The sequence below is a fragment of the Pseudophryne corroboree genome, chromosome 8 (assembly GCF_028390025.1).
Source record: "Pseudophryne corroboree isolate aPseCor3 chromosome 8, aPseCor3.hap2, whole genome shotgun sequence".
NCBI classification, from domain to species: Eukaryota; Metazoa; Chordata; class Amphibia; order Anura; family Myobatrachidae; genus Pseudophryne; species Pseudophryne corroboree.
Window position 1 is genome coordinate 408,068,611 of NC_086451.1, and position 144,179 is coordinate 408,212,789.

The 144,179-nt window shown below is 48.9% G+C and overlaps 1 protein-coding gene across 2 annotated transcripts; it reads left to right on the forward strand.

Moving 5' to 3' along the window:
• The first annotated feature begins 13,147 nt into the window (after nt 1-13,147).
• Nucleotides 13,148-107,991, forward strand: HNRNPUL1 (heterogeneous nuclear ribonucleoprotein U like 1). 2 transcript variants are annotated; one of them, XM_063937831.1, is made up of 15 exons: nt 13,148-13,384; nt 14,536-14,682; nt 78,594-78,738; nt 80,987-81,060; nt 81,561-81,700; nt 81,827-81,926; nt 96,262-96,374; nt 96,732-96,998; nt 97,221-97,343; nt 97,434-97,562; nt 97,645-97,813; nt 105,248-105,547; nt 105,651-105,850; nt 105,943-106,437; nt 107,104-107,991. In XM_063937831.1, exons 1-15 carry the CDS (start codon nt 13,306-13,308, stop codon nt 107,272-107,274), a joined length of 2,652 nt encoding a protein of 883 aa, XP_063793901.1. In that variant the 5' UTR covers nt 13,148-13,305; the 3' UTR covers nt 107,275-107,991. The 2 variants fall into 2 exon arrangements, with proteins under 2 accessions (XP_063793901.1, XP_063793900.1); XM_063937830.1 differs by having other exon boundaries at nt 13,149-13,384; nt 105,940-106,437.
• The last annotated feature ends 36,188 nt before the right edge of the window (nt 107,992-144,179 follow it).

Consider the following 144,179-nt stretch of genomic DNA (forward strand, 5'->3'; position numbering starts at 1 on the left):
AAGGATTTTACACAGGTAGTGGCGAGATTCACACCAGCTCACATAAACAAGGCAAACCAAGCTAACAAGCTTGAAAACTCAGCAACAGCTGAATAACATAACTGAACAAAGAACGCAGTACTTAACTAAGAACCAAGCAGTACTGAACCAAGTAACCACTGCAGGATAACAAAGCGCTGGGCGGGCACCCAGCATCCTCTACGGACTACGAGAAAAGGATTTACCGGTAGGTAATTACAATCCTATTTTCTCTTGCGTCCTAGAGGATGCTGGTGTCCACATTAGTACCATGGGGATCTACCAAAGCTCCCAGAACAGGAGGGAGAACGCGGAGGCCCCGGCAGAACTGATTGACCAAACTTTAGGTCCTCAGAGGCCAAAGTATCGAACATGTAGAACTTAGCAAACGTGTACGACCCTAACCAAGTAGCCGCTCTGCAAAGTTGTAAAGCCGAGACCCCCGGGCAGCCGCCCAGGAAGAACCCACCTTATGAGTAGAGTGGGCCTTAACAGATTTTGGACACGGCAATCCTGCCATAGAATATGCATGCTGAATAGTGAACCTGATCCAGCGAGAAATCGTCTGCTTAGAAGCAGGACACCCAATTTTCTTGGGATCATAAAGGACAAACAGAGAGTCCGATTTCCTGTGATGACCAGTCCTCTTCACATAGATCTTCGAAGCCCTCGCAACATCCAAGGACTTTGACGGAACTGAGGACTCAGTAGCAACTGGCACCACAATAGGTTGGTTGATATGAAAAGCCGACACAACCTTTGGAAGGAACTGCTGACATGTCCGGAGCTCAGCTCTATCTTCGTGGAAGATCAAATAGGGGATTTTACAAGACAAAGCCCCCAACTCCGACACACGTTGAGCAGAAGCTAAGGCCAACAAAGTGACAGCCTTCCATGTGAGAAACTTGACTTCAGCCTCCTGTAGAGGCTTGAACCAATCCGATTGGAGGAACTGTAACACCACGTTAAGATCCCAGGGTGCCGTAGGTGGCACAAAGGGAGGCCGGATGTGCAGAACCCCTTTCTAAAAAGTCTGAACCCCAGGGAGGGAAGCCAGCTGTTTCTGGAAGAAAATGGATAAGGCAGAAATCTGGACCTTTACGGATCCCAACCTCAAGCCCATATCCACACCTGCTTGCAGGAAGAGGAGAAACCGTCCCAGTTGAAACTCCACCGTAGGAAACTTCTTGGATTCACACCAAGTTACATACTTTTTCCAAATGCGATGGTAATGTTTAGACGTTACTCCTTTCCTAGCCTGCATCAGGGTAGGAATAACCTTGTTCGGAATGCCTTTCCGAGCTAATATCTGCCATTCAACCTCCATGCCGTCAAACGTAGCCGCGGTAAGTCTTGATAAGCGAACGGCCCCTGTTGTAACAGGTCCTCCCGAAGAGGAAGAGGCCTCGGATCTCCCAGCAGTAGACCCAGAAGATCTGTGTACCAAGCCCTTCTTGGCCAGTCCGGAGCAATGAGGATTGCCTGAACTCTTGTTCTCCTTATGAGCTTTGGAATGAGTGAAAGTGGAGGAAACACGTACACCGACTGGAACTCCAACGGAGACACCAGAGCATCCACCGCCACTGCTTGCAGGTCTCTCGACCTGGAACAATACCTCTGAAGCTTCTGGTTGAGGCGGGAGGCCATCATGTCTATCTGAGGAACCACCCAAATATGTGTCACTTCCATGAACACCTCTGGATGGAGGCCCCACTCTCCTGGATGGAGATTGTGTCTGCTGAGGAAGTCCGCTTCCCAGTTGTCCACTCCCGGAATGAAAATTGCAAACGCGTGTTTCTCTGCCCAGAGGATGATTCTTGTTACCTATGACATTGCAGCCCTGCTCTTCATTCCGCCCTGTCGATTGATGTGAGCCACCGTTGTTACATTGTCCGACTGTACTTGAATGGCTCGATATCGCAGAAGATGTGCCGCTTGGAGAAGACTGTTGTACACGGCTCTTAGTTCCAGAATGTTTATTGGAAGACGGGATTCCAGACTTGACCACCTTCCTTGGAAGGTTTCCCCTTGGGTGACTGCGCCCCAACCCCTGAGACTTGCGTCTGTGGTTAGAAGGATCCAGTCCTGAATCCCGAGCCTGCGGCCCTCCAGAAGGTGAGGCCTTTGCAGCCACCAGAGGAGTGAAATCCTTGCTTTCTGCAACAGACGTATCCTCAGGTGCATATGTAGATGAGACCCCGACCACTTGTCTCCCGACCACTTGTCTAGGATTCCAGTTGGAAAGATCGAGCATGAAATCTTCCGTACTGTAGAGCCTCGTAGGAGGCCACCATCTTCCCCAGAAGGCGAATGCACTGATGAACCGATACCCGGGCTGGCTTCAGGACATCCCGGATCATTGTTTGAATCACCAACACTTTTTCCTCCTGTAGAAACACCCTCTGCACTTCCGCGTTGAGGATCATCCCCAGGAAAGACAATCTCCTTGTCGGCTCCAAATGTGACTTTGGAAGGTTCAGGATCCAACTATGTTCCCTGAGCAGTCAAGTACTGAGAGCAATGGACTGCAACAAGGTCTCCCTGGTCGATGCCTTTATCAGCAGATCATCCAGATATGGGATTATGTTCACTCCCTGTCTGCGGAGAAGAACCATCATCTCTGCCATCATCTTGGTGAACGTGGAGAGACCAAATTGCACTGCCTGGAACTGATAGTGACTGTCTAACAGTGCAAACCTGAGATAAGAATTGTGCGGCGGCCAAATCGAAATGTGGAGGTACGCATCCTTAATGTCCAGGGATACCATAAACTCCCCCTCCTCTAGACCTGAGATCACCGCTCTCAGAGACTCTAATTTGAACTTGAACTCCCTCAGATAAGGGTTTAATGATTTCAAGTTCAAAATCGGTCTGACCGAACCATCCGGTTTCGGTACCACGAAAAGGTTCTAATAGTAACCCTTGTTATGCTTAAGCGGTGGAACTGTAACGATGACCGCTGACCTTTCCAATTTTTGAATGGCTTCCTGTAGGACAGCCCTGTCTCTCAGTAACACTGGCAAGCCTGATTTGAAGAATTGGTGAGGCGGGAGTTCTTGAAACTCCAGTCTGTACCCCTGGGATACAATATCCTTCACCCAGGGGTCCAGGCCGGACGACAACCAGACGTGGCTGAAACGTCTGAGCCTCGCACACACCGGACCGTCCTCTAGGCAGTGCGGTCCACCGTCATGCTGAGAATTTTGAGGAACCAGAAGCAGGCTTCTTGTCCTGGGAGCCTGCAGGTGCAGGCTTTTGGGATTTTGCACGCCCACCTCGAAAGAAAGTGGTAGGGGCTTGGACTTTTTTGTCTTAGCGGTCCGAAAGGACTGCAATGCGGATGAAGAAAAGGGTTTCTTTGTTGAAGGCGTAGCTGAGGGAAGAAACGGGGACTTACCCGCGGTTGCCGTGGAAATCCACACATCCAACCCTTCCCCAAATAGAGCCTGACCTGTGTAGGGTAGGTTCTCCACACTTCTCATGGATTCCGCATCCGCCGACCATTGGCGTAGCCAGAGTCCCCTGCGAGCTGAGACATACATGGAAGATATCCGTGCATTCAGCGTACCCAGGTCCTTCATGGATTCCACCATGAACCCCACAGAATCCTGTATGTTACGTAAAAACAGTTCAATGTCACTTCTATCCATTGTATCTAAGTCTTCTAGTAATGTGCCTGACCACTTTACTATAGCTTTTGAGATCCATGCACAGGCAATAGTAGGCTTTAAAGCCACCCCTGAAGCAGTGTATATGGATTTGAGCGTAGTGTCAATCTTACGATCAGCCGGTTCTTTTAACGCGGTAGATCCAGGGATAGGTAAAACCACTTTTTTTGACAGTCTGGAGACAGAGGCGTCAACTATGGGTGGGTTTTCCCATCTTTTTCTATCCTCCTTGTAAGGAATCCGCAGTCTCCATTGCATCACTTCCAGTGAACAGGGGTCTCCTGGCTTCAGTCCTCTGTTTTCAGAGTATTCCCTGTGAATTGGACCTGTGAAACTACAGGTTCCAGCAATTCCAGCCTTCAGTCTCCTGCAGCCCACAGCTCTCTACCTAACCAGTTCTATCTTTTGGTAACCACTGGTTTCAGCCAGCAACCAGCAGTGCATGGCATTAACTGTCTACAGAGTTATTCTCCCGATTAATCACTAGCTCCAGTTAACTCACAGCTGATCTGAACACCCAATCCAGCAGGGTGTGTTCTCACAGAGATCATCCAATCATCACAGACCAAGGTGTTTAAACTCCAGTTCCCGGCTCAGTCTCATCGCCTTGGACAACACGTCACATTCTGTGAACAGGCGTCTCCTGTTTGCAGTCATCTGTCTGCAGAGATACCCCTGTGTATTGGACCTGTGGAACTACAGGTCCCAGCAGTTCCAGTTCCGTTCCAGGTTCCAGTCTTCAATCCTTTGTTCCTAGCAACCACTCCAGCTCTCCTGCGAGTCACATTCAGTGTGCAAGTTCCTGTGTTCCAGTCTCCAGTCTTCATTGTTCCTGTTTGCCTTCCAGCCTGGTCTGGATCCGCTCTCCAGTTCCCCTGTGTTCCTGTTTGCCTTCCAGCCTGGTCTGGATCCGCTCTCCAGTTCCCGTGTTCCTGTTTGCCTTCCAGCCTGTTCCGATACCACCGTGGAACCACAAGCACCAGCAATCCCTGCATCTGTTGTCAGGCTCCACACCTTTCATAGCTACAGTGTGCTCCAGCCCTCTGCAGTAGAGAATCTCTCTCCAGGTGCATCTCATCATCTCCACCTGTGCATCAGCTTGCAAGCTGCCAGTGTAATTTCCAACAGCACTGTGAACTTAACACCTGCCTCCTGCATTTGCTACCAGGCTTGCTACCATTGTTACCATCTCTGCTGGCTCCACGGCCTAACTACCTCTGGTTCCCATACCAGCATATCGATCCCTTGATCGATTATACAGCCATACCGTTATTGCCATAGACTCTCAGCTTCCACGCTGCACCATACCCATTGCATTTATTGTTTGTTATTGCAAGTATTCCTGCTGCCATATTGTTTCTCTTTTCACTTAATAAATAACATTGCGCACATGCGCAGGTATCCAATCCAGCCTCCTCACTTCTTCCATCCTACCTCCACTGACCCACTAGCGCCCCCTCCGGGGACACAAACCAAACCGAACCTGACACTCCTCAGGGAAGGGAAAAGCAAACCAGAACCCTCTTGGGGATCTGGAAGTTTTTCTCCGGGGTTTCCCAGGATTTTTCAAATAAAGCATTTAATTCTTTAGACGCAGGGAAGGTTAGCGAGGCTTTCTTATTGTCTGTGAAGTAAGCCTCCTCAACCTGCTCAGGTGGTGTGTCAGTAATGTTTAACACATCTCTAATGGCCTCAATCATGAGCTGCACCCCCTTAGCCAGGGATTCCGCCCCCCTCAGCACATCCCCATCACCGTCTGTGGTGTCAGAGTTGGTATCCGTGTCATCTTGCATAATCTGAGCAAGTGCACGTTTCTTTGGGAATATGCTAGGACAGTGGTTCTGAAACATTTTTGAATCATGGCACCCTAGAGTATCAGGGTTTTTTTCACGGCACCCATAGGCCAAATTTTCTGAGAAATTTAGAAAGAAATATTAAATGCAGTAAATTGTGTTTGTCATCCTTAGGGTCCGTTATGTGTAAGGGACAGGATATGCTTGTGTTTGTCCACATATTCTATGATTGACAGCCATCAGCACTGGTTTTGCCTATTACATTAATCATAAATAAGTTGAATTGGTCCTGGACCACCAATCCAAGGCACCCCTGCAAGTGTCCCGAGGCACCCCAGGGTGCCTAGGCACACAGTTTGGGAACCACTGTGCTAGGGGATTGAGAAGGAATAGGAACAGACCCTGACTAAACAGCTATAGAATTCTTTAAAACCTGAGTTTCCGTCTCTGTATGAGCTACCCTAGTAGAGATCTGAGAGATCATTCCCTTAATAGAAGTCAGCCATTCTGGCTCATTAATAGGAATCTGAGAAAATAAGATTTTACTCACCGGTAAATCTATTTCTCGTAGTCCGTAGTGGATGCTGGGAACTCCGTAAGGACCATGGGGAATAGACGGGCTCCGCAGGAGACTGGGCACTCTAAAAGAAAGATTAGGTACTATCTGGTGTGCACTGGCTCCTCCCTCTATGCCCCTCCTCCAGACCTCAGTTAGGATACTGTGCCCGGAAGAGCTGACACAATAAAGAAGGATTTTGAATCCCGGGTAAGACTCATACCAGCCACACCAATCACACCGTATAACTCGTGATACTATACCCAGTTAACAGTATGAAATATAACTGAGCCTCTCAACAGATGGCTCAACAATAACCCTTTAGTTAGGCAATAACTATATACAAGTATTGCAGACAATCCGCACTTGGGATGGGCGCCCAGCATCCACTACGGACTACGAGAAATAGATTTACCGGTGAGTAAAATCTTATTTTCTCTGACGTCCTAGTGGATGCTGGGAACTCCGTAAGGACCATGGGGATTATACCAAAGCTCCCAAACGGGCGGGAGAGTGCGGATGACTCTGCAGCACCGAATGAGAGAACTCAAGGTCCTCCTCAGCCAGGGTATCAAATTTGTAGAATTTAGCAAACGTGTTTGCCCCTGACCAAGTTGCAGCTCGGCAAAGTTGTAAAGCCGAGACCCCTCGGGCAGCCGCCCAAGATGAGCCCACTTTCCTTGTGGAATGGGCTTTTACTGATTTAGGATGCGGCAATCCAGCCGCAGAATGCGCCAGCTGAATTGTGCTACAAATCCAGCGAGCAATAGTCTGCTTAGAAGCAGGAGCACCTAGTTTATTGGGTGCATACAGGATAAAAAGCGAGTCAGTTTTCCTGACTCCAGCCATCCTGGAAACATAAATTTTCAAGACCCTGACTACGTCCAGTAACTTGGAATCTTCCAAGTCCCTAGTAGCCGCAGGCACTACAATAGGTTGGTTCAAGTGAAAAGCTGATACCACCTAAGGGAGAAACTGGGGACGAGTCCTCAATTCTGCCCTATCCATATGGAAAATCAGATAAGGGTTTTTACATGACAAAGCCGCCAATTCTGACACACGCCTGGCCGAAGCCAAGGCCAATAACATGACCACTTTCCACGTGAGATATTTCAGATCCACAGTTTTAAGTGGCTCAAACCAATGTGATCTCAGGAAACTCAACACCACGTTGAGATCCCAAGGTGCCACAGGAGGCACAAAAGGGGGCTGAACATGTAGCACTCCCTTTACAAATGTCTGAACTTCAGGCAGTGAAGCCAGTTCTTTCTGGAAGAAAATCGACAGAGCCGAAATCTGGACCTTAATGGAACCCAATTTTAGGCCCATAGTCACTCCCGACTGTAGGAAGTGCAGAAAACGACCCAGCTGAAATTCCTCAGTAGGGGCCTTCCTGGCCTCACACCACGCAACATATTTTCGCCAAATACGGTGATAATGGTTTGCGGTTACTTCTTTCCTGGCTTTTATCAGCGTAGGAATGACTTCCTCCGGAATGCCCTTTTCCTTTAGGATCCGGAATTCAACCGCCATGCCGTCAAATGCAGCCGCGGTAAGTCTTGGAACAGACAGGGTCCCTGCTGTAGCAGATCCTGTCTGAGCGGTAGAGGCCATGGGTCCTCTGATATCATTTCTTGAATTTCTGGGTACCAAGCTCTTCTTGGCCAATCCGGAACCACGAGTATCGTTCTTACTCCTCGCCTTCTTATTATTCTCAGTACCTTTGGTATGAGAGGCAGAGGAGGGAACACATAAACCGACTGGTACACCCACGGTGTCACTAGAGCGTCCACAGCTATCGCCTGAGGGTCCCTTGACCTGGCGCAATATCTCTTTAGCTTTTTGTTGAGGCGGGACGCCATCATGTCCACCTGTGGCCTTTCCCAACGGTTTACCAACAGTTGGAAGACTTCTGGATGAAGTCCACACTCTCCCGGGTGTAGGTCGTGTCTGCTGAGGAAGTCTGCTTCCCAGTTGTCCACTGCCGGAATGAACACTGCTGACAGTGCTAAGACGTGATTTTCCGCCCATCGGAGAATCCTTGTGGCTTCTGCCATCGCCATCCTGCTTCTTGTGCCGCCCTGTCGGTTTACATGGGCGACTGCCGTGATGTTGTCTGATTGGATCAGCACCGGCTGGTTTTGAAGCAGGGGCCTTGCCTGACTTAGGGCATTGTAAATGGCCCTCAGTTCCAGAATATTTATGTGTAGGGACGACTCCTGACTTGACCAAAGGTCTTGGAAATTTCTTCCCTGTGTGACTGCCCCCCAGCCTCGAAGGCTGGCATCCGTGGTCACCAGGACCCAGTCCTGTATGCCGAATCTGCGGCCCTCTAGAAGATGAGCACTCTGCAGCCACCACAGCAGAGACACCCTGGTCCTTGGAGACAGGGTTATCAGCCGATGCATCTGAAGATGCGATCCCGACCACTTGTCCAAGAGGTCCCACTGAAAGGTTCTTGCATGGAACCTGCCGAATGGAATTGCTTCGTATAAATCTACCATTTTTCCGAGGACTCGTGTGCAGTGATGCACCGATACCTGTTCTGGTTTCAGGAGGTCTCTGACTAGAGATGACTGCTCCTTGGCTTTCTCCTGCGGGAGAAACACTTTTTTCTGTTCTGTGTCCAGAACCATCCCCAGGAACAGTAGGCGTGTGGAAGGAACCAGCTGTAACTTTGGAATGTTTAGAATCCATCCGTGCTGTTGTAGCACCTCCCGAGATAGTGCTACTCCGACCAACAACTGCTCCTTGGACCTCGCCTTTATAAGGAGATCGTCCAAGTACGGGATAATTAAAACTCCCTTTTTTCGAAGGAGTATCATCATTTCTGCCATTACCTTGGTAAACACCCTCGGTGCCGTGGACAGTCCAAACGGCAGTGTCTGGAATTGGTAATGGCAATCCTGTACCACAAATCTGAGGTACTCTTGGTGAGGATGGTAAATGGGGACATGCAGGTAAGCATCCTTGATGTCCAGGGATACCATGTAATCCCCCTCGTCCAGGCTTGCAATAACCGCCCTGAGCGATTCCATCTTGAACTTGAATTTTTTTATGTATGTGTTCAAGGATTTCAAATTTAAAATGGGTCTCACCGAACCGTCCGGTTTCGGTTCCACAAACAGTGTGGAATAGTAACCCCTTGAAGTAGGGGCACCTTGACTATCACATGCTGGGAATACAGCTTGTGAATTGCCTCTAGCACAGCTTCCCTGCCCGAGGGAGTTGTCGGCAAGGCAGATTTGAGGAAACGGCGGGGGGGAGGCGCCTCGAATTCCAGCTTGTACCCCTGAGATACTACTGGAAGGATCCAGGGATCCACCTGTGAGCGAGCCCACTGATCGCTGAAATTTTTGAGGCGGCCCACCGTACCTGGCTCCGCCTGTGGAGCCCCACCGTCATGCGGCGGACTTGGAAGAAGCGGGGGAGGACTTTTGTTCCTGGGAACCTGCTGTTTGTTGCAGCTTTTTTCCCTTACCTCTGCCTCTGGACAGAAAGGACCCGCCTTTTCCCCGCCTGTTTTTCTGGGGTCGAAAGGAGTGTACCTGATAATACGGCGCTTTCTTAGGCTGTGAGGGGACATGGGGCAAAAATGCTGACTTCCCAGCTGTTGCTGTGGAAACTAGGTCTAAGAGACCATCCCCGAATAACTCCTCACCCTTATAAGGCAAAACTTCCATGTGCCTTTTCGAATCTGCATCCCCTGTCCACTGCCGAGTCCATAAGCCTCTCCTAGCAGAGATGGACAGAGCACTTATTTTAGATGCCAGTCGGCAGATCTCCCTCTGTGCATCTCTCATGTAGAAGACTAAGTCTTTTATATGCTCTACGGTTAGCAGAATAGTGTCCCTGTCTAGGGTGTCAATATTTTCCGACAGGGAATCTGACCACGCAGCTGCAGCACTGCACATCCATGCTGAAGCAATCGCTGGTCTCAGTATAATGCCTGAGTGTGTATATACAGACTTCAGGATCGCCTCCTGCTTTCTATCAGCAGGCTCCTTTAGGGCGGCCGTATCCGGAGACGGTAGTGCCACCTTTTTTGACAAGCGTGTGAGCGCTTTATCCACCCTAGGGGGTGTTTCCCAACGTGACCTATCCTCTGGCGAGAAAGGGAACGCCATTAGTAACTTTTTAGAAATTACCCATTTTTTATCGGGGGAAGCCCACGCTTCTTCACACACTTCATTTAATTCTTCAGATGGGGGAAAAACTATTGGTAGTTTTTTCTCCCCAAACATAATACCCTTTTTTGAGGTGCCTGGGTTTATATCAGAAATGTGTAATACCTCTTTCATTGCCTCAATCATGCAACGAATGGCCCTAGTGGACATTAAATTAGACTCTTCGTCGTCGACACTGGTATCAGTATCTGTGTCGACATCTGTGTCTGCCATCTGAGGTAGCGGGCGCTTTAGAGCCCCTGATGGCCTTTGAGTCGTCTGGGCAGGCACGAGGTGAGAAGCCGGCTGTCCCGCATTTGGCATGTCGTCAAATTTTTTATGTAAGGAGTCGACACTTGCACGTAATTCCTTCCATAAGTCCATCCACTCAGGTGTCTGCCCCGCAGGGGGTGACATCACATTTATAGGCATCTGCTCTGCCTCCACATAAGCCTCCTCATCAAACATGTCGACACAGCCGTACCGACACACCGCACACACACAGGGAATGCTCTGACAGAGGACAGGACCCCACAAAAAGCCCTTTGGGGAGACAGAGAGTATGCCAGCACACACCAGAGCGCTTTATAATACAGGGACTAACTGAATTATATCCCCTTATAGCTGCTATAAATTATATACTGAGCCTAAATTTAGTGCCCCCCCTCTCTTTTTTACCCTTCTGTAGTGCAGACTGCAGGGGAGAGCCAGGGAGCTTCCTTCCAGCGGAGCTGTGAGGGAGAAATGGCGCCAGTGTGCTGAGGGAGATAGCTCCGCCCCTTTTTCGGCGGACTTTTCTCCCGCTTTTTTATGGAATCTGGCAGGGGTATTTATCACATATATAGCCTCTGGGGCTATATATTGTGATTATTTTGCCAGCCAAGGTCTAATTATTGCTGCTCAGGGCGCCCCCCCCCAGCGCCCTGCACCCATCAGTGACCGGAGTGTGAGGTGTACAAGAGGAGCAATGGCGCACAGCTGCAGTGCTGTGCGCTACCTTGTTGAAGACTGAAGTCTTCTGCCGCCGATTTTTCCGGACCTCTTCTAGCTTCTGGCTCTGTAAGGGGGACGGCGGCGCGGCTCCGGGAACGAACATCAAGGACGGGTCCTGCGGTCGATCCCTCTGGAGCTAATGATGTCCAGTAGCCTAAGAAGCCCAAGCTAGCTGCAAGCAGGTAGGTTCGCTTCTTCTCCCCTAAGTCCCTCGTTGCAGTGAGCCTGTTGCCAGCAGGTCTCACTGTAAAATAAAAAACCTAAAATATACTTTCTTTCTAGGAGCTCAGGAGAGCCCCTAGTGTGCATCCAGCTCGGCCGGGCACAGAAATCTAACTGAGGTCTGGAGGAGGGGCATAGAGGGAGGAGCCAGTGCACACCAGATAGTACCTAATCTTTCTTTTAGAGTGCCCAGTCTCCTGCGGAGCCCGTCTATTCCCCATGGTCCTTACGGAGATCCCAGTATCCACTAGGACGTCAGAGAAAATGCATTACATTCCTGGGTACATGGAATGGATTCTTCTGGGGAAGAAATATCCTCTGCAGCATAAGACACAGAGGGGCAGATTTATTAAGCCCGGTGAAGTGATACAGTGGAAGATGATAACGCACCAGCCAGTCAGCTCCTAACTGTCATTTTTCAAACCTAGCCTGTAACATGGAAATTAGGAGCTGATTGGCTGGTCATTTATCACCTTCCACTTTATCACTACACCAGGCTTAATAAATCTGCCCCAGAGTCCCCTGGACATGGCTATGTGAGAAACATACACTACACTCACACAGGAAGATTTCAGACACATTTTTTCCCCAAGAACTTTCAGAGAAACACAGAGCTTGGAGCCAGTACACACACAGACAATAAGGTAGATATAATAAAATACCTGGCGCTGACTGCGTACCCTTAATAGACTACACAGGAATTTACAGCCTCCCCCCCTTCTACAACCTCTTGGTACTGCACAGGATAGCTGGAGTAGTGTGGAGGGACAGCTCTCCCTGTCAGCGTCTCTGTAGCTGGATCTGCAGGGAGGAAAATGGCGCTGAACGCTGCTGGGTCCGCTCTGAGGAGAAGTTCCGCCCCCTAAAACATGGCGCTGCTTCCCGCATTTTACATCTTTATACTGGCCTGAGGTATGGTGTTGGCAGCGTTACCGAGGTTCCTGACAGCCTGAGTCACAAGTGTAAAGTATAGGCGCTGGCTCAGGGCGCCCCTCAAAGAGCGAACAACTCGGGATGACCCCCTAGGTCACTACTATGGGCCATAACATTAAATAAGGCTCTTCTATGGTTCAGAAAATGAACTAGGGAACTATTATAGGGCATAAAATTAACAATTGCTGCAGAGAAGTGTCTCTCTAGAAGCATTGGGACAGGGGCCCCTCCAAAATGTTGCTGTGGGGCCCACAAAATTCTGGGTGTGTGTGTATATAAACTTCTGCTGAAGATGAGTTTTAGCACCCTGAAACGGTGTGATAAATAGTTGCAGTTCTCATAAATTCTGCAGTGCCATGCTGTACTCAATTCCGCCTACGGGAGGGCCCCACTACAGAGCTAGATATCAATAACCACTTGCAGAAGAATGGAACTCTAATATAAACCACCTTTGCAAAGACAAAACACACTGATGTCACAAATGTACACAATATCAGTTTGTTTGTCCTATTCTTTTTCCTTTATTGATATTACTTTATGAATATCAACATGGAAGAACAGCCAAGAGAATGTAAAATACTGAGAGCAGAAAGATGGCGCCTAATCCCAGGAGTGCGGTCACCAAATGGCACTCTGACTCTCGGAGGAGCACCACGGTGTAGTAAGATGGTTGCCCTGTATTAACCAATTCAGGCCGGATGTTGCCAAGGGAGATAAGAGTTCGCCAGTTCCGTTCGCGATCTCCGTCACCGCCCACACCACAGTAGCCAATAAGGGAAGACAGAGACATCGATAGACGATTTCTATTGGTCGGAAGCTAAGTCGTGCCGTGTCTTGTCACCAGAGGGCCTCGCTGCGCAGTGTCGGTCAGAGAGGGAGCCCGGTGCCGCGGCGACGCCATTTTGTCTGCTTGTCTCTGTGTTACCGCGCTTCGTGCAGCGAGCTGAGGAGAGAGAATGGGGGATCACTACCATCGCGGCGGCGGGTACCCATCGGGACCACCAAGGGATTTCCGCAGAGATGGGGACAGCAGATGTAAGGACAGGGCAGCTGCTGGGAGCGGCAGTGGGGGTGGGGGGGTGGTCATATGAGCAGACCCGTGGGGTAGGTACAAAGCCTGTGATACTGGAATGTGATGGGTCTAGCCTTTCCAGTGCCGGAGGAACAATGGTGGGGAACAAGCATAGGGGCATTGCTGCTATTTCTGCTACATGCATTTACCTGTGCCCCACCATGGGTCAGTGTGTGGTGGGGAGCAGCATGTGCACCCCATGTGTGGCTGCACTTACATGAGTGACTGCAATTTGTGCATGGGATGGGGCAGTTGGTGCAGGTGCAAGAAATGGGGCCTCTTGCAATGTAGCTTAGGACACGGCAGTTTGTGCATGAGATGGGGCATATGGTGCAGGTGCAAGAAATGGGGCCTCTTGCAATGTAGCATAGGACACAGCAGTTTGTGCATGGGATGGGGCAATTGGTGCGGTTGCAAGAAATGGGGCAGCTTGCAGTGAAGCATAAAACAGCAGTTTGTGCATGGGATGGGGCAATTGGTGGGGGTGCAAGAAATGGGGCAGTGAAACATAGGAGATGGCAGTTTGCATGGGATGGGGTAATTGGGGCCATTTGTGACGAATGATGGGGCAATCGGTGCATGGGATAGGGTCATTTTTTTGCGGATACAACAAATGGTGTGCTGTATGCGAATGCATGGTACAAGGATTGAATACAGAAATTAGGCCATTATGTATGGATGCATGTGATGGGGCAGTTTGCGTTAGATGCCAATTTCTGCAGGATAAAGGACTTGCTGTGAGACAGGAATTTTCTGCAGTTGGAGTCATTTGGACACGTGCGTGGGTTGGGTCATTTTGTGTGCACAGAGTGGTGCATTTCCCAGGTGTGCAGGATAGGGCCTGTTGCAAAGAAACAATTGCACAGCCGTCGTCCAGATACATTCACATCATGGGCAGACCTGCTAGCTCTGTAATTCTTTTAGGATGAGCCCACACATCTGAAAAGTTAGAACGTATATAAAAAGTCTGACCAGTAAATACTCGGACAGTAAAAAGTATTTGCATTGTACTGTAAGTACATTTATCACTCCTGAGAGATGTTTTGTGTTTAGATACCTAAGAGCATGAGGTCCAGAGGGCTGCATATATAATGTGTGCATTTTCTTGTTTCAGATTCTGGACATCATGCACCAGATCATTATGGTTCCACGGGTGGTGGTGGTTACCCCCCACCTCACAGACAAGATCCCATCAAACAAGAAAGAGAACCGTTTTATGACCGGAGAACCATGGATCCAGGACCTCCTATGGATAATCTGGGTAAATGCTGTTCAGCTTTATTAGTGTATTAAGTCAGCAATTTCAGTCAGCACTGAAAGTGCATAAAAGTAAGCGGGGGTTAATCATGTGAGAAGAAGTCTATGCAGTGAATGTAACCTTGGAAAACATTGTCTGTCAGCACATACTCTTAAAGGAGTAACATAGAGAGGCCGCCATATTACAAAAGTTACAAATACACCGAAACCTATTGTTAATCATTTTTGCTATTTGCAGTGATTTTGTGTCTGCTTTTGGAGGAAGTTGTTTCTTAGCCGGGGTAGCTGCCTTGTACCTCCTTTTTTGCCTCTAATAGTGGCGAGGAAACTTTACACTGACGGGTTCTGTCTCAGCTGTGCAGTTGCGCATGTGCTACATAATGGTGAGTACACACTGGGGGTAATTCCAAGTTGATCGCAGCAGGACATTTTTTTAGCAGTTAGGCAAAACCATGTGCACTGCAGGGAGGCAGATATAACATGTGCAGAGAGAGTTAGATTTGGGTGGGTTATTTTGTTTCTGTGCAGGGTAAATACTGGCTGCTTTATTTTTACACTGCAATTTAGATTGCAGATTGAACACACCCCACCCAAATCTCTCTCTGCACGTTATATCTGTCTCCCCTGCAGTGCACATGGTTTTGCCCAACTGCTAACAAAGTTCCTGCTGCGATCAACTGAGAATTAGGCCCACTTTGTGATATGCTCTATGGGGGTAATTCAGACCTAATCGCTAGGGTGCGTTTTTCGCATCCCTACGATCAGGTAGTCGCCGCCTACAGGGGGAGGGGGAATTCGCTGTGCAGGTGTGCGATCGCATGTGCAGAGCTGCACAAACAAAAGTTTGTGCAGTCTCCGCACAGCCCAGGACTTCCTTACCCGCTGCGATGATCGGGGCCGGAGCTGACGTCAGAAACCCTACCTCCAAACGCCTGGATCCTCCTGCGTTTTTCCGGACACTCCTCTAAAACGGTCAGTTGCCACCCACAAACGGACTCTTCCTGTCAGTCACCTTGCAATCGCTTTGTTCGCACCATCCAGTCACTGCCCGGCGCTGTGGACCGATGTGCCTGCGCATTGCGGTGCATGCGCCATTCAGAAAACGCACAGCAGCGATCGGGTCTGAATTACCACCTATGAGCGATATCGCAGTGTTACCCCTCTCGGGCAGGGCCGCCGACATAGTGCATACATAGTGGCATAGTGACGTCATGCTGCGGCCGGCCTGAACATGCAGCATTTGACAGTATAGGGGATCATTCTGAGTTAATCGTAGCTGTGCTAACACAGAATCCAGGAAAAGTCCCTACCGTATACAGGTCAGGCTCTTCTTGGGGAAGCACTAGATGCGTGGATTTCCTTGGCAACAGCGGGTAAGTCTCCCTTTCTTCCCTCAGCTGCTCCTGCTCCGAAGAAACCGTTTTCTTCACCTACATCACAGCCGTGTCTGGCTACGAAGCCTAGAAAGGCCAGGCCGTCCAACACCTTCTTTCGGGGAGGTAGGCCCAAGTCCAAAAGACCCGCTATGGCAGGTTCCCAGGAACATAAATCTATTTCAGATACACCAAAGTCCTCCGCATGACGGTGGACTGCTGGTCCCGGAGGTGGGACCGGTGGGAGCGAGACTCGGGCAGTTCAGTTACGTCTGGGTGCAAGATATTTTGTCCCAGGGGTACAGGCTGGAGTTTCAAAATCTCCCCCCTCACCGATTTTTCAAATCGGGTTTACCAGCTCTGCTGGCAGACAGGACGGTCCTACAAGCCGCCGTCCAGAAATTGGTGGAGTCACAAGTCATTGTGCCCGTACCATCTCATATGCACAACAAGGCTTACTATTCGAACCTTTTCGTGGTACCGAAACCGGATGGTTCGGTCAGGCCCATTCTGAACCTAAAGTCACTAAACCTAATTCTGAAGAAGTTCAAAATGGAGTCTTTAAGAGCGGTGCTATCAAGTCTGGAAGAGGGGGAATTCCTGGGGTGGTCTTCAGTATGCCGGCTGTCGGGATCCCGACAGCCAGCATGCCGACACTTATTCTCCCTCGTGGGGGTCCACGACCCCCCTGGAGGGAGAATAAACTAGCGTGGCGAGCGCAGCGAGCCCGCAAGGTGCTCATTTGCGCTCGCCACACTTGTCGGTATGCTGGCGGTCAGGCGCCGGTATGCTGGACGCCGGGAGCCCGACCGCCGGCATACCATACTACACCTGAATTCCTGGTATCCCTGGATATCAATAATGCGTACCTCCACATTCCAATCTGGCTTTGCCTTGCTGGACAGTCATTTCCAGTTCCAGGCCCTGCCATTCGGCCTCTCAACAGCACCGAGGGTGTTCACCAAGGTGATGGCAGAGATGATGGTTCTCCTTCGCAGACGGGGTGAACATCATTCCATATCTGGACGATCTGCTGATAAAGGCATCGTCCAGGGAGAAACTATTGCTCTCACGACCGATCTTCTCAGTGTCCACGGTTGGATTCTGAACCTTCCAAAATCTGACACTTGGAACCAACCAGGAGGTTGTCCTTTCTGGCGATGATCCTTGACATGGAAGTACAGAGGGTATTTCTCTAACGTCCTAGTGGATGCTGGGGACTCCGTAAGGACCATGGAGAATAGACGGGCTCCGCAGGAGACTGGGCACTCGAAAGAAAGATTAGGTATTATCTGGTGTGCACTGGCTCCTCCCTCTATGCCCCTCCTCCAGACCTCAGTTAGAATCTGTGCCTGGCCAGAGCTGGTTGCTCCTAGTGGGCTCTCCTGAGCTTACTAGTAAAGAAAGTATTTTGTTAGGTTTTTTATTTTCAGAGAGCTTCTGCTGGCAACAGACTCTCTGCTACGTGGGACTGAGGGGAGAGAAGCAAACCTACTAACTGTGGCTAGGTTGCGCTTCTTGGGCTACTGGACACCATTAGCTCCAGAGGGATCGAACACAGGACCCTAACCTTGATCGTCCATTCCCGGAGCCGCGTCGCCGTCCCCCTCGCAGAGCCAGAAGCAAAGAAGACTTTGAAATCGGCGGCAGAAGACTCCTGTCTTCACTAAAGGTAGCGCACAGAACTGCAGCTGTGCGCCATTGCTCCCACAGCACACCCGCACACTCCGGTCACTGTATGGTGCGGGGGGGGGGGGGGGGAAGCGCCCTGGGCAGCAATTAAGATACCTGATGGCAAAATACACATATATACAGTCAGGCACTGTATATAGGTGCGAGCCCCCGCCATTTTTACACATGAGACGCGGGACAGAAGCCCGCCACTGAGGGGGCGGGGCCTTCTTCCTCAGCACACCAGCGCCATTTTCTCTTCACAGCTCCGCTGGAAGGACTCTCCCCTGCAGTATACAGGTGCATTAGATAAAAAGGAGAGGGGGGGCACATAAATTTAGGCGCATACATATATAATATAAAAACAGCAGCTACCGGGTAAACACTACAGTACTGTGTAATTCCTGGGTTATATAGCGCTGGGGTGTGTGCTGGCATACTCTCTCTCTGTCTCCCCAAAAAGCCTTTGTGGGGTCCTGTCCTCAGTCTGAGCATTCCCTGTGTGTTTGCGGTGTTTCGGTACGTCTGTGTCGACATGTTTGATGAGGAAGGATACGTGGAGGCAGAGCAAGTGCAAACAGATGTGGTGTCGCCCCCGACGGTGCCGACACGGGATTGGATGGATATGTGGAAGGTGTTAAATGATAATGTAAGCTCCTTGCATAACAGATTGGATACAGCTTGGGACAGTCGGGGTCTCCACCCATGCCTGCTCCCACAGCGCAGAGGCCGTCAGGGTCTCAAAAGCGCCCAATATCCCAGTTAGTTGACACAGATGTCGACATGGACTCTGATTCCAGTGTCGACGACGATGAGGCAAAATTGCAGCCTAAAATGACTAAGGCTATCCGCTACATGATTGTGGCAATGAAGGATGTATTACACGTTTCTGAGGAAAATCCTGTCCCTGACAAAAGGATTTATATGTATCGGGAGAAAAAGCAAGAAGTGACACTTCCCCCGTCACATGAATTGAATGAATTATGTGAAAAAGCGTGGGATTCCCCGGATACGAAGCAAGTGATTTCCAAAAGATTGCTGATGGCGTATCCTTTCCCGCCAACGGACAGGTTACGCTGGGAATCCTCGCCCAGGGTAGACAAGGCGTTAACGTGCTTGTCTAAAAGGGTGGCCCTGCCGTCCAGGATACGGCTGCCCTTAAGGATCCTGTAGATAGAAAGCAGGAAGCTATCCTAAAGTCTATTTACTCACATTCTGGTACACTGCTGAGGCCTGCCATTGCTTCGGCGTGGATGTGTAGTGCGGTAGCGGCATGGACGGATACTCTGTCTGAGGAGATAGATACCCTGGACAGAGACTCTGTTTTGCTGACCCTGGCACATATCAAGGACACGGTCCTATATATGCGGGATGCCCAGAGGGATATTTGCCTGCTGGGCTCTAGAGTAAATGCAATGTCCATCTCTGCCAGAAGGTTCTTATGGACTCGGCAATGGACAGGGGATGCCGACTCAAAAAAAAGCACATGGAGGTTTTACCTTATAAGGGTGAGGAATTGTTTGGGGACGGTCTCGGACCTAGTTTCCACAGCTACGGCTGGGAAGTCAAATTTCTTGCCTTATGTACCTCCACAGCCTAAGAAAGCACCGTATTATCAAATGCAGTCCCTTCGCTCACAAAAGAGCAAGAAAGTCAGAGGTGCATCCTTTCTTGCCAGAGGCAGGGGTAGAGGAAAAAAGCTGCACTACGCAGCCAGTTCCCAGGAACAAAAGTCCTCCCCGGCTTCCACTTAATCCACCGCATGACGCTGGGGCTCCACAGGCGGAGCCAGGAGCGGTGGGGGCGCGTCTCCGAAATTTCAGCAACCAGTGGGTTCTCTCACTGGTAGATCCTTGGGCTATTCAAATTGTATCTCAGGGATACAAGCTGGAATTCGAAGTGACCCCCCCCCCCCCCCCCCCTCATCGTTACCTAAAATCGGCCTTACCAGCTTCCCCCAGGGAAAGGGAGGTAGTGCTGGCGGCAATTCACAAACTTTTTCTCTAGCAGGTGGTGGTAGAGGTTCCTCCCCCCCCCCCTTCAAATGGGAAGGGGCTACTATTCCACTATGTTTGTGGTACCTAAACCGTACGGTTCGGTCAGACCCATTCTGAATTTAAAATCCCTGAACATCTATCTGAAGAAATTCAAATTCAAAATGGAATCACTCAGAGCGGTCATTGCAAGCCTGGAAGAGGGGTATTTTATGGTATCTCTGGACATCAAGGATGCTTACTTGCATGTCCCCATTTATCCGCCTCATCAGGAGTACCTCGGGTTTGTGGTACAGGACTGTCATTACCAATTCCAGACGTTGCCGTTTGGCCTGTCCGCGGCACCGAGTGTATTTACCAAGGTGATGGCAGAGATGATGGTGCTCCTTCGGAAGCAAGGGGTCAAAATTATCCCATACTTGGACGATCTCATTAAGGTGAGGTCCAGGGAGCAGTTGCTGATCAGCGTAGCACACTCTCAGGAAGTGTTGCGTCGACACGGTTGGATTCTGAACATCCCAAAGTCGCAGCTGATTCCTACGACGCGTCTGCCTTTCCTGGGCATGATTCTGGACACAGTCCAGATGAAGGTGTTTTTCCCGGAGGAGAAGGCTCAGGAGCTCGTGACTCTAGTCAGAGACCTCCTAAAACCAAAACAGGTACCGGTGCATCACTGCACGCGAGTCCTGGGAAAGATGGTGGCGTCATACGAAGCCATTCCATTCGGCAGATTCCATGCAAGGATCTTTCAGTGGGATCTGCTGGACAAGTGGTCCGGGTCGCATCTTCAGATACATCGTCTGATCACTCTGTCCCCCAGGGCCAGGTTGTCTCTTCTGTGGTGGCTGCAAAGTGCCCACCTCCTTGAGGGCCGCAGGTTCGGCATACAGGACTGGGTCCTGGTGACCACGGATGCAAGCCTCCGCGGATGGGGGGCAGTCATTCAGGGAAGAAACTTCCAAGGGTTGTGGTCATGTCAGGAGACTTGTCTGCACATAAATCTGCTGGAACTAAGGGCCATATACAACACCCTGAGTCAAGCGGAGCCTCTGCTTCGAGGCCAACCAGTGCTGATTCAGTCAGACAACATCACGGCGGTCGCTCATGTAAACCGCCAGGGCGGCACAAGAAGCAGGGTGGCATTGGCGGAAGCCACAAAATTCTTCGTTGGGCGGACAATCACGTGCTAGCACTGTTAGCAGTGTTCATTCCGGGAGTGGATAACTGGGAAGCAGACTTCCTCAGCAGACACGACCTCCACCCGGGAGAGTGGGGACTTCATCAGGAAGTCTTCACGCAGATCGATGGGAACTGCCACAGGTGGACATGATGGCGTCCCACCTCAACAAAAAAGAGGAGTGAGAACAATACTCATTGTTCCGGATTGGCCAAGAAGGACTTGGTACCCAGAACTACTAGAGATGATCACAGGGGACCCCTGGCCTCTGCCTCTCAGACAGGACCTGTTGCAACAAGGGCCCTGTCTGTTCCAAGACTTACCACGGCTGCGTTTGACGGCATGGCGGTTGAACGCCGGATCCTAGCAGAAAAGGGCATTCCGGATGAAGTTATTCCTACGCTGATAAAGGCTAGGAAGGACGTGACAGCAAGACACTATCACCGTATATGGCGAAAATATGTTGCTTGGTGTGAGGACAGGAAGGCCCCTACAGAGGAATTCCAGCTGGGTCGATTCCTGCACTTACTACAGTCGGGGGTGACTTTGGGCCTAAAATTAGGGTCCATAAAGGTCCAGATTTCGGCCCTATCCATTTTCTTTCGAAAAGAACTGGCTTCACTGCCTGAGGTTCAGACGTTTGTTAAGGGAGTGCTGCATATTCAGCCCCCTTTTGTGCCACCAGTGGCACCATGGGATCTTAATGTGGTGTTGGATTTCCTGAAATCCCACTGGTTTGAGCCACTTAAAACTGTGGAACTAAAGTATCTCACGTGGAAAGTGGTCATGCTGTTGGCTTTGGCTTCGGCTAGGCGGGTGTCCGAATTGGCGGCTTTGTCATGTAAAAGCCCCTATCTGGTTTTCCATATGGACAGGGCAGAATTGCGGATTCGTCCACAATTTCTGCCAAAGGTGGTGTCATCTTTTCATTTAAACCAACCTATTGTGGTGCCTGCGGCTACTCGTGACTTGGAGGACTCCAAATTGCTGGACGTAGTCCGGGCTTTGAAGATTTATGTCACCAGAACAGCTGGAGTCAGGAAGACGGACTCGCTGTTTATCCTGTATGCATCCAACAAGCTGGGTGCTCCTGCTTCAAAGCAAACTATTGCTTGCTGGATCTGTAACACGATTCAGCAGGCTCATTCTGCGGCTGGATTGCCGCATCCAAAATCAGTGAAAGCCCATTCCACAAGGAAGGTGGGCTCTTCTTGGGCGGCTGCCCGAGGGGTCTCGGCTTTACAGCTTTGCCGAGCTGCTACTTGGTCAGGTTCAAACACATTTGTAAAGTTCTACAAGTTTGATACCCTGGCTGAGGAGGACCTTGTGTTTGCCCATTCGGTGCTGCAGAGTCATCCGCACTCTCCCGCCCGTTTGGGAGCTTTGGTATAATCCCCATGGTCCTTACGGAGTCCCCAGCATCCACTAGGACGTCAGAGAAAATAAGAATTTACTCACCGGTAATTCTATTTCTCGTTGTCCGTAGTGGATGCTGGGCGCCCATCCCAAGTGCGGATTGTCTGCAATACTTGTAAATAGTTATTGTTACACAAATCGGGTTGTTATTGCGAGCCATCTGTTCAGAGGCTCCGTTGTTATCATACTGTTAACCGGGGTTCCTATCACGAGTTATACGGTGTGATTGGTGTGGCTGGTTTGAGTCTTACCCGGGATTCAAAATCCTTCCTTATTGTGTCAGCTCTTCCGGGCACAGTGTCCTAACTGAGGCTTGGAGGAGGGTCATAGGGGGAGGGTCATAGGGGGAGGAGCCAGTGCACACCAGATAGTCCTAAATCTTTCTTTAGATGTGCCCAGTCTCCTGCGGAGCCGTCTATTCCCCATGGTCCTTACGGAGTCCCCAGCATCCACTACGGACTACGAGAAATAGAATTACCGGTGAGTAAATTCTTATTTTTCTTCCACTGGAAAAAACGTTGGTGATACAAACAATGGTCCGGGATGTCCGGAAGCCAGCTCGGGTGTCGGTTCATCAATGCATTCACCTTCTGGGAAAGAGTGGTCTCTTATGAGGCTCTCCAGTACGGAAGGTTTCATGCTCTGTCCTTCCAACTGGATATCCTGGACTAGTGGTCAGGATCTCATATGCACATGCACCTGAGAATTCGTCTGTCGCCAACTGCCAGGATTTCGCTCCTCTGGTGGTTCCAACTACCTCACCTTCTGGAGGGCCGCAGGTTCGGAATTCAGGACTGGATCCTTCTAACCACGGATACAAGCCTCCGGGGCTGGGGCGCAGTCACTCAACGGGAGACCTTCCAAGGAAGGTGGTCAATTCTGGAAGTCGGCCTTCTGATCAACATTCTAGAATTTTAGAGCCGTATGCAACAGTCTTCTTCAGGCGGCCCATCTTCGGATAACGTAGCAATAGTGGCTTACATAAACTAACAGGGCGGAACGAAGAGCAGAGCTGCCATGGCGGAGGTAACAAGAATCCTCCTTTGGTCAGAAAAACACGTGTTGGCGCTGTCCGTAATCTTCATTCCGGGAGTCGACAACTGGGAAGCAGTTTCTGCTGAGGAAGTCCATCTCCTTCCGGGGGAGTGAGGTCTCCATCCGGAGGTGGTCAAAGACTTAACAGACCTTTGGGGATTACCCCAAATAGACATGATGGCTTCTTGTCCCAACAAGAAGCTTGAGCGTTATTGTTCCAGGTCGAGGGACCCAGAGGCAGTGACAGTGGGCGCCCTGGTGTCTCCGTGGGTGTTCCAGTCTGTGTACGTGTTTCCACCACTCCCACTCATCCCAAGAATCCTAAAACTCATAAGGAGAACAAGGGTTCAGGCGATCCTCATTGCTCCAGACTGGCCGAGAAGGGCTTGGTACGCGGACCTTCTGGGTCTACTACAAGAAAAGCCGAGGCCCCTTCCTCTTCGAGAGGATCTACTGCAGCAGGGGCCATTCGCTTATCAGGACTTGCTACGTTTGACGGCATGGAGGTTGAACGCCTGATACTAGCTCGGAAGGGCATTCTGAACAAAATTATTCCTACCCTGATACAGGGTAGGAAAGGAGCAACATCTAAACATTACTATCGTATTTGGGAAAAAAATGTGTCTTGGTGGGAGTCCAAGAGGTTTCCTACGGTGGAGTTTCAACTGGGACAGTTTCTCCTCTTCCTTCAGGCAGGAGTGGATATGGGCCTGAGGTTGGGATCTGTAAAGGTCCAGATTTTGTCCCTATCCATTTTCTTCCAGAAACAATTGGCTGCCCTCCCTGAGGTTCAGACCTTTTTGAAGGGCGTTCTGCACATCCAGCCTCCCTTTGTACCGCCTACGGAGCCGTGGGATCTTAACGTGGTGTTGCAGTTTCTCCAGCCTGACTGGTTTGAGCCTCTGCAAGAGGTAGAGGTCAAGTTTCTTACGTGGAAGGCTGTCACTTTGTTGGCCTTAGCTTCTGCTAGACGTGTCTGAGTTGGGGGTTTTGTCTTGTAAGAGCCCCTACTTGATCTTCCATTAAGATAGAGCTGAGCTCCGGACACGTCAGCAGTTTCTTCCGAAGGTTGTGTCTGCATTTCATATCAAACAACATATTGTGGTGCCAGTTGCTACTGACTCCTCAATTTCATCTAAGTCCTTAGATGTGGTAAGGGCTCTGAAGATCTACAGTATGTGAAGAGGACTGCTCATCACAGTAAATCGGATTCTTTTTGTCCTATATGATCCCAAGAAAATTAGGTGTCCTGCTTCTAAGCAGACTGTCTCTCGCTGGATCAGGTTCACTATCCAGCATGCGTATTATACGGCGGGATTGCCGTGTCCTAAGTCTGTTAAGGCCCACTCTACTCATAAGGTGGGATCTTCCTGGGCGGATGCCCGGGGTGTCTCGGCATTACAACTTTGCAGAGCAGCAACTTGGTCTGGGTCGAACACGTTTGCAAATTTCTACAAGTTCGATACTTTGGCCTCTGATCTGAAGTTCAGTCAGTCAGTTATGCAGGATCCTCTGCGCTCTCCCTCCCGTTCTGGGAGCTTTGGTACATCCCCATGGTACTAATGTGGACCCCAGCATCCTTTAGGGCGTAAGAGAAAATAGGATTTTTATTACCTACCGGTAAATCCTTTCTCTGACGTCCTAGTGGATGCTGGGACTCCGTAAGGACCATGGGGATATAGCGGCTCCGCAGGAGACGGGGCACAAAATAAAAGCTTAAGGATCAGGTGGTGTGCACTGGCTCCTCCCCCTATGACCCTCCTCCAAGCCTCAGTTAGATTTTTGTGCCCGGCCGAGAAGGGTGCAATCTAGGTGGCTCTCCTGAGCTGCTTAGAATAAAAGTTTAGTTAGGTTTTTTTATTTTCAGTGAGTCCTGCTGGCAACAGGCTCACTGCATCGTGGGACTAAGGGGAGAAGAAACGGACTCACCTGAGTGCAGAGTGGATCGGGTTTCTTAGGCTACTGGACACTAGCTCCAGAGGGACGATCACAGGTCCAGCCTGGATGGGTCACCGGAGCCGCGCCGCCGTCCCTCTTACAGAGCCAGAAGAGACGAAGAGGTCCGGTGAAATCGGCGGCAGAAGACATCCTGTCTTCAGACTAAGGTAGCGCACAGCACCGCAGCTGTGCGCCATTGCTCTCAGCACACTTCACACTCCGGTCACTGAGGGTGCAGGGCGCTGGGGGGGGAGCGCCCTGAGACGCAATATAACAGAATACCTTAGGTGGCAAAACAGAATACATCACATATAGCTCCTGGGCTATATGGATGTATTTTAATCCCCTGCCATTTTACACAAAAAAGCGGGAGATAAGGACGTCGTGAAGGGGCGGAGCATATCTCCTCAGCACACAAGCGCCATTTTCCCTCACAGCTCCGCTGGAAGGACGGCTCCCTGACTCTCCCCTGCAGTCCTGCTTCAGAATCAGGGTAAAAAAGAGAAGGGGGGGCATTGTTGGCAGCAAATAACAATAATTAACAGCAGCTATAAGGGAATAACACTTATATAAGGTTATCCCTGTGTGTGTATATATATATATATATATATATATATATATATATATATATATATATATATATATATATATATATATATATATATATATATATATATATATATATAGCGCGCTGGGTGTGTGCTGGCAGACTCTCCCTCTGTCTCTCCAAAGGGCTAAGTGGGGTCCTGTCCTCTATCAGAGCATTCCCGGTGTGTGTGTGCTGTGTGTCGGTACGCGTGTGTCAACATGTATGAGGAGGAAAATTATGTGGAGGCGGAGCAGTTGCCTGCGTTGGTGATGTCACCCCCTAGGGAGTCGACACCTGACTGGTTGATTGTATTTAAACAATTAAGTGATAATGTCAGCAATTTGCAAAAAACTGTTGACGACATGAGACAGCCGGCAAATCAGTTAGTGCCTGTCCAGGCGTCTCAGACACCGTCAGGGGCGCTAAAACGCCCGTTACCTCAGTGGGTCGACACAGACCCTGACACAGATACTGAGTCTAGTGTCGACGGTGACGAGACAAACGTAATGTCCAGTAGGGCCACACGTTACATGATCACGGCAATGAAAGAGGCATTGAACCTTTCTGACACTACAAGTACCACAAAGAAGGGTATTATGTGGGGTGAGAAAAAACTACCAATATTTCTCTATCGTCCTAAGTGGATGCTGGGGTTCCTGAAAGGACCATGGGGAATAGCGGCTCCGCAGGAGACAGGGCACAAAAGTAAAGCTTTTACAGGTCAGGTGGTGTGTACTGGCTCCTCCCCCTATGACCCTCCTCCAGACTCCAGTTAGATTTTTGTGCCCGGCCGAGAAGGGTGCAATTCTAGGTGGCTCTCATAAAGAGCTGCTTAGAGAGTTTAGCTTAGGTTTTTTATTTTACAGTGATTCCTGCTGGCAACAGGATCACTGCAACGAGGGACAGAGGGGAGAAGAAGTGAACTCACCTGCGTGCAGGATGGATTGGCTTCTTGGCTACTGGACATGAAGCTCCAGAGGGACGATCACAGGTACAGCCTGGATGGTCACCGGAGCCACGCCGCCGGCCCCCTCACAGATGCTGAAGCAAGAAGAGGTCCAGAATCGGCGGCTGAAGACTCCTGCAGTCTTCTTAAGGTAGCGCACAGCACTGCAGCTGTGCGCCATTTTCCTCTCGGCACACTTCACACGGCAGTCACTGAGGGTGCAGGGCGCTGGGGGGGGGGCGCCCTGGGAGGCAAATGAAAACCTTTAAAAAGGCTAAAAATACCTCACATATAGCCCCAGAAGCTATATGGAGATATTTACCCCTGCCTAAATGTACTAAATAGCGGGAGACGAGCCCGCCGAAAAAGGGGCGGGGCCTATCTCCTCAGCACACGGCGCCATTTTCTGTCACAGCTCCGCTGGTCAGGAAGGCTCCCAGGTCTCTCCCCTGCACTGCACTACAGAAACAGGGTATAACAGAGAGGGGGGGCAAAATAAATGGCAATATATTAATATAAAAGCAGCTATAAGGGAGCACTTAATCATAAGCCTATCCCTGTCATATATAGCGCTTTTTGGTGTGTGCTGGCAGACTCTCCCTCTGTCTCCCCAAAGGGCTAGTGGGTCCTGTCTTCGTATAGAGCATTCCCTGTGTGTCTGTGTGTCGGTACGTGTGTGTCGACATGTATGAGGACGTTATTGGTGTGGAGGCGGAGCAATTGCCAAATATGAGGATGTCACCTCCTAGGGGGTCGACACCAGAATGGATGCCTTTATTTGTGGAATTACGGGATAGCGTCAACTCGCTTAAGCAGTCGTTTGCCGACATGAGGCGGCCGGACACTCAATTAGTGCCTGTCCAGGCGCCTCAAACACCGTCAGGGGCTGTAAAACGCCCCTTGCCTCAGTCGGTCGACACAGACCCAGACACAGGCACTGATTCCGGTGGTGAAGGTGACGAATCAACCGTATTTTCCAGTAGGGCCACACGTTATATGATTTTGGCAATAAAGGAGATGTTACATTTAGCTGATACTACAGGTACCACTAAACAGGGTATTATGTGGGGTGTGAAAAAACTACCAGTAGTTTTTACCGAATCAGAAGAATTAAATGACGTGTGTGATGAAGCGTGGGGTGCCCCGATAAAAAACTGCTAATTTCAAAGAAGTTATTGGCTTTATACCCTTTCCCGCCAGAGGTTAGGGAGCGCTGGGAAACACCTCCTAGGGTGGACAAAGCGCTAACACGCTTATCAAAACAAGTGGCGTTACCCTCTCCTGAGACGGCCGCACTTAAAGATCCATCAGATAGGAGGATGGAAAATATCCAAAAAGGTATATACACACATGCAGGTGTTATACTACGACCAGCTATTGCGACTGCCTGGATGTGCAGTGCTGGGGTAGTTTGGTCAGAGTCCCTGATCGAAAATATTGATACCCTGGACAGGGACAATATTTTACTGTCGTTAGAACAAATAAAGGATGCATTTCTTTATATGCGTGATGCACAGAGAGATATCTGCACACTGGCATCACGGGTAAGTGCTATGTCCATTTCGGCCAGAAGAGCTTTATGGACACGACAGTGGACAGGCGATGCGTAGAGGAGTTATTTGGGGTCGGTCTATCGGATTTGGTGGCCACGGCTACGGCCGGGAAATCCACCTTTCTACCTCAAGTCACTCCCCAACAGAAAAAGGCACCGACCTTTCAACCGCAGCCCTTTCGTTCCTTTAAAAATAAGAGAGCAAAGGGCTATTCATATCTGCCACGAGGCAGAGGACGAGGGAAGAGACAGCAACAGGCAGCTCCTTCCCAGGAACAGAAGCCCTCCCCGGCTTCTACAAAAGCCTCAGCATGACGCTGGGGCTTCGCAAGCGGACTCGGGGGCGGTAGGCGGTCGTCTCAAGAATTACAGCGCGCAGTGGGCTCACTCGCAGGTAAATCCCTGGATCCTGCAGATAATATCTCAGGGGTACAGGTTGAAATTAGAGACAGAGCCACCTCGCCGTTTCCTGAAGTCTGCTTTACCAACGTCCCCCTCAGAAAGGGAGACGGTTTTGGAAGCCATTCACAAGCTGTATTCTCAGCAGGTGATAGTCAAGGTACCTCTTCTACAACAAGGGAAGGGGTATTATTCCACTCTTTTTGTGGTACCGAAGCCGGATGGCTCGGTAAGGCCTATTCTAAATCTGAAGTCCTTGAACCTGTACATAAAGAAGTTCAAGTTCAAGATGGAGTCACTCAGAGCAGTGATAGCGAACCTGGAAGAAGGGGACTTTATGGTATCCTTGGACATCAAGGATGCGTATCTCCACGTTCCAATTACCCCTCACACCAGGGGTACCTCAGGTTCGTTGTACAAAACTGTCACTATCAGTTTCAGACGCTGCCGTTTGGTTTGTCCACGGCACCTCGGGTCTTTACAAAGGTAATGGCCGAGATAATATTTCTTCTTCGAAGAAAAGGCGTATTAATTATCCCATACTTGGACGATCTCCTAATAAGGGCAAGGTCCAGAGAACAGCTAGAGATGGGTTTAGCACTATCTCAAGAGGTGCTAAAGCAGCACGGATGGATTCTGAATATTCCAAAATCCCAATTAATGCCGACAACTCGTCTGCTGTTCCTGGGGATGATTCTGGACACAGTTCAGAAAAAGGTTTTTCTTCCCGAAGAAAAAGCCAAGGAGTTATCTGACCTGGTCAGGAACCTCCTAAAACCAGGAAAGGTGTCTGTACATCAATGCACAAGAGTCCTGGGAAAAAATGGTAGCTTTTTACGAAGCAATCCCTTTCGGCAGATTCCATGCAAAGGGATCTGTTGGACAAATGGTCAGGGTCGCATCTTCAGATGCACCTGCGGATAACCCTGTCGCCGAGGACAAGGGTATCCCTTCTGTGGTGGTTGCAGGAGGCTCATCTATTGGAGGGCCGCAGATTCGGCATGCAGGATTGGATCCTGGTGACCACGGATGCCAGCCTGAGAGGCTGGGGAGCAGTCACACAGGGAAGAAATTTCCAGGGAGTGTGGTCGAGCCTGAAAAAGTCTCTTCACATAAGCATTCTGGAACTAAGAGCAATCTACAATGCTCTAAGCCAGGCGGAAACTCTGCTTCAAGGAAGACCGGTGTTGATCCAGTCGGACAACATCACGGCAGTCGCCCATGTAAACAGACAGGGCGGCACAAGAAGCAGGAGGGCAATGGCAGAAGCTGCCAGGATCCTTCGCTGGGCGGAGAATCACGTGATAGCACTGTCAGCAGTATTCATCCCGGGCGTGGACAACTGGGAAGCAGACTTCCTCAGCAGACACGACCTTCACCCGGGAGAGTGGGGACTTCATCCAGAAGTTTTCCACATGCTATTAAACCGTTGGGTAAAACCAATGGTGGACATGATGGCGTCTCGCCTCAACAAAACACTGGACAGGTATTGCGCCAGGTCAAGAGATCCGCAGGCAATAGCTGTGGACGCGCTGGTAACACCTTGGGTGTACCAGTCGGTATATGTGTTTCCTCCTCTGCCTCTCATACCAAAGGTATTGAGGATTATACGGCAAAGAGGAGTAAGACTAGTGGCTCCGGATTGGCCAAGAAGGACTTGGTACCCGGAACTTCAAGAGATGGTCACGGACGATCCGTGGCCTCTACTTCTGAGAAGGGACCTGCTTCAGCAGGGTCCTTGTCTTTTTCAAGACTTACCGCGGCTGCGTTTGACGGCATGGCGTTTGAATGCCAGATCCTAAAAGGAAAAGGCATTCCAGAAGAAGTCATTCCTACCTTGATAAAGGCAAGGAAGGAAGTCACCGCGAAGCATTATCGCCGTATTTGGCGAAAATATGTTGCGTGGTGCGAGCAGCGGAGTGCTCCGATGGAGGAATTTCAACTGGGTCGTTTTCCTACATTTCCTGCAATCAGGATTGTCTATGGGTCTCAAATTGGGATCTATTAAGGTTCAAATTTCGGCCCTATCAATATTCTTCCAAAAAGAATTGGCCTCAGTCCCTGAGGTCCAGATTTTTATCAAAGGAGTACTGCATATACAGCCTCCTGTGGTGCCTAAGGTGGCACCGTGGGATCTAAATGTAGTTTTAGATTTCCTCAAATCCAATTGGTTTGAACCACTAAAGAATGTGGATTTGAAATATCTCACATGGAAAGTGACTATGTTACTGGCCCTGGCTTCGGCCGGGAGAGTATCTGAACTGGCGGCTTTGTTTTATAAAAGCCCTTATTTAATTTTCCATTCGACATAGGGCAGAGCTGCGGACGCGTCCGCATTTTCTCCCTAAGGTGGTATCAGCGTTTCACCTGAACCAGCCTATTGTAGTGCCTGCGGCTACAGACGACTTGAAGGACTCCAAGTTGTTGGACGTTGTCAGAGCCTTAAAAATATACATTTAAAGGACGGCTGGAGTCAGAAAATCTGACTCGCTGTTTATACTGTATGCACCCAACAAGTTGGGTGCACCTGCTTCTAAGCAGTCGATTGCTCGTTGGATTTGTAACAAAATTCAACTTGTACATTCTGTGGCAGGCCTGCCACAGCCTAAATCTGTTAAGGCCCATTCCGCAAGGAAGGTGGGCTCATCTTGGGCGGCTGCCCGAGGGGTCTCGGCATTACAACTCTGCCGAGCAGCTACGTGGTCAGGGGAGAACACGTTTGTAAATTTTTACAAATTTGATACCCTGGCAAAGGAGGACCTGGAGTTCTCTCATTCGGTGCTGCAGAGTCATCCGCACTCTCCCGCCCGTTTGGGAGCTTTGGTATAATCCCCATGGTCCTTTCAGGAACCCCAGCATCCACTTAGGACGATAGAGAAAATAAGAATTTACTTACCGATAATTCTATTTCTCGGAGTCCGTAGTGGATGCTGGGCGCCCATCCCAAGTGCGGATTATCTGCAATACTTGTACATAGTTATTGTTAACTAATTCGGGTTATTGTTTAGGAAGCCATCTTTCAGAGGCTCCTCTGTTATCATACTGTTAACTGGGTTTAGATCACAAGTTGTACGGTGTGATTGGTGTGGCTGGTATGAGTCTTACCCGGGATTCAAAATCCTCCCTTATTGTGTACGCTCGTCCGGGCACAGTACCTAACTGGAGTCTGGAGGAGGGTCATAGGGGGAGGAGCCAGTACACACCACCTGACCTGTAAAAGCTTTACTTTTGTGCCCTGTCTCCTGCGGAGCCGCTATTCCCCATGGTCCTTTCAGGAACCCCAGCATCCACTACGGACTCCGAGAAATAGAATTATCGGTAAGTAAATTCTTATTTTTTTCCTGAGTCAGAGGAAATAAATGAGGTGTGTGAAAAAGCGTGGGTTTCTCCCGATAAAAAACAGCTAATTTCAAAAAAATTATTAGCATTATATCCTTTCCCGCCAGAGGTTAGGGCGCGTTGGGAAACACCCCCTAGGGTAGATAAGGCGCTCACACGTTTATCTAAACAAGTAGCGTTACCGTCTCCTGATACGGCTACCCTCAAAGAACCAGCTGATAGAAGGCTGGAGAATATCCTAAAAAGTATATACACACATACTGGTGTTATACTGCGACCAGCAATCGCCTCAGCCTGGATGTGCAGTGCTGGAGTCGCATGGTCGGATTCCCTGACTGAGAATATTGATACCCTGGATAGGGACAATATTTTGTTAACTATAGAACATTTAAAGGATGCATTATTATATATGCGTGATGCACAGAGGGATATTTGCACCCTGGCATCAAGAGTAAGTGCTATGTCCATCTCTGCCAGAAGAGCGTTGTGGACGCGACAGTGGTCAGGGGATGCGGATTCCAAACGGCACATGGAAGTATTGCCGTATAAAGGGGAGGAGTTATTTGGGGCTGGTCTATCGGACCTGGTGGCAACGGCTGGAAAATCCACCTTTTTACCCCAGGTCACTCCACATCAGCAGAAAAAGACACCGTCTTTTCAATCTCAGTCCTTTCGTTCCCATAAGTACAAGCGAGCAAAAGGCCACTCCTTTCTGCCCCGGGGCAGAGGAAGAGGAAAAAGACTGCACCATGCAGCCGCTTCCCAAGAGCAGAAGCCCTCCCCTGCTTCTGCCAAGTCTTCAGCATGACGCTGGGGCTTTACAAGCAGACTCAGATATGGTGGGGGCCCGTCTCAAAAATTTCAACGCGCAGTGGGCTCACTCGCAAGTGGATCCCTGGATTCTACAGGTAGTATCGCAGGGGGTACAAACTGGAATTCGAGGCGTTTCCCCCTCATCGTTTCCTGAAGTCTGCTTTACCAAAGTCTCCCTCCGACAGGGAGGCAGTTCTAGAAGCCATTCACAAGCTGTATTCCCAGCAGGTGATAATCAAGGTACCCCTCCTGCAACAAGGAAAGGGGTATTATTCCACGCTGTTTGTGGTACCGAAGCCGGACGGCTCGGTGAGACCAATTTTAAATCTGAAATCCTTGAACACTTACATAAAAAGGTTCAAATTCAAGATGGAGTCACTCAGAGCAGTGATAGCGAACCTGGAAGAAGGGGACTATATGGTGTCTCTGGACATCAAAGATGCTTATCTCCACGTCCCGATATACCCTTCTCACCAAGGGTACCTCAGTTTGTAGTACAAAACTGTCATTATCAGTTTCAGACGCTGCCGTTTGGATTGTCCACGGCACCTCGGGTCTTTACCAAGGTAATGGCCGAAATGATGATTCTTCTACGAAGAAAAGGCATTTCAATTATCCCTTACTTGGACGATCTCCTGATAAGGGCAAGATCCAGGGAACAGTTAGAAGTCGGAGTAGCACTATCTCAGGTAGTGTTACGTCAGCACGGGTGGATTCTAAATATTCCAAAATCGCAGCTGATTCCAACGACACGTCTACTGTTCCTAGGAATGATTCTGGACACAGTCCAGAAGAAGGTGTTTCTCCCGGAGGAGAAGGCCAGGGAGTTATCCGAGCTAGTCAGGAACCTCCTAAAACCAGGACAGGTCTCAGTGCATCAGTGCACGAGGGTCCTGGGGAAAATGGTGGCTTCTTACGAAGCGATTCCATTCGGAAGATTCCATGCAAGAACATTTCAGTGGGATCTACTGGACAAATGGTCCGGATCGCATCTGCAGATGCATCAGCGGATAACCCTGTCGCCAAGGACAAGGGTGTCTCTCCTGTGGTGGCTGCAGAGTGCTCATCTACTAGAGGGCCGCAGATTTGGCATTCAGGATTGGATCCTGGTAACCACGGATGCCAGCCTGAGAGGCTGGGGAGCAGTCACACAGGGAAGGAATTTCCAGGGCCTGTGGTCAAGCTTGGAAACGTCTCTTCATATAAACATTCTGGAACTAAGGGCCATTTACAATGCCCTAAGTCAAGCAAAACCTCTGCTTCAGGGTCAGGCGGTGTTGATCCAATCGGACAACATCACGTCAGTCGCCCACGTAAACAGACAGGGCGGCACGAGAAGCAGGAGGGCAATGGCAGAAGCTGCAAGGATTCTTCGCTGGGCGGAAAATCATGTGATAGCACTGTCAGCAGTATTCATTCCGGGAGTGGACAACTGGGAAGCAGACTTCCTCAGCAGACACGACCTTCACCCGGGAGAGTGGGGACTTCACCCAGAAGTCTTCCACCTGATTGTAAACCGTTGGGAAAAACCAAAGGTGGACATGATGGCGTCACGTCTAAACAAAAAACTGGACAGATATTGCGCCAGGTCAAGGAACCCTCAGGCAATAGCAGTGGACGCTCTGGTAACGCCGTGGGTGTACCAGTCAGTGTATGTGTCCCCTCCTCTGCCTCTCATACCAAAAGTACTGAGAATCATAAGAAGGAGAGGAGTAAGAACTATACTCGTGGTTCCGGATTGGCCAAGACGGACTTGGTACCCGGAACTTCAAGAGATGCTCACGGACGAACCGTGGCCTCTACCTCTAAGAAAGGACCTGCTACTGCAGGGGCCTTGTCTGTTCCAAGACTTACCGCGGCTGCGTTTGACGGCATGGCGGTTGAACGCCGGATCCTGAGGGAAAAAGGCATTCCAGAAGAAGTCATCCCTACTCTGGTCAAAGCCAGGAAGGACGTAACCGCAAAACATTATCACCGCATTTGGCGTAAATATGTTGCGTGGTGTGAGGCCAAGAAGGCCCCTACAGAGGAATTTCAACTGGGTCGTTTCCTTCATTTCCTGCAAACAGGACTGTCTATGGGCCTAAAATTAGGGTCCATTAAGGTTCAAATTTCGGCCCTGTCGATTTTCTTCCAGAAAGAACTGGCTTCAGTACCTGAAGTTCAGACATTTGTAAAAGGGGTGCTGCACATACAGCCTCCTTTTGTGCCTCCAGTGGCACCTTGGGATCTCAATGTGGTGTTGAGTTTTCTAAAGTCACATTGGTTTGAACCACTTTCCACTGTGGACTTAAAATATCTCACATGGAAGGTGTCGATGCTGTTAGCCTTGGCTTCAGCCAGGCGTGTGTCAGAATTGGCGGCTTTATCATATAAAAGCCCTTACTTGATATTTCATTCTGACAGGGCGGAATTGAGGACTCGTCCTCAATTTCTGCATTTCACATGAACCAACCTATTGTGGTACCTGCGGCTACCAGGGACTTAGAGGACTCTAAGTTGCTTGACGTTGTCAGGGCCTTGAAAATATATGTTTCCAGGACGGCTGGAGTCAGAAAATCTGACTCGCTGTTTATCCTGTATGCACCCAACAAGCTGGGTGCTCCTGCTTCTAAGCAGACGATTGCTCGTTGGATTTGTAGTACAATTCAGCTTGCACATTCTGTGGCAGGATTGCCACAGCCAAAATCAGTAAAAGCCCATTCCACAAGGAAGGTGGGCTCATCTTGGGCGGCTGCCCGAGGGGTCTCGGCTTTACAACTTTGCCGAGCAGCTACTTGGTCAGGGGCAAACACGTTTGCTAAATTCTACAAATTTGATACCCTGGCTGAGGAGGACCTGGAGTTCTCTCATTCGGTGCTGCAGAGTCATCCGCACTCTCCCGCCCGTTTGGGAGCTTTGGTATAATCCCCATGGTCCTTACGGAGTCCCAGCATCCACTAGGACGTCAGAGAAAATAAGATTTTACTTACCGATAAATCTATTTCTCGTAGTCCGTAGTGGATGCTTGGGCGCCCATCCCTAGTGCGGATTGTCTGCAATACTTGTATATAGTTATTGTTACAAAAATTCGGGTTATTATTGTTGTGAGCCATCTTTTCAGAGGCTCCTTTGCGTTTATCATACTGTTAACTGGGTTCAGATCACAAGGTGTACGGTGTGATTGGTGTGGCTGGTATGAGTCTTACCCGGGATTCAATATCCTTCCTTATTATGTACGCTCGTCCGGGCACAGTATCCTAACTGAGGCTTGGAGGAGGGTCATAGGGGGAGGAGCCAGTGCACACCACCTGATCCTTAAGCTTTTATTTTGTGCTCTGTCTCCTGCGGAGCCGCTATATCCCCATGGTCCTTACGGAGTCCCAGCATCCACTACGGACTACGAGAAATAGATTTATCGGTAAGTAAAATCTTATTTTTCTCGTAGTCCGTAGAGGATGCTGGTCGCCCGCCCAGCGCTTAGTTTTCCTGCAGTTATCTTGTTCAGTACAACTTTGTTGTTATTTATGTACTGCATTATTACTAGGTAAGTAATGTTTCAGCTGTTGCTGAAGTTTCTTTTTCATCCACTAGGGGTCACTGGAGTACTCTTGGGTTATGGACTGGGCGTAGCCGGAAATGGCACATATTTAAATTAGTAACTGGCCATCCCCTCCATAATCCCATAGAGCCTTCAGTATTTTTCTGTGCCTCTAGCGGAAGGTACTGAGGACTGAATGTCCTGCGATTCTTCAAGCAAGATTATTTCAAACAAGATTATTTTTGGTTTTTCTACCTGATCCCTTCCCAACTTATCAGAGAAGTTCGGGTTAGGGATCATTGGTGCTGCATTAGCAGCAGATGGTCTGCGGCGCTCATACAAAGGGCCCCGCCATTGACTAAAATCAGTGCAGCTGATTGCAGCCACGGGCTGCACAAGGACGCAGGACGGCGCTTACAGAAAGGTCCCGTCATGGCCTCCGCAGGTGGTGCAGGTACTGAGCGGTAGGCAGCTCTCACTGCCGCCGCTCACTTACTTACTTTTTTTTCTGTCTATTGCGGGCGGTCAGCTCACGCTGCTGCCCATTATGTGGGGACTGTGTGTATTTATATACTTTAATGGCGTTCCCCTGCTGCCTGCCACTAGTAAAACTTGATAATTCTCCACTTGCACAGGGCGAGCGAACCCCGGCACTGCGCAGGCCGCTCGACGCTTCCTGGGTCACCCGGCGCCGCTGGACGCTTGCAGGGGTAGCTAGCGAGCAGCTCCCGCCATTACCGCCGGAACGCTCGCCGCTTCCCGTCTCGCCAGTGTCCGCGCAATCCGTCCTCCTCCCTACCCTGGTACGGCTCTGATGGGGTGTGCGGCCGAGCTGACCGCGGACAGCTGCTGCCGCAGCCCGCTCTGGCAGCCGCTCACCTATCTCCGACGTGCAGTCCTTCACACGGCCGCGGTAAGACTTGCACTCCCTGTCTCCCGTCTGCTGAACAACGGGGGGGGAGCAGTGTGGGGGAAATCGGCAGCCATAATAAAGGCTGCACCTGCAAATATGACTTCTGCAGGGGGGAGGAAGCCCGCAGGGAGGCCCCAATAACTAAGCTGCGTGTAGGCAACAAAATCATCAGGAATTTTAAGCCTGTGGCCAATATCAGAGTCTGTTACATATACAATATAACTGTTGTGTGTGTGTGTATATATTTATATAAATATATATGTGTATATGTGTATATATGTGTGTGTGTGTGTATATTTATATAAATATATGTGTGTATATTTATTTATATAAATATATATATATGTGTGTATATGTGATTGTGTGTTTACACACTGATAGTATACAGTGTCTGTGTATATACATGTGCATGTATTACTATATATCTATGTGTGTGTGTATATATGTGTATGTATGTATGTATGTATGTATGTATATATATATATATATATTTCTCTATCGTCCTAGTGGATGCTGGGGTTCCTGAAAGGACCATGGGGAATAGCGGCTCCGCAGGAGACAGGGCACAAAAAGTAAAGCTTTTCCAGATCAGGTGGTGTGCACTGGCTCCTCCCCCTATGACCCTCCTCCAGACTCCAGTTAGATTTTTGTGCCCGGCCGAGAAGGGTGCAATTCTAGGTGGCTCTCATAAAGAGCTGCTTAGAGAAAGTTTAGCTTAGGTTTTTTATTTTACAGTGATTCCTGCTGGCAACAGGATCACTGCAACGAGGGACAGAGGGGAGAAGAAGTGAACTCACCTGCGTGCAGGATGGATTGGCTTCTTGGCTACTGGACATCAGCTCCAGAGGGACGATCACAGGTACAGCCTGGATGGTCACCGGAGCCGCGCCGCCGGCCCCCTTGCAGATGCTGAAGTAAGAAGAGGTCCAGAATCGGCGGCTGAAGACTCCTGCAGTCTTCTAAAGGTAGCGCACAGCACTGCAGCTGTGCGCCATTTTCCTCTCAGCACACTTCACACGCAGTCACTGAGGGTGCAGGGCGCTGGGGGGGGGCGCCCTGGGAGGCAAATGAAAACCTATTAAAAGGCTAAAAATACCTCACATATAGCCCCCAGAGGCTATATGGAGATTTCTCTATCGTCCTAAGTGGATGCTGGGGTTCCTGAAAGGACCATGGGGTATAGCGGCTCCGCAGGAGACAGGGCACAAAAAAGTAAAGCTTTACTAGGTCAGGTGGTGTGCACTGGCTCCTCCCCCTATGACCCTCCTCCAGACTCCAGTTAGATTTTGTGCCCGAACGAGAAGGGTGCAATCTAGGTGGCTCTCCTAAAGAGCTGCTTAGAGAAAGTTTAGTTTAGGTTTTTTTCTTTACAGTGAGTCCTGCTGGCAACAGGATCACTGCAACGTGGGACTTAGGGGGAAAGTAGTAAACTCACCTGCATGCAGAGTGGATTTGCTGCTTGGCTACTGGACACCATTAGCTCCAGAGGGATCGAACACAGGCCCAGCCGTGGAGTCCGGTCCCGGAGCCGCGCCGCCGACCCCCTTGCAGATGCTGAAGCGTGAAGAGGTCCGGAAACCGGCGGCTGAAGACTCCTCAGTCTTCATAAGGTAGCGCACAGCACTGCAGCTGTGCGCCATTTTCCTCTCAGCACACTTCACTGGGCAGTCACTGAGGGTGCAGAGCGCTGGGGGGGGGCGCTCTGAGAGGCAAATATAAACCTTATACAAGGCTAAAAATACCTCACATATAGCCCATAGGGGCTATATGGAGATATTTAACCCCTGCCTGACTGGAAAAATAGCGGGAGAAGAACCCGCCGAAAAAGGGGCGGGGCCTATCTCCTCAGCACACGGCGCCATTTTCTGTCACAGCTCCGCTGGTCAGAACGGCTCCCAGGTCTCTCCCCTGCACTGCACTACAGAAACAGGGTAAAACAGAGAGGGGGGGCACATTAATGGCTATATATATATATATTAAAGCAGCTATAAGGGAGCACTTAATATAAGGATATCCCTTGTATATATAGCGCTTTGTGGTGTGTGCTGGCAGACTCTCCCTCTGTCTCCCCAAAAGGGCTAGTGGGTCCTGTCTTCATTAGAGCATTCCCTGTGAGTTTGCGGTGTGTGTCGGTACGTGGTGTCGACATGTATGAGGACGATATTGGTGTGGAGGCGGAGCAATTGCCAAATATGCAGATGTCACCCCCCAGGGGGTCGACACCAGAATGGATGCCTTTATTTGTGGAATTACGTGATGGTTTATCTTCCCTTAAACAGTCAGTTGAGGACATGAGGCGGCCGGACAATCAATTAATGCCTGTCCAGGCGCCTCAAACACCGTCAGGGGCTGTAAAACGCCCTTTGCCTCAGTCGGTCGACACAGACCCAGACACGGGCACTGATTCCAGTGACGACGGTAGAAATTCAAACGTATTTTCCAGTAGGGCCACACGTTATATGATTTTGGCAATGAAGGAGACGTTACATTTAGCTGATACTACAGATACCGTAAAACAGGGTATTATGTATGGTGTGAAAAAACTACAAACAGTTTTTCCTGAATCAGAAGAATTAAATGACGTGTGTGATGAAGCGTGGGTTGCTCCTGATAAAAAGTTGATAATTTCAAAAAAGTTATTGGCATTATACCCTTTCCCGCCAGAGGTTAGGGCGCGCTGGGAAACACCCCCTAAGGTGGACAAGGCGCTCACACGCTTATCCAAACAAGTGGCGTTACCCTCTCCTGAGACGGCCGCACTTAAGGATCCATCAGATAGAAAGATGGAAGTTATTCAAAAGAATATATACACACATGCAGGTGTTATACTACGACCAGCTATAGCAACTGCCTGGATGTGCAGTGCTGGAGTAGTTTGGTCAGAATCCCTGATTGAAAATATTGATACCCTAGATAGGGACAATGTTTTACTGTCGTTAGAACAAATAAAGGATGCATTTATCTATATGCGTGATGCACAGAGGGATATTTGCACACTGGCATCTCGGGTGAGTGCTATGTCCATTTCAGCCAGAAGAGCCTTATGGACACGACAGTGGACAGGCGATGCGGATTCAAAACGTCACATGGAGGTTTTGCCGTATAAAGGGGAGGAGTTATTTGGAGTTGGTCTATCAGACTTGGTGGCCACGGCTACTGCCGGGAAATCCACTTTTTTACCTCAAGTCACTCCCCAACAGAGAAAGGCACCGACCTTTCAACCGCAGCCTTTTCGCTCCTACAAAAATAAGAGAGCAAAGGGCTTGTCGTACCTGCCACGAGGCAGAGGAAGAGGGAAGAGACACCAACAGGCAGCTCCTTCCCAGGAACAGAAGCCCTCCCCGGCTCCTGCAAAAACCTCAGCATGACGCTGGGGCCTCTCAAGCGGACTCGGGGACAGTGGGGGGCCGTCTCAAAAATTACAGCGCGCAGTGGGCTCACTCGCAGGTAGACCCCTGGATCCTGCAGATAATATCTCAGGGGTACAGGTTGGAATTAGAGACGGATCCTCCTCATCGTTTCCTGAAGTCTGCCTTACCAACCGTCTCTTCCGAAAGGGAGAGGGTGTTGGAAGCCATTCACAAGCTGTACGCTCAGCAGGTGATAGTCAAAGTACCCCTATTACAACAAGGAAAGGGGTATTATTCCACTCTATTTGTGGTACCGAAGCCGGATGGCTCGGTAAGGCCTATTCTAAATCTGAAGTACTTGAACCTCTACATAAAAAAGTTCAAGTTCAAGATGGAGTCACTCAGAGCAGTGATAGCGAACCTGGAAGAAGGGGACTTTATGGTATCCTTGGACATCAAGGATGCGTATCTACACGTTCCGATTTACCCCGCACACCAGGGGTACCTCAGGTTCATTGTTCAAAACTGTCACTATCAGTTTCAGACGCTGCCGTTCGGATTGTCCACGGCGCCTCGGGTCTTTACCAAGGTAATGGCCGAGATGATGATTCTTCTTCGAAGAAAAGGCGTATTAGTTATCCCATACTTGGACGATCTCCTAATAAGGGCAAGGTCCAGAGAACAGCTGGAGACAGCTTTAGCACTATCTCAAGAGGTGCTAAGACAACACGGGTGGATTCTGAATATTCCAAAATCCCATTTAATCCCGACAACTCGTCTGCTGTTCCTAGGAATGATTCTGGACACGGTTCAGAAAAAGGTTTTCCTTCCAGAGGAAAAAGCCAAGGAGTTATCCGATCTGGTCAGGAACCTCCTAAAACCAGGAAAAGTGTCAGTACATCAATGCACAAGAGTCCTGGGAAAAATGGTGGCTTCTTACGAAGCAATTCCATTCGGCAGATTCCATGCAAGAATATTCCAAAGGGATCTGTTGGACAAATGGTCAGGGTCGCATCTGCAGATGCACCTGCGAATAACCCTGTCACCAAAGACAAGGGTGTCACTTCTGTGGTGGTTGCAGAAGGCTCACCTATTAGAAGGCCGCAGATTCGGCATTCAGGATTGGATCCTGGTGACCACGGACGCCAGCCTGAGAGGCTGGGGAGCAGTCACACAAGGAAGAAACTTCCAGGGAGTATGGACGAGTCTGGAAAAGTCTCTTCACATAAACATTCTGGAACTAAGAGCAATCTACAATGCTCTAAGCCAGGCTGAACTTCTCCTGCAAGGAAAGCCGGTGTTGATTCAGTCGGACAACATCACGGCGGTCGCCCATGTAAACAGGCAGGGCGGCACAAGAAGCAGGAGTGCAATGGCAGAAGCTGCCAAGATTCTTCGCTGGGCGGAGAATCATGTGATAGCACTGTCAGCAGTGTTCATCCCGGGCGTGGACAACTGGGAAGCAGACTTCCTCAGCAGACACGATCTTCATCCGGGAGAGTGGGGTCTACATCCAGAAGTCTTCAACATGTTAATAGACCGTTGGGAAAGACCAATTGTAGACATGATGGCGTCTCGCCTCAACAAGAAACTGGACAAATATTGCGCCAGGTCAAGAGATCCACAGGCAATAGCTGTGGACGCACTGGTAACTCCTTGGGTGTACCAGTCAGTGTATGTGTTTCCTCCTCTGCCGCTCATACCAAAGGTATTGAAGATCATACGGCAAAGAAGAGTAAGAACAATACTAGTGGTTCCGGATTGGCCGAGAAGGACTTGGTATCCGGAACTTCAAGAGATGCTCACGGACGAACCGTGGCCTCTACCTCTGAGAAGGGACCTGCTACAGCAGGGTCCCTGTCTTTTTCAAGACTTACCGCGGCTGCGTTTGACGGCATGGCGGTTGAACGCCAGATCCTAAAAGGGAAAGGCATTCCAGAAGAAGTCATTCCTACCTTGATTAAGGCACGGAAGGAAGTCACCGTGAAACATTATCACCGCATTTGGCGAAAATATGTAGCGTGGTGCGAGGATCGGAGGGTTCCGACGGAGGAATTCCAACTGGGTCGTTTCCTACATTTCCTGCAATCAGGATTATCTATGGGTCTCAAATTGGGATCCATTAAGGTTCAAATTTCGGCCCTGTCAATATTCTTCCAAAAAGAATTGGCCTCTGTCCCTGAGGTCCAGACTTTTGTCAAGGGAGTACTGCATATACAGCCTCCTGTGGTGCCTCCGGTGGCACCGTGGGATCTAAATGTAGTTTTAGATTTCCTCAAATCCCATTGGTTTGAACCATTGAAAAAGGTGGATTTGAAATATCTCACATTGAAAGTGACTATGTTACTAGCCCTGGCCTCTGCCAGGAGAGTATCTGAATTGGCGGCTTTATCTTATAAAAGTCCTTATCTAATCTTCCATTCGGATAGGGCAGAACTGCGGACTCGTCCGCATTTTCTCCCTAAAGTGGTATCAGCATTTCATCTGAACCAACCTATTGTGGTGCCTGCGGCCACTAGCGACTTGGAGGACTCCAAGTTGTTGGACGTTGTCAGAGCCTTAAAAATATACATTGCAAGGACGGCTGGAGTCAGAAAATCTGACTCGCTGTTTATATTGTATGCACCCAACAAGTTGGGCGCACCTGCTTCTAAGCAGTCGATTGCTCGTTGGATTTGTAACACAATTCAACTTGCACATTCTGTGGCAGGCCTGCCACAGCCTAAAACTGTAAAAGCCCACTCCACAAGGAAGGTGGGCTCATCTTGGGCGGCTGCCCGAGGGGTCTCGGCATTACAACTCTGCCGAGCAGCTACGTGGTCGGGGGAGAACACGTTTGTAAAATTTTACAAATTTGATACCCTGGCAAAGGAGGACCTGGAGTTCTCTCATTCGGTGCTGCAGAGTCATCCGCACTCTCCCGCCCGTTTGGGAGCTTTGGTATAATCCCCATGGTCCTTTCAGGAACCCCAGCATCCACTTAGGACGATAGAGAAAATAAGAATTTACTTACCGATAATTCTATTTCTCGGAGTCCGTAGTGGATGCTGGGCGCCCATCCCAAGTGCGGATTATCTGCAATACTTGTACATAGTTATTGTTAACTAATTCGGGTTATTGTTAAGGAGCCATCTTTAAGAGGCCCTTTCTGTTGTCATACTGTTAACTGGGTTTAGATCACAAGTTGTACGGTGTGATTGGTGTGGCTGGTATGAGTCTTACCCGGGATTCAAAATGCCTCCCTTATTGTGTATGCTCGTCCGGGCACAGTACCTAACTGGAGTCTGGAGGAGGGTCATAGGGGGAGGAGCCAGTGCACACCACCTGACCTAGTAAAGCTTTACTTTTTTGTGCCCTGTCTCCTGCGGAGCCGCTATACCCCATGGTCCTTTCAGGAACCCCAGCATCCACTACGGACTCCGAGAAATAGAATTATCGGTAAGTAAATTCTTATTATTTAACCCCTGCCTGGATTCACAAAATAGCGGGAGACGAGCCCGCCGGAAAAGGGGCGGGGCCTATCTCCTCAGCACACGGCGCCATTTCCTCTCACAGCTCCGCTGGTCAGGACGGCTCCCAGGTCTCTCCCCTGCACTGCACTACAGAAACAGGGTAAAACAGAGAGGGGGGGCAAATTTAATGGCAATATTTTGATATATATAAAGCAGCTATAAGGGAGCACTTATTATAAGGCTATCCCTGTCATATATAGCGCTTTTTTGGTGTGTGCTGGCAGACTCTCCCTCTGTCTCCCCAAAGGGCTAGTGGGTCCTGTCTTCGTGTAGAGCATTCCCTGTGTGTCTGCTGTGTGTCGGTACGTGTGTGTCGACATGTATGAGGACGATATTGGTGTGGAGGCGGAGCAATTGCCAAATATGGGGATGTCACCTCCTAGGGGGTCGACACCAGAATGGATGCCTTTATTTGTGGAATTACGGGATAGCGTCAACTCGCTTAAGCAGTCGTTTGACGACATGTGGCGGCCGGACAATCAATTAGTGCCTGTCCAGGCGCCTCAAACACCGTCAGGGGCTGTGAAACGCCCTTTGCCTCAGTCGGTCGACACAGACCCAGACACAGGCACTGATTCCAGTGGTGACGGTGACGAATCAACCGTATTTTCCAGTAGGGCCACACGTTATATGATTTTGGCAATGAAGGAGGCGTTACATTTAGCTGATACTACAGGTACCACTAAACAGGGTATTATGTGGGGTGTGAAAAAACTACCTATAGTTTTTCCTGAATCAGAAGAATTAAATGACGTGTGTGATGAAGCGTGGGTTGCCCCTGATAAAAAGCTGATCATTTCAAAGAAATTATTGGCATTATACCCTTTCCCGCCAGAGGTTAGGGAGCGCTGGGAAACACCTCCTAGGGTGGACAAGGCGCTAACACGCTTATCTAAACAAGTGGCGTTACCCTCTCCTGAGACGGCCGCACTTAAAGATCCATCAGATAGGAGGATGGAAAATATCCAAAAAAGTATATACACACATGCAGGTGTTATACTACGACCAGCTATAGCGACTGCCTGGATGTGCAGTGCTGGGGTAGTTTGGTCAGAGTCCCTGATTGAAAATATTGATACCCTGGACAGGGACAATATTTTACTGTCGTTAGAACAAATAAAGGATGCATTTCTTTATATGCGTGATGCACAGAGGGATATCTGCACACTGGCATCACGGGTAAGTGCTATGTCCATTTCGGCCAGAAGAGCTTTATGGACGCGACAGTGGACAGGCGATGCGGATTCAAAACGGCATATGGAAGTTTTGCCGTATAAAGGGGAGGAGTTATTTGGAGTCGGTCTATCAGATTTGGTGGCCACGGCTACAGCCGGGAAATCCACCTTTCTACCTCAAGTCACTCCCCAACAGAAAAAGGCACCGACTTTTCAACCGCAGCCCTTTCGTTCCTTTAAAAATAAGAGAGCAAAGGGCTATTCATATCTGCCACGAGGCAGAGGTCGAGGGAAGAGACAGCAACAGGCAGCTCCTTCCCAGGAACAGAAGCCCTCCCCGGCTTCTACAAAAGCCTCAGCATGACGCTGGGGCTTCTCAAGCGGACTCGGGGACGGTGGGCGGTCGTCTCAAAAATTACAGCGCGCAGTGGGCTCACTCGCAGGTAGATCCCTGGATCCTGCAGATAATATCTCAGGGGTACAGGTTGGAATTAGAGACAGATCCACCTCGCCGTTTCCTGAAGTCTGCTTTACCAACGTCCCCCTCCGAAAGGGAGACGGTTTTGGAAGCCATTCACAAGCTGTACTCTCAGCAGGTGATAGTCAAGGTACCTCTTCTACAACAAGGGAAGGGGTATTATTCCACTCGATTTGTGGTACCGAAGCCGGATGGCTCGGTAAGGCCTATTCTAAATCTGAAGTCCTTGAACCTGTACATAAAGAAGTTCAAGTTCAAGATGGAGTCACTCAGAGCAGTGATAGCGAACCTGGAAGAAGGGGACTTTATGGTATCCTTGGACATCAAGGATGCGTATCTCCACGTTCCAATTTACCCCTCACACCAGGGGTACCTCAGGTTCGTTGTACAAAACTGTCACTATCAGTTTCAGACGCTGCCGTTTGGTTTGTCCACGGCACCTCGGGTCTTTACAAAGGTAATGGCCGAGATGATGATTCTTCTTCGAAGAAAAGGCGTATTAATTATCCCATACTTGGACGATCTCCTAATAAGGGCAAGGTCCAGAGAACAGCTAGAGATGGGATTAGCACTATCTCAAGAGGTGCTAAAGCAGCACGGATGGATTCTGAATATTCCAAAATCCCAATTAATGCCGACAACTCGTCTGCTGTTCCTAGGGATGATTCTGGACACGGTTCAGAAAAAGGTTTTTCTTCCCGAGGAAAAAGCCAAGGAGTTATCCGACCTGGTCAGGAACCTCCTAAAACCAGGAAAGGTGTCTGTGCATCAATGCACAAGAGTCCTGGGAAAAATGGTGGCTTCTTACGAAGCAATTCCATTCGGCAGATTCCATGCAAGAATTTTCCAAAGGGATCTGTTGGACAAATGGTCAGGGTCGCATCTTCAGATGCACCTGCGGATAACCCTGTCTCCAAGGACAAGGGGGTATCTTCTGTGGTGGTTGCAGAGGGCTCATCTATTGGAGGGCCGCAGATTCGGCATACAGGATTGGATCCTGGTGACCACGGACGCCAGCCTGAGAGGCTGGGGAGCAGTCACACAAGGAAGAAACTTCCAGGGAGTGTGGTCGAGCCTGGAAAAGTCTCTTCACATAAACATTCTGGAACTAAGAGCAATCTACAATGCTCTAAGCCAGGCGGAACCTCTGCTTCAAGGAAGACCGGTGTTGATCCAGTCGGACAACATCACGGCAGTCGCCCATGTAAACAGACAGGGCGGCACAAGAAGCAGGAGTGCAATGGCAGAAGCTGCCAGGATCCTTCGCTGGGCGGAGAATCACGTGATAGCACTGTCAGCAGTGTTCATCCCGGGCGTGGACAACTGGGAAGCAGACTTCCTCAGCAGACACGATCTTCACCCGGGAGAGTGGGGACTTCATCCAGAAGTTTTCCACATGCTAATAAACCGTTGGGAAAGACCAATGGTGGACATGATGGCGTCTCGCCTCAACAAAAAACTGGACAGGTATTGCGCCAGGTCAAGAGATCCGCAGGCAATAGCTGTGGACGCGCTGGTAACACCTTGGGTGTACCAGTCGGTGTATGTGTTTCCTCCTCTGCCTCTCATACCAAAGGTATTGAGAATCATACGGCAAAGCGGAGTAAGAACGATACTAGTGGCTCCGGATTGGCCAAGAAGGTCTTGGTACCCGGAACTTCAAGAGATGGTCACGGACGATCCGTGGCCTCTACCTCTGAGAAGGGACCTGCTTCAACAGGGTCCCTGCCTCTTTCAAGACTTACCGCGGCTGCGTTTGACGGCATGGCGGTTGAACGCCAGATCCTAAAAGGAAAAGGCATTCCAGAAGAAGTCATTCCTACCTTGATTAAGGCAAGAAAGGAAGTCACCGCGAAGCATTATCACCGCATTTGGCGGAAATATGTTGCGTGGTGCGAGGATCGGAGTGCTCCGACGGAGGAATTTCAACTGGGTCGTTTCCTACATTTCCTGCAATCAGGATTGTCTATGGGTCTCAAATTGGGATCTATTAAGGTTCAAATTTCGGCCCTGTCAATATTCTTCCAAAAAGAATTGGCCTCAGTCCCTGAGGTCCAGACTTTTGTCAAAGGAGTACTGCATATACAGCCTCCTGTGGTGCCTCCGGTGGCACCGTGGGATCTAAATGTAGTTTTAGATTTCCTCAAATCCCATTGGTTTGAACCACTAAAAAATGTGGATTTGAAATATCTCACATGGAAAGTGACTATGTTACTGGCCCTGGCTTCCGCCAGGAGAGTATCTGAACTGGCGGCTTTATCTTATAAAAGCCCTTATTTAATTTTCCATTCGGATAGGGCAGAGCTGCGGACGCGTCCGCATTTTCTCCCTAAGGTGGTATCAGCGTTTCACCTGAACCAGCCTATTGTAGTGCCTGCGGCTACAAGCGACTTGGAGGACTCCAAGTTGTTGGACGTTGTCAGAGCTTTAAAAATATACATTTCAAGGACGGCTGGAGTCAGAAAATCTGACTCGCTGTTTATACTGTATGCACCCAACAAGTTGGGTGCGCCTGCTTCTAAGCAGTCGATTGCTCGTTGGATTTGTAACACAATTCAACTTGCACATTCTGTGGCAGGCCTGCCACAGCCTAAATCTGTTAAGGCCCATTCCACAAGGAAGGTGGGCTCATCTTGGGCGGCTGCCCGAGGGGTCTCGGCATTACAACTCTGCCGAGCAGCTACGTGGTCAGGGGAGAACACGTTTGTAAAATTCTACAAATTTGATACCCTGGCAAAAGAGGACCTGGAGTTCTCTCATTCGGTGCTGCAGAGTCATCCGCACTCTCCCGCCCGTTTGGGAGCTTTGGTATAATCCCCATGGTCCTTTCAGGAACCCCAGCATCCACTAGGACGATAGAGAAAATAAGAATTTACTTACCGATAATTCTATTTCTCGGAGTCCGTAGTGGATGCTGGGCGCCCATCCCAAGTGCGGATTATCTGCAATACTTGTACATAGTTATTGTTAACTAATTCGGGTTATTGTTTAGGGAGCCATCTTTCAGAGGCTCCTCTGTTATCATACTGTTAACTGGGTTTAGATCACAAGTTGTACGGTGTGATTGGTGTGGCTGGTATGAGTCTTACCCGGGATTCAAAATCCTCCCTTATTGTGTACGCTCGTCCGGGCACAGTACCTAACTGGAGTCTGGAGGAGGGTCATAGGGGGAGGAGCCAGTGCACACCACCTGATCTGGAAAAGCTTTACTTTTTGTGCCCTGTCTCCTGCGGAGCCGCTATTCCCCATGGTCCTTTCAGGAACCCCAGCATCCACTACGGACTCCGAGAAATAGAATTATCGGTAAGTAAATTCTTATATATATATATATATATATATATATATATATATATATATATATATATATATATATATATATATATATATATATATATATATATATAATATAATATAATATAATATAATATAATATATAATATAGAACTTGGTGTATCAGCAATCTTGCACTAAGCAAGCACATGGCCGGACACCATTTTCACATTACTTCCTGGTTCTTCCCAGGAAGTTGCTGCCCTACAACACTCGGCCTCTAGAGGAGCCGGGGTGTTAGGAATTTTATTTTCTTGCTTTTGTGCAGCACAAGATGAACACGTGTGTTGTAATGTAGATTTATACACACTTTATTTACGTGGTACTAAGTCACGGTACTGGTCTATCCTTCTGTACTTGTTTGTCCGGGTAAGGCTAAGACATAGCAGCTTCGCTGCAGAGTCCGTCGGACAAATAAGACTGCACGTACGCACTATTGCCGTTCCTCGTTGGGGGAGGCTGGCGTATATACTGACTGAACAATTGTTATTATTGTTTTCTAATTTGACAGTTTCAGAGATACCCGTCGCAGTGTGTCCTACAGTATACAGCAGTAGGGCTGTTGTTTAACCTGGTTTGGGCCCGCTTTCGGCTTAACAGGGCAGTGGTTGCATGGCAAAACAGTTCACGTTTGCCCTACAAGAAGCACACCTTACGCTTCTCGCTGATCACACTTGTGAATCTGCTCAATATCTAGGGACAGTTTCTGTGGATGTCAGCCAGTTTAGTTCTCGCTTTTCAGTTTCACTAGTGCGGCACGACGTGTTTTTTCGCTACGTGCTTAACAGGACGGTGTCCGTTTCTAAACGAGAATAGAAACATTACCTTACGCTGCCCACATGTTTCGTCCTGTCTTGGACAAATTCCTAAATAAATAGATTCAGGATATAGTTTTTACATCTCTGTCCTTTCGGGGCCGTGCTACAGGAACAGCCACAGACGGGTCAGTTGGTAGTGAACGTGGTTTTCGATAACCTCTAATTGTCTGATTGTCGTCAATATACGGTTAAAGGCTGCCACCTACTTCCAGGCATCTTTAACCAGGGTTTCAGTGGCGTTTACAGCTAAGCCACTGAAAAGCCAGGGCTAGAATGAGTTTCCAGGCCATCGCCGATCGTCAGTTGTGGGCATCCACAGTTGGGGGATCCGCAATTTTTGGGTCGCAGTTTATCAGACAAAGGTTGATTGTTTTCCACCATTGCAATTTGCAAGATCTGCCTGGGTCAGAAGATAAAATCGCGGTTCTGCACACCGCCATACAAGCTCTAGTAGATTGAGCACTTTGACTGCAGTCAACAACTGAGTCACGGTCATTATTCCAGTTTGGGGTAGTTCCAAAGCTGGCTGAATCTGTCAGTCCGATACTGACCCCTCAGGTCAATCAGGGCGTCGCTTATACTACACATTCATGAATACCTGCAGTTGATGACTACAGATTGAAAATCACAGTGATTCTGGATTTCAACAAGAATAGGTACTAAAACGCATCAGGCTTACTTAAGTTGGCAGTAAAAACCATTCTCTCTTTCGAGCGCTACCGTTTTGGCTTCGTATGGCGCCTAGGGTTGTCACAAGTAATGGCTATCGTGATAGCTCATCCCTGGAAGTGATAACAGTTCAGTGTTTTGCAGATCTGCTCATTAAAGCTCCGTCTCAAAACTTCGTCATGCAACGGCCCTTACTAACGTACAAGGGTGTCGTTCAGCACGGTTAGATTGTTAACCTAGAGATATCAAGCCTCATTCCGTAACAACGGACTCATGCATAGGGATAATTCCGTGATTACACGGATTTACCTGCCTGAACATACCACACAAACTGTTCGTCATCACGTACAGTTCGTACGCAAGCCACGGACAGTCTTGATCCGGTTGGCCTTTTGCCTATTGGTAAGGAGAGTGACGTCTTTCGACGCACTCTACTTCGCAAGGAGTCACTCAGGTAATTTTCACCTGGAAGTTCTTGCATGCTCCTACAAGTTCATCAAATAGTACGGTTGTCTCTAAGGGCCAGAGTTTCACTACTCTAGTGGCTCTAAGTACATAATTTTACCGCAGGGACAATGTTCGGCGTCTGGAATTGGATAATTCTAAATATGAACGCGAGTCTCAGAGGTTGGGTACCTGTGGTCCCAAAATGAATAACTTCACAAATCACGGAGATTTCGGTCAAACGCGCTACGGCAAGCGGGCAACATGCTCCGTTCTCAGACTGTCCAAGTGCGGTCAGACAACACAACGGCGATCGCATACATCACCGATCAAGGACGGAATCGAAGTCGCATGACCATGCGGCATGTTGCTCCATGTTCATTCTGGGAGTGAACAGCTGGAAGGCAGCTTATTCCAGGACACTGAGCATTGAATTCTTAAGTGTTCCAGATGTCGGTCCAGCGGTGGAGTTACCCACAGGGGTATCTATTGGCATCTCGCAAAAACAAATAAAAAAAAAAAAACATCCAAGTATGTGTCCATCCCAGTAGGTGTCCAGTACAAGGGCTCCGAAGGCAGCAGCTGTAGATGCTCTGATGCTCTCACGATCGCGTGGCTGTACAGCGTTGTGAATCTGTTACAACGGTTACGCTGCTTCCTCGGGTACTAAAATAGATCATACAAGACTCCATGACAGTCATACTAGTGGCGCCACATTGGCCTCGGAGGCCATGATTCTTGGATCTCCGAACTACTCGCAGCCGATCCTTCACTGCTCTCGACACGTCCGGACCTGTCCCACTAGGGTCAGTTCTTTTACCCCGATTTAGCGCGGCAGCGTTTGACGGGGTGGCTGTTCAAAGCGCTCTCAAGAACGGATGGCATTCCAGAATCTGGTATACAAACCATGTTGGGGGCTGGGAAGCCAGTACGGCAGCTCATTATCACAAGGTTTAGCGTGCCTCTATAGGTTGGTGTGACGCTCAGAAGTTTCCAACATCATTTTCAAATTATCCCGTCTTTTAATATTTTTACAGACTGGGTTTGGTGAAGGATTATATTCTACACTCAAGGTGTAGGTCTCTGCATGTCAATTTACCTGCAAAGGTGTTTGGCTCCTTTGCCGATTGTACACACTTTCCTGCACGGTGTCCTCAGACAACCTCCATTTATACCACCTACAGCGCCATGGGACGTGATCTGGTTTTACCACCTACAGCGCCATGGGACGTGCTCTGGTTTTAGGTTTTTTATTTACAGTCTTCATTTGTTGAATTCTTACAACAAGTGGATGTTACGTTTATCAATTGGTAAACGCTTTTCTCTTAGCCTTAGCATCTCGGCAAGGCGTGTTTTAATATAGGGTGGCTTGCATGACAAGGCCCCAAATCTGGTGTTTTATGGTCATAGGGCGGAACTTCGCACAAATTCCGGGTTCCAGTCAAAGATCGTATAATGTCACGCATCAATTAACTAATGTAGTTCCTCGGTTATCAATATGTTCGAGAACTTAAGTTACTTTGAATGTGGTACGCGCACTACGCGTTTATGTAACCCAAACAATTGTACGTAGAACAGACACATTGTTCTCTATAATGTAGTGAAGATGGCTTTACAAGCTTCCAAGCAGTCCTTATGTCATACGTCGGGCTTAGCTTCATAATAGGCTACAACGCCTACATCAGGGTCAGACCATTCCAAACGTTCTAGTGAACGTCATAAGCGGGCTTCAACCGCCTACATCAGTGTCAGACCATTCCATACGTTCTTTGGGAACGTCAGGAGCAGCAGGTCGTGGAGTTTCTACGAAACAGCGTAGACGAGCTGCTACATGGTCATCAGTGCATGGCCATCAGTGCGCATGTTGGTGCGCTTTTACAGGTTGGCTACGTTTGCGGCATCAGCATTTAGCTTTGGCCATCTAGTATTACAGGTGCCAAACTGCTCTCCCGCCCAAGGGGGAAACTTTGGTACGTCCCAAGAGTACTCCAGTGACCCCTAGTGGATGAAAAAGAAAATAGGATTTTGGTACTTACCAGGTAAATCCTTTTCTTTGAATCCATAGGGGGCACTAGACGCCCACCCAGAGCAGTTTACCTGTCTTGTGGTAAGGTCTGTGGATCTTATGGTAACACTTCATCACCAATGCATTCGATGTTATGGTATCAACTGATTGTTATCAGTTCCGTTATGTGTCAACTTTAGGGTTGACCATTATATTATAATGTTATAGGTGCATATAATGTTATATGTAATTCTCTATGGTTCATCCTCTCTATCACTCCTGTTCGGCCCAGTAAAAATACTGAAGGCTCTATGGGATTATGGAGGGGATGGCCAGTTACTAATTTAAATTTCTCTGACGTCCTAGTGGATGCTGGGAACTCCGTAAGGACCATGGGGAATAGCGGCTCCGCAGGAGACTGGGCACAAAAGTAAAGCTTTAGGACTACCTGGTGTGCACTGGCTCCTCCCCCTATGACCCTCCTCCAAGCCTCAGTTAGATTTTTGTGCCCGGCCGAGAAGGGTGCATTCTAGGACTCTCCTGAGTTTCTAAGAAAAAGTTTAGTTTTAGGTTTTTTATTTTCAGTGAGTCCTGCTGGCAACAGGCTCACTGCATTGAGGGACTAAGGGGAAAAGAAGCGAACCTGCCTGCTTGCAGCCAGCTTGGGCTTCTTGGCTACTGGACACCATTAGCTCCAGAGGGACCGAACACAGGCCCAGCCTCGGAGTCCGGTCCCAGAGCCGCGCCGCCGGCCCCCTTACAGAGCCAGAAGCAAGAAGAGGTCCGGAAAATCGGCGGCAGAAGACATCAGTCTTCACCAAGGTAGCGCACAGCACTGCAGCTGTGCGCCATTGCTCCTCAGGCACACTTCACACTCCGGTCACTGAGGGTGCAGGGCGCTGGGGGGGGCGCCCTGAGCAGCAATAAAAACACCTTGGCTGGCGAAAATACCTCACATATAGCCCCCAGGGCTATATGGATGTATTTTAACCCCTGCCAGAATACAGCAAAAAGCGGGAGAAAAGTCTGCCGAGAAGGGGGCGGAGCCTATCTCCTCAGCACACAGGCGCCATTTTCCCTCACAGCTCCGCTGGAAGGACGTCTCCCTGACTCTCCCCTGCAGTCCTGCACTACAGAAAAGGGTAAAACAAGAGAGGGGGGCACTAATTGGGCGCAGTATTAACATAACAGCAGCTATAAGGGGAAAAACACTTATATAAGGATATATATATATATATATATATATATATATATATATATATATATATATATATATATATATATATATATATATATATATATATATAAAATCTCTATCTCTCTCTCGCTCTGGTGTGTGCTGGCATACTCTCCCTCTGTCTCCCCAAAGGGCTAGTGGGGTCCTGTCCTCTATCAGAGCATTCCCTGTGTGTGGGCTGTGTTGGTACGATTGTGTCGACATGTATGAGGAGGAAAATGATGTGGAGGCGGAGCAATTGCCGGTAATGGTGATGTCACCCCCTAGGGAGTCGACACCTGAGTGGATGAACTTATGGAAGGAATTACGTGATAGTGTCAGCTCTTTACAAAAGACAGTTGATGACATGAGACAGCCGGCTACTCAGCTTGTGCCTGTCCAGGCGTCTCAAAGGCCATCAGGGGCTCTAAAACGCCCGTTACCTCAGATGGCAGATACAGACGCCGACACGGATACTGACTCCAGTGTCGACGGTGAAGAGACAAATGTGACTTCCAGTAGGGCCACACGTTACATGATTGAGGCAATGAAAGATGTTTTACACATTTCTGATAGTACAAGTACCACTAAAAAGGGTATTATGTTTGGTGAGAAAAAACTACCCGTAGTTTTTCCTGCATCTGATGAATTAAATGAAGTGTGTGATGAAGCGTGGGTTTCCCCCGATAAAAAACTGATAATTCCTAAAAAGTTATTGGCATCATACCCTTTCCCGCCAGAGGATAGGGCACGTTGGGAAACACCCCCTAGGGTGGATAAAGCGCTCACACGCTTGTCAAAACAAGTGGCACTACCGTCTCCTGATACGGCCGCCCTTAAGGAACCTGCTGACAGCAAGCAGGAGAATATCCTAAAATGTATATACACACATACTGGTGTTATACTGCGACCAGCAATCGCCTCAGCCTGGATGTGCAGTGCTGGGGTGGCTTGGTCGGATTCCCTGACTGACAATATTGATACCCTGGATAGGGATAGTATATTACTGACTATAGAGCATTTGAAAGATGCATTTTTATATATGCGTGATGCACAGAGGGATATTTGCCGACTGGCATCAAGAGTAAGTGCGCTGCCCATTTCTCTAACGTCCTAGTGGATGCTGGGAACTCCGTAAGGACCATGGGGAATAGCGGGCTCCGAAGGAGGCTGGGCACTCTAGAAAGATCTTAGACTACCTGGAGTGCACTGGCTCCTCCCACTATGACCCTCCTCCAAGCCTCAGTTAGATTTCGTGCCCGGCCGAGGTTGGATGCACACTAGGGGCTCTCCTGAGCTCTTAGAAAGTTATAGTCTTAGAATTTGTTTTTTTTCAGTGAGACCTGCTGGCAACAGGCTCACTGCAGCGAGGGACTAAGGGGAGAAGAAGCGAACTCGCCTGCTTGCAGCCGGATTGGGCTTCTTAGGCTACTGGACACCATTAGCTCCAGAGGGATCGACCGCAGGCCCAGCCTTGATGTTCGGTCCCGGAGCCGCGCCGCCGTCCCCCTTACAGAGCCAGAAGCAGGAAGATGGTCCGGAAAATCGGCGGCATGAAGACGTCCTGTCTTCACCAAGGTAGCGCACAGCACTGCAGCTGTGCGCCATTGCTCCTCATACACACTTCACACTCCGGTCACTGAGGGTGCAGAGCGCTGGGGGGGGGGGGGCGCTCTGAGGCAGCAATAAAAACACCTTGGCTGGCTAAAATACCTCAATATATAGCCCCTGGGGCTATATATGAGGTAAATACCCCTGCCAGAATCCCAAAATAAGCGGGAGAATAGGCCGCGAAAAAGGGGCGGAGCCTATCTCCTCAGCACACTGGCGCCATTTTTCCCTCACAGCTCGGCTGGAAGGAAGCTCCCTGGCTCTTCCCTGCATTTCTACAATACAGTAAGAGGGAAAAAGAGAGGGGGGGCACTAAATTGGCATTGTATACAGTATAAGCAGCTATTAGGGACATAACTCAGTTAGTCCCTGTATATATATAGCGCTCTGGTGTGTGCTGGCATACTCTTACTCTGTCCCCCCAAAGGGCTTTTGTGGGTTCTGTCCTCTATTTGAGCATTCCCTGTGTGTGTGGAGTGTGTCGGTACGGCTGTGTCGACATGTTTGAGGAGGATAATGATGTGGAGGGGGAGCAGATGCCTTTAGCAGAGATGTCACCCCCTGCGGGGCAGACACCTGAGTGGATGGTATTATGGCAAGAAATGAGTGCACGTATAGACTCCTTACATAAAAAATTTGCCGACATGCCGACTGTGGGACAGCCGAGTCTTCAGCTCGTGCCGGTCCAAGGGTCTCAAAAGTCATCAGGGGCTCTAAAACGCCCGTTATCTCAGGTGGCACAAGTAGATGTCGACACGGATATTGACGCCAGTGTCGACGACGATGAGTTAAATTTAATGCCCGTTAAGGCCATTCGCTGCATGATTGAGGCAATGAAAGAGGTGTTAAATATTTCTGATTTACATCCAGGTACCACAAAAAAGGGTATTATGTTTGGGGAGAAAAAACTACCTGTAGTTTTTCCCCCGTCAGATGAATTAAATGAAGTGTGTGAAGAAGCGTGGGCTTCCCCTGATAAGAAATTGGTGATTCCTAAGAAATTACTAATGGCGTTCCCTTTCCCGCCAGAGGATAGGTTACGTTGGGAAACACCCCCGAGGGTGGATAAAGCGCTCACACGTTTGTCAAAAAAGGTGGCACTACCGTCCCAGGATACGGCCGCCCTTAAGGAACCTGCTGATAGAAGGCAGGAGGCGATCCTGAAGTCTGTATATACACACTCAGGCATTATACTCAGACCAGCAATTGCGTCAGCTTGGATGTGCAGTGCTGCCGCTGCATGGTCAGATAACCTGTCAGAAAATATTGACACACTAGACAGAGACACGATCCTGTTAACAATTGACCATATAAAAGACTCAGTCTTATACATGAGAGATGCACAGAGGGAAATCTGCCGGCTGGCATCTAAAGTAAGTGCACTATCTATCTCTGCTAGGAGATGCTTATGGACTCGCCAGTGGACTGGAGATGCAGATTCCAAAAGGCACATGGAAGTTTTGCCTTATAAAGGGGAGGAATTATTTGGGGATGGTCTCTCCGACCTAGTTTCCACAGCAACGTCTGGGAAGTCAGCATTTTTACCCCATGTCCCCTCGCAGCCTAAGAAGGCGCCATTTTATCAGGTTCAGTCCTTTCGATCCCAGAAAAATAAGCGGGGAAAAGGAGGGTCTTTTCTGTCAAGAGGCAGAGGCAGGGGAAAAAGGCTGCAGCAAACAGCAGGTTCCCAGGAACAAAAGTCCTCCCCCGCTTCCTCTTCCAAGTCCGCCGCATGACGGTGGGGCTTCACAAGCGGAGCCGGGTACGGTGGGGGCCCGCCTCAGGAATTTCAGCGATCAGTGGGTTCGCTCACAGGTGGATCCCTGGATCCTTCAAATAGTATCTCAAGGATACAGGCTGGAATTCAAGGCGATTCCACCCCGCCGTTTCCTAAAATCCGCCTTGCCGATTGCTCCCTCAGACAGGGAGGCAGTGCTAGCGGCAATTCACAAGCTGTATTCCCAGCAGGTGATAATCAAGGTACCCCTACTTCAACAAGGCCGGGGTTACTATTCCACACTATTTGTGGTACCGAAACCGGACGGTTCGGTGAGACCCATTCTAAATTTGAAGTCCTTGAACACATACATAAAAAAATTCAAGTTCAAGATGGAATCGCTCAGGGCGGTTATTGCAAGCCTGGACGAGGGGGATTACATGGTATCCCTGGACATCAAGGATGCTTACCTACATGTCCCCATTTACAATTCTCACCAGGAGTACCTCAGATTTGTGGTACAGGATTGCCATTACCAATTCCAGACGCTGCCGTTTGGACTCTCCACGGCACCGAGGGTATTTACCAAGGTTATGGCGGAAATGATGATACTCCTTCGAAAAAAGGGAGTTTTAATTATCCCATACTTGGACGATCTCCTAATAAAGGCACGATCCAAGGAACAGTTGTTAGTGGGAGTAGCACTATCTCAGGAAGTGCTGAGCCAGCACTGTTGGATTCTGAATATCCCAAAGTCACAGCTGGTCCCCACGACACGTCTAATGTTCCTGGGAATGATTCTGGACACGGCCCAGAAAAAAGTGTTTCTCCCGGAGGAGAAAGCCAGGGAGTTGTCTTCTCTAGTCAGAGACCTCCTAAAACCAAAACAGGTATCGGTGCATCACTGCACGCGAGTCCTGGGAAAGATGGTAGCTTCCTACGAAGCAATTCCATTCGGCAGGTTCCATGCCAGAATCTTTCAGTGGAACCTGTTGGACAAGTGGTCCGGATCGCATCTTCAGATGCATCGTTTAATAACCCTGTCTCCACGAACCAGGGTGTCTCTTCTGTGGTGGCTGAACAGTGCTCATCTTCTGGAGGGCCGCAGATTCGGCATACAGGACTGGGTCCTGGTGACCACGGATGCCAGCCTACGAGGCTGGGGGGCAGTCACAAAGGGAAGAAATTTCCAGGGACTATGGTCAAGTCAGGAGACTGCCCTTCACATAAATATTCTGGAACTAAGGGCCATTTACAATGCCCTAAGTCAAGCAAAATCCCTGCTCCTACACCAGCCGGTGCTGATCCAGTCAGACAACATCACGGCAGTCGCCCATGTGAATCGACAGGGCGGCACAAGAAGCAGGACGGCGATGGCAGAAGCCACAAAAATTCTCCGATGGGCGGAGAATCATGTACTAGCACTGTCAGCAGTGTTCATCCCGGGAGTGGACAACTGGGAAGCAGACTTTCTCAGCAGGCACGACCTCCACCCGGGAGAGTGGGGACTTCATCCAGAAGTCTTCCAAATGATTGTAAATCAATGGGGTCGTCCACAGGTGGACATGATGGCGTCCCGCATAAACAAAAAACTAGAGAAGTATTGCGCCAGGTCAAGAGACCCTCAGGCGATAGCGGTGGACGCCCTAGTGACACCGTGGGTGTACCGGTCAGTGTATGTGTTCCCTCCTCTACCTCTCATACCAAAGGTACTGAGAATAATAAGAAAGCGAGGAGTAAACACAATTCTCGTGGTTCCGGATTGGCCAAGAAGAGCGTGGTACCTGGAACTTCAAGAGATGATCTCAGAGGACCCTTGGTCCCTGCCGCTCAGACAGGACCTGCTACAGCAGGGCCCCTGTCTGTTCCAAGACTTACCGCGGCTGCGTTTGACGGCATGGCGGTTGAACGCCGGATCCTGAAGGAAAAGGGCATTCCGGAGGAAGTCATTCCTACGCTTATTAAAGCCAGGAAAGATGTTACGGCAAAACATTATCACCGCATATGGCGGAAATATGTTGCATGGTGCGAGGCCAAAAAGGCCCCAACAGAGGAATTTCAACTGGGTCGATTTCTGCATTTCCTGCAAGCAGGAGTGAATATGGGCCTAAAATTAGGCTCCATTCAAGTACAGATCTCGGCTCTGTCGATTTTCTTTCAAAAGGAACTAGCTTCAGTACCTGAAGTTCAGACATTTGTGAAAGGAGTGCTGCATATTCAGCCCCCATTTGTGCCTCCTGTGGCACCGTGGGATCTCAACGTGATGTTGAATTTCTTGAAATCACATTGGTTTGAGCCACTAAAAACCGTGGATCTGAAATATCTCACGTGGAAAGTGGTCATGTTATTGGCCCTGGCATCAGCCAGGCGAGTGTCAGAATTGGCGGCTTTATCATGTAAAAGCCCTTATCTGATTTTTCTTATGGATAGGGCAGAATTGAGGACTCGTCCCCAGTTTCTCCCTAAGGTGGTGTCAGCGTTTCACCTGAACCAGCCTATTGTGGTGCCTGCGGCTACTAAGGATTTGGAGGACTCCAAGTTGCTAGACGTTGTCAGGGCCCTGAAAATATGTTTCCAGGACGGCTGGAGTCAGAAAATCTGACTCGCTGTTTATCCTATATGCACCCAACAAGCTGGGTGCTCCTGCTTCTAAGCAGACTATTGCTCGTTGGATTTGTAGTACAATTCAGCTTGCACATACTGTGGCAGGCCTGCCACAGCCTAAATCTGTCAATGCCCATTCCACAAGGAAGGTGGGCTCATCTTGGGCGGCTGCCCGAGGGGTCTCGGCTTTACAACTTTGCCGAGCAGCTACTTGGTCAGGGGCAAACACGTTTGCAAAATTCTATAAATTTGATACCCTGGCTGAGGAGGACCTGGAGTTCTCTCATTCGGTGCTGCAGAGTCATCCGCACTCTCCCGCCCGTTTGGGAGCTTTGGTATAATCCCCATGGTCCTTACGGAGTTCCCAGCATCCACTAGGACGTTAGAGAAAATAAGAATTTACTCACTGGTAATTCTGTTTCTCGTAGTCCGTAGTGGATGCTGGGCGCCCATCCCAAGTGCGGTCTATCTGCAATACTTGTACATAGTTATTGTTAACTAAATCGGGTTATTGTTGAGCCATCTGTTGAGAGGCTCTATCGTTTCATACTGTTAACTGGGTTTCATATCACGAGTTGTTCGGTGTGATTGGTGTGGCTGGTATGAGTCTTACCCGGGATTCAAAATCCTTCCTTATTGTGTACGCTCGTCCGGGCACAGTACCTAACTGAGGCTTGGAGGAGGGTCATAGTGGGAGGAGCCAGTGCACTCCAGGTAGTCTAAGATCTTTCTAGAGTGCCCAGCCTCCTTCGGAGCCCGCTATTCCCCATGGTCCTTACGGAGTTCCCAGCATCCACTACGGACTACGAGAAACAGAATTACCGGTGAGTAAATTCTTATTTTCTGCCAGAAGGGGGTTATGGACGCGACAGTGGTCAGGTGATGCGGATTCCAAAAGGCATATGGAAGTATTACCTTATAAAGGGCAGGAGTTATTTGGGGTAGGTCTATCAGACCTGGTGGCCACGGCGACTGCTGGGAAATCCACATTTTTACCCCAGGTAGCCTCTCAACATAAGAAGACGCCGTATTATCAGGCGCAGTCCTTTCGGCCCCATAAGGGTAAGAGGGCAAAAGGCTCCTCTTTTCTGCCCCGTGGCAGAGGAAGAGGAAAAAGGCTGCAGCAGACAGCCAGTTCCCAGGAACAGAAGCCCTCTCCCGCTTCTGCCAAGTCCTCAGCATGACGCTGGGGCTTTACAAGCGGACTCGGGTACGGTAGGGGCCCGTCTCAAGAATTTCTGCGCACAGTGGGCTCACTCACAAGTGGACCCCTGGATCCTTCAGGTGGTATCTCAGGGGTACAAATTGGAATTCGAGACGTCTCCCCCTCGCCGTTTCCTAAAGTCTGCTTTACCGACATCTCCCTCCGACAGGGAGGCGGTATTGGAAGCCATTCACAAGCTGTATTCCCAGCGGGTGATAATCAAGGTACCCCTCCTGCAACAGGGAAAGGGGTATTATTCCACACTGTTTGTGGTACCGAAGCCGGACGGCTCGGTGAGACCTATTTTAAATCTAAAATCTTTGAACACTTACATACAGAGGTTCAAATTCAAGATGGAGTCACTCAGAGCAGTGATCGCGAACCTGGAAGAAGGGGATTATATGGTGTCTCTGGACATCAAGGATGCTTACCTTCATGTCCCAATTTACCCTTCTCATTAAGGGTACCTCAGGTTTGTGGTACAGAACTGCCACTATCAGTTTCAGACGCTGCCGTTTGGATTGTCCACGGCGCCCCGGGTCTTTACCAAAGTAATGGCCGAAATGATGATACTCCTTCGAAAGAAAGGAGTTTTGATTATCCCTTACTTGGACGATCTCCTGATAAGGGCAAGATTCAGGGAACAGTTGGTAGTCGGGGTAGCACTATCTCAAGTAGTGCTGCGGCAGCACTGTTGGATTCTCAATATCCCAAAATCGCAGCTGATCCCGACGACACGTCTTCTATTCCTTGGAATGATCCTGGACACAGTCCAGAAAAAGGTGTTTCTCCCGGAAGAGAGAGCCAGGGAGTTATCCGAGCTAGTCAGAAACCTACTAAAACCAGGCCAAGTATCAGTGCATCAATGCACAAGGGTCCTGGGAAAAATGGTGGCTTCCTACGAAGCAATCCCATTCGGCAGATTCCACGCAAGAACATTCCAGTGGGACCTGCTGGACAAATGATCCGGATCGCATCTTCAGATGCATCAGCGGATAACCCTGTCCCCAAGGACAAGGGTGTCTCTCCTGTGGTGTTTGCAGAGTGCTCATCTTCTCGAGGGCCGCAGATTCGGCATTCAGGACTGGATCCTGGTGACCACAGATGCCAGCCTGCGAGGCTGGGGAGCAGTCACACAGGGAAGAAATTTCCAGGGCTTGTGGTCAAGCCTGGAGACATCACTTCACATAAATATTCTGGAGTTGAGGGCCATTTACAATGCTCTAAGCCAAGCAAGACCTCTGCTTCAAGGTCTGCCGATACTGATCCAGTCGGACAACATCACGGCAGTCGCCCACGTGAACAGACAGGGCGGCACAAGAAGCGGGAGGGCAATGGCAGAAGTTGCAAGGATTCTTCGCTGGGCGGAAAATCATGTGATAGCACTGTCAGCAGTGTTCATTCCGGGAGTGGACAACTGGGAAGCAGACTTCCTCAGCAGGCACGACCTCCACCCGGGAGAGTGGGGACTTCACCCAGAAGTCTTCCACATGATTGTAAACCGTTGGGAAAAACCAAAGGTGGACATGATGGCGTCCCGCCTCAACAAAAAACTGGACAGGTATTGCGCCAGGTCAAGGGACCCTCAAGCAATAGCTGTGGACGCTCTGGTAACACCGTGGGTGTACCAGTCAGTGTATGTGTTCCCTCCTCTGCCTCTCATACCCAAGGTACTGAGAATTATAAGACGGAGAGGAGTGAGAACTATACTCGTGGCTCCGGATTGGCCAAGAAGGACTTGGTACCCGGAATTTCAAGAGATGCTCACAGAGGACCCATGGCCTCTACCTCTAAGAAGGGACCTGCTCCAGCAAGGACCCTGTCTGTTCCAAGACTTACAGCGGCTGCGTTTGACGGCATGGCGGTTGAACGCCGGATCCTGAAAGAGAAAGGCATTCCGGAGGAAGTCATCCCTACCCTGATCAAAGCCAAGAAGGATGTAACCATAAAGCATTATCACCGCATTTGGCGGAAACACGTTGCTTGGTGCGAGGCCAGGAAGCCCCCTACGGAGGAATTTCAACTGGGTCGATTCCTACATGTCCTGCAAACAGGAGTGTCTATGGGCCTCAAATTGGGATCCATAAAGGTTCAGATTTCGGCCCTGTCGATTTTCTTCCAGAAAGAACTGGCTTCAGTGCCTGAAGTTCAGACGTTTGTCAAGGGGGTGCTGCATATACAGCCTCCATTTGTGCCTCCAGTGGCACCTTGGGATCTCAATGTAGTTTTGGGATTCCTAAAATCACATTGGTTTGAACCGCTTAAATCTGTGGATTTAAAATATCTCACGTGGAAAGTGATCATGTTGTTGGCCTTGGCTTCGGCCAGGCGCGTCTCAGAATTGGCGGCTTTATCCTGTAAAAGCCCTTACCTGATTTTTCATACGGACAGGGCAGAATTGAGGACTCGTCCTCAATTTCTCCCTAAGGTGGTTTCAGCGTTTCACCTGAACCAGCCTATTGTGGTACCTGCGGCTACTAGGGACTTGGAAGTTGCTGGACGTAGTCAGGGCCCTGAAAATATGTTTCCAGGACGGCTGGAGTCAGAAAATCTGACTCGCTGTTTATCCTGTATGCACCCAACAAGCTGGGTCCTCCTGCTTCTAAGCAGACTATTGCTCGTTGGATTTGTAGTACAATTCAGCTTGCACATTCTGTGGCAGGCCTGCCACAGCCAAAATCTGTAAAAGCCCATTCCACGAGGAAAGTGGGCTCTTCTTGGGCGGCTGCCCGAGGGGTCTCGGCTCTACAACTTTGCCGAGCAGCTACTTGGTCAGGGGCAAATAACGTTTGCTAAATTCTTCAAATTTGATACCCTGGCTGAGGAGGACCTGGAGTTCTCTCATTTGGTGCTGCAGAGTCATCCGCACTCTCCCGCCCGTTTGGGAGCTTTGGTATAATCCCCATGGTCCTTACGGAGTTCCCAGCATCCACTAGGACGTCAGAGAAAATAAGAATTTACTTACCGATAATTCTATTTCTCGTAGTCCGTAGTGGATGCTGGGCGCCCATCCCAAGTGCGGATTGTCTGCAATACTTGTACATAGTTATTGTTAACTAAATCGGGTTATTGTTGTTGTGAGCCATCTTTCCAGAGGCTCCTCTGTTATCATGCTGTTAACTGGGTTCATATCACAGGTTGTACGGTGTGATTGGTGTGGCTGGTATGAGTCTTACCCGGGATTCATGAATCCTTCCTTATTGTGTACGCTCGTCTGGGCACAGTATCCTAACTGAGGCTTGGAGGAGGGTCATAGGGGGAGGAGCCAGTGCACACCAGGTAGTCCTAAAGCTTTACTTTTGTGCCCAGTCTCCTGTTGAGCCGCTATTCCCCATGGTCCTTACGGAGTTCCCAGCATCCACTACGGACTACGAGAAATAGAATTATCGGTAAGTAAATTCTTATTATTTAAATATGTGCCATTTCCGGCTACGCCCAGTCCATAACCCAAGAGTACTCCAGTGCCCCCTATGGATTCAAAGAAAAGGATTTACCTGGTAAGTACCAAAATCCTATTTTTTTCAAGCTCGTTAGCTTGATGTGCCTTGTATGTGTAAGCTGGTATGAATCTCGCCACTATCTGTGTATAATCCTTCTCTCGAAGATGTCCGTCTCCTCGGGCACAGTTGTTAGACTGAGTCTGGTAGGAGGGGCATAGAGGGAGGAGCCAGCCCACTCTCTCAAACTCTTAAAGTGCCAATGGCTCCTCGTGGACCGTCTATACCCCATGGTACTATTGTGGACCCCAGCATCCTCTACAGACTACGAGAAAAGGACTTACCGCTAGGTAATTAAAATCCTATTTTCTCTAACGTCCTAAGTGGATGCTGGGGACTCCGTAAGGACCATGGGGAATAGCGGCTCCGCAGGAGACTGGGCACAAAAGTAAAGCTTTAGAACTACCTGGTGTGCACTGGCTCCTCCCCCTATGACCCTCCTCCAAGCCTCAGTTAGATTTTTGTGCCCGAACGAGAGGGGTGCACACTAGGTGGCTCTCCTGAGCTGCTTAGTGAAAAGTTTTAGTTTTAGGTTTCTCTGACGTCCTAGTGGATGCTGGGAACTCCGTAAGGACCATGGGGAATAGCGGCTCCGCAGGAGACAGGGCACAAAATAAAAGCTTAAGGATCAGGTGGTGTGCACTGGCTCCTCCCCCTATGACCCTCCTCCAAGCCTCAGTTAGATTTTTGTGCCCGGCCGAGAAGGGTGCAATCTAGGTGGCTCTCCTGAGCTGCTTAGAATAAAAGTTTAGTTTAGGTTTTTTTATTTTCAGTGAGTCCTGCTGGCAACAGGCTCACTGCATCGTGGGACTAAGGGGAGAAGAAACGGACTCACCTGAGTGCAGAGTGGATCGGGTTTCTTAGGCTACTGGACATTAGCTCCAGAGGGACGATCACAGGTTCAGCCTGGATGGGTCACCGGAGCCGCGCCGCCGTCCCCCTTACAGAGCCAGAAGAGACGAAGAGGTCCGGTGAAATCGGCGGCAGAAGACATCCTGTCTTCAGTCTAAGGTAGCGCACAGCACCGCAGCTGTGCGCCATTGCTCTCAGCACACTTCACACTCCGGTCACTGAGGGTGCAGGGCGCTGGGGGAGAGCGCCCTGAGACGCAATATAACAATATACCTTAGGTGGCAAAAAGAATACATCACATATAGCTCCTGGGCTATATGGATGTATTTAATCCCCTGCCATTTTTACACAAAAAAGCGGGAGATAAGGACGCCGTGAAGGGGCGGAGCCTATCTCCTCAGCACACAAGCGCCATTTTCCCTCACAGCTCCGCTGGAAGGACGGCTCCCTGACTCTCCCCTGCAGTCCTGCTTCAGAATCAGGGTAAAAAAGAGAAGGGGGGGGGCATTTTTGGCAGCAAATAACGATAATAACAGCAGCTATAAGGGAATAACACTTATATAAGGTTATCCCTGTATGTGTGTGTATATATATATATGTATATATATATATATATATATATATATATATATATATATATATATATATATATATATATATATATATATATATATATATATATATATATATATATATAGCGCTGGGTGTGTGCTGGCAGACTCTCCCTCTGTCTCTCCAAAGGGCTAAGTGGGGTCCTGTCCTCTATCAGAGCATTCCCGGTGTGTGTGCTGTGTCGGTACGCGTGTGTCGACATGTATGAGGAGGAAAATGATGTGGAGGCGGAGCAGTTGCCTGTGTTGGTGATGTCACCCCCTAGGGAGTCGACACCTGACTGGATGATTGTATTTAAACAATTAAGTGATAATGTCAGCAATTTGCAAAAAACTGTTGACGACATGAGACAGCCGGCAAATCAATTAGTGCCTGTCCAGGCGTCTCAGACACCGTCAGGGGCGCTAAAACGCCCGTTACCTCAGTGGGTCGACACAGACCCTGACACAGATACTGAGTCTAGTGTCGACGGTGACGAGACAAACGTAATGTCCAGTAGGGCCACACGTTACATGATCACGGCAATGAAAGAGGCATTGAACCTTTCTGACACTACAAGTACCACAAAGAAGGGTATTATGTGGGGTGAGAAAAAACTACCAATAGTTTATCCTGAATCAGAGGAAATAAATGAGGTGTGTGAAAAAGCGTGGGTTTCCCCCAATAAAAAACAGCTAATTTCTAAAAAATTATTAGCATTATATCCCTTCCCGCCAGAGGTTAGGGTGCGTTGGGAAACACCCCCTAGGGTAGATAAGGCGCTCACACGTTTATCTAAACAAGTAGCGTTACCGTCTCCTGATACGGCCACCCTCAAAGAACCAGCTGATAGAAGGCTGGAAAATATCCTAAAAAGTATATACACACATACTGGTGTTATACTGCGACCAGCAATCGCCTCAGCCTGGATGTGCAGTGCTGGAGTCGCATGGTCGGATTCCCTGACTGAGAATATTGATACCCTGGATAGGGACAATATTTTGTTAACTATAGAACATTTAAAGGATGCATTACTATATATGCGTGATGCACAGAGGGATATTTGCACCCTGGCATCAAGAGTAAGTGCTATGTCCATCTCTGCCAGAAGAGCGTTATGGACGCGACAGTGGTCAGGGGATGCGGATTCCAAACGGCACATGGAAGTATTGCCGTATAAAGGGGAGGAGTTATTTGGGGCTGGTCTATCGGACCTGGTGGCAACAGCTGGAAAATCCACCTTTTTACCCCAGGTCACTCCACATCAGCAGAAAAAGACACAGTCTTTTCAAACTCAGTCCTTTCGTTCCCATAAGTACAAGCGAGCAAAAGGCCACTCTTTTCTGCCCCGGGGCAGAGGAAGAGGAAAAAGACTGCACCATGCAGCCGCTTCACAGGAGCAGAAGCCCTCCCCTGCTTCTGCCAAGTCTTCAGCATGACGCTGGGGATTTACAAGCAGACTCAGATATGGTGGGGGCCCGTCTCAAGAATTTCAACGCGCAGTGGGCTCACTCGCAAGTGGATCCCTGGATTCTACAGGTAGTATCGCAAGGGTACAAACTGGAATTCGAGTCGTTTCCCCCTCGTCGGTTCCTGAAGTCTGCTTTACCAAAGTCTCCCTCCGACAGGGAGGCAGTTTTGGAAGCCATTCACAAGCTGTATTCCCAGCAGGTGATAATCAAGGTACCCCTCCTGCAACAAGGGAAGGGGTATTATTCCACGCTGTTTGTGGTACCGAAGCCGGACGGCTCGGTGAGACCAATTTTAAATCTGAAATCCTTGAACACTTACATAAAAAGGTTCAAATTCAAGATGGAGTCACTCAGAGCAGTGATAGCGAACCTGGAAGAAGGGGACTATATGGTGTCTCTGGACATCAAAGATGCTTATCTCCACGTCCCAATATACCCTTCTCACCAAGGGTACCTCAGGTTTGTAGTACAAAACTGTCATTATCAGTTTCAGACGCTGCCGTTTGGATTGTCCACGGCACCTCGGGTCTTTACCAAGGTAATGGCCGAAATGATGATTCTTCTACGAAGAAAAGGCATTTCAATTATCCCTTACTTGGACGATCTCCTGATAAGGGCAAGATCCAGGGAACAGTTAGAAGTCGGAGTAGCACTATCTCAGGTAGTGTTACGTCAGCACGGGTGGATTCTAAATATTCCAAAATCGCAGCTGATTCCAACGACACGTCTACTGTTCCTAGGAATGATTCTGGACACAGTCCAGAAGAAGGTGTTTCTCCCGGAGGAGAAGGCCAGGGAGTTATCCGAGCTAGTCAGGAACCTCCTAAAACCAGGCCAGGTCTCAGTGCATCAGTGCACGAGGGTCCTGGGAAAAATGGTGGCTTCTTACGAAGCGATTCCATTCGGAAGATTCCATGCAAGAACATTTCAGTGGGATCTACTGGACAAATGGTCCGGATCGCATCTGCAGATGCATCAGCGGATAACCCTGTCGCCAAGGACAAGGGTGTCTCTCCTGTGGTGGCTGCAGAGTGCTCATCTACTAGAGGGCCGCAGATTTGGCATTCAGGATTGGATCCTGGTAACCACGGATGCCAGCCTGAGAGGCTGTGGAGCAGTCACACAGGGAAGGAATTTCCAGGGCTTGTGGTCAAGCATGGAAACATCTCTTCATATAAACATTCTGGAACTAAGGGCCATTTACAATGCCCTAAGTCAAGCAAAACCTCTGCTTCAGGGTCAGGCGGTGTTGATCCAATCGGACAACATCACGTCAGTCGCCCACGTAAACAGACAGGGCGGCACGAGAAGCAGGAGGGCAATGGCAGAAGTTGCAAGGATTCTTCGCTGGGCGGAAAATCATGTGATAGCACTGTCAGCAGTGTTCATTCCGGGAGTGGACAACTGGGAAGCAGACTTCCTCAGCAGACACGACCTTCACCCGGGAGAGTGGGGACTTCACCCAGAAGTCTTCCACCTGATTGTAAACCGTTGGGAAAAACCAAAGGTGGACATGATGGCGTCACGTCTAAACAAAAAACTGGACAGATATTGCGCCAGGTCAAGGGACCCTCAGGCAATAACAGTGGACGCTCTGGTAACGCCGTGGGTGTACCAGCCAGTGTATGTGTTCCCTCCTCTGCCTCTCATACCAAAAGTACTGAGAATCATAAGAAAGAGAGGAGTAAGAACTATACTCGTGGTCCCGGATTGGCCAAGAAGGACTTGGTACCCGGAACTTCAAGAGATGCTCACGGATGAACCGTGGCCTCTACCTCTAAGACAGGACCTGCTACTACAGGGGCCTTGTCTGTTTCAAGACTTACCGCGGCTGCGTTTGACAGCATGGAGGTTGAACGCCGGATCCTGAGGGAAAAAGGCATTCCAGAAGAAGTCATTCCTACTCTGGTCAAAGCCAGGAAGGACGTAACCGCAAAACATTATCACCGCATTGGCGTAAATATGTTGCGTGGTGTGAGGCCAAGAGGGCCCCTACAGAGGAATTTCAACTGGGTCGTTTCCTTCATTTCCTGCAAACAGGACTGTCTATGGGCCTAAAATTAGGGACCATTAAGGTTCAAATTTCGGCCCTGTCGATTTTCTTCCAAAAAGAACTGGCTTCAGTACCTGAAGTTCAGACATTTGTAAAAGGGGTGCTGCACATACAGCCTCCTTTTGTGCCTCCAGTGGCACCTTGGGATCTCAATGTGGTGTTGAGTTTTCTAAAGTCACATTGGTTTGAACCACTTTCCACTGTGGACTTAAAATATCTAACATGGAAGGTGTCGATGCTGTTAGCCTTGGCTTCAGCCAGGCGTGTGTCAGAATTGGCGGCTTTATCATATAAAAGCCCTTACTTAATTTTTCATTCTGACAGGGCGGAATTGAGGACTCGTCCTCAATTTCTACCTAAGGTGGTTTCTGCATTTCACATGAACCAACCTATTGTGGTACCTGCGGCTACCAGGGACTTAGAGGACTCTAAGTTGCTTGACGTTGTCAGGGCCTTGAAAATATGTTTCCAGGACGGCTGGAGTCAGAAAATCTGACTCGCTGTTTATCCTGTATGCACCTAACAAACTGGGTGCTCCTGCTTCTAAGCAGACGATTGCTCGTTGGATTTGTAGTACAATTCAGCTTGCACATTCTGTGGCAGGATTGCCACAGCCAAAATCAGTAAAAGCCCATTCCACAAGGAAAGTGGGCTCATCTTGGGCGGCTGCCCGAGGGGTCTCGGCTTTACAACTTTGCCGAGCAGCTACTTGGTCAGGGGCAAACACGTTTGCTAAATTCTACAAATTTGATACCCTGGCTGAGGAGGACCTGGAGTTCTCTCATTCGGTGCTGCAGAGTCATCCGCACTCTCCCGCCCGTTTGGGAGCTTTGGTATAATCCCCATGGTCCTTACGGAGTTCCCAGCATCCACTAGGACGTCAGAGAAAATAAGAATTTACTTACCGATAATTCTATTTCTCGTAGTCCGTAGTGGATGCTGGGCGCCCATCCCAAGTGCGGATTGTCTGCAATACTTGTACATAGTTATTGTTACAAAAATCGGGTTATTATTGTTGTGAGCCATCTTTTCAGAGGCTCCTTTGTTATCATGCTGTTAACTGGGTTCAGATCACAGGTTGTACGGTGTGATTGGTGTGGCTGGTATGAGTCTTACCCGGGATTCAATATCCTTCCTTATTGTGTACGCTCGTCCGGGCACAGTATCCTAACTGAGGCTTGGAGGAGGGTCATAGGGGGAGGAGCCAGTGCACACCACCTGATCCTTAAGCTTTTATTTTGTGCCCTGTCTCCTGCGGAGCCGCTATTCCCCATGGTCCTTACGGAGTTCCCAGCATCCACTACGGACTACGAGAAATAGAATTATCGGTAAGTAAATTCTTATTTTTTTATGTTCAGTGAGACCTGCTGGCAACAGGCTCACTGCATCGAGGGACTAAGGGGAGAAGAAGCGAACTCGCCTGCGTGCAGAGTGGATTGGGCTTCTTAGGCTACTGGACATTAGCTCCAGAGGGACCGATCACAGGCCCAGCCATGGATAGGTCCCAGAGCCGCGCCGCCTGCCCCCTTACAGAGCCAGAAGACAGAAGAGGTCCGGAAAATCGGCGGCAGAAGACGTCCTGTCTTCAACAAGGTAGCGCACAGCACTGCAGCTGTGCGCCATTGCTCTCAGCACACTTCACACTCCGGTCACTGAGGGTGCAGGGCACTGGGGGGGGGGCGCCCTGAGCAGCAATAAAAACACCTTGGATGGCAAAAAATGCATCACATATAGCTCCTGGGCTATATGGATGAATTTAACCCCTGCCAAAATACACAAAAAAACGGCGGCCATATCTCCTCAGCACACTGGCGCCATTTTCCCTCACAGCTCCGTTGGAGGGAAGCTCCCTGGCTCTCCCCTGCAGTCACTACACTACAGAAAGGGTTAAAAAAGAGAGGGGGGCACTAATTACGCGCAGTATTAAAAATTACAGCAGCTATAAGGGGAAAAACACTTATATAAGGTTATCTATATATATATATATATATATATATATATATATATATATATATATATATATATATATATATATATATATATATATATATATATATATATATATATATATATATATATATATATATATAGCGCTTTGGTGTGTGCTGGCAAACTCTCCCTCTGTCTCCCCAAAGGGCTAGTGGGGTCCTGTCCTCTATCAGAGCATTTCCCTGTGTGTGTGCTGTGTGTCGGTACGTTTGTGTCGACATGTATGAGGAGAAAAATGATGTGGAGACGGAGCAGATTGCCTGTAATAGTGATGTCACCCCCTAGGGGGTCGACACCTGAGTGGATGAACTGTTGGAAGGAATTACGTGACAGTGTCAGCTCTGTATAAAAGACAGTGGTTGACATGAGACAGCCGGCTACTCAGCTTGTGCCTGTCCAGACGTCTCATAGGCCGTCAGGGGCTCTAAAGCGCCCGTTACCTCAGATGGCAGATATAGACGCCGACACGGATACTGACTCCAGTGTCGACGGTGAAGAGACAAATGTGACTTCCAGTAGGGCCACACGTTACATGATTGAGGCAATAAAATGTTTTACACATTTCTGATAATACGAGTACCACCAAAAAGGGGTATTATGTTCGGTGAGGAAAAACTACCTGTAGTTTTCCTGAATCTGAGAAATTAAATGAGGGGTGTGATGATGCGTGGGTTTCCCCCGATAACAACTGATAATTTCTAAAATGTTATTGGCATTATATCCTTTCCCGCCAGAGGTTAGGGTGCGTTGGGAAACACCCCCTAGGGTGGATAAAGCGCTCACACGCTTGTAAGAACAAGGGCTCTACCCTCTCCTGATATGGCCGCCCTTAAGGATCCTGCTGATAGAAAGCAGGAGGGTATCCTAAAATGTATTTACACACATACTGGTGTTATACTGCGACCAGCAATCGCCTCAGCCTGGATGTGCAGTGCTGGGTTGGCGTGGTCGGATTCCCTGACTGAAAATATTGATACCCTAGATAGGGACAGTATATTTTTGCCTATAGAGCATTTAAAAGATGCATTTCTATATATGCGTGATGCACAGCGGAATATTTGCCGACTGGCATCAAGTCTAAGTGCGTTGTCCATTTCTGCCAGTAGAGGGTTATGGACACGACAGTGGTCAGGTGAGGCGGATTCCAAAACGGCATTTGGAAGTATTGCCTTATTAAGGGGAGGAGTTATTTGGGGTCGGTCTTTTCAGACCTGGTGGCCACGGCAACAGCTGGGAAATCCACGTTTGTACCCCAGGTCGCCTCTCAACATAAGAAGACGCCGTATTATCAGGCGCAGTCTTTTCGTAGGCAAGCGGGCAAAAGGTTCCTCATTTCTGCCCCGTGACAGAGGGAGAGGAAATAGGCTGCAGAAATCAGCCAGTTCCCAGGAACAGAAACCCTCTCCCGCCTCTGCCAAGCCCTCAGTATGACGCTGGGGCTTTACAAGCAGAATCAGGCACGGTGGGGACCCGTCTCAATGAATTTCAGCGCGCAGTGGGCTTACTCGCAAGTAGACCCCTGGATCCTTCAGGTGATATCTCAGGGGTACAAATTGGAATTCGAGACGTCTCCCCCTCGCCGTTTCCTAAAGTCGGCTTTAACGATGTCTCCTTCTGACAGGGAGGCAGTTTTGGAAGCCATTCACAAGCTGTATTCCCAGCAGGTGATAATCAAGGTACCCCTCCTGCAACAGGGAACGGGGTATTATTCCACACTGTTGTGGTACCGAAGCCGGACGGCTCGGTGAGACCGATTCTAAATCTAAAATCTTTGAACACTTACATACGGAGGTTCAAATTCAAGATTGAGTCACTCAGAGCAGTGATTGCGAACCTGGAAGAAGGGGACTACATGAGGTCTCGGGACATCAAGGATGCTTACCTTCATGTTAAAATTTACCCTTCTCACCAAGGGTACCTCAGGTTTATGGTACAGAACTGTCACTATCAGTTTCAGACGCTGCCGTAGGGATGGTCCACGGCACCCCGGGTCTTTACCAAGGTAATGGCCGAAATGATGATACTCCTTCGAAGGAAGGGAATTTTAGTTATCCCTTACTTGGGCGATTCCCTGATAAGGGTAAGATCCAGGGAACAGTTGGAGGTCGGTGTAGCACTATCTCAGGTAGTGTTGCGGCAGCACGATTGGATTCTCAATATTCCAAAATCGCAGCTGATTCCGACGACTCGTCTTCTGTTCTTAGGGATGATCCTGGACACAGTCCAGAAAAAGGTGTTTCTCCCGGAGGAGAAAGTCAGGGAGTTATCCGAGCTAGTCGGGAACCTCCTATAACCGAGCCAAGTCTCAGTACATCAATGAAATGGTTCTGGGGAAAATGGTGGCTTCCTACGAAGCAATCCCATTCGGCAGATTCCACGCAAGAACTTTCCAGTGGGACCTGCTGGACAAATGGTCCGGGTCGCATCTTCAGATGCATCAGCGGATAACCCTGTCACCAAGCACAAGGGTGTCTCTCCTGTGGTGGTTGCAGAGTGCTCATCTTCTAGAGGGCCGCACATTCAGGACTGGGTCCTGGTGATCACGGATGCCAGCCTGCGAGGCTGGGGAGCAGTCACACAGGGAAGGAATTTCCAGAGCTTATGGTCAAGCCTGGAGACATCACTTCACATAAATATCCTGAAGCTAAGGGCCATTTACAATGCTCTAAGCTCAGCAAGACCTCTGCTTCAAGGTCACTCGGAGTTGATCCATTCGGACAACATCACGGCAGTCACCCACGTAAACAGACAGGGTGGCACAAGAAGCAAAAGGGCAATGGCAGAAGCTGCAACGATTCTTCGCTGGGCGGAAAATCATGTGATAGCACTGTCAGCAGTATTCATTCCGGGAGTGGACAACTGGGAAGCAGACTTCCTCAGCAGACACGACCTCCACCCGGGAGAGTGGGGACTTCACCCAGAAGTTTTCCACATGTTTATAAAACTCGACAAGTATTGCGCCAGGTCAAGGGACCCTCAGGCAATAGCTGTAAACGCTCTGGTAACACAGTGGGTGTACCAGTCAGTGTATGTGTTCCCTCCTCTGCCTCTCATACCCAAGGTTCTGAGAATTATAAGATGGAGAGGAGTAAGTACTATATTCGTGGCTCCGGATGGGCCAAGAAGGACTTGGTAACCGGAACTTCAAGAGATGCTCACGGAGGATCCGGGGCCTCTACCTCTAAGAAGGGACCTGCTCCAGCAAGGACCCTGTCTGTTCCAAGACTTACCGCGGCTGCGTTTGACGGCATGGCGGTTGAACGCCGGATCATGAAGGAGAAAGGCATTCCGAATGAAGTCATTCCTATCCTGATCAAAGCCAGGAAAGATATAACCGCAAAACATTATCACCGCATTTGGCGAAAATATGTTGCGTGGTGCGAGGCCAGTAAGGCCCCGACGGAGGAATTTTCAACTAGGTCGATTCCTACATTTCCTGCAAACAGGAGTGTCTATGGGCCTGAAATGGGGGTCCATTAAGGTTCAAGTTTCGGCCCTGTCAATTTTCTTCCAAAAAGAACTAGCTTCAGTCCCTGAAGTTCAGACGTTTGTGAAAGGAGTACTGCATATACAGCCGCCTCTTGTGCCTCCAGTGGCACATTGGGATCTAAATGTAGTTTTTGGGTTCCAAAAGTCACATTGGTTTGAACCACTTAAATATGTGGAGTTAAAATATCTCACATGGAAAGTGGTCATGCTGTTGGCCCTGTCCTGGGCCAGGTGCGTGTCAGAATTGGCGGCTTTATCCTGTAAAAGCTCTCATCTGATTTTCCATTCGGACAGGGCAGAATTGAGGACTTGTCCTCAGTTTCTCCCTAAGGTGGTTTTCAGCGTTTCACCTGAATCAACCTATTGTGCCTGCGGCTACTAGGGACTTGGAGGACTCCAAGTTGCTAGACGTTGTCAGGGCCCTGGAAATATAGGTTTCCAGGACGGCTGGAGTCAGAAAATCTGACTCGTTGTTTATTCTGTATGCACCCAACAAGCTGGGTGCTCCTGCTTCTAAGCAGACTATTGCTCGTTGGATTTGTAGTACAATTCAGCTTGCACATTCTGTGGCAGGCCTGCCACAGACAAAATCTGTAAAAGCCCATTCCACAAGGAAGGTGGGCTCATCTTGGGCGGCTGCCCGAGGGGTCTCTGCTTTGCAACTTTGCCGAGCAGCTACTTGGTCAGGAGCAAATACGTTTGTAAAATTCTACAAATTTGATACCCTGGCTGAGGAGGACCTGGAGTTCTTTCATTTGGTGCTGCAGAGTCATCCGCACTCTCCCGCCCGTTTGGGAGCTTTGGTATAATCCCCATGGTCCTTACGGAGTCCCCAGCATCCACTAGGACGTTAGAGAAAATAAGAATTTACTTACCGATAATTCTATTTCTCGTAGTCCGTAGTGGATGCTGGGCGCCCATCCCAAGTGCGGATTGTCTGCAATACTGGTACATAGTTATTGTTACCAAAAAATCGGGTTATTGCTGTAGTGAGCCATCTTTTCTAGAGGCTCCTCTGTTATCATGCTGTTAACTGGGTTTAGATCACAAGTTATATAGTGTGATTGGTGTGGCTGGTACGAGTCTTACCCGGGATTCAAAATCCTTCCTTATTGTGTACGCTCGTCCGGGCACAGTATCCTAACTGAGGCTTGGAGGAGGGTCATAGGGGGAGGAGCCAGTGCACACCAGGTAGTTCTAAAGCTTTACTTTTGTGCCCAGTCTCCTGCGGAGCCGCTATTCCCCATGGTCCTTACGGAGTCCCCAGCATCCACTACGGACTACGAGAAATAGAATTATCGGTAAGTAAATTCTTATTATTTCCACTATAATGTGCTACCCTGGCTTGCTCACACAATGGTAATCCTGTAGACTTAGGAGGTCTGCATATACAGGGCGTAGGGACCAATACTGTACATAGCTTCTCAAGGGAGAGTGCACCTCACAGGAGAGACCAAGACAGTGGATGCAGTGAACAGCAGGGCTTTTAGGATGGAGACGTCCCATTTATAGGGGTGGTCTTCAGTATGCCGGCTGTCGGGATCCCGGCACACAGTATACCGGCGCCGGAATACCGACACTTATTCTCCCTCGTGGGGGTCCACGACCCCCCTCGAGGGAGAATAAAATAGCGTGGTGAGCGCAGCAAGCCCGCAAGGGGCTCATTTGCGCTCGCCACACTGTCGGTATGCCGGCGGTTGGGCTCCCGGCGGTCGGGATGCTGGTCGCCGGGAGCCCGACCGCCGGCATACCATACTACACCCCATTTATAGTAAGGTTCTGCATCATCCAGACACATCACATTCTGCATATGAGATGGTGAGTGACAACTAGGTCTTGCACATTGGAATCTTGGTTCCCATTATGGCTTGCATGTAGTCTTCAGTGTCCTTGTAGCACACCAGGAGACCCTGTAACGTGTTTATCCTGCAGAAGTCTATCTCAGTGCTGCAAACTCCTATAGCGCCCGTCATAGCTCTTCATCTTCGTACAGGTTCTAATTAGCAGCCACCTAGTGGTTCAACTTACACAAGGGACAAAGGGCTTGATTCTGATTTGTACGTATACACGATGGTTTATCTACAGTCCGATGGTGAGGGACTGCATATGTGCAGGACCTGTTCTACCCCTGTGCAGAATGATTCCTGCAGTATTCCTTGTGGTCCCTTGTTAGCTACAGCACGTTTGACATGCTGTAGCGTCTTGGGGATGGGTGCAGCACCTGGGGCTGTTCTACGAAATGGGTGCGTGTTGCCAACGTTTTATAGGCACAGCTAGCCCATGACTCAGACCTTCTGGACCCAGTAGACGAGTTCCAGCGGCCAGTCTGAGTAAGCATCACACGCACAACACTCCCATGGTAGAGGGCTGCGACCATCGTGACATTGTCTCTGGATGTAGCTCTCGGATTGCAGATGCTGGCAGGAGCCGATGGTGCTACTGATGGTCCACCGTTGCATGTGCCTTGAGGCTGTTCATGGTAATTGTCCATTAGGGATTGGTTATACGTCTGACATTGGAGTATTTGACTGGCAATGGGGTCCGATTGTGTGCCAGTAATAACATCTGTATAATGCTGTAGGCAATAAGGTCTAACTTTATGGCTTGAGATCACATTTGTACATCATTGAAAGCAACTGGGTCCTGATTGTGTGGCTAATATTGTTGCTGAAGTTGTTGGCAGCAGAATCTCTTCAAAGTGATTTTATAGCGTGTGTTATTGCCAGGCCTAATTTCGCACAGCCGATGGCCGCTATATTGGCGCATTGTGCTGTGTGTACAGGCAAGCTGCAGACCATCCGTACACTTGCTGCAGGGACTACCAGTGCCTGACATCACAACTAAGCAGGCACATGTAAATGCCCGCCCAGGTGTGACGTGAGGCACAACACATCAGGCCGACGATAAGTATGCACCGTATGGCCGTTATGCAGTGCCAGTCCTCTCCTGGCCCTTGTCATATCATTTGAAGCCAGTTTCTGCATGATGAAAGGAGTCAATCCAACCAATCTTGAAGGACAGCCCAGATGATGTAATATCGCATTGTAAGTTCATAGCTTCAGGTGAAAGGGGTGTCAGTCATATTCTGTAGATATGAAATTGAGATTGTCATTGGCTTGTATGATTGGCTTCCTATATAATGTGTAAATATTTTCTTTCTTTAGCTCTAAAAACAGAGTTTAAGCAGGAGGAGCCTGATGCCAGTTACAGGGGGGGCAATGCTGCGGGACCTCCTCAGTCCTTCCAGAACCGCAAAAGGTCATTCGAGGACAGGGGGAGGCCATACCTTGAGCAACGTGATGACAGGCGGTGAGTAAATGTGGGCACTGCTAGGTTAACTGGTCACCTCTATGCTAGAATCATTATTTACCTAGTAACCCCTGAAAGGACCCCGAAACCAAAGGTATAAGTTTCTTTATGAGAAATACTTGCTAGTTATGACCTACAAATCTACATAGCTAATGTACACTTTACTTCTACCAAGGTACCGACCAGGACAGAGTTAATGTGAAACACACAGCAAGATTGCGCTCATAATGCGTTCTTCTTTGTTCTGTTTGATTGTCTCATTGATTGTACATATGTGTAACTTCCACCCCTCCTAGGAGGGACAGGAGCATTGTGGTGAAGGCGGACTGAGCTGAGTGAGCAGATGCTGGTTCTCTCATTAATTAACTTTGGTCTTTGTTAATGACATTACAATAAAGCTGGTGTTGCCCAGAGTATGGGGATTGAAAAACTAGAAAGTAAAGATTCACCAACTGAGAACAGTTATAGTGCAAAACCACGCATTTGTGTCTCTTCCATTCAGTCAAGTTGGGGAGTGGGGGGCGGTAGAGGGGTTATTTTTGTTTCCACAATTGAATGGACAGATGATAAGGTGCAGGTCCACAGAGTTTGAAATGTTCTAGCAAATCGCCACCTTTGGAATATATATGGGTTGTCTGCTTCAAAGATATTTCGAACAATAGCTTGCGAGCAGGGCCTTCCTACCTCAGACGGTTGGTTATTACCCAGTTTTATATCATTGTTATTTCCAATTGTAAAGCGCAATGGAATTTGCTGCGCTATATAAGAAATTGTTAATAATAATATTATTTTGGATAATATGGTGCAGATTCTACACCACACTTCTGTCTATTACTACGTACTGGCACTGCAGGGAGCCACTCATTGGCTGAAGTAAAATGGTTCAGTTTGCTAATTATCTTATGTACCAGCAATCATGGCATGGTGAAGAATGTTTGCAGACCAATGTGAGAAACCCTAAAAAAAAAAATTAATTTACATTTGTGAATGTGCAGTAGATAAACTTGCATGTTAGAATGAGTACAGACCAGAGCGATGTCGGCACGTTTTTCTGTATCATAACAACATATCGTGCATATCGCCTAGTGTGTGTGCACTATTGTGCGCAATTTATTTATTTAGAGTGTTTAACCACTCCAACTCCTGGCGCAAATAGTTATAAATAAATTAATTATATATACATCAGCTGCAAACACTGAGGGTTAGCCAATTCCCCCCAAAAAAAGAAGAAACAAGAAATATACAAAAATGTGTAATGCGCTTGATGTATAAATATTAAGATTTAAATTGTCAAAAAGTATATACACAGGTGTCTGCTTGTACCTAATTTCAGCACACATGGAACTTGCTAGTATATTTAAATAAAAACAAATTTATTAACACATACAATTAAAACCAATATATATATATGAAAGCTCAGGCACACTACTAGAACATTCAAATTTCTTTGCCACTTTATAGTTGGAATTGAAACAGTGTAGCTTGTATACTGCCACACAGACCTGTCGGGTCTATTGAATCAATAAACAGATTGCAACAGTTACTACAGCCTTTGAAGAGAAATTGTAGCTCCAGTCCTCTATGCTACTGGCGTCCCAGTGCAGAGGAAGTGCTGCTGGTTATAATTACCCGACCTGCGGGAATGATCAGTCTTGCAGCGCAGGAGTATCTTCACAGCGTCCACCGCCGGCACTATCACGGTGCAGATGTTACTGTCCTGGCGGGCGGGTACGGACGCTCCGGAGGTTTGCTAACCTGGCGTACCGGTAAGGAAGCTCCGAGGCTGGTTCCAAATTGACCGCTAAATGCGGATTCAACACAGCAATCTGTATGTGTGCGGGCTGAGCAAGGGGATGACGTCAACGCGTTTCGTCCCGTCACAGCTCGGGACTTCCTCAGGTCCCGCAGGTCGCACATGACACTTTCAGGTCGGCCGTGCTTCACGCAGCCAGACATTGCATGTGATCTGGTGCAATGTAATGAAGGACGAAACAGTGATTGATCCGTTCAATAAATCTTCCTGGTGTGTACGGGCAATTGGGCATGGTGGGGGCCAAAGGGAATTATGCCCGACCATTGGCTTTATTGCCCATCGTCCAGTTTGTACCCTCCTTTAGGCTAATTACTGTGTTGGTTGTCTCGTATAAACAAGCAACAAGGCCTCCTCTTGCTGTATGCTGATCTCCGAAAGATGCTTTGATTGTCTGGTCTGAAACCGGATTGTGATACAAATGCTTGTGTCTTACAGAGTGAGGTCACCGCAAGGTCGTGTCGATGATGAGGACGATGTGTTCGACGATAGCATTGTGGTCCTGGATAACTGTGAGTGGACATACTAGTAACGAACCTTAAATGACTAAGTTCCTGAGTAGAGAATGATCTGGTTTGGAAGGTGACTTGCGTAACACAAAGCTCCAGTGCAGCACAGGCCTACTCCAATATGTGGCAGAGGGGAATGGTAATGAATATCTTTACAGTTCATACAAGCCCTTACTTTGCCTTGATTCCTGCCACACTGCCCAAAGGCAATAGCGGGGATAACAACGTTCTCTCCTCCATATTTACTGTGATACATAAAGACCAAGTTACAACATGACATTTTCTAACTGGAAGAAGGCTAAAACAAACAAAATATGAATCCATTGTTAGAACTACAGGCATGTCAGGACAGTTCAATTAGATTTAATGCTGCAGCAACAATATGCTTTCACTGTTTAGTTCTAATTGACATCCATAAGCAGTATTGTAGACTAGCAATGCCATATTCTTGTCTTTACTACGTATTGATTGTATCGGAAGCTTAACTCGCATTCCTCCTCCAGATAACAGTGACCTGCACTTCAAGCTGAGCAAAGACCGAATGACCGGTTTCCCACTGACTATGGAGGGTTTTGCTTACCTCTGGTCTGGAGCCCGGGCTACGCATGGGGTCAATAAGGGCAGGGTGTGCTTTGAGATAAAGGTGAGTCTTATTGCTAAAACTCCACCGACTACACTTTCCAGTGCGCCTGTGTAAATGTGTGGTGAAAGGCCATTGGATGACAAGTTATGTGCTTTTATTACTATTATGTTTTCCCTTAACACTCAGGTTAAGGAAGAAATTGCAGTGGGACACCTGCCAGCCAGCGAGCCAGACCCGCACGTAGTTCGTGTTGGATGGTCCCTGGACACCTGCACCACTCAGCTAGGTAAGGACTAAGCATTCTCTTTCATTTATATTATGGTTGCATGTTTCTGGCTTTATCTTTATCCACATTATGTTGTAGACCACCAGTCTCCCTCCCAATCTTTACTTGTTATGACTTTTTCTACAGAACTTCATTTCTCTTTCATCCTGGGGACACTGGGTGTGTTGAGGCTCAGTCTGCAGTTTGGCACTTTAAAAATATCCCTGTATCTGAAAGTCATCCCCCTTTTGTGTCCCCCTTACCCTGCTGATACCTATATTGCTTTTATTTCTCTAACGTCCTAGTGGATGCTGGGGACTCCGTAAGGACCATGGGGAATAGACGGGCTCCGCAGGAGACTGGGCACTCTAAGAAAGATTTAGTACTACTGGTGTGCACTGGCTCCTCCCTCTATGCCCCTCCTCCAGACCTCAGTTAGAATCTGTGCGCGGACAGAGCTGGGTGCATTTTAGTGAGCTCTCCTGAGATTGCTAATAAGAAAGTATTTTAGTTAGGTTTTTTATTTTCAGAGAGCTTCTGCTGGCAACAGACTCTCTGCTACGTGGGACTGAGGGGAGAGAAGCAAACCTACTAACTGCGGCTAGGTTGCGCTTCTTAGGCTACTGGACACTATTAGCTCCAGAGGGATCGAACACAGGGCCCGACCTTGTCGTCCGTTCCCGGAGCCGCGCCGCCGTCCCCCTCGCAGAGCCAGAAGCCGGCGGGTTGAAGCAAGAAGACGTCAAAATCGGCGGCAGAAGACTCCTGTCTTCATATGAGGTAGCGCACAGCACTGCAGCTGTGCGCCATTGCGCCCACACTAACCCACACACTCCGGTCACTGTAGGGCGCAGGGGGGGGCGCCCTGGGCAGCAATTAAGTACCTCCTGGCAAAAGCAGCATATATACAGTTGGACACTGTTATATGCATGAGCCCCCGCCATTAATTTCACACACAATCGCGGGACAGAAGCCCGCCGCTGAGGGGGCGGGGCCTTCTTCCTCAGCACTCACCAGCGCCATTTTCTCTCCACAGCTCCGCTGAGAGGAAGCTCCCCAGGCTCTCCCCTGCAGACTCACGGTAGAAAGGGTAAAAAGAGAGGGGGGGCACATAAATTTAGCGCATTAATCCTATATACAGCAGCTACTGGGTAAACACTAAGTTACTGTGTGATTCCTGGGTAATATAGCGCTGGGGTGTGTGCTGGCATACTCTCTCTCTGTCTCTCCAAAAGGCCTTGTGTGGGTCCTGTCCTCATATAGAGCATCCCCTGTGTGTGTGGTGTCGGTACGCGTGTGTCGACATGTTTGACGAAGAGGGCTATGTGAAGGCAGAGCAAAGTGCAGATGAATGTCGTGTCTCCGCCGACGGCACCGACACCTGATTGGATGGATATGTGGAAGGTGATAAATGATAATGTAAACTCCTTGCATAAAAGGTTGGATAAAGCTGATGCCTTGGGACAGTCGGGGTCTCAGCCCATGCCTGATCCTACAGCGCAAAGGCCGTCAGGGTCTCAGAAGCGCCCACTATCCAAAATTGTTGACACAGATATCGACACGGATTCTGACTCCAGTGTCGATGAGGATGATGCAAAGTTGCAGCCTAAAATGGCTAAAGCCATCCGCTACATGATTATAGCAATGAAGGATGTTTTGCACATATCAGAGGTAAACCCTGTCCCTGACAAGAGGGTTTTATATGTATGGGGAGAAAAAGCAAGAGGTGACTTTTCCCCCTTCACATGAGTTAAATGAGTTATGTGAAAAAGCGTGGGATTCCCCCGATAGGAAAGTGCTGATTTCCAAAAGGTTACTTATGGCGTACCCTTTCCCGCCAACGGACAGGGTGCGCTGGGAATCCTCCCCTAGGGTAGATAAAGCTCTGACACGCTTATCTAAGAAGGTGGCCCTGCCGTCACAGGATACGGCCGCCCTAAAGGATCCTGCAGATAGGAAGCAGGAAAGTATCCTGAAGTCTGTTTATACACATTCAGGTACTCTACTGAGGCCGGCAATTGCGTCGGCCTGGATGTGTAGTGCTGTAGCAGCGTGGACAGATAATCTGTCTGAGGAAATGGATACCTTAGACAAGGATACCATTTTACTGACCCTGGGGCATATAAAAGACGCTGTCCTATATATGAGGGATGCCCAGAGGGACATTTGCCTACTGGGCTCTAAAATAAAAGCAATGTCAATTTCTGCCAGAAGGGTCCTGTGGACTCGGCAATGGACAGGTGATGCCGACTCCAAAAAGCACATGGAGGTTTTACCTTACAAGGGTGAGGAATTGTTTGGGGACGGCCTCTCGGACCTAGTTTCCACAGCTACGGCTGGGAAGTCAAATTTTTTGCCATATATTCCCTCACAGCCTAAGAAAGCACCGTATTACCAAATGCAGTCCTTTTCGATCACAAAGAAGCAAGAAGGTCAGAGGTGCGTTTTTTCTTGCCAGAGTCAGGGGTAGAGGAAAGAAGCTGCACCATACAGCTAGTTCCCAGGAACAGAAGTCCTCCCTGGCTTCCACTAAATCCACCGCATGACGCTGGGGCTCCACAGGTGGACCCTGGAGCGGTGGGGGCGCGTCTCCGAAATTTCAGCCACCAGTGGGTTCGCTCACAGGTGGATCCCTGGGCTATACAGATTGTGTCTCAGGGATACAAGCTGGAATTCGAAGTGATGCCCCATCACAGTTACCTCAAATCGGCCCTGCCAGCTTCCCCCATGGAAAGCGAGGTAGTGTTAGCGGCAATTCACAGGTTATATCTCCAGTAGGTGGTGGTAAAGGTTCCCCTCCTTAAACAAGGAAGGGGATACTATTCCACAATGTTTGTGGTACCGAAACCGGACGGTTCGGTCAGACCCATATTGAATTTAAAGTCCCTGAACATTTTTTCTGAAAAGATTCAAGTTCAAAATGGAATCGCTCAGAGCGGTCATTGCAAGCCTGGAAGAGGGGGATTTTATGGTGTCTCTGGACATCAAGGATGCTTACTTGCATGTCCCCATTTATCCACCTCATCAGGAGTACCTCAGATTTGTGGTACAGGACTGTCATTACCAATTCCAGACGTTGCCGTTTGGGCTCTCCACGGCACCGAGAATATTTACCAAGGTAATGGCGGAAATGATGGTGCTCCTTCGAAAGCAAGGGGTCACAATTATCCCATACTTGGACGATCTCCTCATAAAAGCGAGGTCCAGAGAGCAGTTGCTGATCAGCGTAGCACACTCCCAGGAAGTGTTGCAACAGCACGGCTGGATTCTGAATATCCCAGTCGCAGCTGATTCCTACGACGCGTCTGCCCTTTCTGGGCATGATTCTGGACACGGACCAGAAGAAGGTGTTTCTCCCGGCGGAGAAGGCTGAAGAGCTCGTGACTCTAGTCAGAGACCTCTTAAAACCGAAACAGGTGTCGGTGCATCGCTGCACGCGAATCCTGGGAAAGATGGTGGCATCATATGAAGCCATTCCCTTCGGCAGGTTCCATGCGAGGATCTTTCAGTGGGATCTGTTGGACAAGTGGTCCGGATCGCATCTTCAGATGCATTGGCTGATCACCCTGTCCCCCAGGGCCAGGGTGTCTCTTCTGTGGTGGCTACAGAGCGCTCACCTTCTCGAGAGCCGCAGGTTCGGCATACAGGACTGGGTCCTGGTGACCACGGATGCGAGCCTCCGAGGGTGGGGGGCAGTCACTCAGGGAAGAAACTTCCAAGGGTTGTGGTCAAGTCAGGAGGCTTGTCTGCACATAAATATCCTGGAACTAAGGGCCATATACAACGCCCTGAGTCAAGCGGAGCCTCTGCTTCGCAACCAACCGGTGCTGATTCAGTCAGACAACATCACCGCAGTGGCTCATGTAAACCGCCAGGGCGGCACAAGAAGCAGAGTGGCGATGGCGGAAGCCACCAGGATTCTTCGTTGGGCGGAGAATCATGTGCAAGCACTGTCAGCAGTGTTCATTCCGGGCGTGGACAACTGGGGAGCAGACTTCCTCAGCAGGCACGACCTCCACCCGGGAGAGTGGGGACTTCATCACGAAGTCTTCACTCAGATTACAAATCGATGGGAACTGCCACAGGTAGACATGATGGCGTCCCATCTCAACAAAAAGCTACAAAGGTATTGCGCCAGGTCAAGAGACCCTCAGGCGATAGCTGTGGACGCACTGGTAACACTGTGGGTGTTCCAGTCGGTCTGTGTGTTTCCTCCTCTTCCTCTCATACCCAAGGTGCTGAGAATCGTAAGAAAAAGAGGAGTGAGAACAATACTCATTGTTCCGGATTGGCCAAGAAGGACTTGGTACCCGGAACTGCAAGAAATGCTCACAGAGGACCCATGGCCTCTGCCTCTCAGACAGGACCTCTTGCAACAGGGGCCCTGTCTGTTCCAAGACTTACCGCGGCTGCGTTTGACGGCATGGCGGTTGAACGCAGGATCCTAGCGGAAAAAGGCATTCCGGAGGAAGTTATTCCTACGCTGATAAAGGCTAGGAAGGACGTGACAGCAAGACACTATCACTGTATATGGCGAAAATATGTTGCCTGGTGTGAGGCCAGGAAGGCCCCTACAGAGGAATTCCAGCTGGGCCGGTTCCTGCACTTCCTACAGTCTGGAGTGACTATGGGCCTGAAGTTGGGGTCCATAAAGGTCCAGATTTCGGCCCTATCCATTTTCTTTCAAAAGAAACTGGCTTCTCTTCCTGAAGTTCAGACGTTTGTTAAGGGAGTGCTGCATATTCAACCCCCTATTGTGCCACCTTGGGATCTCAACGTGGTGTTGGGTTTCCTGAAATCCCACTGGTTTGAGCCACTTAAGACCGTGGAGCAAAAGTATCTCACGTGGAAGGTGGTCATGCTATTGGCCTTAGCTTCGGCTAGGCGTGTGTCAGAATTGGCGGCTTTGTCATGTAAAAGCCCCTATCTGGTTTTCCATATGGACAGGGCAGAATTACGGACTCGTCCGCAATTTCTGCCGAAGGTGGTGTAATCTTTTCATTTGAACCAACCTATTGTGGTGCCTGCGGCTACTCGTGACTTGGAGGATTCCAAGTTGCTTGATGTAGTCAGGGCTTTGAAGATCTATGTAGCCAGGACGGCTGGAGTCAGGAAGATTGACTCGCTGTTTATCCTGTATGCATCCAACAAGCTGGGTGCTCCTGCTTCAAAGCAAACCATTGCTCGCTGGATCTGTAGCACGATTCAGCAGGCTCATTCTGCGGCTGGTTTGCCGCATCCAAAATCAGTGAAAGCCCACAAGGAAAGTGGGCTCTTCTTGGGCGGCTGCCCGAGGGGTCTCTGCATTACAGCTTTGCCGAGCAGCTACTTGGTCGGGTACAAACACATTTGCTAAGTTCTACAAGTTTGATACCCTGGCTGAGGAGGACCTTGTGTTTGCCCATTCGGTGCTGCAGAGTCATCCGCACTCTCCCGTCCGTTTAGGAGCTTTGGTATAATCCCCATGGTCCTTACGGAGTCCCCAGCATCCACTAGGACGTTAGAGAAAATAAGATTTTACTCACCGGTAAATCTATTTCTCGTAGTCCGTAGTGGATGCTGGGCGCCCGTCCCAAGTGCGGACTTTCTGCAATACGTGTACATAGTTATTGCTTAATAAAGGGTTATGTTATGTGGGCATCCATTGTTGATGCTCTGTTGTTGTTCATACTGTTGACTGGGTAAGTTTATCACAAGTTATACGGTGTGATTGGTGTGGCTGGTATGAGTCTTACCCTGGATTCCAAAATCCTTTCCTTATAATGTCAGCTCTTCCGGGCACAGTTTCCTTAACTGAGGTCTGGAGGAGGGGCATAGAGGGAGGAGCCAGTGCACACCAGTAGTACTAAATCTTTCTTAGAGTGCCCAGTCTCCTGCGGAGCCCGTCTATTCCCCATGGTCCTTACGGAGTCCCCAGCATCCACTACGGACTACGAGAAATAGATTTACCGGTGAGTAAAATCTTATTTTAACTCAGTCCTCTGCAACACATGGTATGCATCCATATAGCCTGCATTACAGCGGCAGGACGTGTATGCATTGCTCTGCAGAAACTTGTGGCATCCTAAGTCAGTGATAACATGCAGGTACAGCTTCACTTCTGTTGTGTACTGCCTTTTATCTGTAATGTTAGATAAAGGTTGTACAGGTACAGCGCTGATTTTCTGTCAATTTATGGCCTTGCAAATCATTTAATCTGGACATATTTTCCAATTTGGGTTATGTGGTGGCCACTTGGCGCTGTGTGTCATTTGTAGTCATTTGAACATCTGTGCAGACGACACACATGGCTTCCAACAACAGTGCAAAGTGTCAGTGGTGGTGTGAAGCTGAAACACATCCATAAAGATGCAGGAAAAGGTAGAAATGTGTATGAGTATTACCCGACCTCAGTCGTGTACCTGTAATTCCAGAGCGATCTCTGGAGCAGTTGTGGTTTTAGATGTTCCAGATTTTAAAGTCATGTCATATGGACTCCTTATGTGCAGTGTACAAGTCTGATGGTTATCTGCTGGAAGGGTTTGTAAGCAAAGCAAAAGAGCACACAACTGGGCAAAACTGTTGCACTGCAGGTAGGCCAGGTATAACATGCAGAGTTATGGTGCCCATACACTTGTACGATGCCACGCAACATTGCGGGGCATCGCAGCGGCGCACCTGAACACGCCAAAGTGATTACCATGCGATAGATCGCATGGTCATCACGTGATCGGCACGTCACTGTCGAGTGGGAGCGGCCTCCATCCGCTCCCGGCGGGTGCCCATCGCACATTGCAGTGCGATTATATAGCAAGTGTTTTTAAAAACTGTGATTCAATATACACTGCTCAAAAAAATAAAGGGAACACTAAAATAACACATCCTAGATCTGAATGAATGAAATATTCTTATTAAATACTTTGTTCTTTACATAGTTGAATGTGCTGACAACAAAATCACACAAAAATTATCAATGGAAATCAAATTTATTAACCCATGTAGGTCTGGATTTGGAGTCGCCCTCAAAATTAAAGTGGAAAAACGCACTACAGGCTGATCCAACTTTGATGTAATGTCCTTAAAACAAGTCAAAATGAGGCTTAGTAGTGTGTGTGGCCTCCACGTGCCTGTATGACCTCCCTACAACGCCTGGGCATGCTCCTGATGAGGTGGCAGATGGTCTTCTGAGGGATTTCCTCCCAGACCTGGACTAAAGCATCCGCCAACTCCCGGACAGTCTGTGGTGCAACGTGGTGTTGGTGGATGGATCGAGACATGATGTCCCAGATGTGCTCAATTGGATTCAGGTCTGGGGAACGGGCGGGCCAGTCCATAGCATCAATGCCTTCGTCTTGCAGGAACTGCTGACACACTCCAGCCACATGAGGTCTAGCATTGTCTTGCGTTAGGAGGAACCCAGGGCCAACCGCACCAGTATATGGTCTCACAAGGGGTCTGAGGATCTCATCTCGGTACCTAATGGCAGTCAGGCTACCTCTGGTGAGCACATGGAGGGCTGTGCGGCCCCCCCAAAGAAATACCACTCCACACCATTATTGACCCACTGCCAAACCGGTCATGCTGGAGGATGTTGCAGGCAGCAGAACGTTCTCCTTGGCGTCTCCAGACTCTGTCACGTCTGTCACATGTGCTCAGTGAGAACCTGCCTTCATCTGTGAAGAGCACAGGGCGCCAGTGGCAAATTTTCCAATCTTGGTATTCTCTGGCAAATGCCAAACGTCCTGCACGGTGTTGGGCTGTAAGCACAACCCCCACCTGTGGGCGTCTGGCTTTCATACCACCCTCATGGAGTCTTTCTGATCGTTTGAGTAGACGCATGCACATTTGTGGCTTGCTGGAGGTAATTTTGCAGGGCTCTGGCAGTGCTCCTCCTGTTTCTCCTTGCACAAAGGCGGAGGTAGCGGTCCTGCTGCTGGGTTGTTGCCCTCCTACGGCTTCCTCCACGTCTCCTGATGTACTGGCCTGTCTCCTGGTAGCGCCTCCATGCTCTGGACACTACGCTGACACACACAGCAAACCTTCTTGCCACAGCTCGCATTGATGTGCCATCCTGGATGAGCTGCACTACCTGGGCCACTTGTGTGGGTTGTAGGGAGGTCATACAGGCACAAGGAGGCCACACATGCTACTGAGCCTCATTTTGACTTGTTTTAAGGACATTACATCAAAGTTGGATCAGCCTGTAGTGTGTTTTTCCACTTTAATTTTGAGGGTGACTCCAAATCCAGACCTCCATGGGTTAATAAATTTGATTTCTCTATCGTCCTAGTGGATGCTGGGGTTCCTGAAAGGACCATGGGGAATAGCGGCTCCGCAGGAGACAGGGCACAAAAGTAAAGCTTTCCGATCAGGTGGTGTGCACTGGCTCCTCCCCCTATGACCCTCCTCCAAGCTAGTTAGATTTTTGTGCCCGGCCGAGAAGGGTGCAATCTAGGTGGCTCTCCTAAAGAGCTGCTTAGAAAAGTTTAGCTTAGGTTTTTTATTTTACAGTGAGTCCTGCTGGCAACAGGATCACTGCAACGAGGGACTTAGGGGAGAAGAAGTGAACTCACCTGCGTGCAGGATGGATTGGCTTCTTGGCTACTGGACATCAGCTCCAGAGGGACGATCACAGGTACAGCCTGGATGGTCACCGGAGCCTTGCCGCCGGCCCCCTTGCAGATGCTGAAGTAAGAAGAGGTCCAGAATCGGCGGCAGAAGACTCCTCAGTCTTCTAAAGGTAGCGCACAGCACTGCAGCTGTGCGCCATTTTCCTCTCAGCACACTTCACACGGCAGTCACTGAGGGTGCAGGGCGCTGGGAGGGGGGCGCCCTGGGAGGCAAATGAATACCTATTTTGGCTAAAAATACCTCACATATAGCCTCCGGAGGCTATATGGAGATATTTAACCCCTGCCAGAATCCGTTAAGAGCGGGAGACGAGGCCGCCGAAAAAGGGGCGGGGCCTATCTCCTCAGCACACAGCGCCATTTTCCCTCACAGAAAGGCTGGAGGGAAGGCTCCCAGGCTCTCCCCTGCACTGCACTACAGAAACAGGGTTAAAACAGAGAGGGGGGGCACTAATTTGGCGTTAGAAATATATAAAAAAGATGCTATAAGGGAAAACACTTATATAAGGTTGTCCCTATATAATTATAGCGTTTTTGGTGTGTGCTGGCAAACTCTCCCTCTGTCTCTCCAAAGGGCTAGTGGGTCCTGTCCTCTATCAGAGCATTCCCTGTGTGTGTGCTGTGTCGGTACGTGTGTGTCGACATGTAGGAGGGCGATGTTGGTGAGGAGGCGGAGCAATTGCCTGTAATGGTGATGTCACTCTCTAGGGAGTCGACACCGGAATGGATGGCTTATTTAGGGAATTACGTGATAATGTCAACACGCTGCAAGGTCGGTTGACGACATGAGACGGCCGACAAACAATTAGTACCGGTCCAGACGTCTCAAAAACACCGTCAGGGGTTTTAAAACGCCCGTTTACTCTAGTCGGTCGACACAGACACAGACAGGGACACTGAATCCAGTGTCGACGGTGAATAAACAAACGTATTCCTTATTAGGGCCACACGTTAAAGGCAATGAAGGAGGTGTTACATATTTCTGATACTACAAGTACCACAAAAGAGGGTATTATGTGGGATGTGAAAAAACTACCATAGTTTTTCCTGAATCAGATAAATTAAATAAAGTGTGTGATGATGCGTGGGTTCCCCCCGATAGAAAATTATGGGCGGTATACCCTTTCCCGCCAGAAGTTAGGGCGCGTTGGGAAACACCCCTTAGGGTGGATAAGGCGCTCACACGCTTATCAAAACAAGTGGCGGTACCGTCTATAGATAGGGCCGTCCTCAAGGACCAGCTGACAGGAGGCTGGAAAATATCATAAAAAGTATATACACACATACTGGTGTTATACTGCGACCAGCGATCGCCTCAGCCTGGATGTGCAGAGCTGGGGTGGCTTGGTCGGATTCCCTGACTAAAAATATTGATACCCTTGACAGGGACAGTATTTTATTGACTATAGAGCATTTAAAGGATGCATTTCTATATATGCGAGATGCACAGAGGGATATTTGCACTCTGGCATCAAGAGTAAATGCGATGTCCATAACTGCCAGAAGATGTTATGGACACGACAGTGGTCAGGTGATGCAGATTCCAAACGGCACAAAGGTGTATTGCCGTATAAAGGAAGAGGAGTTATTTGGGGTCGGTCCATCGGACCTGGTGGCCACGGCAACTGCTGGAAAATCCACCGTTTTTACCCTAAGTCACATCTCTGCAGAAAAAGACACCGTCTTTTCAGCCTCAGTCCTTTCGTCCCTATAAGATCATATCTGCCCAGGGATAGAGGAAAGGGAAGAAGACTGCAGCAGGCAGCCCATTCCCAGGAACAGAAGCGTTCCACCGCTTCTGACAAGTTCTCAGCATGGCGCTGAGACCGTACAGGACCCCTGGATCCTACAAGTAGTATCCCAGGGGTACAGATTGGAATGTCGAGACGTTTCCCCTTCGCAGGCTCCTGAAGTCTGCTTTACCAAGGTCTCCCTCCGACAAGGAGGCAGTATGGGAAAAAATTCACAAGCTGTATTCCCAGCAGGTGATAATTAAATTACCCCTCCTACTACAAGAAAATGGGTATTATTCCACACTATATTGTGGTACTGAAGCCAGAAGGCTAGGTGAGACTTATTCTAAAAATTTTTTTGAACACTTACAAAGGTTCAAATCAAGATGGAGTCACTCAGAGCAGTGATAACGAACCAGGAAGAAGGGGACTATATAGTGTCCCGGGACATCAGGGATGCTTACCTCTATGTCCCAAATTTGCCCTTCTCACTAAGGGTACCTCAGGTTCGTGGTGCAGAACTGTCACTATCAGTTCCAGACGCTGCCGTTTGGATTGTCCACGGCACCCCGGTTCTTTACCAAGGTAATGGCCGAAATGACGATTCTTCTTCGAAGAAAAGGCGTCTTAATTATCCCTTACTTGGACGATCTCCTGATAAGGGCATAGTCCAGGGAACAGTTGGAGGTCGGAGTAGCACTATCTCGGATACTGCTACAACAGCACGGGTGGATTCTAAATATTCCAAAATCGCAGCTGATCCCGACGACACGTCTGCTGTGCCTAGGGATGATTCTGGACACAGTCCAGAAAAAGGTGTTTCTCCCGGAAGAGAAAGCCAGGGAGTTATCCGAGCTAGTCAGGAACCTCCTAAAAACAGTGCATCATTGCACAAGGGTCCTGGTAAAAATGGTGGCTTTCTACGAAGCAATTCCATTCGGCAGATTTCACGCAAGAACTTTTCAGTGGGATCTGCTGGACAAATGGTCCGGATCGCATCTTCAGATGCATCAGCGGATAACCCTATATCCAAGGACAAGGGTGTCTCTCCTGTGGTGGTTATAGAGTGCTCATCTTCTAGAGGGCCGCAGATTCGGCATTCAGGATTGGATGCTGGTGACCACGGAGCCCAGCCCGAGAGGCTGGGGAGCAGTCACACAAGGAAAAAATTTCCAGGGAGTGTGATCAAGTCTGGAGACTTTTCTCCACATAAATATACTGGAGCTAAGGGTAAATTTATAATGCTCTAAGCTTAGCAAGACCTCTGCTTCAAGGTCAGCCGGTATTGATCCAGTGGGAAAAACATCACGGCAGTCGCTCACGTAAACAGACAGGGCGACACAAGAAGCAGGAGGGCAATGGCAAAAACTGCAAGGACTTTTCGCTGGGCGGAAAATCATGTGATAGCACTGTCAGCAGTGTTTCATCCCGGGAATGGAAACTGGGAAGCAGACTTCCTCAGCAGGCACGACCTCCACCCGGGAGAGTGGAAACTTCATCGGGAAGTTTTTTCCACATGATTGTAAACCGTTGGGAAATACCAAAGGTGGACATGATGGCGTCCCGTCTGAACAAAAAACGGGACAGGTATTGCGCCAGGTCAAGAGACCCTCAGGCAATAGCTGTGGACGTTCTGGTAACACCGTGGGTGTACCAGTCGGTGTATGTGTTCCCTCCTCTGCTTCTCATACCTAAGGTGCTGAGAATTATAAGACGTAGAGGAGTAAGAACTATACTCATGGCTCCGGATTGGCCAAGAAGGACTTGGTACCCGGAACTTCAAGAGATGCTTACAGAGGTCTTATGGCCTCTGCCGCTAAGAAGGGACTTGCTTCAGCAAGTACCATGTCTGTTCCAAGACTTACCGCAGCTGCGTTTGTCGGCATGGCGGTGGAAAGCCGGATCCTAAGGGAAAAAGGCATTCCGGAAGAGGTCATTCCTACCCTGGTCAAAGCCAGAAAGGAGGTGACCGCACAACATTATCACCACATGTGGCGAAAATATGTTGCGTGGTGTGAGGCCAGGGAGGCCCCACAAAGAAATTTCAACTCGGTCGTTTCCTGCATTTCCTGCAAACAGGAGTGTCTATGGGCCTCAAATTGGGGTCCATTAAGGTTCAAATTTCGGCCCTGTCTATTTTCTTCCAGAAAGAATTGGCTTCAGTTCCTGAAGTCCAGAAGTTTGTCAAGGGAGTATTGCATATACAACCCCCTTTTGTGCCTCCAGTGGCACTGTGGGATCTCAACGTAGTTCTGGGATTCCTCAAATCACATTGGTTTAAAACCAGTCAAATCTGTGGATTTGAAGCATCTCACATGAAAAGTGACCATGCTCTTGGCCCTGGCCTGGACCAGGCAAGTGTCAAATTGGTGGTTTTTTCTCAAAAAAGCCCATATCTGTTTGTCCATTCGGACAGGGCAGAGCTGCGGACTCGTCCCCAGTTCTCTCCCTAAGGTGGTGTCAGTGTTTCACCTGAACCAGCTTATTGTGGTGCCTTGCACCTACTAGGGACTTGGAGGACTCCAAGTTGCTAGATGTTGTCAGGGCCCTGAAAATATGTTCCAGGACGGCTGGAGTCAGGAAAACTGACTTGCTGTTATCCTGTATGCACCCAACAAACTGGGTGCTCTTGCTTCTAAGCAGACTATTGCTAGTTGGATGTGTAATACAATTCAGCTTGCACATTCTGTGGCAGGCCTGCCACAGCCAAAATATGTAAATGCCCATTCCACAAGGAAGGTGGGCTCATCTTGGGCGGCTGCCCGAGGGGTCTCGGCTTTACAACTTTGCCGAGCAGCTACTTGGTCAGGGGCAAACACGTTTGCTAAATTCTACAAATTTGATACCCTGGCTAAGGAGGACCTGGAGTTCTCTCATTCGGTGCTGCAGAGTCATCCGCACTCTCCCGCCCGTTTGGGAGCTTTGGTATAATCCCCATGGTCCTTTCAGGAACCCCAGCATCCACTAGGACGATAGAGAAAATAAGAATTTACTTACCGATAATTCTATTTCTCGGAGTCCGTAGTGGATGCTGGGCGCCCATCCCAAGTGCGGATTATCTGCAATACTTGTACATAGTTACAAAAATCGGGTTATTATTGTTGTGAGCCATCTTTTCAGAGGCTCCGCTGTTATCATACTGTTAACTGGGTTTAGATCACAAGTTGTACGGTGTGATTGGTGTGGCTGGTATGAGTCTTACCCGGGATTCAAAATTCCTCCCTTATTGTGTACGCTCGTCCGGGCACAGTACCTAACTGGCTTGGAGGAGGGTCATAGGGGGAGGAGCCAGTGCACACCACCTGATCGGAAAGCTTTACTTTTGTGCCCTGTCTCCTGCGGAGCCGCTATTCCCCATGGTCCTTTCAGGAACCCCAGCATCCACTACGGACTCCGAGAAATAGAATTATCGGTAAGTAAATTCTTATTTTCCATTGATAATTTTTGTGTGATTTTGTTGTCAGCACATTCAACTATGTAAAGAACAAAGTATTTAATAAGAATATTTAATTAATTCAGATCTAGGATGTGTTTTAGTGTTCCCTTTATTTTTTTGAGCAGTGTATATTAAGTGCAGCACATACTATCTTGAGACGTGAGATTCGACCGGCGTGCCCGTGCATCGCGTCGAAAGGTACCTAAAATGTGCATACAATCCTTCGATTTCTCTCACAGATGCGGTCGAAATCAAAGGTTAGCACCTTTAGATTTAGACTTATGTGCAAAAGCAGACCGTATTTATCCTGCACGGAAACAATATAAGCCACCCAAATCTAAATCTCTCTGCACATGTTATATCTGCCCCACCTGCAGTGCAACATAGTTTTGCCCAGTTGTGTGCTTTTTTTGCTTTGCTTACAAACCTGAATCAGGCCCAAAGTATAGAATCTTTACAAGTGCCAAACTCCACATTGCTCCTATGCCGTGGTTCCAGGCTCTCAGTGGATGCAGAGAAAAGTATAAAAATATTGTTTTGCCTTAATGCTCCTGTTTGTGTCTAATGTCATCTTGCAGGTGAGGAGCCATTTTCTTATGGCTACGGTGGTACAGCGAAGAAATCTACCAACTGCAAGTTTGAGACTTATGGAGAGGTCTACGGAGAGAACAGCGTCATCGGGTGTTATATCGTAAGTTGACTTTTCTGGCACATGTCAAGTATCTGGGTTATTTTATTTCACTGATTCCCGCAATTACTCCTAATGTCTAAAGTAGCATCAATTACCAGGCGTTGAGGTTGTGTCTTTCTTACTAGCATGTAGTTTGTTTAAAAGTATTTACATTTGCATTGTGTGTGTGTGTGTGTGTGTGTGTGTGTGTGTGTGTGTAAGAGGGGGGGAGATATACAAAGTGTCTATCGTGCAAATAGTAGTCGGGATAGTTTTGATGAAATGTCATACGTGGGTGATTAATAAGTGCTATTTTAAATGCAGTTTCCACGTATACGATTGCAAGCTGTGTCCCATTGTTTGTTTAATCCTCTACAGGATTTTGACTCTCGACCAGATATTGAGATATCGTTCTCCAAGGATGGTCGTTATTTGGGCACAGCCTTCCGTATAAGCAGGAGTTCTGTGGGCAACAAGGCTTTCTTCCCTCACATTTTGGTGAAGAACTGCTGTGTCGAATTTAATTTCGGGCAAACAGTTGAGCCTTTCTGCACTATTCCTCCCGGATACACATTCATACAGCACGTTCCCCCCTTTGAAAAAGTACGAGGAACAGAGCCCCCTAAAAACAAAGGAGAATGTGAGGTGAGTGGAGAAATTGGAGCATATAGATTACTTTTGATACTAATACTATGGGGGAGATTTATCAAAGCTTGGAGAGATAAAGTACCATGCAATCTGCTCTGTTCAGTTTACAGGCTGTATTTGAAAAATGACAAATAGGAGCTGATTGGTTTATGTCCAAACTTTGATAAGTCTCCCCCTTTATATTATACTGTATGAAAAGCCTTATGTGTTATTCCCCAGATTCTGATGATGGTGGGCCTGCCTGGGGCTGGTAAGACCACCTGGGCGATTAAGCACTCGTTGGCCAATCCTGAAAAGAAATACAACATGCTTGGCACTAATGCCATTATGGAGAAGATGAAGGTAAGATGGCATTGTATTGAAAGTTGGTAAGATATCAAATGACAGAGAATGATTGACATGGAGCCATTGTGACCATAAGCTCTCCTGCAGGTTATGGGACTTAGGCGGCAGCGTAACTATGCCGGTCGCTGGGATGTCCTCATTCAGCAAGCCACAAAGTGTTTAAATCAGCTCATCCAGATAGCTTCCCGCAGGAAACGGAACTACATCTTGGATCAGGTAAGTAGGGGGACAGGATAGCGCAGACTACGCCAAATGCTCAGCACAGCCACTCAGTCTCTCTCCTGTTGTCTCTTCTCAGACAAACGTCTATGCCACAGCTCAGCGCAGGAAGATGCGACCGTTTGAAGGATTTCAGCGCAAGGCTGTTATAATCTGCCCCACAGATGAAGATCTACTGGACCGTATTGTGAAACGCACAGACGAGGAAGGAAAGGATGTTCCTGACCATGCTGTGCTAGAAATGAAAGGTAAATTATCTATCCTACTTCTTCCTAACCTGTTCCTTTTTAGAGCCTATCTGATCAGGTTACTGGTTTGCATATTATAGGGACATTGCTTAAACAGGACCTTAAATCATTATCCTAACACACATACTGCAAACTCCCTTTCAATGGTTGGCTTCACTATTAGATTAGTATTCCCTGTAACCTGACCGTTTTCGTCTGAGGACACTCCGCCAAACCTACGAGTTTTACTACAGGTGCAAATAGGAACCTGTAATCCAAGCAGAGTTGAAGTTTTTGTGCTTGTCAAAAATGAGCAGCAATACAAACACCCCAGAAAGATGTACAATTGCCACCCCAATTGTCCGCTTATCTTGCGTCGGTTATCTTGCACTCTGGCATTGGTTGACTTGAGTCCAATCTTGATCCTAGTGATGGGTATAGAGGTGGTGAGTGCTATAAGGCAGGTAGCTTAACTTTATTACAGGTACTATTTAGTACTGGTGAGCCTGCCTGGGAAATGCAGGCAATGTCCCTTCAGCCAGTGTAATAATGTCCCTGGTATTCATGTTTGGCCATGCCTTCACTAATTCCAGAGCCCCTAAAAATCTCCTGGTGGCCCTGTTTGGTATCACTGGAGCAGATGTATTAAGCCTGGAGAAGTGATAAAGCAGTGATAATGCCCCAGCCAATTGGCTCCAATATGTAAATTGACAGGAGCTGACTGGCTGGTGTGTTATCACCTTGCACTTATCACTGCTTTATCACTTCTCCAGGCTTAATACATCTGCCCCTTTATCTTGAAGTTAAGGAGTCTCTCAATTGTTGAACATTATCTTTTCAGATCAATATGGTTACGGTCTCTCCTAACCTTTGTCTACTCTCGCGTTGTCGGATGCCTGTTAACAGCCTATTAACTATGTATCTAGACTAATGGGAACATGCTACAAACCACGAGGGGTCCTGCACCTTTCCTACAGTATTTGTGTTGTAGTTATTGATGACTGCACTGTATATTGGGCCTAATTCTGACCTGATCGGCTCTGCATGCGTACAGATCGTAATGTACAGGCGCGAGGCCAAACGGGGGGAAAAAAAATCCTGCGTTCTTATCGCTAGGCGAATGCAGGTTAATTGACAGGAAGCGGGCGTTTGGTGGTAACTGGCCGTTTTTTTGGGAGTGTCAGGAAAAACACAAGCTTTCTCAAGCGTTTTCAGGGTGGGTGTGTGACGTCGGCTCTGGCCCCGATCAGCCTGTTTGTATCGCAGTGTAGGAGTAAGCCCTGGGCTACGCACAGACTGGAAAAAGAATGAGATGGTGAGTGAGTTGTGAACGGATTTGCAGCTGGACGGTGTTTGCAAAGCTTTTCGCACGGCGTGCGCAGACTTGCACTGGGGGGTTATTCACTTTGTCTGGGCGGCGACTATCTGATCGCAAACCTCTACAAATTCGCAGAGGAGCAATCAGGTCTGAATTAGGCCTATTGATGGCTATTTTTAGTTTTGAATTTCAGCCTAGCTAAGTCATAAAGATCTTATGTCTGTGTCACCAATCCTCATTCGACCAATGGTGAATAAAAATAAATCTGTGCTCTGTCGTGGAAATCTGTAAAATACAGCATGTTAAATATCCCCGACTCGCTAGTACCGTTCATTTCTTGGTCATGTTGGAATGAGGCTTTGCTGTGTTCTCTCACCAGGAAGGGCAATATTAAAATTTCTTGTTCGACCACTAGGGGACACAGGAGGAATTATGCTGGGTATAGACTGTAAGGGAGCAAGCAGGCACCAAAGTGTTACAATTTTTATACCCAGCATGCCTCTCTCCCTGGGCAGGAGCGGGTATTAATTTGGGGGGGGGGGGTTAGGGCTCAGCCACCAGTTACTCCAGTTTTAGTTAGAAATGTTCTCTTTTGAACGGCGGTACAGGTGTCCACTGGACACCCATACTGCCGTTCCAACACACGGCAGCACCAGTGACTGGGTCATAACTTCCACCGCAGGGGGATTTCCTACAAGACGGCGCACACCTTCGAGTTGGCCCCACATCTGGACGCCGGGGCTATAATTGACTGATACTCTGCTTGCAGTAGCCCCGGCAATTCTCCCCGCTTGTGGGAGACAGTTGGGGCAGGTGCAGTGGAGGCACTGGGCACTGTGCGTCTCCACTAGACCACCAGGGCATGTGCCACTGCAGGGTACCTGGGGTTGATAGCGCCTAAGGGGAAGGTGAGCTTAGCATGTAGCCGCTTCCCTGATGCTGAGGGTTGTATGAAGCCTAGGCTAACTGCATGCCTCAGGTAAACTCCTTCTCCCAGAACACTGGGCAGCAATTTTAAGCACATTGCTGCTCCAGCGTTTCACAGAGAAGGAGGCTCGGCTCCATCTCCTCTCTCTACCTTGCTCCTAGTAGCCTGGTCCTTTGCTAAACTCCTGCCTGCTTTCCCCAGCTGGACACTTGAGTAGTAATGCCCACTTTTTTTCTGCATGTAGGTGTGCTTGTGGTCCTAATTGCCACTCACTTTATAGGAACAGCCTGTGGTTGGTGCCTTGTTAAATATCGATAGTGTATATCACTCATTGATATTTTTTTGTAGCTGCCCCACTTGATATAGAGGGGGTCAGCTTGACTCTCTTGCACTCCATCCTTTATTCACGCTCAGCTTGTGCCTGTGTGTGAGGTTTATATTTGTGAACATGCCTCCCAAAGACAGAGCTGACAAGGAGGACACTGCACCAGTGCCTTGTACTTGCAGAGTCTGTCAACATTCTTTCTCCCAGTATCTTGACGAGGGCCTGTGTGTCCGTTGCTTCACGGCTCCAGGGCGGGAGACTCCTTCAGCTCAGCTCCCTTTAAAAACCAGCTTGGACTTCCACGTTGACACAGGTAATGTCACATTTGGTAAACCGCCGGTCTTCTCCGCCTGCTTTACTTGCTGCGGCCCCTTGCGCACCCGTAGTCAGTGCAGGGCTAGCGCAGTCTTACACTGTTGAGCCGCCATGGATGTAGTCCTTTGCGCAGTCATTGCAGGGCTTAGTGGATATAGCAACTTTTGTGCAGTGGCTCCTGAATAGAGGTCTGGTGTCTTTGCGCAGGCCGGTGACACAGGAGAATTCCACTCCCTTGTCAGAGGAGGACTGAGCCAGAATCCCTTTCGGACCAGGAGTCGGCCACTTAAGACGTGGAGTCCTCTTCGGTCCCTGAAGATTCCATGCCCCTGACTGATGTAGAAGCTCTGGTCAGGGCAGTTAAAGCAGTACTTCAGATTGAAGATACCGACCCATCTTCTCGAGACAAGGCTCTGCTATCTAAGCATCAAAAGAAAGAGTTAACTCGCGCATCGACTTCACTGGCGGACCTTCTGGAGGTAGCTTGGTCTTAGCTGACTAAACATTGGCAGATATCCAAACGCATGGCTTCCATTTACCCTCTACCACCTAAGGAAAGGGCCAAGTGGAAATATCCCCCTCCAGTGGATGTGCACGTGGCATGCTTAGTTAGGTTCTTGGCCCTCCCTGTCCCAGATGCCTCTTCTCTCAACGATCCCACGGATAGAAAGCTGGAGAAATTCCTCAAATCAGCTTACACTCATGCAGGAGCCATCACTTATTCTTCTCTGGCATCGGCCTGGGTAGCTAAGACTATTGAATATTGGATGGAGAAGCTGGAGCGTGGACTGACAGAAGACCCAAGTAGGAGAGAGTTGCGTGCGCATGTCTTGAATATCCAAAAAGGCGTGTACCTACTTTGGCAAGGCGGCCGTGAACACTGGAGTTTCAGCTTCCACGATTGCGGCTGGATGGACCCTTTGGCTACGTTCCTGGCGTGTGGATGCCAACTCCAAGAATTCTCTTGAGACACTCCTTTATGCAGGGGGTATGCTGTTTGGCCAGGAACTGGACAAGATAGTCTCTACAATGGCGGTGTTGAAGACTGCTTTCTTGCCTTCCATCTCGAGCCAAGACTACTTTTTGCTCCTTTTGTCCACAAAGGCAGAGACAAAGGTCAGGTGTCCTCTAGATATCCTCCGTCCAGGGGCTGTAAGCAGCCCTGGGCTACCAGACGTCAAGCGGCCCGAGAAACCCACAGTGGGATGGGACAGGCCTCCTGTGGGACCCCAGGGTGGGAGGCAGACTACTTCTGTCTTTGTTCCGAGATGGATAGACCCCACGACTGATGCATGGGTCAGAGGTGTCATCTCTCGGGGATACGCACTGACATTTCAGAGACATCCTCTTCGGAGGTTCTTTTACACAGGACTTCAGCAGGATACAACAAAAGCAGACACTCTTTAACAGTCAGTGCAGTCTCTTGTAGCCTCCACCGTCATCATCCCGGTCTCCCAAGCTCATCGGGGCCAAGATTTTCTATGCCACTCACTTCCTGGATGGCTCCTACCAACCTTTTCTCAATCTCAAGAAACTGAAGTATCTTCCAATATCTTGGCACTGGAACCGGGGGACTTCATGGAATCGCTGGACATTGAGGATGCATACCTACACATCCCCATCCGACCCGATCAACAGCGCTTCATATGCTTTGCCAGTCAGGAAGATCACTTCCAGGTTTGGGCGTTACCGTTCGGTTTGTCTACAGCTCCTCGTGTGTTTTACCAAGATTATGGCAATACTGGCGGCGCACTTGCGTCGCAGGGAGTCCGGATATTGCCCTATTTGGACGGACTACTCCGGACATGTTGCAGAACCTTATTAAAATCACTGTCAATCTTTTACAGTCTCATGGCTGGAGGATAAATTGGTGAAAATCATCACTGACGCCTTCACAGGAAATGCGGCACTTGGGGTTTTTCCTTGGATTCTTGGCTTCAACGTGCCTTCCTTCATCAGGACAAGGTTTTGGCCTTGCAGTCCAGGATCAAGTCCTTTCTGCATCATGGCAAGGTCTACATCCATGCGTGTATGAAGATTCTGGGGTCAATGATAGCCACATTCGACATGGTGGAGTACACTCCGTTTCACTCCTGTCCCCTCAATAGGTTCTCGAACAGTGGCACGTGTCCTACGTGCACATCAAGGCACAGACCATTATCCTCTCCTGGGAGGTTAGACACGCCCTCATGTGGTGGCTCCTACAATCCAACCTGACAGAGTGCCTGGCCATTCTGCAACCTGGATTGGATAACCACCGACACCATCCTGTGAGGGTCGGGAGCAGTCTGCGATCTTCAGTCTTTCCAGGGCCGCTGAATTGCTCAGGAGGGCCAACTCCTCATCAGTGTACTGGAACTCAGAGCAATCTTCCGAGCTCTCTCTTTGTGGCTCAGCACCTCCTCTGGGGTTGCCCAGTCAAAGTGCAGTCTGATAACTCGATGGCTGTCACTTACATAAATTGTCAAGGAGACGGCCGCGATGAGAGGTGGCGCAAATCTTCCATTGGGCAGAGGGTGATCTGCCAGCCCTGTCTGCAGTCTTCATTCCTGCGGTTCTCAACTGGGAGGCCAACTTCCTCAGCCGCCAGGACATTCACTCCAGCGAGTGGGCTTTACATCCGGAGGTATTTCAGATGCTAGTATGATGGTGGGGTATTCCAGACATCGACATGATAGCGTTTCGACACAACCACCAGGTACCAAGATATGGCTTACGGACAAGAGACACCGAGGCCTTTCTAGTGGACACGTTAACAGCTCCATGATTGTTCCCTCTGGTGTAAGTCCTCCTGCCAATCCAGATGCTCCTGTGACTCATCGGCAAGTTTAAGCGGGAAGGAAGAACCATGATTTGGTAGCTCCAGATTTGCCACATCGAGGGTGGTACGCAGATCTTAAGGGTCTCTCCATTGACACTCCACTGCTACCTCTGAGACAGGACCTTCTCTCTCAAGGCCCATGCCTTCATCTGTAAACTGGACCATCTAGCTTTCACGGGGTTGGCTATTGACGCATCCGTCCTGAGGGAGAAGGGTTTCTCAACAGGGTAATTTGGTCCATGCTCTGAGCCAGAAAGCCTTCCTCGGCCAGGATTTCCTACAGAATGTGAAAGACCTGCTTTGCCTGGTGCTCGGCCAGAGGGTTCAACCCGCATGCCTTCTGTCTGTCAGCTTTTCTCCAGGTGGGTCTGGATCTAGGCTTTCGACTTTCTTTGTTGAAGGTCCAGGTCTCTACCCTGTCTATCTTCCAGCGTCAGCAGGCAGTCTTGCCGGACAATCTAACTTTCTTGCAGGAGTGCTGCATGTTCAGCCACCTGTTGCTCCGTGGGGCCTCTCACTGGTTTTCTGGGCTCTCCTATAAACCCATCTTGAACTTCTGGACACAGTGGATCTCCGCTGGCTTACGTGGAAGACAATTCTTCCTGTTGGCCGTCTCCTCAGCCCGACAGTACGGTCCTTCGCACTCATTTAAACTACCCACCCAATGTGGTTTCCAGGTTTCATTTAAATCAGGAGATAGTTGTCTTAGCTTTTGCAGACTGTTCCTCTGAGGCGACTTCTGGATGTTGTCCGGGCTCTCCGCATTTACGTGTACAGGACGAGGAAGGTTCGTAAGTCTGATTCCTTGTTTGTCCTTATATGGCTCACAGACTGGGCTGGCCAGCTTCAAAACAGACCTTGGCCAGGTGGCTCCGTTTGACAGTTTGCCAGGCCTATTTGGCGGCAAGGCTTCCTATCCCTGTGGAGGTCCCAGCTCACTCCACTTGTTCAGTGGAAGCTTGCCGTGGAGTCTCTGCAGGACAACTTTGCAGGCCGGCCACCTCCCCAGACGTTCATCAGATTTTACGCCTTTTACACTTTTGAGTCGGATAATGCAGCGTTTTGGCGTAGTGCCTGAGCGCAGTACAGGAGCGGCCCACTCCTTGAGGGGTTAGCTTTAGGATGTTCCAGTGTAATTCCTCCTGTGGACTATGGACTCCAAGAAAAGGATTTAACCAGGTAAGACCATAAATCCCATTATATGGCACCTACATTCTACGCTTTTGAGAGTATTTATATCATTTGTATCTGTACCAGTATCATTGGACCCTACAGTATAAATTTCTGACCACACACACACACACACACACACACACACACACACACACTCACACTATTGTTAATTCTGTATTTGTGTAGCACTAGGATTTTGGAGATATTGAATTAAAGCCAGGCAAACATGGGTGAACATACTGTACAAATTGGGAGGGCCAGTGGTCACGTTCTGACCACGTCCTTAAGTTCATGCTTCCCAGATGGAAATAAAACGGAGTCTTCCTTGTGTCAGACTGGGAATGTTACCACTATATAATGAGGATTAGCAGCTGGCATGTTTCTTTTGTACTCACTGATCACTGCCTGTGGACTCTTCTGCTTTCAGCTTCGGAAGTGGCTATCCATCTTTAACTTACTGTGAGCGTTCTTATTGCTGTGTAAAATTTCCCAGTGAATTTATTGTAATCACCCCATTCCTTTATTCCATATTGTTAGTCAATTATATCATGTTTGGCTTCTGTCTCTCCTTTCAGCGAATTTTAGCCTTCCAGAAGCAGGAGAGTTCTTGGAAGAGGTGATCTACATTGAGCTGCAGAAGGAGGAGGCACAGCTTCTGGTCCGCCAGTACAACGATGAAGGAAAGAAATTAGGGCCACCCCCTGACAAGAAATTCAGAGGCCGTGGTGGGGGACCCCCTGGTGGAGACAGAGGCAGAGGCGATGGGGGGCGTGGAGATAATCAGCGATTTGACAGCCGCGGCCCTTCTGGTGGTAATAGAGGAGGGTTTCCAGGTAGAGGTGGAAACTCAGGAAGTGGATTCCGAGGTGGCAGCGGTAAGCAGTCATTTTTTCTTTCACTGTTCTTCCTTTTTCTTTTTTAAAACTGTTTAATGTACACAATTACATATAATGTATTTTGCCCCTTTTGATTTTGCAGGATTTAACAGAGGGAACAATTCTCAGAGTCGGTGGTCTGGGGGCTCACAGGATAATGGCTCAGAACATCGAGGTGGCTATGGCCAGAACAGTCAGCAGCTCAGTTACAACACAGCAGGCAGCCAAGGCAGTGGTTATGGTGGTGGTACACACTCCTCAAATCCCCCTCATGATGCCTCCAGCAGCTATAGCCAAGGGCAGGTACGGAAACCCATGTCTACCACGTGTGTTTTCTTCACTACCTTACAGTGTAACAAGCTCTTCACTCATCGTCTCCATTTGTTTTTCAGCAGTCAAGCTTTGGGCAAGGTGGCTACAGCAGTGGAGGAGGCTATGGCCAGGGTGGCGGAAGCAGTGGAGGATACGGCCAGGGTGGCGGAAGCAGTGGAGGTTACGGCCAGGGTGGCGGAAGCAGTGGAAGTTACGGCCAGGGTGGCGGAAGCAGTGGAGGTTACAGCCAGGGTGGTGGAAGCAGTGGAGGTTACAGCCAGGGTGTCGGAAGCAGCGGAGGTTACGGCCAGGGCGGTGGAAGCGTTGGTGGTTATGGACAAGGAGGTGGAAGTGCTGGATACGGCCAGAGTGGTGGAAGTAGTGGTGGATACGGCCAGGGCGGTGGAAGCAGTGGTGGCTATGGCCAAGGCAGTGGAAGCGGTGGTGGTTACAGCAGCCAGAGCTACAGCACCAACAATCAAAGCTATAGTGGTGCGCAAAGCTACAGCCAACCGCCACCTCCAAACGCCTCCTCTTCGCAGTCCTCGTACAACCAGGGTGGCTACAGTCAGCAGTCGGTAAGTATCATTCATCCCAGACACTTCCTTCTATATCTGTTGATATCTGGAACTGTTCCTTAAACGCATAGGCCAGCAATCTTGGTATTATTTACTCTTAACACATGAAATAAATTATTTGGTAGCTATAAGTTGCAGTACGTGGTCTGTTAACAGATTGAAAATGGGTAAAGTTCTTGCCTATTTTTCATAGACCTTTTACTCAAATCTGGAACCAAGATATGATCTTGGTTGTGTTTGAACTTTGCTTCTTGCAGAGATACAGTGGGCATCTAAGCACAGCTAATAAGACTGAACAGGAAATATAAACTTGGTACTTTATATTTATAGTTCTGATTGAGAAATGATCACAAATATTTAAATTGTTAGTGATCAAATTATTTTTTTCGTGCATTATGTTTCTGAAGGTCCATAAAGGGAAAGTCTGCACTGCAAATTATATACTTACTTTTCACATGACTAAACAGGCTCTAATGTTTTTCTGAAATCCTCAATCTTCTGAAATCCATTCTTCACGGTCTAAACCTAGAGGAGAATGGGATGCTAGTTGTAGCTGCATGTACTCCACAGACTTTACATATGTATTCAGTTTCATGTATTGCAGTCTCCTTTTTTTTTTTTTTTTTTTTTTGTGCACCTGTGACTTTTTTATTTTTTATCTCCTAGTATGGAAATCAGCAGTGGAACCAGGGTCCTGGCCAGGCCCAAAGTCCAACTCCTGGTCAGTCACAAGGTCAAGGGCAGTGGAGTTATGGAGGTGGAGGCGGCAGCAGCAGCAGCGGTGGTGGTGGTTATGATCAGCCTGCTCGATACGGCTCTTATGGCGGAGCACCGTGAGATTCTGTAGGAAAGTGACGTTTGTTTTGGTTTCACACCAGGACCGATTTGAGATCCTCAACCACATTGGATTAAACTTCCTACTTTTCTGATCAACCGTAAACACGAATGGACTCCTATGTTTGGGTCTGTTATGGGATAATAGTTTGCTGGCACCAAGACAAGTACATATATATATCATTTTACTGTGTCTCAAGAAGAATACATAAAGTGAATGTTACTCCTTTTAGCTAGTAATTGTCCTTTTTGGAAGTTGTCTCTGGAAAAACAAACCCCCATTCTCCAGCGTGCATTCCATGCTATGTAACTGTGCAGCAGACTTGACTGCACTTTTCAGTTTTTAAATTTTTTGTTTGTTCCTTTTTATTCCCCTTACTACTTGTACTTACTTCAGTGTAGCAGTACCTGCTCATGCCTGCATGGATTCCTAATGAAATGTCTGTACCATAGGCTTTAACTTGCTTTTTTGCCATGTTACAAAAAAAAACAAAAAAAAAAATGACTTTATTTTATTGTAGAAGATTAATGTTTTACTGTTTTTTGCTGTTTAAAAAAAAAAAAAAAATTATTGAAGTTTTCATTTCATTATCCAGAGGGTAACATTACAACCTGCCACATTTTCTGTTTCATTGCACATGTCTGTGATGGAAGACCATTTGTTTTTGTTTTTTATTCTAATTTGGATCGGTGTGAATATTGAATTTTAAGGGAAAAATTTTTATTGTCTGCTTGTGTTTTTTTGGGGAGGGTTGTTGGTAAATACTGCTCAGTGTTCAACAACACAAGGGGCTGTATTTACATAGAGCTGAAAATTTAAAGCCGCACAAACATTGTGTAAAACCCAGCATGCGTTACACTGAATAGGGCCAATTCAGTTGTTTTGGCGTCTATAAAAATCCAATCTAAACTGGACTTTTTAGACTCCCAAACAAATGTCACAATTCATTTGTGTTTAGGCGGCCAAGCACATTGCGTATGTCACGCCCAAACAGACCGGGCTTAGCCCCCGAAACCAGCCAACCCCGTCCAAACTCCCATTAAGACACCCAAAGTGACCAGTTTACATTTTTATTTTATTTTTTTCCTCGCAGCTCAAAAGGCTGCAAGAAAAAAATGTGTCCTCCATGGCTGCTGGGCGCCCAAACGGCAGAACAATTAAATTGCTGACGTTGGGCACCATCTAGTGGCAGCCACGGATAAAACAATTGACTCGCTCTATTAGTTCCGATTTCTATTTTCCGCTGCTTTGTAAATATATAGCACATGGAGTCTTGGTTCTCAATTCCAAAATCAATCTGGAAGGCTGAAGCAGGGCAAATATTTTTAAATAAAATTATGGCGTCTGTTTACTAAACCTTGGAGAGAGAAACTGCAAAGCAACCAGCTCCTGTCATTTTTCAAACAGAGCCTGTAACATGGCATTTAGGAGTTGTTTGGCTGGTACTTTATTTCTCTCCCACTTTATCACTGTTGATAGTTTAGTAAATAAACCCCTTACTTACAGTACCTTCCACACTCTTGTGTGCCATAGCTTCCTGTGCTCTTATGAGTACTTCTGCTGCTCGCTGTGTACTGCCTGTAGGTAGTAGCTTTCTGATCGATGGCACATAGAATGCTGTAACACACCACTGGTAAATAGGTTAGAATAGTCACCATGTTGCAGGAGACAGGAGTGTGGATTGTAAATATATTTTGAGAAAAATCCTGGCTCATTTTAAAAAGGAGATTTATAGTAGACTTACCATGGTTAAATCTTTCTGTGAGGTACACTGGGTTCTACAGGGAATACATTGGGGTGTAGAGATGGATCTTGATCCAGAGGCACCAACAGGCTAAAGCTTTAGACTGTCCCAGATTGCATTGCGGGGCCTCCTATATAACCCCGCCTCCAGGCACTGAACTCCGTGTTAGTAAACCAGTCCAATGCAGAAGCAGGTAAAAGAGCAGGCAGATGTTAATCACACAGTACCACGTGCTCACGACAGGAGAAGGGACTAGCAGCTAATGCAATACAAACCCACAGAAGCTAAGTGCGTCAGGGTGGGCGCCCTGTGGATCCCAGTGTACCTTGCAGAAAGATTTAACCATGGTAAATCTACCATAAAACTCCTTTTCTGCAGCGGGGGGTACACTGTTCCACAGGGAATATAGCGGGGATGTCCTAAAGCAGTTCCTCAAGGGAGGGGATGCACATTAGCGGGTATGAGAACCTGGCGTCCAAAGGAAGTGTCCTGGGAGGTGGAAGTATCAAAGGCATGGAACCTATTGAACGTGTTCACGGAGGACCACGCAGCCGCCTTGCACAATTGTCCTGCGGATGCGCCATGTTGGGCTGCCCAAGAAGGTCCAACAGACAGAGTAGAATGGGCCTTAATAGCAGCAGCAGCTGTGAGCCCAGCCTGAGCATAAGCTTGTGCAATCACCATTCTAATCCATCTGGCCAAGGTTTGCTTATTCGCAGGCCAGCCACATTTGTGAAAACCAAATAGTATAAAAAGGGCATCTGACCTCCTAATAGAGGCAGTCCTCTTCACATATATACGGAGTGCCCTTACCACATCCAAAGATCGCTCTTTGGCGGACAAGTCAGACGGGATAAATGCCGATACCGCAATATCTTGGTTAAGGTGAAAAGATGACACCAGCTTAGGTAAATAACCTGGGCGAGAGCTAACAACTGCCCGGTCACAATGGAATATTAGAAAGGGTGGGCGACAGGACAAAGCGCCTAAGTCCGACACACCCTTCGAGCAGAGGCAATAGCCAGTAGAAACAGGACCTTGGCCCTGAGCCGTTTTAAGGTCCACTGTCTCGAGGTTCAAATGGAGACTCTTGCAGGGCATTCAGGACAACAGACAGATCCCATGGAGCCACAGGAGGGACATACGGAGGCTGAAGCCGCAATGCGCCCTGAGTGAATGTATGAACGTCAGCTATAGATGCAATTTCTCTAGCGCCCGTAAGGGATATTGGGGATAGATTAGTATGATGGGGTATAGACGGGTCCAAAGGAGCCAGTGCACTTTAAATTTCTTCAACTGGTTGTGCTGGCTCCTCCCCTCTATGCCTCCTCCGACAGGTCAGTTTAGAGAAAAGTACCCTCAGTAGAGGATGCACACTCTGAAGAAAAAAAACTCTGGAGCTTGCAATTTCTTTTAAAGTTTTATTTCGGTATGCTATTTGTGGAACAGCATACCTGCACCATGGGTGTTAGGGGGGGGGGGGTCACCGGCCTCTTGAGGTGCAGAGCCGCTTCCCTGCTGCAGGACCACCGTCCTGAGGGGCTGTTTGTTCAGTGGGGCATGGCGCCTTGACTCACAGCTGCAGCATGCCGCCTGAGGGGGACCCGCTGTGTGAGACTGGCTAAAATACATTGTACCAAACATTTATGTGAGGCTACAAACATAGGGAGACATGAGCAGTATAAATATAAAATGGTAGCTCTGGCGCCATGGTGGAGGGGCGGAGCTATATGAGAGCGCGCTCAGCGGAATTTTGGCGCCTTCCTCTGCATAGCAGCAGCCTCAACAGCTCCTCCATAACAGTCCCTGGATTACTGGTGTATTAGGGGAGAGCCGCTTTAGTGTGCACAAGTAACATCCCTCTGAGAGATTTTTCATAATACAGTCTCACTGTTGTTTACATATATAAAACGCTGACAGCCTCACTGGGGGCTGTGCAGCGTTGGGTGCGCTGGTGTCCTCTCTCCTGTGTCTCCTCTCACATGCAATAGGACAGACTTGTATTGTATTTTGGTCTGTGTTGTATGTGTATTGTCTTATTCAATATGGTGAAACAGAAGTTATGCAGTGTTTGTAATGCTAGATTCTCCCCTAGTTTATCTGGCTCAATATCGTGAGCAGTGTAGTCAGACATATCAGAATGCTGACCACAATGTGGGGAAGAGTCCAGAGCCCTCCTGGTTGGGGTCTATCAAGACTATGATGTCTGATATGTAATCTCAGCCCACTGCAATTGCAAATAAAACTCAGATACTGCAACAAGCAATGGCAAGTCTAACTACTGAACATCCATCCCCCCTCCCCCCCTGTCTACTACAGGTGCACAAGAACGTGCCCCACCTGCACTCCTGTCCGATACTGATGATGATGAACAGGATGATGGGGATGAGTTGGACCCCATAAGTGGGTTTTCCACCCCTATCCAGGGTATTGAACCCTTCAGCAGTCCTTTTTCTTCCCACACGACTAACTGACAGTCACATTTCCTGATTCCAAGGAATTGGATGTCTTATGTAAAATAGCCTGGAAAAATCCAGATAAAAAATATCAGGTGTCCAAACGGTTTCTGCATACATTCCCCTTTGCCCCTGAAATTCAGGAAGGTCTTTTGGGTGATATGACCTTAGTTACTACTGTAACTTTTCTAAAACACATTCAGGACACAGCAAGAGTCCTCTGTAACTCCCTTAAAGAATCTCCAGAATATTGCCAGATTTATTGCCAATCTGGCAATATAAATGCTAGGACCTCTGCTATGGCTGAATCTGCACACAGAGCAATATGGTTGCGTTAGTGGATTGCTGACTCCAAACGTAATGTGGAATCTCTTCCCTTTACAGGTGAATGGCTCTTTGGAGGTAAATTGGACGCATGGATCTCCAAAGCTACTGCTGGGAAATCCACGTTTCTCCCTTCAGGAGCTCCGCCTGCTAGACGTACCTACCCGGGACTGTCTCCTCAGTCCTTTTGGTCCTCTAGATTTCGATCTAGGGCCAGTGCAGCTAGAGGCACCAGAGATAAGCCTAAGAAACCAGCCGTTGCCGGATCTCAGGATCAGAGAACCAGTTCTGCTTCCACAAAGACTTCAGCATGACTGTACCCACCCACCTGGAGGGGATCTCGTGGTGGGAGCTCTGTTACGTCACTATAGCCACATCTGGGACGGTTCCTGCCAAGATGTTTGGGTAAGGGACTTTATCTCTCAGGGTCACAAGCTGGAGTTCGACGGTGCTCCTCCCTAACGATTTTTCAAATTATGCTTACCAGCTTTGGAAGATATGCGAGGTATGCTGCTACTGGCCATCAACAAGTTGGTCCAGTCCCAGGTCATTGTTCCAGTACCCCTACAACAACGAGGACAAGGTTACTACGCCAGTCTGTTCGTAGTACCAAAACCAGACAGGTCTGTGAGACCCATTCTGAATCTGAAGTCCTTTGAATCCTTACCTGAAGGTTTTCAAATTCAAGATGGAATCTTTGAGAGCGGTGATAACAACAGGAATTCCTAGTGTCCCTGGATATTAAGGACGCTTACCTCCATATCCCAATTTGGCCTCATCAGGCCTATCTGCAGTTCGCCCTACTGAACGATCACTACCAGTTTCAGGCATTACCCTTCGGCCTGTCTACAGCTCCGAGGGTGTTCACGAAGGTGATAGCAGAAATGTTTTGGCTCAGGGTCCCGGGGGGTCAACGTAATTCCATACCTAGACGATCTCCTGATAAGCGAGTTCCAGGGAGCTTCTATTGCTCCATATAGATCGCACTATCCAACTTCTGTCTCACCATGGGTGGATCCTCAACCTGCAGAAGTCCCATCTGGAACTGTCTCAGCAGCTCCTGTTTCTGGGGATGTTACTGGATACTGTAGTACAGAAAGTGTTCCTCCCAGAGAAAAAAGTGAAAACTCTTCAAGAAATGGTTCGCATGGTGCTCTGACCTGCTCGAGTCTCCATTCATCTTTGCATAAAATTGTTGGGAAAGATGGTGGCCTCGTACAAGGCGATTCACTTCGGAAGGTTTCATGCCAGACCATTCCAATTGGACATCCTGAACAAATGGTCCGGGTCCCATCTTCAGATGCACCTGATGATTCGGCTGTCACCCCTGGCCAGGATTTCACTCCTGTGGTGGCTACAGTCTTCCAACCTGCTGGAAGGTCGACGCTTTGGGATTCAGGATTGAATCCTCACGACGGATGCGAGTCTGAGAGGATGGGGAGCTGTCACCCATGGGGCGCAGTTCCAGGCCAGGTGGTCTGCCCAAGAGGCCCTCCTTCCAATCAACATCCTGGAACTTCAGGCCATTGCTCTAATTCAGGCCTCGCCTCTACTCCGGGATCGGGCGATCCAGGTTCAGTCGGACAATCAAGAAGGGACACAAAGCAGGGCCTGCATGCGAGAAGTGTCAAGAATACTAATCTGGGCAGAAAGAAATGCAAGAGCACTGTCCGCGATCTTAATTCCGGGAGTGGACAACTGGGAAGTGGACTTCCTAAGTCGCCATGATCTCCACCTGGGGGAGTGGGGACTACACCCTCAGGTGTTTCAACAGCTCATCGACAGGTGGGGATGCCCACAGATCGACTTGATGGCATATCGCCTCAACAAGAAGCTTCACTGCTATTGCTCATGAACCAGGGACTCTAGGTGAGCGCAGTGGATGCGCTGACATCGCCTTGGCCTTACCAGCTGGTCTACCTGTTTCCTCCGATTCCGTTGATCCCAAGGGTGCTCAAGCAGATCAGCCATCAAAGAGTGAGCGCAATCTTGATTGCCCCGGATTGGCTCCGAAGAGCGTGGTACGCGGCTCTTCTGGACATGTTCGTAGAGGACCCTTGGCCTCTACCATTAAGAAGGGACTTCAACAAGGACCGTTCGTCTACCCGGACTTACCGTGGCTTCGTTTGACGGCATGGAAGTTAAGCAGAACATCCTAGCTCACAAAGGGCTTTCCAAAAATGTCATTACCACTATGGTGCAAGCCAGAAAACCTTTGACGTCAAAACATTATCATCATATCTGGCGGAGAGGTCTCCTGGTGTGAGGAATGCACATATCCCTCTGCGGAATTCCATTTGGGAAGGTTCCTACATTTCCTACAGGCTGGAGTGGATCCATTAAGGTCCAGATTTCAGCTCTTTCCATCTCCATCCAGAAGAAGTTGGCTCTCTTGCCGGAAGTTCAGACCTTGCAAGGGGTTCCTCACATCCAACCTCCATTCGTGCCGCCTGCGGCACCTTGGGATCTGGATGTAGTGTTATGCTTTCTACAGTCCTCCTGGTTTGAACCTCTGACAACGGTAGACGATAAGTACCTCACGTGGAAAACGGTGATGTTACTGACCCTGGCTTCTGTTAGGCGTGTCTCAGAATTGGGGGCCTTGTGCAAAAGTCCGTACTTGGGGGGGTAATTCCAAGTTGATCTCAGCAGGAAATTTTTTAGCAGTTGGGCAAAACCTTGTGCACTGCAGGGGGGGGCAGATATAACATGCAGAGAGAGAGAGAGATTTGGGTGTGGTGAGTTCAATCTGCAATCTAAATTGCAGTGTAAAATTAAAGCAGCCAGTATTTACCCTGCACAGAAACAAAATAACCCACCCAAATCTAACTCTCTGCACATGTTATATCTGCCCCCCCCCCCCTCCCCTGCAGTGCACATGGTTTTGCCCAATTGCTAAAAAATTTCCTGCTGCGATCAACTTGGAATTACCCCCTTGGTCTTTTACGAGAACAGAGCGGAGCTCAGGACTAGACAGCAGTTCCTGCCGAAGGTGGTCTCCGCGTTTCACTTGAATCAACCTATTATGATTCTGTCCAGTTCTGACACTTCTGCTCCTCCGGAGGCATTGGATGCAGTGCGAGCCTTGAAGATGCGCGGAAAAAGGGTTGCCCTGCTTCAAAGCAGTTCGTTGCTTGTTGGATTAGGCTTACTATCCAACAGGCCTATGCGTCGGCAGCCTTACCTGTTCCACAGTCTCTGAAGGCCCACTCTACCAGATCGGTGGGCTCTTCCTCGGCGGCTGCCCGTGGAGTCTCGGCCCTACAACTATGCCAAGCTGCTACCTGGTCGGGGAAGAACATCTTTGTGAAGTTCTACAAGTTTGATACCCTGGCCAAAGAGGATACCCAGTTTGGGCAAGCGTTGCTGCAGAGGTCTCCGCACGTTCTGGAAGCTTTGGGACATCCCCATCATACTAATCTGTCCCCAATATCCCTTATGGATGCTAGAGAACATAGGATTTTAAATACCTACTGGAAAATCCTTTTCTCGTAGTACATAAGGGATATTGGTTGCCTGCCTCTGTGCTGTGACTTTCTACAGGTTCTCTGTTAGGTGTTACCTGTTCAGCTGTTGCTGTTATTGTTGTCAGCCGTTGCTGGACAGGTTATGTTTTGGTGTGCTGGTGTGTCAATATCACCACACTTATTGTTATGTTCCTTCTCTCAAGTATGTAATTCTCCTTCGGGCACTGTTTTGCCTATAATTAACCTGTAGGAAGAGGCATAGAGGGGAGGAGCCAGCACACCCAGTTGAAGAAATCTAAAGTGCACTGGCTCCTTTGGACCCCATCTATACCCCATCGTACTAATCTGTCCCCAATATCTCTTATGGACTACGAGAGAAGGATTTACCGGTAGGTATTTAAAATCCTATTTTTTCTGAAACCACACCGACAAGGCAGAGATGTGAACCTTGAGGGAGGCCAGACGAAGTCCTAAATCCAGGCCTTGTTGCAAAACAGCCAAAAGTCTGGAGATACTGAACTTGTAAGCATCGTAATTCTTAGCAGCACACCAGGTGAAGTAAGAATGCCAGACCCTATTGTAAATCCGTGCAGAAGACAGTTTGCGGGCCTTTAGCATAGTTTTGATAACCGCCTCAGAAAATCCTTTGGCCCTCAGGAGTGAAGCTTCAAGAGCCGCACCATCAAAGCCAGTCTGGCCAGGTCCGGGTAGCCACAAGGGCACTGAACGAGGAGGTCTGTGCGTTGAAGTAGAAGAGGACGCTCTATCGATAGACCCTGCAGGTCTGAAAACCAGTGCCGTCTGTGCCATGCTGGAGCGACTAGAAGTAGTATTACTCCTTGCTTGATCTTCCGTAGTACCCTTGGCAGGAGTGACACTGGAGGGAACATGTAGGGCAGCCGAAAGTTCCATGGAATTGCCAGTGCATCCACGAACGCTGCTTGAGGATCCCTTGTTCTTGATCCGAAGACTGGAACTTTGTGATTGTGTTGAGACGCCATCAGGTCTACATCTGTAGGCCCCACTTGTCCACTAGGAGTTGAAAGACTCCACTCTCCGGCGTGCACGTCCTGACGACTGAGGAAGTCCGCTTCCCAGTTGAGGACTCCCAGAATGAATACTGCCGATATTGCTGGCAGATGGCGTTCCGCCCAACAAGGGATTTTGGACACTTCATCATTACCATGCGGTTTCGAATGCCGCCTTGATGATTTATTTAAGCCACCGTGGTGGTGTTGCCTGATTGTACTTGAACAGGCCTGTTCTGTATCAGAGGCAGGGCAAGAGTCAAAGCATTGAACACTGCCCGCAGTTGCAAAATGTTTTTCGGGAGAGATTTCTCCTTGGTCCACCAACCCTGAAGAGAGTGTTGCTCCAGCACCGCGCCCCAACCTCTCAGGCTGGTGTCAGGAGGACTCAGTTGGAAGTCCAGAAGGGACGTCCCCTGTCCAACTGCTGGTCCTGTAGCCACCAGCTCAGTAACAGACGAACCTCCGGAGTCAAGGAGATCATTTGAGACCTGATCCGATGAGGCAGGCCATCCCATTTGGAAAAGATTAACCTCTGTTGAGGGCGGGAATGAAATTGAGCGTACTGTACCATGTCGAACGCCGACACCATGAGGCCTAGTACTTGCATCGCCGAGTGTATCGACACTCTTGGGCAAAAGAGGAAGTATTGTATCCTGTCCTGGAGTTTCAGGACTTTCTCTGGAGACAGAAACAGTCTTTGGCTGTGTGTGTCCAGCAGTACCCCCAAGTGCTCCATGCTTCTTGCAGGGACCAGCGAGGACTTCTTCCAGTTGACGAGCCACCTGTGGGCTTGTGGGAAGTGTACCGTCCGTTGCAGATGACTGAGGAGGACATCGTGGGAGTTTGCCAGGATCAGCAAGTCTTCCAGACATGGCAGGGTCCTGATTCCATGACGACGGAGATAAGCCGCCATCATGGCCATAACCTTTTGTGAAGATCCGAGGCGCTATGGCCAGTCCAAACGGCAGAGCCTGGAACTGATAGTGAAGGTTGCCAATAGCAAACCGCAGATATTGCTGATGCGATATGGTAATAGGTATATGCAGATATGCATTTTGTATATCCAGGGATGCCATATAATCTCCAGGTTCCATGGCCAGTACAATTGAGCGCAGTGTTTCCATACAGAACTTGGATACTCTCACAGATTTGTTCAGTGATTTGAGGTTGAGCATAGGCCGGAAAGACCCATCGGGTTTCAGGACTAGAAACAGGGTTGAGTACTATCCCCCGCCTCTCTGGGACAGGGGTACCTGCACTACCACTCCTGTATCCAGGAGGGAACGCACAACAAGGTGTAGAGCTTGCCCCTTCAACGGGTCCGAAGGGATAACCGTCGTTCGGAACTGGCGAGGGGGATGTCTCTTGAAAGAGACTGCGTACCCGTGAGAGACGACTTCTCTCGCCTATGATTCTGAAGTGGTTTTTAACCAGACCTGGGTGAATTGCAGAAGTCGGCCTCCCACCCTGGGATCACCCAGGGGGAGGCTCGCCCCGTCATGCAGCAGGTTTGTCTTGTTTGGAAGCAGGCTGACAAGCAGCCCAGGATTGTTTTGCTTTGGGCTTAGTGGTTTTGGGAGCACGAGCTTGTCTTGGGTATGCCTGACCTTTTGCTTTCCCTTGAAGTCGAAAGGAACGAAAAGTGGTACTCTTTGTTTTCTGTGCAGAAGGATTAGTATTTGGGAGAAATGCAGTTTTAGCAGCCGCTAAGTCAGTTACAATCTTATTCAGATCCTCCCCAAATAGGATGTCTCCCTTAAAAGGGAGTACCTCCAAGGTCTTTTTGGAGTCCAGGTCCACCTTCCATGACCTCAACCACAGAATTCGCCGAGCCAGGATGGACGTAGTCGACGCCTCGGCCGCCATTATACCTGCTTCAGAGGATGCCTCCTGAATGTAGTGGGAGGCGGTGGTAATATGAGACAGAAATTGTCTGGCAGTGTCAGATATATCCTGAGGCAGCTCTTCCTCTATTGCCTGAAGCCATGCTTCAGTTCCTTTTTGCGGCCCAGGAGGCTGCTATAGTGGGTCTATGTACAGCACCTGTAAGGGAGTAAACAGACTTCAGGCATCCTTCGACATGCTTATCTGTCGGTTCCTTCAGTGAGGTGATGGTGGTGACAGGCAGAGTAGATGACACCACAAGACGGGTGACATGGGAATCCACCGGCAGTAGATTTTCTAACTTGTTACACTACTCAGTGGAGAGAGGATAACAAGCTAGCATCTTTTTAGACAGGTAGAATTTATTTCCTGGAGAAGACCAGGGTTCCTGACATATGTCTACCAAATGGTCAGAATGTGGTAAGACTAGTTTAGTTACCTTCTGACATTTTAATTTATCAGGTTTCTTAACCGCAGTAGTGGGATCTACATCATCATGGATTTGTAGAATCAGCTTAATTGCCTCCACTAGGCCAGGGACATCAACTTGCGTTGTAGTTTCCTCGTCAGAAGCGACTGTGTCAGTGTCTGATGGATCAGTATACTCTTCATCAGAAGTATCATCTGAGATATTAGTGGATTGTGAGGAGGAGGCGGCCCGCTTAGATGACCCCTTGACCGCAGAGGCGGATTTACCATAGGGCCACTATGTGGCTGCAATGGCACAGGAGGTCCCATAGGGGGCGTAAGGCGTGTCACAAGCGTATTAAGCATATTTGAGAATGCCGCCCAAGGTGGCTCCTGATTGGCTACAGGAGCAGCAGGCTGACTGGGAGATGTATGGCACATATTACACAGACCATCCTTCAAAACTTCCCCCTCAGGAAAATCCTTGGTGCATATGCTGCATGATGCAGGCTAGTCCACGGATTTTCCGGTATCCGGACTCCAGATCGACAGCAAAAAGGTCGACATGGACAAAAGGTCGACAGGAACAAGGTCGACATGAGTTTTTCACGATTTTTTTCTTTTTTGGAACCTTTTCATACTTAACGATCCACGTGGACTACGATTGGAACGGTAATCTGTGCCGAGCGGTAGCGGAGCGAAGGCACCATGCCCGAAGCATGGCGAGCCATGCGAGGGGACGCGGTGCACTAATTGGGGTTCCCGGTCACTCTACGAAGAAAACGACACCAAAAAAAACTCATGTCGACCTTTTTTCATGTTGACCTTGTTCCTGTCGACCTTTTGTCCATGTCGACCTAAGGTGTGTCGACCAATTGGCGTCGACCTAATGTTTGTCGACCTTTTTGCTGTCGATCCTGAGTCCCAGACCCGGATTTTCCGCCCTATGTGGTAGACATAGTGAATGTAACCTTAGAGCATAACAGTACAATATAGCCAGACAAATATAATACTGTACCTGCAAATAAATCCCCTAATTCTGTGGCAGAAACTGCAAAACACAAGCAGAGAATAAATGCGGTATGAGGTGACTGAAATACACAGTAAAAATAAGATTTTAAACCTACCGGTAAATCTTTTTCTCGTAGTCCGTAGAGGATGCTGGGACTCCGTAAGGACCATGGGGATAGACGGGCTCCGCAGGAGACATGGGCACTTTAAGAAAGACTTTGGATCTGGGTGTGCACTGGCTCCTCCCTCTATGCCCCTCCTCCAGACCTCAGTTAGAGAAACTGCCCAGAGGAGATGGACAGTACGAGGAAAGGATTTTTGTTAATCCAAGGGCAAGATTCATACAAGCCACACCAATCACACCATATAACTTGTGATTTACTAACCAGTTAACAGTATGAAAACAACATAGCATCAGTCCAAGACCAATGAAAACTATAACATAACCCTTATGTAAGCAAAACTATAGACAAGTCTTGCAGAAGAAGTCCGCACTTGGGACGGGCGCCCAGCATCCTCTACGGACTACGAGAAAAAGATTTACCGGTAGGTTTAAAATCTTATTTTCTCTAACGTCCTAGAGGATGCTGGGACTCCGTAAGGACCATGGGGATTATACCAAAGCTCCCAAACGGGCGGGAGAGTGCGGATGACTCTGCAGCACCGATTGAGCAAACAGGAGGTCCTCCTCAGCCAGGGTATCAAACTTATAGAACTTTGCAAAGGTGTTTGACCCCGACCAAGTAGCAGCTCGGCACAGCTGTAGTGCCGAGACCCCTCGGGCAGCCGCCCAAGACGAGCCCACCTTCCTAGTGGAATGGGCCTTAACCGATTTTGGTAATGGCAATCCTGCCGTTGAATGCGCCTGCTGAATCGTGTTACAGATCCAGCGAGCAATAGTCTGCTTTGAAGCAGGGCCGCCGACCCCAGCGAGCAATAGTCTGCTTTGAAGCAGGGCCGCCGACTTTGTTGGCTGCATACAGGACAAACAGTGCTTCTGTTTTTCTGATCCTAGCCGTTCTGGCCACGTAAATTTTCAAAGCCCTGACCACATCAAGGGACTCGGAATCCTCCAAGTCACGTGTAGCCACAGGCACGACAATAGGTTGGTTCATATAAAAGGATGAGACCACCTTAGGTAGGAATTGAGGACGGGTCCGCAATTCCGCTCTATCCATATGGAAAACCAGATAAAGCCGCTAATTCCGAAACTCACCTAGCCAAAGCCAAGGCTAACAACATGACCACCTTCCAAGTGAGATATTTCAACTCCGCTGTTCTAAGTGGTTCAAACCAATGTGACTTAAGGAAACTTAACACCACGTTAAGGTCCCAAGGCGCCACCGGAGGTACAAAAGGAGGCTGAATATGCAGTACTCCCTTCACAAAAGTCTGTACTTCAGGTAGAGAGGCCAATTCCTTTTGAAAGAAAATGGATAAGGCCAAAATCTGAACTTTAATGGAGCCTAATTTTAGGCCCAAATTCACTCCAGTTTGTAGGAAGTGAAGAAAACGGCCTAGATGGAATTCTTCCGTAGGAGCATTCCTGGCCTCACACCAAGAAACATATTTTCGCCATATTCGGTGATGTTTAGATGTCACGTCCTTCCTAGCCTTTATTAGCGTAGGAATGACCTCGTCCGGAATACCCTTTTCCGCTAGGATCCGGCGTTCAACCTCCATGCCGTCAAACGCAGCCGCGGTAAGTCTTGGAACAGACAAGGACCCTGTTGCAACAGGTCCAGTCTTAGAGGAAGAGGCCACAGATCTTCTGTGAGCATTTCCTGCAGATCTGGATACCAGGTCCTTCGTGGCCAATCTGGAACAATGAGTATTGTTCTCACTCCTCTTTTTCTTATTATTCACAACACCTTGGGTATGAGAGGAAGAGGAGGAAATACATAGACCGACTGGAACACCCACGGTGTCACTAGGGCGTCCACAGCTACCGCCTGAGGATCTCTTGACCTGGCGCAATACCTTTGTAGCTTTTTGTTGAGACGGGACGCCATCATGTCTATTTGGGGCAGTCCCCATCGACTTGCAATCTGTGCGAAGACTTCCTGATGAAGTCCCCACTCTCCTGGATGCAGGTCGTGTCTGCTGAGGAAGTCTGCTTCCCAGTTGTCCACTCCCGGAATGAACACTGCTGACAGTGCGCTTACATGATTCTCCGCCCAGCGAAGAATTCTGGTGGCTTCCGCCATCGCCACTCTGCTCCTTGTGCCGCCCTGGCGGTTTACATGAGATACTGCGGTGACGTCTGACTGGATCAGAACTGGTCGGTCGCGAAGTAAGGTCTCCGCTTGACGTAGGGCATTGTATATGGCCCTTAGTTCCAGGATGTTGATGTGAAGACAAGTCTCTTGACTTGACCAAAGGCCTTGGAAATGTCTTCCCTGTGTGACTGCTCCCCAACCTCGGAGGCTCGCGTCCGTGGTCACCAGGATCCAATCCTGAATGCCGAACCTGCGGCCCTCTAGAAGGTGAGCACTCTGCAGCCACCACAGGAGAGATACCCTGGCCCTGGGGGACCATTTGTGCAATAGGTCCCATTGGAAAATCCTTGCATGGAACCTGCCGAAGGGAATGGCTTCGTACGTCGCCACCATTTTTCCCAGGACTTGAGTGCAATGATGTACTGACACTTGTTTTGGCTTCAACAGGTTCTTGACTAGAGTCATAAGTTCCTGCGCTTTTTCTATTGGAAGAAAAACCCTTTTCTGGTCTGTGTCCAGAATCATGCCCAAGAAGGGCAGACGAGTCGTAGGATTCAGCTGCGACTTTGGAATATTGAGAATCCAGCCGTGTCGCTGTAACACCTTCAGTGAAAGTGATATGCTGTTCAGCAACTTCTCCCGTGATCTCGCTTTTGTGAGGAGATCGTCCAAGTACGGGATAATTGTGACACCCTGCTTGCGCAGGAGCACCATCATTTCCGCCATTACATGGGTGAAAATTCTCGGGGCCGTAGAAAGCCCAAACGGCAACGTCTGAAATTGGTAATGACAATCCTGTACCGCAAATCTCAGGTACGCCTGATGAGGAGGATATATGGGAACATGCAGGTATGCATCCTTTATGTCCAGAGATAACATAAAATCCCCCCCTTCCAGGCTGGCGATGACCGCTCTGAGCGATTCCATTTTGAATTTGAACCGTTTTAAGTAAAGGTTCAGGGATTTTACATTCAAAATGGGTCTGACCGAACCGTCCGGTTTCGGGACCACAAACAGAGTTGAGTAGTACCCCTTCCCTCTTTGAAGCAGGGGAACCTCGACCACCACTTGTTGAAGACACAATTTGTGAATCGCATGTAACACTATCTCCCTTTCCAGGGGAGAAGTCGGTAGCGCCAATTTGAAAAACCGGCGAGGAGGCACCTCTTCGAATTCCAGCTTGTATCCCTGGGAAACAATTTCTATTGCACCAGGGATCCACCTGTGAGTGAACCCAGATGTGGCTGAAAAGTCGAAGACGTGCCCCCACTGGAGCGGACTCCCTCAGGGGAGCCCCAGCGTCATGCGGTGGATTTTTGCAGAGGCCGGGGAGGACTTCTGTTCCTGGGAACTAGCTGTGTTGTGCAGCTTTTTCCCTCTGCCCTTACCTCTGGCTAGAAAGGACGATCCACGTACTCTTTTGCTTTTATTTGAACGAAAGGACTGCATTTGATAATGAGGCGCTTTCTTAGATTGTGAGGGAATATAAGGCAAAAAATTCGATTTACCTGCCGTAGCTGTGGAGACGAGGTCCGAGAGGCCCTCTCCAAACAATTCCTCACCCTTGTAAGGCAAAAACTCCATATGCCTCTTTGAGTCGGCATCACCTGACCACTGTCGGGTCCATAAGACTCGCCTAGCAGAAATAGACATAGCGTTTATTCTGGAACCCAGTAAACTAATGTCTCTTTGAGCATCCCTCATATATAAGACAGCATCTTTTATATGCCCTAGGGTCATTAAAATGGTATCCTTATCAAGGGTCTCAATATCCGCTGATAAGGAATCTGTCCATGCTGCTACAGCACTACAAACCCAGGCCGACACAATTGCCGGTCTGAGTAACGTACCAGAATGTGTGTAAATGGACTTCAAGGTAACCTCCTGCTTGCGGTCAGCAGGATCCTTGAGGGTAGCCGTATCTTGGGATGGGAGCGCTATCTTTTTTGATAAGCGTGTCAAAGCCTTGTCTACCCTAGGGGAGGATTCCCACCGTATTCTGTCCTTTGGCGGGAAAGGATACGCTATAAGAATCCTTTTGGGAATCTGCAGTTTTTTGTCTGGAGTTTCCCACGCTTTTTCGCATAATTCGTTCAGCTCATGTGAGGAGGGAAAGGTTACCTCAGGTTTCTTTCCCTTATACATGTGTACCCTCGTGTAAGGGACAGGGGGTTCCTCTGTGATATGCAAAACATCTTTTATTGCAATAATCATATATCGAATACATTTAGCCACTTTTGGCTGTAATTTTGCATCATCGTAGTCGACACTGGAGTCTGAATCCGTGTCGGTATCTGTGTCTACTATTTGGGATAGTGGGCGCTTCTGAGACCCCGAAGGTCCCGGCGACATTGGGACAGACATGGGTTGACTCCCTGACTGTACCCTAGCTTCAGCTTTGTCTAATCTTTTGTGCAGTAAATTAACATTAGCACTTAAAACATTCCACATATCCATCCAGTCAGGTGTCGGCGCTGCCGATGGAGACCTTACATTCATACACTCCCCCTCCTCCTTAGGTGAGCCTTCAACCTCAGACATGTCGACACACGTGTACCGACACACCACACACACACAGGGAAGCTCTTTTCTGAAGACAGGTTCCCCGCCAGGCCCTTTGGAGCAGTGACGTGCGGTGGGGTGAGGCAGAGCCTTTCCTGTCATACTAACATTTGTGCCAGAATTTTGACTGTATAAAGTATATGAAAAATACAAATAATTTATTTGAAATATCTTTTTTGCATTATTCTAATCATTTTTATAGCCAAAACTCTGGAGTAAAAAGTCTATGGCAGGTGAGGCAGTGCCTCACCTGTCTATCTTTTCCGCACATCTCTGATCAAAACTCACCAAATTACCTGGCGTTTATACTGCTGCACCTGTGTATAATGCCAAGATGTACCATTTCTCATATATTGCATGTAAATCTGGCTCTGGGGCTAGCCAGTGCCTCCTGAGCCATTTAGCTCACCGCATGTCCCTGCTTTGGAGAGACAGAGAGAGAGTATGCCAGCACACACCACAGCGCTATATGACCCAGGAAAAAACACAGAATGTTTACCCAGTAGCGCTTTTCAAGTATGTATATGCGCCAATTATGTGCCCCCCCTCTACTTTAAAACCCTCTTTCACCGTGGTATCAAGCAGGGGAGAGTCCGGGGAGCTTCCTCTCAGCGGTGCTGTGGAGAAAAATGGCGCTGGTGAGTGCTGAGGGAGAAGCCCCGCCCCCTCGGCGGCGGGATTCTGTCCCGCTCAAAATTCTTAAAAACATGGCGGGGGCCCTTTATATACATGTACAGTGCCCAGCTGTACATGTATTTATGTACATTTGCCACAGGAGAGGTTTATATTGCTGCCCAGGGCGCCCCCCCTGCGCCCTGCACCCTTACAGTGACCGATGTGTGTGAGGTGAATGGGAGCAATGGCGCACAGCTTCACTGCTGTGCGTTACCTCTATGAAGATCAAGCTGTCTTCTGCCGCCTCTGAAGTCTTTTCCTCTCATACTCACCCGACTTCTATCTTCCGGCTCTGCGAGGAGGGCGGCGGCGCGGCTCTGGACGGCGAGGGTGAGACCTGCGTACCGATCCCTCTGGAGCTAATGGTGTCCAGTAGCCTAAGAAACAGAGCCCTGAAACTCAGAGAAGTGGGTCTGTTTCTCTCTCCTCAGTCCCTCGATGCAGGCAGTCTGTTGCCAGCAGGCTCCCTGAACATAAAAAACCTAACTAAAATACTTTCTTTACAGGAAACTCAGGAGAGCTCCCTGAAATGCACCCAGTCTCCACTGGGCACAGTATCAAACTGAGGTCTGGAGGAGGGGCATAGAGAGAGGAGCCAGTGCACACCCAGATCCAAAGTCTTTCTTAAAGTGCCCATGTCTCCTGCGGAGCCCGTCTATCCCCATGGTCCTTACGGAGTCCCAGCATCCTCTAGGACGTTAGAGAAATACACTTAACTGTAAGTACTGTGCAGCACTATATAATAGATCCTGACGCACCTATTCCCTTAAGGTACAGAATACAGTGATAGCTAAAGCTTGTGATACACTGAAAGTGAAATTCACACAGCAGATACAGGCACACACAGTCACAGTGACAATGCAGATAATTATTTTAGTCTGACAATAAAACTGCACTGGACTAGTGTATATATATATATATATATAGATATATACACTGCTCAACAAAATTAAGGGAACACTAAAATAACACATCCTAGATCTGAATGAATGAAATATTCTTATTACTTTGTTCCATACATAGTTGAATGTGCTGACAACAAAATCACACAAAAATTATCAATGGAAATCGAATTTATTAACCCATGGAGGTCTGGATTATGAGTCACTCAAAATTAAAGTGGAAAAACACAATACAGGCTGATCCAACTTTGATGTACTGTCCTTAAAACAAGTCAAAATGAGGCTCAGTAGTGTGTGTGGCCTCCACGTGCCTGTATGACCTCCCTACAACGCCTGGGCATGCTCCTGATGAGGTGGCAGATGGTCTTCTGAGGGATCTCCTCCCAGACCTGGACTAAAGCATCCGCCAACTCCTGGACAGTCTGTGGTGCAATGGTGGATGGAGCGAGACATGATGTCCCAGATGTGCTCAATTGGATTCAGGTCTGGGGAACGGGCGGGTCAGTCCATAGCATCAATGCCTTCATCTTGCAGGAACTGCTGACACACCCAGCCACATGAGGTCTAGCATTGTCTTGCATTAGGAGGAACCCAGGGCCAACCGCACCAGCATATGGTCTCACAAGGGGTCTGAGGATCTCATCTCGGTACCTAATGGCAGTCAGGCTACCTCTGGCGAGCACATGGAGGGCTGTGCTGCCCCCCAAAGAAATGCTACCCCACACCATTACTGACCCACTGCCAAACCGGTCATGCTGGAGGATGTTGCAGGCAGCAGAACGTTCTCCTTGGCGTCTCCAGACTCTGTCATGTCTGTCACGTGCTCAGTGAGAACCTGCTTTCATCTGTGAAGAGCACAGGGCGCCAGTGGCGAATTTGCCAATCTTGGTGTTCTCTGGCAAATGCCAAACGTCCTGCACGGTGTTGGGCTGTAAGCACAACCCCCACCTGTGGACGTCGGGCCCTCATACCACCCTCATGGAGTCTGTTTCTGATCGTTTGAGTAGACACATCCACATTTGTGGCTTGCTGGAGGTCATTTTGTAGGGCTCTGGCAGTGCTCCTGTTCCTCCTTGCACAAAGGCGGAGGTAGCGGTCCTGCTGCTGGGTTGTTGCCCTCCTACGGCCTCCTCCACATCTCCTGATGTACTGGCCTGTCTCCTGGTATCGCCTCCATGCTCTGGACACTACGCTGACAGACACAGCAAACCTTCTTGCCACAGCTCGCATTGATGTGCCATCCTGGATGAGCTGCACTACCTGGGCCACTTGTGTGGGTTGTAGACTCCGTCTCATGCTACCACTAGAGTGAAAGCACCGCCAGCTTTCAAAAGTGACCAAAACATCAGCCAGAAAGCATAGGAGCTGAGAAGTAGTCTGTGGTCACCACCTGCAGAACAACTCCTTTATTCGGGGTGCCTTGCTAATTGCCTATAATTCCCACCTGTTGTCTATTCCATTTGCACAACAGCATGTGAAATTGATTGTCAATCAGTGTTGCTTCCTAAGTGGACAGTTTGATTTCACAGAAGTGTGATTGACTTGGAGTTACATTGTGTTGTTTAAGTGTTCCCTTTATTTTTTTGAGCAGTGTATATATATATATAGATATATATATATAGATATATATATATATCTATATATGAAATAATAGAATTCCTTAATGCTCTCTTATTGTAAGTCTACTGTTCTATTGCTTATTTTATATCAGTTAGTTTGTTCTATATCAGTTAATTTAACATTGTTTCTTTTATAGGCAGGCTTCAACACAGAGAAAGGATCCCTTGTCGACAGAGATCAACATAGAAACAGATACACAAATGATATCTCTGTGTAGCGCACTTCTGTAACGTATTAGGCAATTATTTGTCTAATGATAATACTTTTTCTGAATATATATATAGATAAAGAGAGGATGACTTTACACATTTAAACACCCATATTTAAAATAAACACGTTTTTATTGTTAAGACAATGTAGTTCAAAATCATATTTGCAATAAAAATTATCATTGTTTCCTTACAAAGTAATATTGATCATTAGGAATACAATTGTTTGTTCAGTTTATACATTTAAAATTAATAATAAAGATACTTTCATCCAACGCGTTTCGTCTTATAGCGACTTCTTCAGGGGTGTTTCTAAACAACATTTTTTTCTCTTATTGAAAATGCTCTCAAAATTTGAGGAGATGTTTCCTCCTTAAGAGGTTATAGAAAGTGATCTTTTGATCAAACCAATTATTATAGATGTATATATCAGAATACTTGTACAATATATTCTGGTAGAGGTACACTTGTCCTTAACTAACGCTGTCTTAAAATGACATGTAGAATACTAAAGTGTCTGTAGAATCACAGCGCTGATAAATCAGGCGGATTTACAGAGGAGACCTTGCCCTGCAGTCCCGGAGACCAGTCACAGCTACTGATAAGATGGCGCCCAAAGTCTCAGTCAGGGAGTGAGGGAGACTGTGAGGCAGCTCCAGGGCGGGAACACCAGCAGTAGATGCGCCCGGAGCTGGGGGAGGGGCTACAGGTCCAGCGCCTTATCCTCACCAGCATAGAGACCTTTTTTAAATGGATAATGTATTTTCTCTGACGTCCTAGTGGATGCGGGGTACTCCGTAAGGACCATGGGGAATAGTCGGGCTCCGCAGGAGACTGGGCACTCTTAAAAGAAAGATTAGGTACTATATCTGGTGTGCACTGGCTCCTCCCTCTATGCCCCTCCTCCAGACCTCAGTTAGAATCTGTGCCCGGCCAGAGCTGGATGCACCTAGTGGGCTCTCCTGAGCGTACTAGAAAAGAAAGTATTTGTTAGGTTTTTTATTATCAGTGAGATCTGCTGGCAACAGACTCACTGCTACGAGGGACTGAGGGGAGAGAAGCAAACCTACCTGCTTGCAGCTAGCATGTGCTTCTAAGGCTACTGGACACCATTAGCTCCAGAGGGATCGAACACAGGGCCCGACCTTGATCGTCCGTTCCCGGAGCCGCGCCGCCGTCCCCCTTGCAGAGCCAGAAGACGGAAGAACCAGGAGAAAATCGGCGGCTGAAGACTCCGGTCTTCAATAAGGTAGCGCACAGCACTGCAGCTGTGCGCCATTGCTCCCACAGCACAACACGTTCCGGTCACTGGTGGGTGCAGGGCGCTGGGGGGGGGGGGCCTTGGCCTGCAATATGAATACCTTTTTGGCAAAAGTGCACATAATACAGTTTCTCTAACGTCCTAGTGGATGCTGGGGACTCCGAAAGGACCATGGGGAATAGCGGCTCCGCAGGAGACTGGGCACAAAAGTAAAAGCTTTAGGACTACCTGGTGTGCACTGGCTCCTCCCCCCATGACCCTCCTCCAAGCCTCAGTTAGATTTTTGTGCCCGAACGAGAAGGGTGCATACTAAGGGGCTCTCCTGAGCTGCTTAGAGTAAAAGTTTAAAGTAGGTTTTTTATTTTCAGACTAAGGGGAGAAGAAGCGAACTCACCTGCGTGCAGAGTGGATTGGGCTTCTTAGGCTACTGGACATTAGCTCCAGAGGGACGATCACAGGCCCAGCCATGGATGGGTCCCAGAGCCGCGCCGCCGGCCCCCTTACAGAGCCAGAAGACTGAAGAGGTCCGGAAAATCGGCGGCAGAAGACGTCCTGTCTTCAATAAGGTAGCGCACAGCACCGCAGCTGTGCGCCATTGCTCTCAGCACACTTCACACTCCGGTCACTGAGGGTGCAGGGCGCTGGGGGGGGCGCCCTGAGACGCAATAAAAATACCTTTTTTGGCAAAAAATACATCACATATAGCTCCTGGGCTATATGGATGCATTTAACCCCTGCCAATTTTTCCATAAAAAAGCGGGAGAAAGGCCGCCGAGAAGGGGGCGGAGCCTATCTCCTCAGCACACTGGCGCCATTTTTTCCTCACAGCTCCGTTGGAGGAAGGCTCCCTGACTCTCCCCTGCAGTCCTGCACTACAGAAACAGGGTAAAACAAGAGAGGGGGGGCACTTATTTGGCAGATAAATATATACAGCAGCTATATCAGGGAAAAACACTTATATAAGGTTATCCCTATATATATATATATATATAGCGCTCTGGTGTGTGCTGGCAAACTCTCCCTCTGTCTCCCCAAAGGGCTAGTGGGGTCCTGTCCTCTATCAGAGCATTCCCTGTGTGTGTGCTGTGTGTCGGTACGTTGTGTCGACATGTATGAGGAGGAAAATGGTGTGGAGGCGGAGCAATTGCCTGTGTTAGTGATGTCACCCCCTAGGGAGTCGACACCTGACTGGATGGTCTTATGGAAAGAATTACGTGATAGTGTCAGCACTTTACAAAAGACTGTTGACGACATGAGACAGCCGGCAAATCAGTTAATACCTGTACAGGCGTCTCAAACACCGTCAGGGGCTATAAAACGCCCGTTACCTCAGGTCGATACTGACACGGACACTGACTCCAGTGTCGACGGTGAGGAAACAAACGTATTTTCCAGTAGGGCCACACGTTACATGATCACGGCAATGAAGGAGGTTTTGAACATTTCTGATACTACAAGTACCACAAAAAAGGGTATTATGTGGGGTGTGAAAAAACTACCCGTAGTTTTTCCTGAATCAGATGAATTAAATGAGGTGTGTGATGAAGCGTGGGTTTCCCCCGATAAAAAACTGCTAATTTCTAAAAAATTATTGGCATTATACCCTTTCCCGCCAGAGGTTAGGGCACGTTGGGAAACACCCCCTAGGGTAGATAAGGCGCTCACACGCTTATCAAAACAAGTGGCGTTACCGTCTCCTGATACGGCCGCCCTCAAGGAACCAGCTGATAGGAAGCTGGAAAATATCCTAAAAAGTATATACACACATACTGGTATTATACTGCGACCAGCAATCGCCTCAGCCTGGATGTGCAGTGCTGGGGTGGCTTGGTCGGATTCCCTGACTGAAAATATTGTTACCCTGGACAGGGACAATATATTATTGACTATAGAGCATTTAAAGGATGCATTTCTATATATGCGAGATGCACAGAGGGATATTTGCACTCTGGCATCAAGAGTAAGTGCGATGTCCATTTCTGCCAGAAGAGGGTTATGGACGCGACAGTGGTCAGGTGATGCGGATTCCAAACGGCATATGGAAGTATTGCCGTATAAAGGGGAGGAGTTATTTGGGGTCGGTCTATCGGACCTGGTGGCCACGGCAACGGCTGGGAAATCCACCTTTTTACCCCAGGTCACCTCTCAGCAGAAAAAGATACCGTCTTTTCAGGCTCAGTCCTTTCGTCCCCATAAGGGCAAGCGGGCAAAAGGCCACTCATATCTGCCCCGGGGCAGAGGAAGGGGAAAAAGACTGCAGCAAACAGCCTCTTCCCACGAACAGAAGCCCTCCCCCGCTTCTGCCAAGTCCTCAGCATGACGCTGGGGCCTTACAAGCGGACTCAGGCACGGTGGGGGCCCGTCTCAAGAATTTCAGCGCGCAGTGGGCTCACTCGCAAGTGGACCCCTGGATCCTGCAGGTAGTATCTCAGGGGTACAAATTGGAATTCGAGACGTCTCCCCCTCGCCGGTTCCTGAAGTCTGCTTTACCAACGTCTCCCCCCGACAGGGAGGCGGTATTGGAAGCCATTCACAAGCTGTATTCCCAGCAGGTGATAATCAAGGTACCCCTCCTACAACAGGGAAAGGGGTATTATTCCACGCTGTTTGTGGTACCGAAGCCGGACGGCTCGGTGAGACCCATTTTAAATCTGAAATCCTTGAACACTTACATAAAAAGGTTCAAGTTCAAGATGGAGTCACTCAGAGCAGTGATAGCGAACCTGGAAGAAGGGGACTATATGGTGTCTCTGGACATCAAGGATGCTTACCTCCATGTCCCAATTTGCCCTTCTCACCAAGGGTACCTCAGGTTTGTGGTACAGAACTGTCACTATCAGTTTCAGACGCTGCCGTTTGGATTGTCCACGGCACCCCGGGTCTTTACCAAGGTAATGGCCGAAATGATGATTCTTCTTCGAAGAAAAGGCGTCTTAATTATCCCTTACTTGGACGATCTCCTGATAAGGGCAAGGTCCAGAGAACAGTTAGAGGTCGGAGTAGCACTATCTCAAGTAGTACTACGACAGCACGGATGGATTCTAAATATTCCAAAATCGCAGCTGATTCCGACGACACGTCTGCTGTTCCTAGGGATGATTCTGGACACAGTACAGAAAAAGGTGTTTCTCCCGGAGGAGAAAGCCAGGGAGTTATCCGACCTAGTCAGGAACCTCCTAAGACCAGGCCAAGTGTCAGTGCATCAATGCACAAGGGTCCTGGGAAAGATGGTGGCTTCTTACGAAGCGATTCCATTCGGCAGATTCCACGCAAGAACTTTTCAGTGGGATCTGCTGGACAAATGGTCCGGATCGCATCTTCAAATGCATCAGCGGATAACCCTGTCTCCAAGGACAAGGGTGTCTCTCCTGTGGTGGTTACAGAGTGCTCATCTCCTAGAGGGCCGCAGATTCGGCATTCAGGATTGGGTCCTGGTGACCACGGATGCCAGCCTGAGAGGCTGGGGAGCAGTCACACAGGGAAAAAATTTCCAGGGCTTGTGGTCAAGCATGGAAACGTCACTTCACATAAATATCCTGGAACTAAGGGCCATTTACAATGCCCTAAGTCAGGCAAGGCCTCTGCTTCAGGGTCAGCCGGTGTTGATCCAGTCGGACAACATCACGGCAGTCGCCCACGTAAACAGACAGGGCGGCACAAGAAGCAGGAGGGCAATGACGGAAGTTGCAAGGATTCTTCGCTGGGCGGAAAATCATGTGATAGCACTGTCAGCAGTGTTCATTCCGGGAGTGGACAACTGGGAAGCAGACTTCCTCAGCAGACACGATCTTCACCCGGGGGAGTGGGGACTTCACCCAGAAGTCTTCCACATGATTGTGAACCGTTGGGAAAAACCAAAGGTGGACATGATGGCGTCCCGCCTCAACAAAAAACTGGACAGATATTGCGCCAGGTCAAGGGACCCTCAGGCAATAGCTGTGGACGCTCTGGTAACACCGTGGGTGTACCAGTCAGTATATGTGTTCCCTCCTCTGCCTCTCATACCCAAGGTACTGGGAATCATAAGAAGGAGAGGTGTAAAGACTATACTCGTGGCTCCGGATTGGCCAAGAAGGACTTGGTACCCGGAAATTCAAGAGATGCTCACGGAAGACCCGTGGCCTCTACCTCTAAGAAAGGACCTGCTCCAGCAGGGACCATGTCTGTTCCAAGACTTACCGCGGCTGCGTTTGACGGCATGGCGGTTGAACGCCGGATTCTGAAGGAAAAAGGCATTCCAGATGAAGTCATCCCTACCCTGATCAAAGCCAGGAAGGATGTAACTGTGCAACATTATCACCGTATTTGGCGTAAATATGTTGCGTGGTGTGAGGCCAGGAAGGCCCCTACAGAGGAATTTCAACTGGGTCGATTCCTGCATTTCCTGCAAACAGGACTGTCTATGGGCCTCAAATTAGGGTCCATTAAGGTTCAAATTTCGGCCCTGTCAATATTCTTCCAAAAAGAACTAGCTTCAGTTCCTGAAGTTCAGACGTTTGTCAAGGGGGTACTGCATATACAGCCTCCTTTTGTGCCTCCAGTGGCACCTTGGGATCTCAATGTAGTTTTGGGATTCCTAAAATCACATTGGTTTGAACCACTCACCACTGTGGACTTAAAATATCTCACATGGAAAGTGGTAATGCTGTTAGCCCTGGCTTCAGCCAGGCGTGTATCAGAATTGGCGGCTTTATCCTATAAAAGCCCTTACCTAATTTTTCATACGGACAGGGCAGAATTGAGGACTCGTCCTCAATTTCTCCCGAAGGTGGTTTCAGCATTTCACTTAAACCAGCCTATTGTGGTGCCTGCGGCTACTAGGGACTTGGAGGATTCCAAGTTGCTGGACGTAGTCAGGGCCCTGAAAATATATGTTTCCAGGACGGCTGGAGTCAGAAAATCTGACTCGCTGTTTATCCTGTATGCACCCAACAAGCTGGGTGCTCCTGCTTCTAAGCAGACGATTGCTCGTTGGATTTGTAGTACAATTCAGCTTGCACATTCTGTGGCAGGCCTGCCACAGCCAAAATCTGTAAAAGCCCATTCCACACGGAAAGTGGGCTCATCTTGGGCGGCTGCCCGAGGGGTCTCGGCTTTACAACTTTGCCGAGCAGCTACTTGGTCAGGGGCAAATACGTTTGCAAAATTCTACAAATTTGATACCCTGGCTGAGGAGGACCTGGAGTTCTCTCATTCGGTGCTGCAGAGTCATCCGCACTCTCCCGCCCGTTTGGGAGCTTTGGTATAATCCCCATGGTCCTTTCGGAGTCCCCAGCATCCACTAGGACGTTAGAGAAAATAAGAATTTACTTACCGATAATTCTATTTCTCATAGTCCGTAGTGGATGCTGGGCGCCCATCCCAAGTGCGGATTGTCTGCAATACTTGTACATAGTTATTGTTGCAAAAATCGGGTTATTATTGTTGTGAGCCATCTTTTCAGAGGCTCCTCTGTTATCATGCTGTTAACTGGGTTCAAATCACAAGTTGTACGGTGTGATTGGTGTGGCTGGTATGAGTCTTACCCGGGATTCAAAATCCTTCCTTATTGTGTACGCTCGTCCGGGCACAGTATCCTAACTGAGGCTTGGAGGAGGGTCATGGGGGGAGGAGCCAGTGCACACCAGGTAGTCCTAAAGCTTTTACTTTTGTGCCCAGTCTCCTGCGGAGCCGCTATTCCCCATGGTCCTTTCGGAGTCCCCAGCATCCACTACGGACTATGAGAAATAGAATTATCGGTAAGTAAATTCTTATTTTTAAACTGTATATGTGCCTAATCCCCCGCCATACACATTATTAAAAAAGCGGGAGAAGCCCGCCGCGGAGGGGGCGGGGCTATCTCCCTCAGCACACCGGCGCCATTTTTTCTTCACAGCTCCGCTGGAAGGACGCTCCCCAGGCTCTCCCCTGCAGTTTACACTACAAGAAGGGTAAAAAAGAGAGGGGGGGCACATAAATTTGGGCGCAAAAGGTGATATAAGCAGCTATTGGGGGAAAATTCACTTGGTGTTAGTGTAAATCCCTCTGTTATATAGCGCTCTGGTGTGTGCTGGCATACTCTCTCTCTGTCTCCCCAAAGGACTTTGTGGGGTCCTGTCCTCAGTCAGAGCATTCCCTGTGTGTGTGTGGTGTGTCGGTACGGCTGTGTCAACATGTTTGAGGAGGACGCTTACGTGGAGGCGGAGCAGGTGCCGATAAGTGTGATGTCGCCCCCTGCGGGGCCGACACCAGAGCGGATGGATATGTGGAAGGTATTAACCGACAGTGTCAACTCCTTGCATAAAAGGTTCGATGACGCAGCTTTGGGACAGCCGGCATCTCAGCCCGCGCCTGCCCAGGCATCTCAGAGGCCATCAGGGGCTCAAAAACGCCCGCTACCTCAGATGGCAGACACAGATGTCGACACGGAGTCTGACTCCAGTGTAGACGAGGATGAGACAAATGTACAGTCCACAAGGGCCATCCGATGCATGATTACGGCTATGAAAAATGTGTTGCACATTTCTGACATTAACCCGGTTACCACTAAAAAGGGTATTATGTTTGGGGAGAAAAAGCAGCCAGTGACTTTTCCCCCATCTGATGAGTTAAATGAATTGTGTGAAGAAGCGTGGTGTTCCCCAGATAAGAAATTAGTGATTTCTAAGAGGTTACTAATGGCGTACCCTTTCCCGCCAACGGACAGGTTACGTTGGGAAACATCCCCTAGGGTGGACAAGGCGCTCACACGCTTATCAAAAAAGGTGGCACTGCCGTCTCAGGACACGGCCGCCTTAAAGGAGCCTGCAGATAGAAAGCAGGAGGCTATCCTGAAGTCTGTGTATACACACTCAGGTACTATACTGGGACCTGCAATTGCTTCAGCATGGATGTGTAGTGCTGCAGCTGCTTGGTCTGATACCCTGTCAGATAACATTGATTCCCTTGACAGGGATACTATTTTGCTAACCATAGAGCATATTAAAGACGTTGTCTTATATATGAGGGATGCACAGAGGGACATTTGCCGGCTGGCATCTAGAATTAATGCAATGTCCATTTCTGCCAGGAGAGTATTATGGACTCGGCAGTGGACAGGTGATGCTGATTCTAAAAGGCACATGGATCTGCCCAGAGGCAGGGGTAGAGGGAAAAAGCTGCACCAGACAGCCAGTTCCCAGGAACAAAAATCATCCCCTGCTTCCACTAAGTCCACCGCATGACGCTGGGGCTCCACAGGTGGAGCCAGGTGCGGTGGGGGGCGCGTCTCCGGAACTTCAGCGACCAGTGGGTTCGCTCACAGGTGGATCTCTGGGTTCTACAGGTTGTATCTCAGGGATACAAGCTGGAGTTCGAGGCGTCTCCCCCTCGCCGTTACCTCAAATCAGCCTTGCCAGCTGCTCCCAAGGAAAGGGAGGTAGTACTGGCGGCAATTCACAAGCTGTACCTTCAGCAGGTGATAATCAAAGTTCCCCTCCTTCAACAGGGACGGGGTTACTATTCCACAATGTTTGTGGTACCGAAACCAGACGGTTCGGTGAGACCCATTCTAAATTTGAAATCCTTGAACACTTATATAAGGAAGTTCAAGTTCAAAATGGAATCGCTCAGGGCGGTTATTGCAAGCCTGGAAGAGGGGGATTTTATGGTGTCACTGGACATCAAGGATGCTTACCTACATGTCCCCATTTACCCACCTCACCAGGAGTACCTCAGGTTTGTGGTACAGGACTGTCATTACCAATTCCAGACGTTGCCGTTTGGTCTGTCCACGGCACTGAGGGTATTTACCAAGGTAATGGCCGAAATGATGATACTCCTTCGAAAGAAGGGAGTTATAATTATCCCGTACTTGGACGATCTCCTTATAAAGGCAAGGTCCAAGGAGCAGTTGTTAGTCGGAGTAGCACTATCTCGGGAAGTGCTACAGCAGCACGGCTGGATTCTGAATATCCCAAAGTCGCAGCTGATTCCTACGACGCGTCTGCTGTTCTTGGGCATGATTCTGGACACAGAACAGAAGAAGGTGTTTCTCCCGGAGGAGAAGGCCCAGGAATTGTCATCTCTGGTCAGGGACCTCCTGAAACCAAAACAGGTGTCGGTGCATCACTGCACGTGAGTCCTGGGAAAGATGGTAGCTTCTTACGAAGCAATTCCCTTCGGCAGGTTCCATGCAAGGATCTTTCAGTGGGATCTGTTAGACAAGTGGTCCGGATCGCATCTTCAGATGCATCGGTTGATCACCCTGTCCCCGGGGGCCAGGGTGTCTCTGCTGTGGTGGCTGCAGAGTGCTCATCTTCTCGAGGGCCGCAGATTCTGCATTCAGGACTGGTTCCTGGTGACCACGGATGCAAGCCTCCGAGGTTGGGGGGCAGTCACTCAGGGAAGAAACTTCCAAGGACAGTGGTCGAGTCAGGAGACTTCCCTACACATAAATATTCTGGAACTAAGGGCCATTTACAATGCCCTGAGTCAAGCAGAAACCCTGCTTCAAAACCAACCGGTGCTGATTCAGTCAGACAACATCACGGCGGTCGCCCATGTAAACCGACAGGGCGGCACAAGAAGCAGGATGGCGATGGCAGAAGCCACAAGGATTCTTCGATGGGCGGAGAATCACGTGCTAGCACTGTCAGCGGTGTTCATTCCGGGAGTGGACAACTGGGAAGCAGACTTCCTCAGCAGGCACGACCTCCACCCGGGAGAGTGGGGACTTCATCCAGAAGTCTTCAAGCTGATTGTAAATCGTTGGGAAAGGCCACAGGTGGACATGATGGCGTCCCGCCTCAACAAAAAGCTAAAAAGATATTGCACCAGGTCAAGGGACCCTCAGGCGATAGCTGTGGACGCTCTAGTGACACCGTGGGTGTACCAGTCGGTTTATGTGTTCCCTCCTCTTCCTCTCATACCAAAGGTACTGAGGATTATAAGAAAGAGAGGAGTAAGAACTATACTCATCGTTCCGGGTTGGCCAAGAAGAACTTGGTACCCGGAACTACAAGAAATTATCTCAGAGGACCCTTGGCCTCTGCCGCTCCGACAGGACCTGCTGCAGCAGGGGCCCTGTCTGTTCCAAGACTTACCGCGGCTGCGTTTGACGGCATGGTGGTTGAACGCCGGATCCTAATGGAAAAGGGCATTCCAGATGAAGTCATTCCTACGCTGATTAAAGCTAGGAAGGATGTGACAGCAAAACATTATCACCGCATATGGCGAAAATATGTTGCTTGGTGTGAGGCCAGGAAGGCCCCAACAGAGGAATTTCAGCTGGGTCGATTTCTGCACTTCCTACAGTCAGGAGTGACTATGGGCCTAAAATTGGGATCCATTAAAGTCCAGATTTCGGCCCTGTCTATTTTCTTTCAAAAAGAACTGGCTTCACTGCCTGAAGTTCAGACGTTTGTTAAGGGAGTGCTGCATATTCAGCCCCCTTTTGTGCCTCCAGTGGCACCTTGGGATCTCAACGTTGTGTTGGATTTCCTAAAATCACATTGGTTTGAGCCACTTCAGACCGTGGAGTTGAAGTATCTCACGTGGAAGGTAGTCATGCTGTTGGCCTTGGCCTCAGCTAGGCGTGTGTCAGAATTGGCGGCTTTGTCCTGTAAAAGCCCATATCTGATTTTCCATATGGACAGGGCAGAATTGAGGAGTTGTCCCCAATTTCTCCTAAAGGTGGTATCAGCGTTTCATTTGAACCAACCTATTGTGGTGCCTGCGGCTACTCGGGACTTGGAGGATTCCAAGTTGCTGGACGTAGTCCGGGCCCTGAAAATCTATGTTTCCAGGACGGCTAGAGTCAGGAAAACCGACTCGCTGTTTATCCTGCATGCACCCAACAAGCTGGGTGCTCCTGCTTCTAAGCAGACTATTGCTCGCTGGATCTGTAGCACGATTCAACTTGCACATTCTGCGGCTAGACTGCCGCATCCTAAATCAGTAAAAGCCCATTCTCTTCTTGGGCGGCTGCCCGAGGGGTCTCGGCTTTACAACTTTGCCGAGCTGCTACTTGGTCGGGATCAAACACTTTTGCAAAATTCTACAAGTTTGATACCCTGGCTGAGGAGGACCTTGAGTTTGCTCATTCGGTGCTGCAGAGTCATCCGCACTCTCCCGACCGTTTGGGAGCTTTGGTATAATCCCCATGGTCCTTACGGAGTACCCAGCATCCACTAGGACGTCAGAGAAAATAAGAATTTACTCACCGGTAATTCTATTTCTCGTAGTCCGTAGTGGATGCTGGGAGCCCGTCCCAAGTGCGGACTTTCTGCAATACATGTATATCGTTATTGCTTAACTATAGGGTTTTGTTATGAGCCATCTGTTAAATGTGGCTCAGTTGTTGTTCATACTGTTAACTGGGTATAGTTATCACAAGTTGTACAGTGTGATTGGTGTGGCTGGTATGAGTCTTACCCTGGATTCCAAATCCTTTCCTAGTAATGTCAGCTCTTCCGGGCACAGTTTCCCTAACTGAGGTCTGGAGGAGGGGCATAGAGGGAGGAGCCAGTGCACACCAGATATAGTACCTAATCTTTCTTTTAAGAGTGCCCAGTCTCCTGCGGTGCCCGTCTATTCCCCATGGTCCTTACGGAGTACCCAGCATCCACTACTGACTACGAGAAATAGAATTACCGGTGAGTAAATTCTTATTATCCGACCTGTGCTCCCCTGCCCTGGTGGATATAGTGGGGTCCCTGTACGGCCACAGTGTCCACGCCAGCATCGCGGTCTGTCTCTTGGGACCGGAACACAATTTAATGGTGGGTCCCGCCTGGGGGACCCTCTTACCTCCTCCCTTAGAAGCAGCCACGCGATCCAGGAGAGCGTCTGCGGTGGTGTGCCTAGAAACCGGAGCGCCTCCGTCGCAAGTACCCAGGAACAGAGCCAGCGGGAGTATGCAACGCCACTGGGGAGGTGATGGAGCCGCAGCACAGTATGTCACACTGACATGAAGTGCTGCAGCCCTTGAAGTCTTCTAAATAGGTTTTTCAGGGCTGCCTAGCGCAGCCCCCCTGTTAAGTGACCTGCTTATGCAGGCACCAACTCTAAAACTGAGCTCACAGTGCCTGGAGGTGGGGTTATATAGAGGAGGCCCCACAATGCATCCTGGGACAGTCTAAAGCTTTAGCCTGTTGGTGCCTCTGGATCAAGATCTATCTCTACACTCCGATGTATTCCCTGTGGAATATAGTGTACCCCGCTGAAGAAATAATGATTTTTGGAGATGAAAATCTTTTAAAAAGGAATAAACGTGTGGCAAGCCCTTATCTCATCCATGGTAGGGAAGGGGTCCTACCTTCATGACTATTCAAAATAGTCTGGTTCTGGTGGGAGTGAAGCACAAGAGAGCAAGTTACTGTGCACCTGGCCCTCGCTGGCAATATTGTCTGTCAGACATGCGCACTCCCAATATAGCATCATCAGCGACATAGTGTCTACACAGTGGGCGATATCATGCACGATGTGTCGGTATCGGCCACATCGTCCACTTTGTCATCTAAATGTAGTGTGTACCCAGCATAAGAATTAACTAACTATATTATTTCATCTTCTGAAGAATGGAAGAAATCTGAGGTTCCTTGTTCTGGTCCTTCTTACTATTTCCCTAACAGATCCTTGTGTGCAGATTTTCAAGAATAATGGGGCCTACACATTACCCGACCCGCCGCCGAGCTGCCCGACGGCAGATACGGGCGACTCGTGGGGGGGGAGCGTGGGGGGGGGGGGGAGAGTGAAGTTTCTTAACTCCCCCCGTCACCCGGCTCCATAGCAGTGCATCGTTCATCGTTTGTGCCTACACACTGAGCTGTTCATATTGGGGGTCATTCCGAGTTCGCTCGTTATTTTTTTCTCGCAACGGAGCGATTAGTCGCTAATGCGCATGCGCAATGTCCGCAGTGCGACTGCGCCAAGTAAATTTGCTATGCAGTTAGGAATTTTACTCACGGCATTACGAGGTATTTTCTTCGTTCTGGTGATCGTAATGTGATTGACAGGAAGTGGGTGTTTCTGGGCGGAAACAGGCCGTTTTATGGGAGTGTGTGAAAAAACGCTACCGTTTCTGGGAAAAACGCGGGAGTGGCTGGAGAAACGGAGGAGTGTCTGGGCGAACGCTGGGAGTGTTTGTGACGTCAAACCAGGAACGACACTGACTGAACTAATCGCAGATGCCGAGTAAGTCTGGAGCTACTCAGAAACTGCTAATAAGTGTCTATTCGCAATTCTGCTAATCTTTCGTTCGCAATTTTGATAAGCTAAGATTCACTCCCAGTAGGCGGCGGCTTAGCGTGTGCAAAGCTGCTAAAAGCAGCTTGCGAGCGAACAACTCGGAATGAGGGCCCTTGTTCAGTTATATCGCCCAGTGTGTATGGCCTATAACAAGGGATTACCCAGTGCCACTGATTTTACTTGCACAAAAAATCCTTTATACAGTAATGTATCAGATGTGTGAAGTTAAAACAGAGGGCCTATTTCAGACCTGATCGATACTGTGCAAAATCGCACAGCGGCCGATTATCGAAAAACTGCGCATGCGTACAGATCGTAATGCCCAGGTGCGAGGCCAAACTGTGAAAAAACTCTGCATCTTTTTTTGATCGCTTGGTAAACGCAGGCTGATTGACACAAAGCGGACGTTTAGGGGATGGTAACTGGATGTTTTCTGGGAGTGTCAGGAAAAACGCAGGTGTTCCCAAGCGTTTTCAGGGAGGGTGTGTGAGCCTGTTTGTATTGCACTGTAGGAGTAAGTCCTGGGCTACGTGCAGACTGGAAAAATGAGTGAGTTGCTAACGGATTTGCAGCTGACCAGCGTTTGCAAACCATGTGGGTCATTCCGAGTTGATCACTAGCTGCATTTGTTCGCAGCGCAGCGATCAGGCTAAAAAACGGCAATTCTGCGCATGCATATGCGGCACAATGCGCACGCACGACGTACGGGCACAACGAATGATGCAGTTTTGCTCAGGGTCTAGCGATGCATTCAGTCGCACTGGTTGCCACAGAGTGATTGACATGAAGTGGGTGTTTCTGGGTGGCAACTGACCGTTTTCAGGGAGTGTTTGGAAAAACGCAGGCGTGGCTGGGCGAACGCTGGGCGGCTGTGTGACGTCAAAACCGGAACTGAATAGTCTGAAGTGATCGCAAGTGCTGAGTAGGTTTTGAGCTACTCTGCTCTGCGATACAACCGTTCGCACTTCTGCTAAGCTAAAATACACTCCCAGTGGGAGGTGGCATAGCGTTTGCACGGCTGCTAAAAACTGCTAGCGAGCGATCAACTCAGAATGACCCCCAATGTACGCAGACTTGCACGGGACAGCTTTTCACTTTGCCTGGGCGGTGAGTATCCGATCGCAGACCTCTGCAAATTCGCTTAGGTGCGATCAGGTCTGAATTAGGCCCAAAGTCTCCGTTCTCCAACCAGGTAGCGGTATTGCCGTTTCTCACAATTAAAATGACATCTACTGCTACCATTGAAGGGTCCCTTAATTTTCTAGAGCTCTGTAACAGAGAGAGGGCCTGATTCATAGTTGTTTGATATTTTCGCTGCATCTTTGTATACAGGGGCTGTGCAAAATGATGCAGGAGGCTTTCTGAAATGCTCCCTGTTGCAGTCCCCAAGCACCAGCAGCATGTCATTCATGCTGCGGCCTTTGGGGGCACTGCAACCATTGTCACAAGTCAAGATCTGCATATGGGCCCTCATTCCGAGTTGTTCGCTCGCTAGCTGCTTTTAGCAGCATTGCACACGCTAAGCCTCCGCCTACTGGGAGTGAATCTTAGCTTTGCAGAATTGCGAACGAAAGATTCGCATAATTGCGAATAGAAATTTCTTTGCAGTTTCTGAGTAGCTCGGGACTTACTCTGCCACTGCGATCAGTTCAGTCAATTTCGTTCCTGGTTTGACGTCACAAACACACCCAGCGTTCGCCCAGACACTCCCCCGTTTCTCCAGCCACTCCCGCGTTTTTCCCAGAAACGGCAGCGTTTTTCCGCACACACCCATAAAACGGCCAGTTTCCGCCCAGAAACACCCACTTCCTGTCAATCACATTACGAACACCAGAACGATGAAAAATCCTCGTTATGCCGTGAGTAAAATACCTAACTTTTGAGTAAAATAACTAACCGCATGCGCTCTGCGAACCTTGCGCATGCGCAGTAAGCGACTAATCGCAATATAGCAAAACTCGGCAACGAGCGAACAACTCGGAATGAGGGCCCATGGCCCTCATTCCGAGTTATTCGCTCGCTAGCTGCTTTTAGCAGCATTGCACACGCTAAGCCGCCGCCTACTGGGAGTGAATCTTAGCTTTGCAGAATTGCGAACGAAAGATTTGCATAATTGCGAATAGAAATTTCTTTGCAGTTTCTGAGTAGCTCGGGACTTACTCTGCCACTGCGATCAGTTCAGTCAGTTTCTTTCCTGGTTTGACGTCACAAACACACCCAGCGTTCGCCCAGACACTCCCCCGTTTCTCCAGCCACTCCAGCGTTTTTCCCAGAAACGGCAGCGTTTTTCAGCACACACCCATAAAACGGTCAGTTTCCGCCCAGAAACACCCACTTCCTGTCAATCACACTCCGATCACCAGAACGATGAAAAATCCTTGTTATGCCGTGAGTAAAATACCTAACTATTGAGTAAAATAACTAACCGCATGCGCTCTGCGAACCTTGTAGAGAATGCATGTTTTAAGGGCCCTACACACTGTCAGATAAAATGCACGATATGAACGTTCTCGTTCATTAATGAACGAAAACTTGTTCATTAATGAACGAAAACTCGTTCATATTGTGCAGTGTGTATGCACCAACGATTAACAATGTGCGGCCCTGCGCTCGTTAATCGTTGGTGCCCCGTCGCTTATGCATGCAGGCCAATATGAACGAGATTGTCCATATTAGCATGCAGTGCTATGGAGCCGGGTGACTAGGGGAGTGAAGAAACATCACTCCCCCCGTCATTCCCCCCCGCGTCGCCCGTCTGCCGTATACATCGTCGGCAAGCTCGGCGGCGGATCGGTAAATTTGTAGGGCCCATTAGAATGCCACACAATCACTCATCAGTCAGAAACGTGCTTTTATTGTGAATAGATATGTGTTCTCTTACGTCCTAGAGGATGCTGGGGACATTAGTACCATGGGGTATAGACGGG

Excerpts from the sequence above, each read along its gene's own strand:
- HNRNPUL1 (XM_063937830.1), top strand. The coding sequence starts at position 13,306 with ATGGGGGATCACTACCATCGCGGCGGCGGGTACCCATCGGGACCACCA. Across the intron at positions 96,999-97,220 it reads AAAACAAAGGAGAATGTGAG|ATTCTGATGATGGTGGGCCT; the intron begins GTGAGTGGAGAA and ends GTTATTCCCCAG. Across the intron at positions 97,814-105,247 it reads TGCTGTGCTAGAAATGAAAG|CGAATTTTAGCCTTCCAGAA; the intron begins GTAAATTATCTA and ends CTCTCCTTTCAG.